The sequence below is a fragment of the Bos taurus genome, chromosome X, assembly GCF_002263795.3.
Source record: "Bos taurus isolate L1 Dominette 01449 registration number 42190680 breed Hereford chromosome X, ARS-UCD2.0, whole genome shotgun sequence".
Lineage (NCBI taxonomy): Eukaryota > Metazoa > Chordata > Mammalia > Artiodactyla > Bovidae > Bos > Bos taurus.
The window spans coordinates 116,014,580-116,158,758 of record NC_037357.1 but is presented as its reverse complement, the minus strand read 5'-3'; the positions used below and the strand labels follow the sequence as shown (position 1 = coordinate 116,158,758).

At 39.2% G+C, this 144,179-nt stretch overlaps 3 protein-coding genes, 1 long non-coding RNA gene and 1 pseudogene across 5 annotated transcripts; 4 read left to right on the top strand and 1 right to left on the bottom strand.

The window, feature by feature from the left end:
• The first annotated feature begins 41,975 nt into the window (after positions 1-41,975).
• Positions 41,976-43,793, top strand: LOC100300281 (DDB1- and CUL4-associated factor 8-like; annotated as a pseudogene).
• Positions 43,794-44,113: 320 nt separating this feature from the next.
• On the bottom strand, positions 44,114-100,406 carry LOC132344358 (uncharacterized). Its single transcript, XR_009493606.1, has 3 exons — positions 100,201-100,406; positions 46,216-46,341; positions 44,114-44,783 (listed from the first exon to the last, which is right to left on the bottom strand). It is a non-coding gene; the product is annotated as an uncharacterized lncRNA (long non-coding RNA).
• Positions 100,407-100,472: 66 nt separating this feature from the next.
• On the top strand, positions 100,473-104,412 carry LOC529626 (melanoma-associated antigen B10). Its single transcript, XM_015461753.3, has 2 exons — positions 100,473-100,599; positions 102,571-104,412. Exon 2 carries the CDS (start codon positions 102,615-102,617, stop codon positions 103,659-103,661), a length of 1,047 nt encoding a protein of 348 aa, XP_015317239.1. The 5' UTR covers positions 100,473-100,599; positions 102,571-102,614; the 3' UTR covers positions 103,662-104,412.
• A 9,343-nt stretch (positions 104,413-113,755) lies between these two features.
• Positions 113,756-117,291, top strand: LOC112445024 (melanoma-associated antigen B10-like). Of its 2 annotated transcripts, none has more exons than XM_059883867.1 (3): positions 113,756-114,002; positions 115,890-116,013; positions 116,125-117,291. In XM_059883867.1, exons 2-3 carry the CDS (start codon positions 115,939-115,941, stop codon positions 116,893-116,895), a joined length of 846 nt encoding a protein of 281 aa, XP_059739850.1. In that variant the 5' UTR covers positions 113,756-114,002; positions 115,890-115,938; the 3' UTR covers positions 116,896-117,291. The 2 variants fall into 2 exon arrangements, with proteins under 2 accessions (XP_059739850.1, XP_024844183.2); XM_024988415.2 differs by lacking the exon at positions 113,756-114,002 and adding an exon at positions 114,355-114,693.
• An 11,339-nt stretch (positions 117,292-128,630) lies between these two features.
• LOC104976397 (melanoma-associated antigen B10-like) lies at positions 128,631-130,623 on the top strand. The gene has a single exon (XM_024988755.2). The coding sequence runs from the start codon at positions 129,141-129,143 to the stop codon at positions 130,185-130,187; it is 1,047 nt and encodes a 348-aa protein (XP_024844523.1). The 5' UTR covers positions 128,631-129,140; the 3' UTR covers positions 130,188-130,623.
• Positions 130,624-144,179: the final 13,556 nt, after the last annotated feature.

Below are 144,179 nucleotides of genomic sequence, written 5' to 3'. Positions count from 1 at the left end.
TTCATTCCACTCCCACTTTCCCCCTTCGCATCCGTTAAGTTTGTTCTATACATCTGTGTCTCTATTTCTGTTTTGCAAATAAGATCATCTATACCATTTTTATAGATTTCACATACATGTGCTAATATACCATATTTTTTTCTCTTTCTGACTTATGGGAAATGTTTATTTCTATTGCATAAATTATTGTATTTTAACATCACTAAGATTTAGAAAGTATTTTATTTTGGTGAAGGAGTAATTTTTGGCAGCCAACATTATTACAGAAGGTGTTGTGAATGAACTACAGAGATTTCAAAAGTAATAGCTATAAGGGTTCAGATATTTGAGAAAATTATGTTTTCCCAAACATAATTTTTTGAGATGGAATATATTGACAAGCGCTTTCCAACCTGCCGATCTTTCCTACTCTGAATTTTGAAGTAATTGCCAATGTTGATGCCGCAGATTCTACTGGGCTTGAGTCCATATAGTCTCATGGATAAAAAGCCTTTAGCCACCTTATAAAACACGTTTAAAGTAGAAAAACATTGATAAAATTAAAAAAAAAAAAACTTCAAAGGCATGTATTTCTGGGTGCAAAGTTTTCTGAAAATACCTCCTCACCTGCATACTGCAGACTTAAAATGTTTTTACTGTGGAAACTATATATTTTTAGGTCCACAAGACATGATGCTCCACAATTCCTAAGGAAAATAACATATGGGGGGCAATGGGAATCATAAGTAACTAATGACAGATCTATTCTTGATACCAGGAGTGGAACTTATAAAAAGTTATAAAGTGTTAAGGTACTTTAACTCAATGGTTGAGAGTACAGATGCAGGATCCAGATCCACAAGCAAGGGAAAGTTAATCAATGTCTTCCCAGCTCTGGTTTCTCAAATGTAAATTAGAGATATCAGTAATATCCATTTCTTATGGCTATAACAAAGAGTAATATTTTAATATTTGCTTTAATATTTGTCAAAAATTTAGAACAGTGCCTTTGACAACAAATGTCAGTAAAATTTAAAAAGATAATAATGTGTAAGGGAAAGTTATTGATACAAAAGGAACTGGTGCAGAAAAAGAATTTGGGGGGGGGGGGGATATCACTGCCTCAAACTGTGATGTAATAAAGACAAAAAGTAGGGAAATTCACAACTGTATTTTTCCCCAGGTAATTTCTACCTCATTCTAGCTACAAGTACAGCCAGAATTTCTAAGATGCTTAGTGTTAGATTAATTCTATCCCTTTCTTCAGAATGGGTAGAAATATTTTTGTTTTCCTATCTCAGAGCTTTTAGCATTTTTATTATTTAACTTTTTAAAGCAAACATTGCATGACTTCAATGTGTTATGTTGATCTTCATTGGTATCAAGTAAACTAGAATGCCAATAACTCAGTTATTTTTTATTTCTATTAAGAAATGGTGGGAAGGTAAATAAATACAGCCACTTTGGAGAACAGTATGGAGGCTCCCTAAAAAAAGAGAACTAACGTATGACCCAGAAAACCCACTCTTGGGCATATACCCAGAGAAAACCATAATTCAAAAAGATACATGTAACCCCAGTGTTAACTGCAGCACTATTTATAACAGCCAGGACATGGAAGCAACCTAAGTGTCCACTGACAGATGAATGGATAAAGAAGATGTGAGATACACACACACACACACACACACACACACAATGGAATATTACTCAGCCATAAGAAGGAATGAATTATGCCATTTGCAGAGACATGGATGGTCCTAGAGGCTGTCATACAGAGTGAAGTAAGACAGAAAGAGAAAAACAAATATTGAATATTAATACATAAATGTGGAATCTAGAAAAATGGTATAGATGAACTTATTTGCAAAGCAGAAATAGAAACACAGATGTAGAGAACAAACATGGATGCCAAGGGGGGAAAGTGGGGTAGGATCAATTGGGATATTCAGATTGACACATATACACTACTATGTATAACACAGATAATTAACGAGAACATACTACATTGCTGTTGTTTTGTTGTTGTTCAGTTGCTAAGTCGTGTCCAACTCTTTGCAACCCCATGGACTACATCATGCCAGGCTTCCCTGTCCTTTACTTTCTCCCAGAGTTTGCTCTAACTCATGCCCATTGAGTGGGTAATGCTATCCAACCAACTCATCCGCTGCCAATCCCTTCTCTTAGCGAATTCGACTGGGTGCTCCATGCTGATATAAATGAGAAAGACATCCAAAAAAGAGGGGATGTATATACACATACACACACACACACACACACATACACACATATATATATATAGCTGATTCACATTGCTGTATTGCAGAAACTAGCACAACATTGTACAGAAACTAGACTTCAATAAAAGAAAAAAAAAAAAAAACAAGAAGTTTGACTAGATTGTACTAAAACAATTTATCTGATCCTGTTAGGAAGCTGCACTATTAGAGAGGTCCATTAACTCTTTCAGGATGTTGTGGAATCAGTAGGGAAATTGCTAATTGCTATAGGCACAGGTGAGTGCCATGAGTACCAAATTATGCATGGCAGCAGCAATTTCCTAAAAGACCTGTGATTTCTTAGTGGTTAAAAGCTTTAATGTCCCTCCAGTGCCTAAGTCATTAACAGTGAATGATTTAGGCACAGGGAGTATCTAACTAAATGTAAAACCGTCAGGCATAACAATAGTGTACCCAATAAAAGCACTTGCGTTCATGTCAGATGTAAGCATTTTTCCCATTAATTCTGATATGTCATGAAAGATACAAAACAATTGAAAAACACAAAGAGAAACCTTCTCATAAAATGGAACAAGAATAATGGGAAATAATTTTTTTAAATATCTTTTCATTATACATTTGCATCTTTTTCATATTTATAAAAGCTTCATTTTTAAAGACTTTAAAATAATGCCACACTCTCTGTGTATCATTGGTTTTCCAACCTTTACTATAAGCTCCTTTGGGAGACGTGTCTTTCAGTTTTTAAAATGGGGGAAACTGAGACTAGATGTTGGATGTATTAATGAGGTTATAGAACCTGTAATATCCAATTATTTTATTTCACTTTAGACTGCATTTATCACAGTAATTTAAATGAAAATCTTTTAAACTTTTTATTTTGTACTGGGGTATAGCCAATTAACAATGTTGTGATAGTTTCAGGTGAACAGTGAAGGGACTCAGCCATAAATATACATGTATCCATTCGCCCCCAAAATATTTTCATTCAGGACCTTTTTTCTTTTTTTTCTTTAGTTGCAGCATGTGGGATCCAGTTCCCTGACCAGAGAGCAAACCCAGGTCCCCTGCATAGGCAGCACAGAGTCTTAGCCACTGGACCATCAGGGAAGTCCCTGAATTTTTAAATATATACTTTTCCATTTCCTTAAAACAACTATTTGTGAATGCATATGCTCCCCTTTTAGTTTCTTTTGAAATGTGTGATTTTTTTGGAATAGTTTCAATCACAACGTACCAACCATGTATGATTTCAACTATCTGTTAAATTCTATCATTCTCATGAGGGCATAATAGTTCATTCAATTGAAATATCATAACGTAATTTTCTATTATAAAATATTCTATTTGTACTTTCACAAACAATGCTCTAATTAGCATCTTTTCTCTAGCTTCATTGACAAATAATTTACATACAATAAAAATACATCTATATGAAGTGCATAGTTTGATAAGTTTTGCAATTATATATGTGTTTCTAGCCATTCTCATGAATATGATAGACAATTTTTAAATCAATTCAAAAAGTTCCCTAGTGGCACCTTGTATTTGTTTCCCTCATCCATTGCCCCAAGCAACAACTACTGCTCTGCTTTATATCACTAATTTTTTTTTTAGAATTTGATATAAATAGTATCATATACTATGCAGCCTTTTGTGTTTTACTAAGTTAGTTTACTCTAACTTAGCATCATGTTTTTAAGACTCATCCATGTTATAATCAAAACATTTTAGTATTATATATCAGTATTTTCCTTTTTTATTACTATTATTCCATAGTATGGATATACCATACTTTGTTTATTCAATCACCAGTTATAGGATACTTAGTCTTTTTCTTTCAGGTTGGAGCTAATATAAATAATGCTACTTTGGAAATTTGTGTGTTAGTCTGTGATGGTTAATTTTTATGTGTCAACTTGACTGGACCATGGAGTGCACAGATATTTGGTGAAACATGATTCTGAATGTGTCTGTGAAGGCATTTTTCAATGAGATTAATATCTGAATCTGTACACTAAGGCAGATTGTCCTCCTAATGTGTGTGGCTCTCATCCAATCAGTGGAAGGCCTGAATACGACAAAACTCCTGACCTTCTCTCAAATAAGAGGGAACTCTGCCTGCCTGACTGAGCTGAAACATTGGTCTTTTCCCCCTTTGGACTCAGACTGAAACATCAGCTTTTCTTGAGTCTCAAGCCTGCCAGCTTTCCACCTAGAACTTATACCTTCTGCTTTCCTGGGCCTCCAGCTTGCTGACTGCAGATCTTGAGATTTTTCAGACTCCATAACAATGAGACAATTGCTTATAATAAATATCTATCTATCTACATACACACACATACATATACATACTAATGGTTCCATTTCTCTGGAGAACCTTAATATAAAGTCTTTTTTCACTTATATTTCAAATTTATCTTGGATAAATACCTAGAGATAGGATTGCTGGGTCATAAGTGTGTGCTTAATGCTGATGCTTAACTGATAAAATTTTTTTTCCAAACTGGCTACACCAGTTTGCATCCCTACTAGCAATGTATGAAAAATGCAATTGCTTCATATATTTGTCAAAATTTATTATTTTTTTTAGGTTTTAGCAATTCTAGTGTGTATATCATTCTCACTTTAATTTTAATTTCTCTGATAACAAGTGATGTTGATAATTTTTTCATATAATTACTGCTTATACATATATTTTCATTTGTTAAATATTTCTTTAAATCTTTCACCTAATTAAACAAATTGGTTTTTCTTCTTAGTATTGAGTTAAATTTGCTTCAGATTTTCTGAATACAAGACGTCTGTCAAAAATAAGACTTGAAAATATTTTCTCCCATTCTGTGGCTGACAATTTCATTTCCTTAGCCATGTCTATCAGAGAACAAGATTCTATTTTTGTCTTTTATTTTCTTTTATGAATCATGCTTTTTGTACTAATTAAGAAACTTTGTCAAAGCCAATATGACAGAGATTTCATCCTATATATCCTTCAGGAGGTTTTATATACTTACCTAACATTTAGGTCTATAATTCCTTTTAAGCTAAATTTTGTATATGATGTAAAGAGCAGGCTATTATTTTTTTTTTTTTACCATACAATTGTTCCAGTAACATTTATTGAAGTGTATCCTTCCCCCATTCAATTACCTTAACACCTATGCCAAAAACAAACTGTCATATATATGTGGACTTATTTCTGAAATCTTTATTTTATTAAAAAAAAACTTGATGTAGACAGGATTGTAGCTCAGTCAGCAAAGAATCTGCCTGCAATGCAGGAGACCTGGGTTCGATCCCTGGGTTGGGAAGATCTCCAGGAGACGGAAATGGCAACCCACTCTAGTATCATTGCCTGGGAAAATCTCATGGACAGAAGAGCCTGGTGAGCTGTGGTCCATGGGGTGGCAAAGAGTCAGGCATGACTGAGCGACTAACACTTGCTTACTTACTTACAAACAAGATAGTGGAAGTGATACAATTCCAGCTGAGCTATTTAAGATAGTAAAAGATGATGCTGTTAAGATGTTGCACTCAATATGTCAGCAAATTTGGAAAAAGTTGTGGTCAGGAGACTGGAAAAGGTCAGTTTGCATTCCAATCCCAAAGAAGGGAAGTGCCAAAGAATGTTCAAACTACTGCACAACTGCATTCATTTCATGGGCTAGCAAGGTAATGCTCAAAATCCTTCAAGCTAGGCTTCAACAGTATGTGAAAGAGAACTTCCAGATACACAAACTGGATTGAGAAAAGGCAGAGGAACCAGAGATCAAATTGGCAATATAAGTTGGATCACAGAAAAAGCAAGGGAATTCCAGAAAAACATTTACTTCTGATTCATTAGTTCAGTTCAGTCAGTTCAGTCGCTCAGTCGTGTCTGACTCTTTGTGACCCCATGAATTGCAGCACGCCAGGCCTCCCTGTCCATCACCAACTCCCGGAGTTCACTCAGACTCATGTCCATCGAGTCAGTGATACCATCCAGCTATCTCATCCTCTGTCGTCCCCTTCTTCTCCTGCCCCCAATCCCTCCCAGCATTAGAGTCTCTTCCAATGAGTCAACTCTTTGCATGAGGTGGCCAAAGTACTGGAGGTTCAGCTTTAGCATCATTCCTTCCAAAGAACACCCAGGGCTGATCTCCTTCAGAATGGACTGGTTGGATGTCCTTGCAGTCCAAGGGACTCTCAAGAGTCTTGTCCAACACCGCAGTTCAAAAGCATCAATTCTTTGGCGCTCAGCCTTTTTCATAGTCCAACTCTCACATCCATACATGACCACAGGAAAAACCATAGCCTTGACTAGACGGACCTTTGTTGGCAAAGTAATGTCTCTGCTTTTGAATATGCTATCTAGGTTGGTCATAACTTTCCTTCCAATGAGTAAGCGTCTTTTAATTTCATGGCGGCAGTCACCATCTGCAGTGATTTTGGAGCCCAGAAAAATAAAGTCTGACACTGTTTCCACTGTTTCCCCATCTATTTCCCATGAAGTGATGGGACTGGATGCCATGATCTTCGTTTTCTGAATGTTGGGCTTTAAGCCAACTTTTTCACTCTCCACTTTCACTTTCATCAAGAGGCTTTTGAGTTCCTCTTCACTTTCTGCCATAAGGGTGGTGTCATCTGCATATCTGAGGTTATTTATATTTCTCCGAGCAATCTTGATTCCAGCTTGTGTTTCCTCCAGTCCAGCGAGACAGCATATTAAAAAGCAGAGACATTACTTTGCTGACAAAGGTCCGTATAGTCAAAGCTATTGTTTTTCTAGTAGTCAGGTATGAATGTGAGAGTTGGACCATAAAGAAGCCTGAGTGCCAAAGTACTGATGCTTTCAAACTGTGGTGCTGGAGGACTCATGAGAGTTCCTTGGCAGCAAGGAGGTCCAACCAGTCCATCTGAAAGGAAATCAGCCCTGAATATTCATTGGAAGGACTGATGCTAAAGCTGAAACTCCAATACTTTGGCCACCTCATGCGAGAAGTTGACTCATTGGAAAAGATCCTGATGCTGGGAGGGATTTGGGGCAGGAGAAGGGGACGACAGAGGATGAGATGGCTGGAGGGCATCACCGACTCGATGGACATGAGTTTGGGTAAATTCTGGGAGTTCGTGATGGACAGGGAGGCCTGGCGTGCTGTGATTCATGGGGTCACAAAAGAGTCGGACACACCTGAGGGATGAACTGAATTGAACTGATTCATCAGGGAGGAAGGGTACAGTTCTTAAGGTGTTAGCCTACTCTGTTCTTTGCCTGGCAAAGAAACGAAGCCACTTTTTCCTTCTCCTCCATAATTGTCTCCATATTTGAGTTCAGCATCAGTGCACAGAGTCAAGATTTTGGCAGCAAAACTAAACAAATCATAGGTGAACAGCAATAGCAATTAACTGAGTGAATATATGTACATAAAGCACGTGCATGCATGTTCAGTCACTAAGTGATGTCCACTTCTTTGCAACTCCATGGACTGCAGCCCATCAGGTTCCTGTGTCCATGAGATTTCTCAGGCAAGAACACTGGAGTGGGTAGTCATTTCTTTCTCCAGGGGATCTTCCTGACCCAGGTATCAAACCCGTGTCTCCTGCATTGACACACAGACCCAGAAATACTGAATATTCATTACCCCAGAGACCCAAGTAACCCTTTTCCTAAAAGATAATGACTATCCTGACTTCCAACAAAAGATTATGTGCCTGTTTTTTCAAATAGAATCATATAGTATGTGTTCTTTTATATCTGGCTTCTTTTGTTGCATGTGTTCGGTATTTTCTATAGTAGCAGTCCCTTTTTCTTTCCTGTATATGCCATTGTATAAAGAGATAACTCATTTATCTACTTCATTGTTAAGTGGCATTTGGGTTGTTTCCAAGTTTGGGATATTATGAATAACACTTTTATCAATTTTCTTTTCTACATGTTTTACTAAATATACATGTGCCTTTCTGTTGGGTATATATAACAGTGGTACTGTCGGATCAATGGATATGCATATTAGCAAATTTGTTAGATACTGACAAATATTTTTCCAAAGTAGATGTCCTACATACACCCTAATAAGGAGCATATGAAAGCTCGATTTCTCTATATCCTTGGCAATAATATTGCACATTTTCAATCTTTTCAGTTGTATTCTGGGGAACACCTACATCATAGATTTAATCTGAATTTCTGTAGTTACGAATGAGGTTGTGCATCTTTCTATAGGATTATTAGGTATTTTTATATTCACATTTATGAAGGTTATTAAAAAATCTCTTGTCCCTTCTTGAGTTTTGAATCCTTTCTCTTTAATTTATAGGTACTTTTCACATATTCTGGATACACTGCTTTGTCAGTTATATGGGTTATAAATATATTGCCTTTTTGAATCTTAAACTGGTATCTTTCAATGAAGAGAATTTCCTACTTTTAAAACAGTCCAACATGTCAATTTTTTTCCTTTGCGGTTGGTAAAATGTTCCCCTTTAAGCTCATGAAGATATTCTTCCAAGACAATTTTAGTGACCACTTTTTCAAAACTTGAACACTGTTAGATGCTTCTGGACTTCCTGTGTTGTTTCACTGATCTATTTGTCTCTGTAGCAACACCACAGCATCTTAATCATCAATTTGATATCTAAGCATAAATCCTCCAATTTTGTTCTTCAGAGTTTTAGCTGTACATGAATTTTTTATAAATTTTAGAACCAATTGTCAATTTCCACATTCCCCTTACTCCCTACACATACTGATACACATCTTCCAGGGAATTTTATATAGATTTCATTGATTTTACAATTCACATTTAGGAACATTTACATCTTTTAAAAAGTAAGTCCTTCAATCTATGAACATGTATATGCCTTCATTTATTATCTTTTAAAATCTCTTTTTCTAGTGTTTCATTCAGTTATAGATTTCTGTGTAGAGATTTTGGATATCTTTAGGTATATTTGCCTAGGTATTTGGTACCTTTGACACTATCATAAATGGCATAATTGTTATATATCATATTAAAATTGTCACTTGCATATAGGAACACAATTGCAATGACCAGTTTTACCTGGGATCCCACCAACTTCATGAAGCAAGAATTTGTTAGCATTTCATTTCATATGTACTCAGTGTATCCCATACCTCCTGACTTGGGCTTCTCTATTAAATCCTGGCATGGCATGCAACAGTAACACACAACACAAATATGCAGATGAGTTAATACCCTTTTAGAGAAGTTCAACCAAGAAATGGTATAATCTCAGGGACAAAAGCTTTCCACTTTTACCCCCCAGAAAAGACCTCTGAGAAATATGTAACACAGTTTTAAGATGATTTCATGGATGAATTAACCAGTCACTCGTAGCAGTGGCCAGCTCAAAAATATATATGCATATTTTACTTTTTTTTGCTCTCCCTTCTTCTCTCTTGGACCACTCTGTTCCTCACCACTGCTTCCTGAGTCACATTCCCAATAAAGAACTCACACATAAGCCTTTCTTTCCCCCCAAAGTCTGCTTTCTTTCCGAGAAATCTCATCATCACAATTAAGGGAAAGTCACAGACCTTTCAAATGGGCCATATGGTTGTAAATATTTTGACATTCTGCTACCTGCCTGACCTCATCTCTACCTACTCTTACCTTTTGCAGATGGCTGGTCCAGTTATTTTGGATCCTGTGCTTCTTCAACCATTCTAAGCATCCCTTCTACTTGGGAAAGTTATACTTGCTGCTTTCCCTGGAAAAGACAGATAGATAGATGATAGATAAATAGATAGATAGGGATATATCTCTATGTACCTTATTCTCCCCCTTAAAATCTATGTTCATTTAGTATATCCTTCATGTCTTTTTTTGCCCAGACTTTGCAAAAAAACCTAACTCTTATCCCAGCATTCTGATCCTTATCTCCTGCAAAATTTTTCTACTTAGCATATCATCTAATATTAACATATCAGGACATGTTTGTTTGTTTTATCTTTCTCTCTCTTTTATCGTTTGTGCCTATAACACTGTCTGACATTTACTCTGTTGAGTGATTTTTTTAAAAAAGTGTGAAGAACATGCTTCCATATATGCAGAGGGAAAAATGAGAAAATATCTGAGTTAATAAGTATTGAAAGGTCAATTTATTAAATTTAAATTAAAACATAAATTTAAAAATAGGTGGAATATAAAGATCCCTAGACATATGAGGAGAGATCTACAGCACTCTTCAGGTTGAGGAAGATGAAAATGAGGAGTCTGGCTCTCTAGGGTGAGGGAAGAAAGAAGAATGGGAAGAAGTAGCTTTAGGGAGATGTAATTCATATGAAACATAATTCATTCATTTTAAGTGTACAGTTTTCTGAGTTTTAATAAGTGTATTCAATCATATAACTACCACAGCAATCCTGATGTAGATTATTTCCATGATCTCTCAGAAATTCCCTAATGCTACTTTGCATTCATTTAATCCTCTCCCGTGATGCCAGCTCTAGGCAAGCAATGACTAATCTTTTTTTAACTTTAATTTTTTCAATTACTGTCTTAAGCAAGTTTTGGTGCTATATCCCTAGCTGGTATAGGATGAAAAATACTATCTACTTCTGCTTTACTGACTACACCAAAGCCTTTGTGTGAATCACAACAAACTGTGGAAAATTCTTCAAGAGATGGGAATACCAGACCACCTTACCTGTCTCCTGAGAAATCTGTATGCAGGTGAAGAAGCAACAGTTAGAACTAGACATGGAACAGCAGACTGGTTCCAAATTGGGAAAGGAGTACATCAAAGCTGCATGTTGTCAGCCTGCTTATTTAACTTATATGCAGAGTACATCATGTGAAATGCAGGGCTGGATGAAGCACAAGCTGGAATCAAGAATACTGGGAGAAATATCAATAACCTCAGATATGCAGATGATACCACCCTCATGGCAAAAAGTGAAGAATAACTAAAGAGCCTCTTGATGAAAGTGAAAGAGGAGAGTGAAAAAGTTGGCTTAAAACTCAACATTCAGAAAACGAAGATCATGGCATCTGGTCCCATCACTTCATTGCAAATAGTCCCATCACTTCATTGCAAATAGATGGGGAAACAATGGAAACAGTGAGAGATCTTATTTTCTTGGGCTCCAAAATCACTGCAAATGGTGACTGCTGCCATGAAATTAAAAGACACTTGTTCCTTGGAAGAAAAGCTATGACCAACCTAGACAGCATATTAACAAGCAAAAACATTACTTTGCCAACAAAGGTCCATCTAGTCAAAGCTATGGTTTTTCCAGTAGTCATGTATGGATGTAAGAGTTGGACCATAAAGAAAGCTGAGCGCGGAAGAATCGATGCTTTTGGACTGTGGTCTTGGAGAAGACTCGAGAGTCCTTTGGACTGCAAGATCCAGCCAGTCAATCCTAAAGGAAATCACTCCTGAATATTCACTGGAAGGACGGATGCTGAAGCTGAAACTCTAATACTTTGGCCACCTGATGGAAAGAAATGACTGCTTGGAAAAAACCCTGATGCTGAGAAAGACTGAAGGCAGGAGGAGAAGGGGACGATAGAGGATGAGATGGTTGGATGGCATCACTGACTCAATGGACATGAGTTTGAGCAAGCTCCAGGAGTTGGTGATGGACAGGGAAGCCTGGGATGCTGCAGTCCATGGGGTCGCAGAGAGTTGGACACAACTGAGTGACTGAACTGAACTGAAGAAGTATATCCACGGGTACTCAAAACAGAGGAATCCATGGGTGAGCTAAGTACTTCAGGAATGAATCTGCCTCACTTGAAGATTCTCTCTAGTGGCTTTTGTAAGATTTTAATTATCGAAATGTCCTCAAGTGGCAGGGGTAAAACAAAACATTAACAAATTTATCACATAATCCTTACTGGGGTTTAGAAGTTATACTGATCTTCCTTCCTCATGACATTTGCCAACGTTTAGGTCTATATAAGCAATATGTTTTCAACAAACTGGAATGTGAGAGTTGGTTAGGGCAGGGAAAGAAATGTTGAATTTTCTGCTAATTTAGTTCTATGATATATGAAACTGCATACCTTATTTTTTTAAGAAAATCTAAAGTTTAACTGTATTTGCAATTCAAGCTGTATAACAGATCACAACATGATACTCATATATTTAAAGTAAATACATAATGAAAGTGAAGTCATCTCCGACTTTGTGACCCCATGGACTGTATAGTCCATGGAATTCTCCTGGCCAGAATACTGGAGTGGATAGCCTTTCCCTTCTTCAGGGGATTTTCCCAGCCCAGGGGTCGAACCCAGGGGTTCTATTGCTTATATAGACCAGGTCTCCCACATTGCAGGCAGATTCCTTACCGGCTGAACCACAAGGGAAGCCCAAATACATCTTAATGCTGGCAAATATTTGTGTCATAAACCTTTGCTTTTTTGAGCCTATATATATTTCATTTCATAGGCTTTAGCCTGTCATTAGATTTATAACTCCCGATTTTATGTCACTGGCCTTTAATGTCATGATTCAAGTCGTTGATACAAATGTTAAAATGCATAAAATCAAGCAGAGATCATTCACTGAACCTTGTGACCACAGAATTTACTTTAGGCCAGCACCAATAATAATGACAGCTAACGTTTACATGGTGCTCACTATGTACCATAAAATGTTCTAAGCATTTTAATAGTGTAAATTTATGTAATATTCGTTAAATATTGCAGATGCTGGTTCAATCCCTAGGTGGGGAAGATCTCCTGGAGAAGGAAATGGCAACCCACTCCAGTACTCTAGCCTAAAAAATCACATGGACAGAGAAAACTGGAGGGCTATAGTCCAAAGGGTCACAAAGAGTCAGACACAACTAAGTGACTAAGCACGATTAAATAATTAGTATTAATTTGCACTAATTTTTTATCACACAATTCTGAGATAGTTGCAATAAATAATCCCACTTTATATATAGGGCCATAAAAGCAGAGAAATGTCAACCATCATGCTCAAGATTATATAACTAGAAAAGGGCAGGGTCAGGAGTCCAACTCAGCCCTGGATTCCAGTTTCAAATCTGACAGCACATATCATTCCATTGTCTTAGCTCCTCCATCTTAGTTCAGGAATAATTTAAAGATGCTGTGAAGTGCTTTGTTGAGATTAATATACACAAACATCCCCACAGTAGTTTCCTATCGATGTTGTAATAAGTTACCACAAGTTTGGTGGCTTAAAACAACACACATTTATTATCCTATAGTTTTGCAGGTCAGAAGCCTAAAATGAGTAGGCAAGGCTGCATTCATTCTGGAGGCCCTAGGGGACAATGTATTAATATTTATTTCCCTTTTCCAGCTTCTAGAGGCTTCCTACACCCCTTGCCTCATGGCCCCACATCACTCTGACCTCTGTTTCCACCAATAAGTCTCTTTCTCTAATTCTGACCCTCCTGCCTCTCTCTCTTGCAAGGTCCATCTGGATAATCCAGGATAATCTCCTTATCTTAAAATCTTTAACTTAATCACATCTGCAATTCCCTTTTATTATGTAAGTTAAGAGTATTCAATGATTTGGGGGAAGGGGTCTTATTCCACCTACTACAATTCCCCTGTTCATATAAACAGAGACTTAGTCACTTACAAAAATCATGTTCCATGGTCATGCACTTAAAACTTTTGTTTTGAATAACAGTGCATTGTTGGGTTTCCCTAGTGGCTCAGTCACTCCAATACTCTTCCCTGGAAAATCCCATGGACGGAGGAGCCTGATAGACTGCAGTGCATGGGGTCGCTAACAGTCGGACACGACTGAGCAACTTCACTTTCACTTTTCACTTTCATGCATTGAAGAAGGAAATGGCAACCCACTCCAGTGTTCTTGCCTGGAGAACCCCAAGGACGGGCGAGCCTGGTGGGCTGCCGTCTATGGGATTGCACAGAGTCGGATATGACTGAAGTGACTTAGCAGCAGCAGCAGCAGCAGCAGCAGCAGTGGCTCAGTGGTAAAGAATCCGCCTGCCAATGCAGGAGACTTGGTTTCAATCCAGGGTCCGGGAAGATCCCACACGCTTACTGGAGCAACTAAGCCCATGCTCCAAAACTACCGAGCCTGTGCCCTAGAGTCAAGAGGCCACAACAAGAGAAGCCATCACAAGGAGAAGCCCATCCACTGAAACAATGAGTAGCCCTCCCTCACAGTGACTACAGAAACCCTGCACCCAGCAACAAGGACCCAATACAGCCAATAAATAAATAAATAAATAAAATTATATTTAAAAATAATGCATCATCTCTCTATAGCTTCAAGAATATTTAACAAACGTTGGATAATCTCATCTTCATGTGATTTTTATTATTGTTCTTATATGTGAAGCACCAGCCTTATGAAAATGTGTCTGATCCTATTCTGAAAGAAACAAGCTTTGTGTATTCTCAATCTTGTGTCTTTTCAACCTTTGCCAGTTTTGTGTGGATCACAGCAAACTATGGAAAATTCTTCAAGAGATGGGACTACCAGACCACCTAACCTGCCTCTTGAGAAATCTGTATGCAGATCAATAAGCAACAGTTAGAAATGGACATGGAACAACAGACTGGTTCCAAATCAGGAAAGGAGTACATCAAAGCTGTATATTGTCACCCTACTTATTTAACTTATATGCAGAGTATGTCATGCAAAATGCCAGACTGGATGAAGCACAAGCTGGAATCAAGATTGCTGGGAGAAATATCAATAACCTCAGATATGCAGATGACACCACGGTTATGGCAGAAAGTGAAGAACTAAAGAGCCTCTTGATGAAAGTGAAAGAGGAGAGTGAAAAAGTTGGCTTAAAGCTCAACATTCAAAAAACAAAGATAAAAAAAAAAAAAAAAGAAGAAGATCATGGCATCTGGTCCCATCACTTCATGGCAAACAGATGGGGAAACAACGGAAACAGTTAGAGACTTTATGATTTTCGGCTCCAGCATCACTGCAGATCGTGACTGCAGCCATGAAATTAAAAGACACTTGCTCCTTTGAAGAAAACCTATGACCAACCAAGACAGCATATTAAAAACCATTATTTTGAGACAGTACTTTGCAACAAAAGTCCATCTAGTCAAAGCTATGGTTTTTCCAGTACTCATGTGATGTGGATGTGAGAATTGGACTATAAAGAAAGCTGAGCTCTGAAGAATTGATGTTTTTGAACTGTGGTGTTGGAGAAGACTCTTGAGAGTGTCTTGGACTGCAAGGAGATCCAACCAGTCAATCCTAAAGGAAATCAGTCCTGAATATTCATCCGAAAGGACTGATGCTGAAGCTGAAACTCCAATACTTTGGCCATCTGATGCAAAGAACTGACTCATTGGAAAAGACCCTGATGCTGGGAAAGCTTGAAGGCAGGAGGAGAAGGGGACAAAGAAGATGAGATGGTTGGATGGCATCACCGACTCAATGGACATGAGCTTGAGTAAGCTCTGGGAGTTGGTGATGGACAGGGCAGCCTGGCATGCTGCAGTCCATGAGGTCGCAACAAGTCGTACACAACTGAACGACTGAACTGAACTGAACTGAGTTGTTCAACTAGTCTCTTTCTTTCAACTCTTTCAAGTTGTTTCTCAATTCTCCACACCTTTGGGACCCTTCCTTATTCTGGCTCTCTGGTTATAACTTTCTCTACAGCTCACTCAGTAACGAATATATGCTACTTGACTATCTTCCCCTTGGGAGGTAAATGGTGTAACTAAAATGAATGACAGTATGTACCAATTTTTAACAAACTCACTAAATACTTTCTGTTCCTAATGAGCACTACCTTTCTAAGTAGTCACCATGAAAGCAATACATTTATTTCAAAGAATATGATATCAAACTACATTTGTAGTCTTATTTCTGAAATTGACTTTATTTAGTCTTATTTCTGAAATTGATTTATTTAGGAGCCATATAAGAAAATCAGGAAATTCCCTGTTGGCTCAGGGAATCCACACGGAGTGTGATTAGGACTCCACACTCACTGCCAAGGGCCTGAGTTCAATCTCTCATAGGGGAAATAAGATCTCACAAGCCACATGGCTTGGCCAAAAAAAAAGAAAGAGAAAAAAATATCAGCCATGTTGCTTCACAACTTCACCTTGTGTTGGATTAAAACTGGCCACTGAAATTGTGTATTCTAGCCCCCTCCTTTGCATTTTATAAAACTGAATCCAAGCAACCAAATCCTACCATTCACCTTTTTCCCCAACAAATGGGTTCATTAATTTTTAAAGGACTTTATAACCACCATTCTCCCAATCCCCAGAACAATATTCTCAAGAAAAGCTGGACAAGAAAACACGGTTAAAGTTGGAAGCTGAAGTGGGGATCTCCTAACTCACCCAAAATCTCAATCTTTGAACTGAATATAAATGGAAAGTGGATGGGTTGGTGGAAGGAACGGAGAGAAAGGAGGAAGAAAAAATATATATAAACAGAGTTGATGTGACCCACAGAGCACTGAATCTATGTCACCAAACAGTGCATAGACAATGATGCCAGATCCAACTAACAAAGAGATTCAGTGGTGAAAGAAAACACTAGCAAGAAGGATGGCCAGCATGTCTATTAAAGACAGGCCCTCATCACTGTCCATGCATACTTACTACCTATTGACAAGAAGCTCAAGAGTGCCCACCATGTCTGAGCAAGGAGGCAAAAGTTTGGGCAAGAGCACGTGTCACACTTGAGCAGTGAATTTGCTCAGCAGTGAAATGTAGCCTGCCATATGTTTCAGAGTCTGAATTATCACAGTAGGAGTAAAGGCAGAAGTATTTCAAGAACAGAGAAGAGTAGAAATTCCCTTCTTCATGTAAATGAGAAGAGAAATAAATAGTGGCATTACTCCCAAGAGTATGTTTAATAAAGTATATACCTTTGATTGCTTTTAGATCTCTTGTGCTTAATTCTCTATCATGGGGAAGGGTAAGAATTCCATTAAATTACAACAGAATCTTTCTGTGTTTTAGTTTTATAGCTTTATTTCACACACTATCATGAACAGCCATTTTAAAGATGCTTAGAAATAATGTTCTAATAGCTTCACTTAAATTATATTTCTATTGAGATACATGGATATTCAGTGTTCTATGTTGACTACATGCTTTATTAATGTGTAATTAATAATTGATGAAAATGAAAGATAATTTAGCTTTCAATTTATATTATACACATATGTGAAAAGTGTGTATATATATTTTTTTGAATGGTACAATGTATATATACACATTTCAGTTTATATATATACACACACGCACACATTTTTGAATGGTACACTTTATGAAACTCACTGAATTATGCAACTAACAGAAATATCTGATATATACCAAGAGACAAATCTTCACCAATGTGATTTTGCTTTCATTTGAAGCAAAGAAAATAATTAAGAGTTAGGGGGCTGCATACAGCTTTTAGGCAGGTGGTAGTCCTTCATTTTTTGAAGTTATTGATACATTTCTGTCATAAGTAAAAGAAAGACAAATAGACTAATTATAATTAAATGACTGCCATTTTGTATCCATGCAGATTCTTCCCTTTCTAACTTTAAAATCATTCACATTCTCCTGGGAGAGGGCAACAATTAGGCTTGCAGAATAGATTGCAAACAAAACGTAAAGACAGGATGTTACTAAACAGGAAAGTACTGGATAAAATAGCAACCCTGGCCAGATGGAAAGACAAGTGGGCAAAAAAGGAGATGAGAATTGAATCCCTTTAGTGTTTAAAGTGTTCTTCCCTGTCTGTTGGGGCTACTCTCTTGAAAATACGAAGCCAGATTGTTTTGTCACGTTCTGAACTCATTTTAAGTTGTTTATAACACATTCTTTGCATGATGCTTCTTCATTTTCAATCACATGATGTCTATTTAGTGAATTGTGACTCACAAAAATCCATGCTTGCTGATAGGCATACTTTTAAATTTGTCATCAACCCTAGTTGGAGACTGCAGCAAATTAGGAGGATGGTGAAAAGCGATCTTATTAGTTTCTGTGAATAAGTCAAATGCTGTGTCTCCTGATTTCTGCCAGGAATTCAGACTCAATATGGGGTCAGCAGGTTCCTTCACAGAGCTGTAGGGGTAGTTCAACTTCCCACATTATGGATGAAATTTGAATATGAATTCGAAAAGAAGCCACTGTGCAACAGCCAAATTAATCCCATTTGGTTGGCAATAAATCAGCATCCACTAATAGAACTGGAAATTTAGGACAGCAAAAATCCAAGAATTCTAATTAAATATTAAAATACTAAGACATTAAAAATAAACACTAAAACATCAAAAGTATTAAAAACACACTAAAATATTAAAGCACTGAAAACATATTAGGATATACTGTGATCTTGGCTTAATTAAATAAGACACTATGTAGCTTTAAAACTGCTTAAGGAGCTAGGAGAGGCTCAAATCCCACAAACATCATATTCAAAATGAAACCAGAAATCATCCCTTCAAACCTCACCCCATTCTATCCTTCCTATCCTCCCTCAATCAGGGTAGATGGTAGATGACCCAAATAATGATGTTCCTTATCTTTCTTTCACAGTCCTTATTCAATAAGTAGCTAAACAGCATTACCAGTCAGTAAACAGTAGACTAAGTGTATATCTCAAATCTACTTCATCTTTAGTTCCACTGCCTTCAAGTTCAAGACTAGATCATCAGTGCTTCCATTGTTTCCCCAGCTATTTGCCATGAAGTGATGACCAGATGCCCTGATCTTAGTTTTTTGAATGTTGAGTTTTAAGCCTGCTTTTTCACTCTCCTCTTTACTTTCATCAAGAGGCTCTTCAGTTCCTCTTTGCTTTCTACTGTAAGGGTGGTGTCATATGCATATCTGAGGTTATTGATATTTCTCCCAGCAATCTTGATTCCAGCTTGTGCTTTATCCAGTCTGGCATTTTGCATGATGTACTCTGCATAGAAGTTAAATAAGCAGAGTAACAATATACAGCCTTCATGTACTCCTTTCCTGATTTGGAACCAGTATGTTGTTCCATGTCCGGTTCTAACTGCTGCTTCCTGACCTGCATACAGGTTTCTCGAGAGGCAGGTCAGGTGGTCTGGTATTCCCATGTCTTGAAGAATTTCCACAGTTTGTTGTGATCCACAGAGTCAAAGGCTTTGGCTAGTCAATAAAGCAGATGTTTTCCTGGAACATTCTTGCTTTTTTGATGATCCAACAGATGCTGGAAAATTGATCTCTGATTTTTCTGCCTTTTCTAAATCCAGGCTGAACATCTGGAATTTCTCAGTTCACATACTGTTGAAGCCTGGCTTGGAGAATTTTGGGCATTATTTTGCTAACGTGTGAGATGAGTGCAATTGTGCAGTAGTTTGAACATTCTTGGCATTGCCTTTCTTTGGGATTGGAATGAAAACTGACCTTTTCCAGTCCTGTGGCCACTGCTGAGTTTTCCAGATTTCCTGGCATATTGAGTGCAGCACCTTCACAGCATCATCTTTCAGGATTTGAAATAGCTCAGCTGGAATTCCATCACCTCCACTAGCTTTGTTCGTATGCTTCCTAAAGCCCATTTGACTTCGCATTCCAGGATGTCTGACTCTAGGTGGGTGATCACATCATGGTTATCTGGGTCATGAAGATCTTTTTTGTACAGTTCTTCTGTGTATTCTTGCCACCTCTTCTTAATATCTTCTGCTTCTGTTAGATCCATACCATTTCTGTCCTTTATTCAGCCCATCTTTGCATGAAATGTTCCCTTAGTATCTCTAATTTTTTAAGAGATCTCTAGTCTTTCCCCTTCTATTGTTTTCCTCTATTTCTTTGCACTGATCACTGAGGAAGGCTTTCTTATCTTTCCTTGCTACTCTTTGGAACTCTGTATTCAGGTGGGTATAGCTTTCTTTTTCTCCTTTACCTTGTACTTCTCTTCCGTCCTCAGCTATTTGTAAGGGCTCCTTAGACAACCCTTTTGCCTTTTTTGCATTCCTTTTTCTTGGGGATGGTCTTGATCACTGCCTCCTATACAATGTCATGAACCTCAGTCCATAGTTCTTAAGGCACTCTATTGGATAGAATCCACTGAATCTGTTTGTCACTTCCACTGTATAAGCATAAAGGATTTGATTTAGGTCATTCCTGTATAGTCCAGTCATTTCCCCCACTTTCTTCAATTTAAGTCTTAATTTGAATAACAAATTTTCTTGGGCTTAATTTCTTTCTTATTTTCTCTGGCTCCAATTTCACTGAAGACAGTGACTGAAGCCATAAAATTAAAAGGCACTTGCTCCTTGGAAGTAAAGCTATGACCAACCAAGACAGCATATTAAAAAGCAAAGACATTACTTTGCTGACAAAGATCCACATACTCAAAGCTGTGGTCATTCCAGTAGTCATGTATGGATCTGAGAGTTGGACTACAAGGAAAGCTGAGTGCTGAAGAATCGATGCTTTTGGACTAGGGTATAGGAAAAGACTCTTGAAGTCCCTTGGACAGCAAGAAGATCCAACCAGTTAATCCTAAAGGAAATCAGTCCTGAATATTCATTGGAAGGAGTGATGCTGAAGCTGCAGCTCCCAATACTTTGGCCACCTGATGCAAAAAACTGACTCATTGAAAAAGACCCTGATGCTGGGAAAGATTGAAGGTGGGAGGAGAAGTGTTTGACAGAGGATTAGATGGTTGGATGGCATCACCGACTCAATTGACATGAGTTTGAGTAAACTCTGGGAGTTGATGATGGACAGGGAGGCCTGGCGTGCTGTGTTCCATGGGGCCACAAAGAGTCGGACACAACTGAGTGACTGAACTGATACTGATGTGAAGAATACTTCATAATTGTCAGGGAGCAACTGAACTGTACTGAGATCATCATTTTTCTGCAATATTCTGACAATCATTTAGTTAGTTATTTCATTTATTTTGAACAAATCTTTACTGGGTTCCTACTCTGTATACTCTACTAAAAGCTGTAGTTACAAAGATGAGTCAAAGTAACTTACTTTTGAGTAAAGAAAACGAAGCACCTTAAAAACTATAACCAGTATTCTACATGAGTTTGTAAAACAGTCCTTCTAGATAGGATGTGGGAAATTTCTCAAATTTAATTAACTTCCAAACATCAAACCTTGCCTTTATCCAACTTATTTTCCATACTGGGAGTAACCATTTAAAAAGCCTGGAAGCCCACCTAAACTCTATGTCTACCCCAAAGCAGTCTCTCCTATCATTCTACTTTCACTGGTCCCTCTGATAATTCAATCCAATCCGTGATTAAATGATTTTTTTCCATGTATCATCTACTAGATAAAATCCAAATTGTTCTCTATATGCCTTTATAAGAAAGCAGCAGAGGAGGCGGTCCTAAGATAGCAGAGGAATAGGATGGAAAGACCACTTTCTCCCCCAGAAATTCATCAAAAGAACATTTGAACACTGAGTAAATTCCACAAAACAAATTCTTAATGCCAGCAGAGGACATCAGGCACCAGAAAAGCAGCCCATTGTCTTCAAAAGCAGATGATTTATCATCAGTGCCATATAGATGGAGAAGTCTTGAGGCTACTGTAAAAAAGACTGAAAACCAGAAGCAGGAGGCTTATATCCAAATCCTGAGAACACCAGAGAACTCCTGACTCCAGGGAACATTAATCGACAGGAGCTCATCAAACGCCTGCATACCTACACTGAAACCAAGCACCACCCAAGGGCCAACAAGTTCCAGAGTAAGACATACCAGGCAAATTCTCCAGCAACACAGGAACGCAGCCCTGAGCTTCAATACACAGGCTGCCCAAAGTCACTCCAAACCCATTGACATCTCATAACTCATTACTAGACACGTCATTGCACTCCAGAGAGAAGAAATCCACCTCCACCCACCAGAACACGGACACAAGCTTCCCAAACCAGGAAACCTTGACAAGCCACCCGTACAACCCCACCTACAGTGAGGAAACTTCACAATGAAGAGAACTCCACAAACTGCCACAATGCAGAAAGGCCACCCCAAACACAGCAATATAAACAAGATGAAGAGACAGAAGAATACCCAGCAGGTAAAGGAACAGGATAAATGCCCACCAAACCAAACAAAAGAGGAAGAGATAAGGAATCTACCTGATAAAGAATTCCAAATAATGATAGTGAAAATGATCCAAAATCTTGAAATCAAAATGGAATCACAGATGAATAGCCTGGAGACAAGGATTGAGAAGGTGCAAGAAAGGTTTAACAAGGACCTAGAAGAAATAAAAAAGAGTCAATATATAATGAATAATGCAATAAATGAGATCAAAACACTCTGGAGGGAACAAATAGTAGAATAACAGAGGCAGAAGATAGGATTAGTGAGGTAGAAGATAGAATGGTAGAAATAAATGAATCAGAGAGGAAAAAAGAAAAATGAATTAAAAGAAATGAGGACAATCTCAGAGACCTCTGGGACAATGTTAAATGCCCCAACATTCGAATCATAGGAGTCCCAGAAAAAGTAGACAAAAAGAAAGACCACGAGAAAATACTTGAGGAGATAATAGTTGAAAACTTCCCTAAAATGGGGGAGGAAATAATCACCCAAGTCCAAGAAACCCAGAGAGTCCCAAACAGGATAAACCCAAGGCAAAACACCCCAAGACACATATTAATCAAATTAACAAAGATCAAACACAAAGAACAAATATTAAAAGCAGCAAGGGAAAAACAACAAATAACACACAAGGGAATTCCCATAAGGATAACAGCTGATCTGTCAATAGAAACTCTTCAGGCCAGGAAGTAATGGCAGGACATACTTGAAGTGATGAAATAAAATAACCTACAGCCCAGATTACTGTACCCAGCAAGGATCTCATTCAAATATGAAGGAGAAATCAAAAGCTTTAGAGACAAGCAAAAGCTGAGAGAATTCAGCACCACCATAGCAGCTCTCCAACAAATGCTAAAGGATCTTCTGTAGACAGGAAACACAAAAAAAGGGTGTATAAACTCAAACCCAAAACAATAAAGTAAATGGCAACGGGATCATACTTATCAATAATTACCTTAAACATAAAAGGGTTGAATCCCCCAACCAAAAGACAAAGACTGGCTGAATGGATACAAAAACAAGACCCCTATATATGTTGTCTACAAGAGACCCACCTCAAAACAAGGGACGCATACAGTTTAATGTGAAAGGCTGGAAAAAGATATTCCACACAAATAGAGACCAAAAGAAAGCAGGAGTAGTGATACTCGTAACGGATAAAATAGACTTTAAAACAAAGGCTGTGAAAAGAGACAAAGAAGGACACTACATAATGATCAAAGGATCAATCCAAGAAGAAGATATAGAAATTATAAATATATATGCACCCAACATAGGAGCACACAATATGTAGGACAAATGCTAACAAGTATGAAAGGGGAAATTAACAATAACACAATAATAGTGGGAGACTTTAATACCCCACTCACACCTATGGATAGATCAACTAAACAGAAAATTAACAAGAAAACACAAACTTTAAATGATACAACAGACCGGTTAGACCTAATTGATATCTATAGGACATTTCACCCCAAAATAATGAATTTCACCTTTTTCTCAAGTGCACACATAACCTTCTCCAGGATAGATCACATCCTGGGCCATAAATCTAGCCTTGGTAAATTCAAAAAATTGAAATCATTCCAAGCATCTCTTTTTTTTTTTAATTTTATTTTATTTTTAAACTTTACAATATTGTATTGGTTTTGCCAAATATCAAAATGAATCCGCCACAGGTATACATGTGTTCCCCATCCTGAACCCTCCTCCCTCCTCCCTCCCCGTACCATCCCTCTGGGTCGTCCCAGTGCACCAGCCCCAAGCATCCAGTATCGTGCATCAAACCTGGACTGGAGACTCGTGTCATACATGATAGTATATATGTTTCAATGCCATTCTCCCAAATCTTCCCACCCTCTCCCTCTCCCACAGAGTCCATAAGACTGTTCTATACATCAATGTCTCTTTTGCTGTCTCGTATGCAGGGTTATTGTTACCATCTTTCTAAATTCCATATATATGTGTTAGTATACTGTATTGGTGTTTTTCTTTCTGTCTTACTTCACTCTGTATAATAGGCTCCAGTTTCATCCATCTCATTAGAACTGATTCAAATGAATTTTTTTTAATGGCTGAGTAATACTCCATTGTGTATATGTACCATAGCTTTCTTATCCATTCATCTGCTGATGGACATCTAGGTTGCTTCCATGTTCTGGCTATTATAAACAGTGCTGCGATGAACATTGGGGTACACGTGTCTCTTTCCCTTCTGGTTTCCTCAGTGTGTATGCCCAGCAGTGGGATTGCTTCTAAGCATCTTTTCTGACCACAATGCAGTAAGATTAGATCTCACTTACAGGAGAAAAACTATTAAAAATTCCAACATATGGAGGCTGATCAACACGCTGCTGAATGACCAACAGATCACAGAAGAAATCAAAAAAGAAATCAAAATATGCATAGAAACGAAGGAAAACACAACAATCCAAAACCAGTGGGACACTGTAAAAGCAGTGCTAAGGGGAATGTTCAGAGCAATACAGGCTTACCTCAAGAGACATGAAAAAAGTCAAATAAATAACCTAACTCTACACCTAAAGCAACTAGAAAAGGAAGAAATGAAGAACCCCATGGTTAGTAGAAAGAAAGAAATCTTAAAAATTAGGGCAGAAAAAATGCAAAAGAAACAAAGGAGACCATAGCAAAAATCAACAAAGCCAAAAGCTGGTTCTTTGACAGGATAAATAAAATTGACAAACCATTAGCCACACTCATCAAGAAACAAGGGAGAAAAATCAAATCAATAAAACTAGAAATGAAAATGGAGAGACCAAAACAGACAACACAGAAATACAAAGGATCATAAGAGACTACTATCAGCAATTATATGCCAATAAAATGGACAACTTTGAAGAAATGGACAAATTCTTAGAAAAGTACAACTTTCCAAAACTGAACCAGGAAGAAACAGAAAATCTTAACAGACCCATCACAAGCATGGAAATGGAAACTGTAATCAGAAATCTTCCAGCAAACAAAAGCCCAGGTCCAGATGGCTTCACAGCTGAATTCTACCAAAAATTTAGAGAAGAGCTAACACCTATCCTACTCAAAGTCTTCCAGAAAATTGCAGAGGAAGGTAAACTTCCAAACTCATTCTACGAGGCCACAATGACCCTAATACCAAAACCTGACAAAGATGCCACACACACACAAATAAAAAATCACAGGCCAATATCACTGATGAACATAGATGCAAAAATCCTTAACAAAATTTTAGCAATCAGAATCCAACAACACATTAAAAAGATCATACACCATGACCAAGTGGGCTTTATCCCAGGGATGCAAGGATTCTTCAATATCTGCAAATCAATCAATGTAATACACCACATTAACAAATTGAAAAATAAAAGTTATATGATTATCTCAGTAGATGTAGAGAAAGCCTTTGACAAAATTCAACATCCATTTATGATAAAAACTCTCCAGAAAGCAGGAATAGAAGGAAATTTCCACAACATAATAAAAGCTATATATGACAAAGCCATAGCAAACATTATCCTCAATGGAGAAAAATTGAAAGCATTTCCTTTAAAGTCAGGAACAAGACAAGGGTGTGCACTCTCACCATTACTATTCAACAGAGTTTTGGAAGTTTTGGCCACAGCAATCAGAGCAGAAAAAGAAATAAGAGGAATCCAAATTGGAAAAGAAGAAGTAAAACTCTCACTGTTTGCAGATGACATGATCCTCCACATAGAAAACCCTAAAGACTCCACCAGAAAATTACTAGAACTAATCAATGATTATAGTAAAGTTGCAGGATATAAAATCAACACACAGAAATCCCTTGCATTCCTATACACTAACAATGAGAAAACATAAAAAGAAATTAAGGAAACAATTTCATTCACCATTGCAACGAAAAGAATAAACTACATAGGAATATAGGAATATATCTACCTAAACAAACTGAAGACCTATATATAGAAAAGTATAAAACACTGGTGAAAGAAATCAAAGAGGACACTAATAGATGGAGAAATATACCATGTTCATGGATTGGAAGAATCAATATAGTGAAAATGAGTATACTACCCAAAGCAATGTATAGATTCAATGCAATCCCTATCAAGCTACCAACTATATTTTTCACAGAGCTAGAACAAATAATTTCACAATTTGTATGGAAATATGAAAAGCCTCGAATAGCCAAAGCAATTTTGAGAAAGAAGAATGGAAATGGAGGAATCAAACTGCCTGACTTCAGGCTCTACTACAAAGCCACAGTCATCAAGACAGTATGGTACTTGCACAAAGACAGAAATAAAGACCAATGGAACAAAATAGAAAGCCCAGAGATAAATCTAAGCACCTATGGACACCTATCTTTGACAAAGGAGGCAAGAATATACAACGGAGAAAAGACAACTTCTTTAACAAGTCGTGCTGGGAAAACTGGTCAACCACTTGTAAAAGAATGAAACTAGAACACTTTCTAACACCGTACAAAAAATAAACTCAAAATTGATTAAAGATCTAAACTAAGACCAGAAACTATAAAACGTCTAGAAGAGAACATAGGCAAAACACTCTCCAACATAAATCATAGCTGGATCCCATATGACTCACCTTCCAGAATACTGAAAATAAAAGCAAATATAAACAAATGGACAAAAGAAAAATTAAAAGCTTCTGCACCACAAAGGAAGCTATAAGCAAGGTGAAAAAACAGCCTTCACAATGGGAGAAAATAATAGCAAATGAGGCAGCTGACAAAGAATTAATCACAAAAATATACAAGCAATTCCTGCAGCTCAATTCCAGAAAAATAAACGACCCACTCAAAAAATGGGCCAAAAAACTAAACAGACTTTTCTCCAAAGAAGACATACAGATGGCTAACAAACACATGAAAAGATGCTCAATATCACTCATTATTAGAGAAATGCAAATCAAAACCACAATGAGGTACCATTTCACACCAGTCAGAATGGCTGCTATCCAAAAGTGTACAAGCAATAAATGCTGGAGAGGGTGTGCAGAAAAGGGAACCCTCTTACACTGTTGGTGGGAATGCAAACTAGTACGTCCATTACGGAGAACAGTGTGGAGATTCCTTAAAAAACTGGAGAACTGACTTATGACGCAGCAATCCGACCACTTGGCATACACATCGAGGAAACCAGAATTGAAAGAGACACATGTACCCCAATGTTCATCTCAGCAGTGTTTATGATAGCCAGGACATGGAAACAACCTAGATGTCCATCAGCAGATGAATGGATAAGAAAGCTGTGTTACATAAACACAATGGAGTAATACTCAGCCATTAAAAAGAATACATTTGAAACAGTTTTAATGAGGTGGAAGAAACTGGAGACTATTATACAGAGTGAACTAAGCCAGAAAAAAAAAAAAAAACACCAATAGAGTATACTAACGCATATATATATGGAATTTAGAAAGATGGCAATGATAATCCTGTGTGCGAGACAGCAAGAGAGACATGGACGGATAGAACAGTCTTTTGGACTCTGTGGGACAGGGAGAGGGTGGGATGATTTGGGAGAATGGCATTGACACATGCATAATATCATATAAGAAACGAATCGCCATTCAGGTTCAATGCATGATACAGGACACTTGGGGCTGGTGCACGGGGATGACCCAGACGGATGGTACGGGGAGGGAAGTAGGAGGTGTTTTAAGATGGGGAACACGTGTACACCTGTGGCAGATTCATGTTGATGTACGGCAAAACCAATACAAGAATGTAAATTAATTAACCTTCAATTCAAATAAATAAACATATTAAAAACAAACAAGAACCAAAGAGCAAAACAAATGAAAAAAAAGACAAATGGGACCAAATTAAAACTGAAAGCTTCTGCACAACAAAGGAAGCTATAAACAAGGTGAAAAGACAGCCTTCAGAATGGGAGAAAATAATAGCAAATGAAGCAGCTAACAAAGAATTAATCTCAAAAATATAGAAGCAATTCCTGCAGCTCAATACCAGAAAGATAAACGACCCACTCAAAAATGGCCAAAGAACTAAACGGACATTTCTCCAAAGAAGACATACAGAGGGCTAACAAACACATGAAAAGATGCTCAGCATCACTCATTATCAGAGAAATGCAAATCAAAACCACAATGAGGTACCATTTCATGCCAGAATGGCTGCATTCCAAAAGTCTACAACCAATAAATGCCAGAGAGGGTGTGGAGAAAAGGGAACCCTCTTACACTGTTGGTGGGAATGCAAACTAGTACAGCCACTATGGAGAACAGTGTGGAGATTCCTTAAAAAATTAGAAATAGAACTGCCTTATGACCCAGCAAACCCACTACTGGGCAAACACATCGAGGAAACCAGAACTGAAAGAGGCACATGTATCCCAATGTTCATCGCAGCACTGTTTATAATAACCAGGACATGGAAGCAACCTAGATGTCCATCAGCAGACGAATTGATAAGAAAGCAGTGGTACGTAAACACAAAGGAGTATTACTCAGTCATTACAAAGAATACATTTGAATCAGTTCTAATGAGGGGGAAGAAACTGGAGCCTATTATACAGAGTGAAGTAAGCCAGAAAAAAAAACACCAGTATTGTATACTAACATATATATATGGAATTTAGAAAGACGGTAATGATAACCCTGTGTGCGAGACAGCAGAAGAGACATGGATGTATAGAACAGTCTTTTGGACTCTGTGGGACAGGGCGAGGGTGGGATGATTTGGGAGAATGGCACTGAAACTTGTATAATATCATATATGAAACAAATCTCCAGTCCAGGTTCGCTACATGATACAGGATGCTTCAGGCTGGTACACTGGGGTTACCAAGAAAGATGGTAGGGGGAGGCAGGTGGAGGGGGGTTCAGAATGGGGAACACATGTATTCTCGTGGCAAATTTTTATGGATGTATGGCAAAACCTATGCAATACTGTAAAGTAATTAGCCTCCAATTAATATAGAAAATTGGTATTTAAAAAAACAAAAACAAAACAAAAAACAAATGGGACCTTATTAAAATTAAAAGCTTCTGTACAACAAAGGAAACTAAAAGCAAGGTGAAAAGACAGCCTTCAGAATGAGAGAAAGTAATAACAAATGAAGCAACTGACAAAAAATTAATCACAAATATATACAAGCAATTCCTGAAGCTCAATTCCAGAAAAATAAACCACCCAATCAAAAAATGGGCCAAAGAACTAAACAGACATTTCTCCAAAGAAGACATACAGATAGCTAACAAGCACATTAAAAGATGCTCAGCATCACTCATTATCAGAGAAATGCAAATCAAAACCACAATGAGGTACCATTTCATGCCAGTCAGAATGGCTGTATTCCAAAGGTCTACAACCAATAAATGCTGGAGAGGGTGTGCAGAAAAGGGAACCCTCTTACACTGTTGGTGGGAATGCAAAGTAGTACATCCACTATGGAAAACAGTGTGGAGATTCCTTAAAAAACTGGAAATAGAACTGCCTTATGACCCAGCAATCCCACTACTGGGCATACACATCAAGGAAACCAGAACTGAAAGAGACACGTGTACCCCAATGTTCATCGCAGCACTGTTTATAATAACCAGGACATGGAAGCAACCTAGATGTCCATCAGCAGACGAATTGATAAGAAAGGGGTGGTATGTAAACACAATGGAGTATTACTCAGCCATTACAAAGAATACATTTGAATCAGTTCTAATGAGGGGGAAGAAACTGGAGCCTATTATACAGAGTGAAGTAAGCCAGAAAAAAAAAAAAAAAACACCACTAATGTATACTAATGTATATATATGGAATTTAGAAAGACGGTAATGATAACCCTGTGTGCGAGACAGCAAAAGAGACATGGATGTATAGAACAGTCTTTTGGACTCTGTGGGACAGGGCGAGGGTGGGATGATTTGGGAGAATGGCATTGACACATGTATAACACCATATATGAAACGAATCATCAGTCCAGGTTCACTGCATGATACAGGATGCTTCGGGTTGGTACACTGGGGTGACCAAGAGGGATGGTATGCGGAGGGAGTTGGAGAGGGGTTCAGGATGGGGAACATGTGTATACTCATAGCGAATTTTTGTGGATGTATGGCAAAACCAATGCAATATTAAAAAGTAATTATCCTCCAATTAATATAGAAAATTGGTATTTAAAAAAAAACAACAACAAAAAAAACAAAAAACAAATGGGACATAAATAAAATTAAAAGCTTCTGTACAACAAAGGAAACTCAAGCAAGGTGAAAAAACAGCCTTCAGAATGGGAGAAAGTAATAAAAAATGAAGCAAATGAAAAAGAATTAATCACAAAAATATACAAGCAACTCCTGAAGCTCAATTCCAGAAAAATAAATGACCCACTCAAAAAATGGGCCAAAGAACTAAACAGACATTTCTGCTAAGAAGACTTACAGATGGCTAACAAACACATGAAAAGATGCTCAACATCACTCATTACCAAAGACATGCAAATGAAAACCACAGTGAGGTACCATTTCACGCCTGTCAGAATGGCTGCTATCCAGAAGTCTACAAGCAATAAATGCTGGAGAGGGTGTGGAGAAAAGGGAACCCTCTTACACTGTTGATGGCAATGCAAACTAGTACAGCCACTATGGAGAACAGTGTGGAGATTCCTTAAAAAACTGGAAATAGAACTGCCTTATGACCCAGCAATCCCACTACTGGGCATACACATCGAGGAAACCAGATCTGAAAGAGACACGTGTACCCAAATGTTCATCGCAGCACTGTTTACAATAACCAGGACATGAAGGCAACCTAGATGTCCATCAGCAGATGAATGGATAAGAAAGTGGTGGTACATATACACAATGGAGTATTACTCAGCCATTAAAACAATACATTTGAATCCGTTCTAATGAGGTGGATGAAACTGGAGCCTATTTTACAGAGTGAACTAAGCCAGAAAGAAAAACACCGGTACAATATACTAACGCATATATATGGAATTTAGAAAGATGGTAACGATAACCCTGTATGCGAGACAGCAAAAAGGACAGATGCATAGAACAGTCTTTTGGATTCTATGGGAGAGGGAGAGTGTGGGATGATTTGGGAGAATGGCATTGAAACATGGATAATATCATATACGAAACCAATCGCCATCCAGGTTCCATGCATGATACAGGATGCTTGGGGCTGGTGCACAGGGATGACCCAGACGGATGGTATGGGGAGGGAAGGGGGGGGTTTCAAGATGAGGAACACGAGTATACCCGTGGCAGATTAATGTTGATGTATGGCAAAAGCAATACAAGAATGTAAAGTAATTAACCTCCAATTCAAATAAATAAACGTATACTAAAAACAAACAACAACAAAAACAAACAAACAAAAAAACAAATGTGACCAAATTAAAATTAAAAGCTTCTGCACAACAAAGGAAGCTATAAGCAAGGTGAAAAGACAGCCTTCAGAATGGGAGAAAATAATAGCAAATGAAGCAGCTGACAAATAATCACAAAAATATACAAGCAATTCCTGAAGCTCAATTCCAGAAAAATAAACGACCCAATCAAAAAATGGGCCAAAGAACTAAACAGACATTTCTCCAAAGAAGACATACAGATGGATAACAAACACATGAAAAGATGCCCAAAATCACTCATCATCAGAGAAATGCAAATCAAAACCACTATGAGGTACCATTTCACGCCAGTCAGAATGGCTGCTATTTAAAAGTCTACAAGCAATAAACGCTGGAGAGGGTGTGGAGAAAAGGGAACCCTTTTACACTGTTGGTGGGAATGCAAACTAGTACAGCCACTATGGAGAACAGTGTGGAGATTCCTTAAAAAACTGGAAATAGAACTGCCTTATGACCCAGCAATCCCTCTACTGGGCATACACATCGAGGAAACCAGAATTGAAAGAGACACGTGTACCCAAATGTTCATCGCAGCACTGTTTATAATAACCAGGACATGGAAACAACCTAGATGTCCATCAGCAGATGAATGGATAAGAAAGTGGTGGTACATATACACAATGGAGTATTACTCAAGCCATTAAAACAATACATTTGAATCCGTTCTAACGAGGTGGATGAAACTGGAGCCTATTTTACAGAGTGAACTAAGCCAGAAAAAAAAAACACCAGTACAATATACTAATGCATATATACGGAATTTAGAAAGATGGTAATGATAAACCTGTATGTGAGACAGCAAAAAGGACAGATGTATAGAACAGTCTTTTGGATTCTATGGGAGAGGGAGAGTGTGGGATGATTTGGGAGAATGGCACTGAAACATGGATAATATCATATATGAAACCAATCGCCATCCAGCTTCGATGCATGATACAGGATGCTTGGAGCTGTTGCACTGGGATGATCCAGAGGGATGGTATAGCGAGGGAGGTGGGAGGGGCTTCACGATGGAGATCACGTGTATACTCGTGGCAGATTCATGTTGATGTACGGCAAAACCAATACAAGAATGTAAAGTAATTAACCTCCAATTAAAATAAATAAACTTATACTAAAAACAAACAACAACAACAAAAAACAAACAAAATAAAAAACAAATGGGACCAAATTAAAATTAAAAGCTTCTGCACAACAAAGGAAGCTATAAGCAAGGTGAAAAGACAGCCTTCAGAATGGGAGAAAATAATAGCAAATGAAACAACTGACAAAGAATTAATCGCAAAACTATACAAGCAACACCTGCAGCTCAATTCCAGAAAAATAAACGACCCAATCAAAAAATGGGCCAAAGAACTAAACAGACATTTCTCCAAAAAAGACATACAGATGGCTAACAAACACATGAAAAGATGCTCAGCATCACTCATTATCAGAGAAATGCAAATCAAAACCACTATGAGGTACCATTGAACGCCAGTCAGAATGGCTGCTATCCAAAAGTCTACAACCAATAAATGCTGGAGAGGGTGTGCAGAAATGGGAACCCTCTTACACTGTTGGTGGGAATGCAAACTAGTACAGCCACTATGAGAACAGTGTGGAGATTCCTTAAAAACTGAAAGTAGAACTGTCTTATGACCCAGCAATCCCACTACTAGGCATACACATCGAGGAAACCAGAATTGAAAAGAGACCTGTGTACCCAATGTTCATCGCAGCACTGTTTATAATATCCAGGACATGGAAGCAACCTAGATGTCCATCAGCAGACAAATGGTTAAGAAAGCTGTGGTACATATTCACAATGGAGTATTACTCAGCCATTACAAAGAATACATCTGAATCAGTTCTATGTGGTGGATGAAACTGGAGCCTATGATACAGAGTGAAGTAAGCCAGAAAGAAAAACACCAATCCAGTATACTAACGCATATATATGGAATTTAGTATAATCCTGTATGTGAGACAGCAAAAGAGACACAGATTTATAGAACAGTCTTTTGGACTCTGTGGGGAGGATGAGGGTGGGATGATTTGGGAGAATGGCACTGAAACATGGATAATATCATATGTGAAACGAATCGCCAGTCCAGGTTCAATGCAGGATACAGCAATCTCCGGCCTAGTGCACTAGGATGACACAGAGGGATGGTATGGGGAGGGAGGTGGAGGGGGGTTCAGGATGGGGAACACGTGTACACCCATGGCAGATTCATGTTGATGTATGGCAAAACCAATAAAATACTGTAAAGTAATTAGCCTCCAATTAAATAAAATTATATAAAAAAAAATAGTAAAAAAAAAAAAAAGCTCCAGGAAACAAAATTCCAAAACCTTAAAAAAAAAAAAAAAAAAGGAAAGCAGCAGTTCTCAAAGTGTGTTGGGGACTCATCGGGAATGAAAACGGGTCCCGAGGCCCTTTTAATAGGTCTGAAGGGTCAAAATTATGTTCATGATAATACTAAACTGTTATTTGCCTTTTTGGTCTTCATTCTGTCACACATGTACAGTTGATTTCTCTAGACACTGAATAACTTGATATTGCAACAGATTGCTTGAAGAAGCAAATATGAGAATCCAGATGTCTTCTATTAATCCAGACTCTCCAAAAATGTAATACTGTAGAGCAATGCTAATTTTCTAAGTTTATTTTGTTGGGAAAAATGAATTACCTTTATTAAAAATATTTATGTTAACATGTAATGAATTTACTATTCTTGTTCAAAATAAATAAATTAACAAATAGTTAATTTTGTCAGCTTTCATTTCTAGGATGGCAAATATCAGTAGATGTATAAATCACATAAGTACAAGTACTTTGGGAGTCACCATAAATTTTAAGAATGAAAAGGGGTCCTGAGGTCAGAAAGTTTGAGAACTGCTGCAATAATTCATTCCAAAGTACAGGCTGGCCTCATCACATACCATGGTTTACACTGACTCTGTGTTCCAGTCATACTAAGACTTTCTATTCTCCACAATACATCATGCTGGCTCCTCCCTCCCGTCAGAGACCATGTGTTAAGCTGCAACTGTTTACCTGCCTGATACCACACAAAAAAAGGACTGAGACAGAACAAGGATGAGGCAGTGGAGGGTGGGCATGCAAACACTAAGGGCCCAGAAGAAAACTCATGGGTGGTGGCTCTTCTTCCTTCAGTGTTATGTTCAAATATCTTTCCTGGAATCCCATCTAAACTCTTATGTCTACCTCATAACATTCTCTCCTGTAATTAATTAATTCGATTAACATACGTTTTGCTCTTTTAATTATTTGTTTATAATGGAATTTGTTTCTACTATACATATATATATATATATATATATATTTTTTTTTTTTTTTTCTCTCTCTTTGGTTCCAAATGGCATCCTAAAGTTTCTGGGCCTCCTAGAAATTTGAATCTAGGACGTATGTTTTAAATGTTAAGTTTTTCCAACATCTTGTGAAATCTTCACAGAAAAATCTCCACTAATCTTGGTACGGAATTCACTTCATGAAACTGGTTTACAAATCTGTCTCCCTAAAGGGGGTCTTATAATCACAAGGGTAGAAAACCAGACAAGTCCATTATGTGACAGAGGTCATTTTATTTTATTTTTCTAGAGTTCATTTTAGAAATGACTGTCTCCTGAGACCCCACATTTTCACTTGCCACTTTCAGAATCAGGCTGGTGCACTGCTGGTCTGTAAGAGCAGTGACAGCAATTTCCTGGGGTATTCAAATGGCTCTGGAAGGTTTCTCCTAAAAAAATATGTCTTAGAGTAGGAAATTTCTTATAGATTAAGGAAATAGCTTCTGGGAAAATTAAACTTATCTTTTAATCAAATTGCTTTTGTTTTAATAGCTTGAGTATAGATTATAGGACTCTGGGTCATCCTGTTCTTCCAAACTTTATATGTACTTACAGGCCTTAAGGTTGTGAAGCAGAAGGGAACTCTGGATCCTCTATGGTTGAACATAATTCCTGATCACATCACAAGCTGACTCCACTGGGACCTCCAATCTGCTGACCTTATCAAATTTGCCCTCTTCATCTTCTCCTTTTTGTCCTCAATTCTCTTTTTTATACTTAAATTTCAAGGTTCATTATTATAATAATTTCATTATGTAGAATCTAAGCTCCTTTGCCCCCCAATTTTCTGTTAATCTCAACTAACAAAAAATTCAGTATTTTTTTAGTTGAATCCAGGAATTTGCCTACTCTACTTTTGTCCTCAAGCATCTAAAATAGGGAAAAACAAACAATTATGCTGTTTAATTTACTTTTAGGGTATTAAACCACAAGTGGACCCTCTCTGCTTCCAGACAACACTTCTCCATACCTCTGTGGGACTCATTCTCCCATTTTCTGAGTTGACTCTTTCACAGCTTTTTCTGTCTCAGTGACCCAGCACAGTTTTAGTCTTTCTCATTCATAGCTGATATTCTTCCTTCTTCATTCTCTGGGAGAATGGAAGTAATTACAAGAGAGTATGCACATTCTTCCACCACCAGATCTAACAACCTACTTGCCTCTGTACTAAATATTTTGTCTCCTCTCCTGTTACAATTCTTTGGTGTATTGAAACCTATTCCTTCTTCCTTATTCAAGACTTTCCTCCTGAAACTTCTACCTTCCTTACATTAACAGTTTTCACCCTACCTACTAAACCATTATCACTAGCATATAACATCTTTGGTAAGGTATGGTAACAGAAAAGTAACAAGTCACTTGTTATCTATTTTCCTGTTCTCAAATTCAGTGGTCTGTTCTCAGGCCTTATCTTAACCTCTTAGCAATATTTGGCACAGTTGATTAATTCTTCCTTTGTAAAATAGTTTCTACACTTTCTTCATGTTCTCAATCTTTTTCTCCTAAATAACTGACCACTTCTTTTGCTCCATGTGGTTGGATTCTCCTTTTCTTCTTAAAATAAATAGCTGAGTGTTCCAGCACCCAATCCTCAGATCTTTGTTCTTCTAACTGTATACTCATTCCCTAGGTGGTACCCTTTATTCCCAGCAGCTAATGATTTCCAAATGTATATTATAATCTCTCCTATAAATTCGAGACATCTATATCCAATTGTCAACTCAATGTTTCCCAATATTAAGTGTGTATTTTTATACTTGATATGTTAATAAAACAGAATTCTTGACTACTCCATCCCCATTCCTAGCCCTCATTTTAGTAAATTTCATGCCACTCACTCACTGTTCCTAGATAACACTTAAAAGTTATCACTGATTCCAATTTACTCTCCAAGGACTAGGTAGTTTACATTTGCCCATTCAGATTTATTCTCTTCCTCTCTTTTCTTAAGCTTAATTAATTTCTTTTTAATTTATGTGTTTTCATTTTAGTAAGAATACAACATAAACCTACCCTCTTGACCAGTGCTCAAGTGTAAAATACAGTATTGTTAACTATGGATCCAACAGTTAGAACTTGAACTCTTAGAACTTTCCACATGGATCTAAGGTTTGGTCTTTCACTTCTGAAAAAGAGACTGTTTGAATTTTGATAGGATCTGCATTGAATCCAGATCATTTTGAGTACTATGGATATTTTAACAATATTAAGTCTTCTAATACATGAACATGGGATATCTTGCCATTTGTGTCTTAATCAAATTCTTTCATTAATGTTCTATAGCTTTCATTATACCTCCTTGGTTAAGTTTATTCTTGCAAATTTTATTCTGTTTGATGCTACTGTATATAGGATTATTTACTTATTTTCTTTTCTGAATATTTCATTGTTATTTACCCTGATACCAAATCCAAACATACAAGAAAACTGTAAACCAATATTCCCAGTGAACAAAGATGTGAAAGCCTTCAACAAAAAGGTAGCAAACTGAATTAAACAGCACATTAAAAGGACTGTATACCATAAACATCTGGGACTTATCTTTGGGATGCAAAGATGGTTCAACATAAGCAAATCAACCAATGTCATATGCCATATCAACAGAATGAAGGATAAAAAGTACATGATCACAATAGATGCAAAAATTTTTTGGACAAAATCCAATATCTTTTCATGATAAAAATTCTTAATATGAGTTACAGAAGGAATCTGCTTCAATGTTATTAAGATGATATATATGAACATACCACAGCCAATATCAATCACACTCTACAGTGAAAAACTGAAAGCTTTTTCTTTAAGATCAGGAAAAAGGCAAGGATGACCACTCTTGACACTTCTACTCAACATAGTACTGGAACTCTTAGACAAGGAAATTAGGCAAGAAAAAAAAAAAAGGCATCCAAGTTGGAAAGGAAGAAATAAAATTATCTGTTTGTAGATACCATGATCTTATATATGAAAATTTCTAAAGACTCCACACACACACACACACACACACACACACACACACTCACAAGTTGTTAGAAATAATCAATTCAGTAAAGTTAGGGGATACAAAATCCTACGTCTCCTACCTTTGCCAAAAAAACCCCCATATATATATAATAATAATAATCACTATTGAGCTGCTTCAAACTGCCAAAGTGACATTTGCTTCTTGACAGTAGCTTGACTATGCCACATTCAATTCATTAGTAAATGCTATAATTTCTACTTTCATAACTGATTCCAAAGTTTACCAGTTTTCACAACATGCCTTATCTTCATCTAGATTAAGCTGTCTTAATTTCTTACCTGGATTAAAGCAATAGTTTAGTACTTCTGCTCTCTCCTGCTATGCCATTCTATTCTCCATATATAAGCCATAATCATCTCTTTCAAAAGCCAATCAGATAATGCAACTGACCTATTCACAAGATTTTAAAATTTATAAACTTTCCAGTACACATAGAATGAAATAAAATTTAAATTATTTATTATGTACAACAAGCCTTTGTTTCTTTCAGTCCATTGCCTGACACTCTCCCTAGTGCTTATTTGCACTGTAAGTCATACTGGCCTTCTTGAAGTTTCAAGAACACTCCTATTCTCTTACAATTTTAGAGCATTTGCACTCAGTGTCACTGTATAAGGAATGTTCTTACCCTAGATATCTGCATGCTCCATTTATCTTTTCATTCAGCCTCTACTTATATGTCACCTCATAAAGGAGACCTTTCTTGAATGCACTATTTAAAATAACAACCTCCAGTTTGTATCTACTTACATACCTTAGTTCTCTCCATATCTTTATTTCTTTCCATACAATTCACCACTGCCTCATATGTTTTATCTATATATTGGCTTGTCTATTGTCTCTTTTTTCTACTGTATTATAAACTCGATGGGGTTTCCCTAGTGGCTCAGACAGTAAAGAATCTGCCTGCAATGAAGGAGACCCAGGTTCAATCACGGCTACAATCCATGGGGTCGCAAAGAGTTGGACAGGACTGAGTGACTAACATTCACACACATATAAACTCCACGAGTGAAAGAATTATCACTTTTATTCTCAACTGAATTGTCAGAACCTAGAACCGTTCATGGTGCATAGAAACGCTAAATAAATTTCTGGTGAATAAAGGGATGAATGTGAATGGAAATATACCAAATGGATCAATTAAATTAAAAGCAAACAAATGAAAATTAAATTGATAAGCCAATTCATAGCCAAAGTTTGATCTCTTTAAAAAAAGCTACTATGCAAAGTGTATAATACACAGAAAATAGTACATAAATGTATACGCCAGGCAGTAAATAATAAAAAGAATAATAAAGTTACTCAGTCGGTCCGACCCTTTGTGACCCCATGCACTGTAGCCCACCTGGCTCCTCTGCCCATGGAATTCTCCAGGCAAGAATACTGGAATTGGTAGCCATTCCCTTCTCCAGCAGATCTTTCTGACCCAAGGATTGAACCCAGGTCTCTTGCACTGCAGGCAGCTTCTTTCCCATCTGAGCAACCAGGGAAGCCCACTTATATCCACAGTAAGCTATAAATATTACCAAGAATTATTGTAGCTTCCTCTCTACCAGATTTTAACTGCCTCCCTTCCTCCATAGGTAATATTTATTCTGAATTTTGAATCAATTATTTTCTTGTCTTTTAAAGTAGTTTTATTATGTATGAAAACTATAAACATCAGTATAAAAATGAAATTATTAACTATTCTGTCATTTGTATTTTCACTCATCATTGTGTTAAGATTAATCCAGGTTGATATATTTGGTTTTAACTCATTAATCCTCACTTTTTAACATAACTCCATTACAGAAATATATGGTAGTCTACTTATCCATGTTACTTTTGACAGGCTCTCACGTAGTTTTCAAGTTCCTGTGCTATTCTTTACAAATTGCTATGAATATTCTTTGATGTGTCTTTCCATTACTATTAGCTTTGGAACCATTCTTTCTCTTTAGAAAACTTTATACATCTATGTTTAATCAATTTTGCATTAACCCTGCAATCACTCGGGGAAATCTTGTTTTCTTCATTCTGGCATTCTTAGTCAGCAGTTTACCATAGCCCTTTGAAAATTTACTGACATCACCTTAGATAATTCGTTTGGAGAAGCTCTGAAGTTAATACCACAATACCAATTAACTGCCTCTGAAAGCACTTTTTTCCCCTAAACCCTCCCTGCCTGCCGCCCCCCAACCCCGCGCCAGGCAAAAAGCCTCTGACATATTTGGGGAGACGTTTAAAATATTTTCATAGTTCTATAACATCACAGATTGTTTTTTGATAATATTGTGTTGGCATTTCCTAAATACCTTAAATTGAATTAACTCCAAATAAATATATAGAATCTATGCTGGAAAGAGAAAAATGGTGTGTTTCTGTTTGAAATTGGCAAAGCAATTACTGATTTCAATGTCTACTTTAACTTGACCAGTTAATTTCAGCTTTGATTACATTGAGGGACTAAATTACTTCCATGAAAATCTGCCAGATATAACAAATAAAATTATTGCACATGACATGGTTAAATTTGCGTGTCAGATAAATAATGATTTTTTCTAGTAAAAGTATGTGTAATGCAATACTTGGAATCTATTCATACTAAAAAAAAAATTCATTTTTTAATCTAAAATGCAATTCACTAGTCAGTGTGTAAGAACCTGTCTGCCAGTGCAGGAGACAAGAGACATGGGTTCGATCCCTGGGTAGGAAGATCCCGGGGTCGGAATATCCCTTGGAGAAGGACATGACAAACCCCTCCAGTATTCTTGCTTGGAGAATCTCATGGAAAGAGTCTGACACGACTGAAGCGACTTAGCACACACATGCCATTTCCACCAATTAGGACTCTCAAGGTTTCCCTCAAGCTCTTTGATTTACTGAAATATTTCCTCCATGTCCGAAACTCACTAACTCGGGGCCTTAGCAATCTTTCCTCGCACTTGCGTATTTCTTCATTTCATACTGTACATGAGGAAATTGGCTCAGACGGTAAAGCGTCTGCCTGCAGTGTGCGAGACCCGGGTTCGATCCCTGGGTTGGGAAGATCCCCTGGAGAAGGAAATGTCAACCCAATCCAGGACTCTCGCCTGGAAAATTCCATGGACTGAGGAGCCTGGTGGGCTACAGTCCACGGGGTCGCAAAGAGCTGGACACGACTGAGCGACTTCACTTTCATTTTTCATACTGTACATTATCTTTGAAAAAAGAACTGAGAGTCTTACCATAGCCGTTTTGCCTGAGGAGTACCTTTGCAGATGACTTTCTAATAAAATTGTTCTACAAAGCACGATCTGTATCACACTCAGTAGAACGGTATGCGCAATAGCGGACAATACAAGATGTCTTCCGGGGACGTGGCTTAGGTTCTGGAAAAATCTAGGCAGTCTCGAAATGATGCAAGACGCTAAATGAGATGAAGTCTTTTGAACCTTACCAGCTCCCGTACTCGTAATGCCTTAGGCGGCACTTGCCCCACCCCTTTGCATTTTGCGGTTTGCATTTTGGTGCTGCTCCTGCTGCTAAGTCGCTCAGTTGTGTCCGACTCTGTGCGACCCTATAGACGGCAGCCCCCCAGGCTCCCCTGTCTCTGGGATTTTCTGGGCAAGAGTACTGGAGTGGGGTGGCACTGCCTTCTCTGTTTGGTGCTGCTGCCTGCCAAGTCGCTTCAGTCGTGTCCGACTCTGTGCGACCCCATGGACTGCAGCCTACCAGGCTTCTCTGTCCATGGGATTCTCCAGGCAAGAACACTGGAGTGGGTTGCCATTTCCTTCTCCAATGCATGAAAGTGGAAAGTGAAAGTGAAGTCACTCAGTCGTGTCTGACTCTTAGCGACCCCATGGACTGCAGCCCACCAGGCTCCTCCGTCCATGGGATTTTCCGGGCAACAGTGCTGGAGTGGGGTGCCAGTGCCTTCTCCTTGGTGCTGCTGGTTGTAGCTTTTTCACTGCCGGCCTACTGTCTTCTGCAGGGTTCAAAGACTTTTTTTTTTTCTAGACTAGAGCACGCATCCTTAAGAGATGTCTGACTACGTGAGCATCAAAGACAGCCAATCTGAGATACAGAGAAACTCCGAGGAGCATTCCAGATCGGAGGCAGGTGGCGCCAATGCGGAAGTGACCAGAAATGGTGGCAGTGCCGGCGATGGTGGCAGCCCTGGCCAGCCCGGCAGAGCAAATCAAGGTGCCGACACAGCAAGTACCAATAAAAACATTGATTTGGAAAGCATGGGAGATGCTGGACATTTCTTAACGGGTGATAGGAACCAGTTCCAGTACCAGTTAGGAAAGCCGGGAAAGGAAGGAGAAGTGAAGGAAGCATTGGCACAAGAAAAGTGGCCTCAGGTACAGTGCCGTGAGGCTAATCAAGCCCAAGCCCAGTATTTATATGCCAAGGATTGGGCCCTGGAGGAACGGGTAGCTTCCGAGATATCCACCCTCCCCAACCCACGTTGGAAAGTCCTGAATGCTCTTCGAGAGCGGCAGCTGGGTTCAAGTGCCCACTTTGTGTATGAGGCCTGTGGGGCAAGAGTCTTTGTGCAGCATTTCCACCTGCAGTATTGGCTTGCAGGCCACAATGTTTGTGTTAACACTGTGCACTTTAACCAGTGTGGCACCTGGCTGGCCACTAGCAGTGATGACCTGAAAGTGATATTGTGGGACTGGGTGCATCGGCAGCCAGTACTGGAGTTTGAGAGTGGTCACAGAAATAATGTTTAGCAGGCCAAGTTCCTTCCCCACTGTGGTGATACCACCCTGGCCATGTGTGGCTGCGATGGGCAGATCTGCATAGCCGAGCTGTCTGCTCTCCCACACTGCGGGAAAACTAAATGTGTGGCCCAGCACAGGGGAGCCTCCCACAAGTTGGGTCTGGATCCTGACTCCCCTTTTAAGTTCCTCACTTCAGGTGAAGATGCAATTGTCTTTGCCATTGATCTCAGACAAGGCCAGCCGGCTTCAAAAGTGGTGGTAACCAGAGAGAAGGAGAAGAGAGTGGGGCTGTATTCGATCTATGTGAATCCTGCCAATAATTACCATTTTGCAGTGGGCGGATGAGATCAGTTTGTAAGAATTTATGACCAGAGGAAGATTAATTAGAGTGATAATAATGGAGTGCTCAAGAAATTTTGTCCTCATCACCTACCCAACTGTGATGCTAAAGCTCACATTACCTGCCTTGTGTACAGTCACAATGGCACAGAGCTCCTGGCCAGTTACAATGATGAGGATATTTACCTCTTCAAGTCCTCTCATGTTGATGGAGCCCAATATGTGAAAAGACACAAGGGGCACAGAAATAATGCCACAGTCAAAGGTGTCAATTTCTACGGTCCCAGAAGTGAGTTCATCATGAGTGGCAGTGATTGCGGGCACATCTTCTGGGAGAAGTCATCCTGCCAGATTGTTCAGTACATGGAAGGGGATAAAGGAGGGACTATTAACTGTATTGAAGCCCATCCTTACCTACCTGTGATGGCGACCAGCGGCCTAGACCGCAATGCTAAGATCTGGGTACCCACAGCTAAAGTTATCACTTGCCTTGCTGGCTTAAACAGTGTGATTAAGAGGAACAAGCAGGGACGAGATAAAGACAGAAAGCACCATACTCATCTGTTCGAAAGCCATATGCTTTGGTTCCTCATGCATCACCTGACACAGAGAGGACATTGCCCGCAGTAGGGAGCTACTGGAATCGAGGTGGTGGAAACCAACTCAGATGAGTCTTCCAGTACCTCAGATGTGTCGGAGGAGGAAGAGAACCAAGACTGTGTGCAGTGCCTGCTATCCTGAAAGCCTTGCACTCCAGCTCCAGCTGGGCTTCACCTCAGAAGGCTGGACTTCAAGATTTAGTTTACTAGATTAGCTTGTTGTCTTTGATCTGCTTTCCACAGTAGAAATTGCCTCTTCCATCTCCCTCCTGTGCCTTCCCCCTTTCCTTCTTCACATTCTTCCTCCTTCACTTGGTTTCTTTACTCTTCCCTCTTTACCCCTTATATCTATAGGAATAAATAAGGAGTTTAGCTATGCCTCTTTTCCTTTGTTCTCTTATGATTGACTTCTAAATTTCATAATTCTGGTGAAAAAATTAATAGCCTTATTGAATCTACCTTCTCATTTCTGATACTCTGAAAATGGCCATTTTTTCACTTATTTTTTATTTATTTTTATTTTATTTTATTTTTAAACTTTACAATATTGTATTAGTTTTGCCAAATATTGAAATGAATCCACCACAGGTATACCTGTGTTCCCCATCCTGAACCCTCCTCCCTCCTCCCTCCCCATACCATCCCTCTGGGTCGTCCCAGTGCACCAGCCCCAAGCATCCAGTATGGTGCATCGAACCTGGACTGGCAACTCGTTTCATACATGATATTATACATGTTTCAGTGCCATTCTCCCAAATCTTCCCACCCTCTCCCTCTCCCACAGAGTCCATAAGACTGTTCTATACATCAGTGTCTCTTTTGCTGTCTCGTACACAGGGTTATTGTTACCATCTTTCTAAATTCCATAAATATGCATTAGTATACTGTATTGGTGTTTTTCTTTCTGGCGTACTTCACTCTGTATAATAGGCTCCAGTTTCATCCACCTCATTAGAACTGATTCAAATGTATTAGTTTTAATGGCTGAGTAATACTCCATTGTGTATATGTACCACAGCATTCTTATCCATTCATCTGCTGATGGACATCTAGGTTGCTTCCATGTCCTGGCTATTATAAACAGTGTTGCGATGAATATTGGGGTACACGTGTCTCTTTCCCTTCTGGTTTCCTCATTTTTTCACTTTTAGAAGTTTAAAGATTAGTTTCCTCAGATGACCTGAAAAATTCAGAAATATGTTTATTCTTTAAAATAAAACAAACCATGGTCTTGTTCCTTAAATATGGACACTTAATCATACACACATGCTTACACACACACATACACAGACTCTCATTCTCTATCACAGAAAAGGAAAAGGGGAGAGGTGGGTAGATAAATTCCTAACAAGATAATTCATCATTCTAGAAAAAATAACTTGCTTTGTCCACATTTTCTGAACTCATATATTAATAGTGATTAATTTGAGCACATAGAGGGTGGCAAGAATTAAACTTAATCACATAGCATTGTTTACTCTGCACTTTCAATTCTTTTAAATTTTCATGGCTTGAGAATTCCCACAGGATTACCTTCTAGAAAGTCCTCTTGGGACTACCATCTCCTATGATACCAACCAGGAATATAAGAATTTCTAATATGTGAAAATATATATCTAACTTTAATAATAATTTAATGTTACACTAATGAGTTGTTTATACTTATCGATAACTTTGATAATATTGGAAGAAATATCCCATTAGACACACATGCATTGCTTCACACCTTCTTCAACTGTTTATAAAAGGTTAAGTTGCAATTAAAAATATCTTGTTTTAAACCTTATTTAATGTCAGTTTGGGGTACTGGATTTCCAGTTACTGTTCAATAGTAATATTTAGTTTTGTTTTATACCTGTTTTTTGTGTAAGGGAATACAGAGGCTTGCCTTTCCCCCAACACCCCTGTGAAGTATAACACACCCTTCTTTGCAGATATTTGCTGGGGAGGAAGGGTATAATAAGACATTCTGTGGCCTGACCATGATTTTACTTTGATAATACTCCTTAAAGTGGATATGGTTCATGGCCCCTTGGGAGCAAGTTGAGAAATCTACATAATGAGATTAGACTTTTGAATGGAAAATAACTTGACTGAGTTCCTACTCACTGAGATTCAAAGTTAGGGACAACTGCCTGGGGATCTGTGAGCAAGTGGCAGTCCCTACCAAGGTCTGCTGTCAGGAAAGGACCTTAAAAGTCCCCAGAGAACCCAGTGACTTTGAACCAAGCACTGTGGTTTAAAACAACAGTTTTGAACTAGAATCCCAAGTTTGGGGCAGCCCTGCACAGCTGGGTGGGATGTATACTAACAACAAAATCAACACAACATTGGAAAGAACACGTGGAACTTCTGGTGACACTCAAGTGGTGGTAAGAACAACAGCAAGAGCAGATTAATTACCCAATTCTTTTTTCACCTGCTGTTTAGAAGCAGGTTTACCTCTGTGCAGGATTTGTACTATGAGCTAAAACTTTGTTCAGAGTCCTCTGCATGGTTCTGAGATTGCTTGTGCTATAAGAGGCATTTGGAGAAAGATTTGGAAGCCAAAGGTAAAGTATTTGTTTTATTCTCCGAAAGTAGGCTCAAGGGCATATGATCTGCTGGCTTACCTTAGTGTCAGGCAGCAAGCCTGGGCAACAGCTGCACCAGTGTCCCTTCCTATCTTTCAGCTTCACCAGCTCCATAAAAGACAGTGCCCACTTCTGCAGAGCATTCACGTCATCAGAGTTGGAGGTCTAGGGGCAGTGAAAGATCAACATGAGTTCCAGTCTGTCCCTGTGGGGTCCAGCTATTCCTCATGGCTTCCAGTCCATCCTTGCTTTCCCTACTTCACATCCATCTCTCTTTCCTAGATGCTGCTGGCTTTGGGCTCCAGCACCTCAAGCAAAGACAAAAAAAAAAAAAGTCTTATGAAGACTCTTTAAACAGCTCCTACAATTACACACTATCAGGTCCCTATATAAGTCACCTGTTAATATGCATATCACCCCAGCGTTTCTGTTTTTTGGTTAGAACTCTGACTGATGCAACCGCCTCCAACTACTTTGAACTGTGTTAAGTCCCCAGATGACATGGGTAATTTGCCATCTGGAGGAGTAAAAGGCCTCTAAAGAGAAAGGTTGGACTTGATTAAGATAGGGAGTCAAATAATTAATTTGAAAAATATATGATTATAGGTGAAAATCCAGCTGGTAGTGTAGTTCCACTGGGGCTTCCCAGGTGGCGCTAGTGGCAAAGGACCTGCCTGCCAATGCAGGCGACGTAAGAGAGGCGTTCAATCCCTGGGTCAGGAAGATCCTCCAGAGAAGGACGTGGCAACCCACTCCAGTATTCTTGCCTGGAGAAGCCCATGGACAGAGGAGCCTGGCAGGGTGCAGTCCATGGAGTCACAAAGAGTCAGACACGACTGAAGCAACTTAACACACACACACACACACACACACACACACACACACATGCACGCAGTGTAGTTCCCAGAAAATGGAATTGTTGCAATTTTAATTTATGCAAATATTGGTCCTATTAGCATATAGAAGAGAGCAATACAATATTGCTCTAGCCTTCCATGAGATGGTGGGCAAAGTGAACAATTCTATCATATTTGCTTATTAGCGGGCAAAACTGCACCTTTAAATTTAATTTTTCAGCATCGATTATTTTCAGTCCAATATGGAATTTCTACAGGACAGTTCTGTGTAGGCCCTCATGGCCTTTATGCAATATTATAATTGTCTCCTAATTATGCACAGAATTTAACTGCATTAAATTGTGACAGATGCCAAACTATACTTTTAAAAAGACATCTGGCGGCCGTTCCTTAAAAGGATAGGTGTGGAAAAGAAGAGAGGGGGAAAAAAATATAATGGGAGCCTAATAGCTAAATGGCAGGCCAAAAAATTTTTGGTGAGTTCTGTTCGTCCAAAACTGACCTTCAGCAGTGCTCATTCTACCATGTTGTGAACAAAAAGAATAATAAATTTACAATAGATTGGATCGTAGCCATCCTGTATCAGCTGCTATGAAGTTCACTATCTTAATTTACCTTGACTTCAGTCTCTTCAACAGTAAAATTAGTGGTTTAGACTTTTAGTTTTCAAAGCTTATGGAGCACTTTATATCTATTTCTTAACTCAACAATGAGGTTTCAGAGATGGATGTATCACAGACCAAGTTCACAACACACTAGTCTCAAGCTGTGTTCTCAGGAAAACTAGGGGTATTGGATGTTTTCATTGGAGGGGCCTGAGAAGCTTCCTACCCTGCTGCTTTACTCAAAGTATAATGTTAATTTTTCTTTCCTAGCTTCAATAGCCTCTTTATCTCTAACCCCATTATTCAAGCAACCATCTATGGAAATAAAATACACATAAACACTATCAAGTATATCAAAGTGTAATTTCTCAGTTTTTCTACATAAAAACCATATTAAAATGGAAGACAGGAAACAAGTTCAGAGAAGTTAACTTTCCAAAGTCATTGAGCTAAAAAGGTGCAGAGCAGGGGCTCACATAGAGTTTACAACTAAATTTTTGCAACAAATAGTGATATATAGCATCACTGTTTTGGTGCATGGTAATTTGGTTGAAGTGTGCCTTATATACGAACAAAGCTAGTGGAGGTGATGGAATTCCAGCTGAGCTGTTTCAAATCCTAAAAGATGATGCTGTGAAACTGCTGCACTCAATATGCCAGCAAATTTGGAAAACTCAGCAGTGGCCACAGGACTGGAAAAGGTCACTTTTCATTTCAATCCCAAAGAAAGGCAATGCCAAAGAATGTTCAAACTACTGCACAATTGTACTCAACTCACACACAAGCAAAGTAATGCTCAAAATTCTCCAAGCCAGACTTCAACAGTACATGAGCTGTGAATTTCAAGATATTCAAGCTGAATTTAGAAAAGCCAGAGGAACCAGAGATCAAATGGCCAGCATCCGTTGGATTATCGAAAAAGGAAGAAAGTTCCAGAAAAACATCTATTTCTGCTTTATTGACTATGCCAAAGCCTTTGACTGTGTGGGTCACAATAAACTGTGGAAAATTCTGAAAGAGATGGGAATACCAGTTCACCTTACCTGCCTCTTGAGAAATCTGTATGCAGGTCAAGAAGCAACAGTTAGAACTGGACATGGAGCAACAGACTGGTTCCAAATAGGTTTACATAGGAGTACATCAAGGCTGTATATTGTCACCATGCTTATTTAACTTCTATGCAGAGTACATCATGCAAAATGCTGGGCTGGATGAAGCACAAACTGGAATCAAGACTGCCGGGAGATATATCAATAACCTCAGATATGTACATGATACCACCCTTATGACAAAAAGCAAAGAATAACTAAAGAGCCTCTTGATGAAAGTGAAAGAGAGTGAAAAAGTTGGCTTAAAACTCAACATTCAGAAAACTAAGATCATGACATCTGGTCCCATCACTTCATGGCAAATAGATGGGGAAACAATGGAAACAGTGACAGAGTTTATTTTCTTGGGCTACAAAACCACTGCAGATGGTGGCTGCAGCCATGAAATTAAAAGATGGTTGCTCCTTGGAAGAAAAGCTATGATCACTCTATAAACAGCATATTAAAAAGCAGAGATGTAACTTTGCCAACAAAGGTCAGTCTAGTCAAAGCTATGGTCGTTCCAGTAGTCATGTATGGATGTGAGAGTTGGACCATAAAGAAAGTTGAGTGCCAAAGAACTGATGCTTTTGAACTGTGGTGTTGGAGAAGACTCTTGAGAGTCCCTTGGACTGCAAGGAGATCCAACCAGCCCATCCTAAAGGAAATCAGCCCTGAATATTCATTGGAAGGACTGATGTTGAAGCTGAAACTCCAATACTTTGGCCACCTGATGTGAAGAACTGAGTGGAAAAGACCCTGATGCTGGGAAAGATTCAAGGCAGCAGGAGAAGTGAACAGAGGATGAAATGGTTGGATGGCATCACTGACTCAAGGGACATGAGTTTGAGTAAACTCTGGGAGTTGGTGATGGACAGGGAAGCCTGGTGCGCTGCAGTCCAGGGGGTCATAAAGAGTCAGACACGACTGAGCGACTGAACTGAACTGAACTGAACTGAACTTGGTATAGCTGATGATGGAAATTGAGAACCCACATCTCAAGATTCTTTCATGATATTTAAGAGTCACCTTTCATCTAGTAAGGTGGCTGTAGTCCCACCTCGGACTTCTGTCAGCTATATGGCAGTTATGTTAGTAACTCAAGCCCCTGAAATTGAATTGTAAGCCTCTGAGAAGAACAGACAAAATAACAATGAATCAAAAAAAAAAAAGTACAAAATATAAAAACAGGATATGCTGCAGTAGGGACAGTACTTCCACCCTCAGCTACCCATTGATCTGGGTGATATTAGCTGAAGAGGCTGTTGCTTATGGATCTCTGTCTAGAATCAAAGTACAGCTTTGATTTTGAGTGACTGGTTCTTTTGATTACTCTTTACAAAGATATAATGACCCAGATATTTTAGAGACTATCTTTCTCAGCTGACACGTATGACCAAAACTGTGAGGGACTGAGATCAATGATATACAACCCCATTAAGATCTTGGATCATATGGTGTAGCCTCTCTTTTCTTTTCTACAGTGAGTTGCTCTCTAAATAAGAGATAAGGTTTTGTTCTCAGATGTTATCCCCTGAGATTGCATGCATGCTCAGTAGCTCAGTTGTGTCCAACTCTTTACGATCCCATGGACTGTAGCCCACCAGGCTATTCTGTCCTTGAAATTTTCCTGGCAAGAATACTGGAGACGGTTGCCAGTTCCTCCTCCAGGGGATCTTCCTGACCCAGGGATCAAATCCGCATCTCCCACATCTCCTGTACTGGCAGACAGATTCTTTACCACTGAGCCACCTGGGAGGCTCATCCTTTGAGATTAGTAAGTAGTAATTGATAGTCACACTCATGAATATTGTTTAAAAGCTTATAATTATGAATTCTTAGTGTATCTGCAAAATTTTAAAAATGTTTTTAGAAATATGGAAATAAAATTTAACTTAACATCATCAGATAGAGCCAAATATTTGAGAGGAAAGACTTTTTCCTGTGTGCTTTCTCATAGTGGTTTCCTCTCTCAAAAAAACAAACAAACAAAAAAACCTGTAGAATTTTAGGGTGATAGAGATCTACTCTAAATGCTACTGGAGTGGTGGATATATGATTCAATGCATTTGTCAAAACTCACAACATTGTACATCTAAAAGAGTAAACTTTAATATATGCAAACTAAAAGAAATTCAACCAGGATGTCAGGAGATCTCAAAAAGGAATACACACACACACAAAAAAAAAGGAATACACACTATGACAAATGAAACTACTAAAAACGTGTGACATAACCTCACTGAAGCAAGTGAGAGGAAAAGAAGTTGGCTAAATAACTTTGTCAAACAGTGTTTTGAAGAGCAACTGTTTGGCTGAAGACCAAAGAAGTATATCTAAAAACTGTAGCTGGTAAATTTCTTTCTCACAAGGATTCAAGTTAATTAATAATTCTCAATCTGCTTTTTTATATATATGTCTCAGGATGAATAAATAAATAAATGGATGAAGGATGGTGAAAACCAGGTTTCTTATTGCTAGAGGAGGAAATTATAGCTATTTAAGGAGGAAAGATTAGACAAACTCTGTAGTACTGAATTAGAGTTGGGGTTATCACTATGAACCCCTATTTGGTTAGCATAAATTATACAGAGGTGGATAAATGCAGACAGAATTATAGACAAGTGTGTATACATGTGTCAGGATTGTTGTTTTAGTCTCTCAGTCATGTCCAACTCTTTGCAACCCTACGGACTGTGGCCTGCCAAGCTTCTCTGTCCATGGGCTTCTCCAGGCAAGAACACTGAAGTGGGTTGCCATTTCCTACTCCAGGGGATCTTCCCAACCCAGGGATCGAACACATGCCTCCTGTACTGGCAGGCAGATTTTTCACCACTGAGCCACTTGGGAGACCCACATGGGTCAGCATACTGACATACGTTTCATAGCCCTCTCCACTGAGAGGCCCTGGCAGTGACAACAGTGACCACCCAGAAGTAATGAGCACCACCAGCACCCAGATTTCTAATACCGTTCTCCAATAAAAGGAACCAGGGAAACTTGGAGAAATGTCTGATAAAATCTGTATTCTAGTTGGCCCCTTCAAGGCAGGGTATATACAAGATAAACCTGTAGCATCTTGTACTTTATTGCAGATAATAATATCGAGGTGATATAAGATGTTAACATCAGGGGAAACAGTGAGGGGTAGGTGGAAACTCTCTGTACTATCTTTGGAACTTTTCTATAAATCCCAAATTATTAAAAAAAAAAAAACTAAGTTTTTTTTTTTTAATTAAAAATCCAGGATAAAATCTAACTTTAGTAGCCATAATAATTCTGGTAACGTTAATTGTATCAGTAGAAATAATCCAGTTCCCTTGGTTTTTTGAGTCTCTACTTATTTTGTGATTCATGCTGAGTAACTTTCATTATTTGTGACCTTTAGAAAATGTTCTTTCTTTCATCATTTCTTTGACTGTTTTGTTCAATGCTGTGCTTCTGGTAAGCTGCTTCTAATAAAAGTGCAATAAAAAGTGTAAATTGAAATAAAGATGAAATTTTAAAGGACAACATTTAGTAAATTTTTAAAAGAAATAAACTTCTTACTGGGAGACATTTTACCAAACTAAATTGTAAAGTGCTTAGTATTTAGGAACTGTACAAAGTATTCATGCATAGCTGCTTTCTTTAAGCCACTGATCTTTTAACAGGAAACTTACCCCTGCAGTAAGTAAAATTTTATTTACATCTTTAGAACAGAGGTAAAGTGTAAGTCATATTTGCACTGCTTGAGGAATATATAGGAGGAAAACAAATAAAATGGTGATTGTAGGCAAGTCTTTCGAGTTTCGCTATGAAGAGTTAAAAGAAATGGAGTGATAGCTGGAAGAAAGTGTACAATTAAGGAATCGTTATTATACTTTATTTTTAAAGTTAAGAATATTAGAAAAATCCATACTGACAGTAAACATCTACGTGTGAGAAAGAAACGATGTAGTGAATTGTGGTGGAAATCTCTAAGATTGAAGCCCTTAAGGAGACGTGAGCTCGAAACCAGTGGAGGATCCTCCCTTTCTGAGGATCAGACAAAGACGGTATGAATTCAGTCAAGCAAACTAACAGGTTTGGTGGTGTAAAAATGGGTGGGGTGAGGAGTTTGATGTGATGGTTTCAGCTTTCTGTCCTGTAAAATATGAAGTGAGGCCATCAATTAGACCCCTGGAGGAGGGAATTTTGCAGTTTTGAGAAGAGAGAGGACAATTGAGCTTAGTTTTCTCAGAAAGTAGGAAAAAAAAACATTCTAGGGAAATAGAAGTTTTGCAAGGAATTTAGAATTTTTAGAATAAAACAGTAACTCAAGAGATTTGCCTCGGCTAACGCTAGAGTGATACGCTACTTGAAATTCAAATGAAGTATGTAAATGGATAAAAACCAATGTGCAGCAAAACCTCACTCCACTGGAGACAAAAGAGGTGCCTCTGTCTGATTTAGCTAACAGTCATGATCATGGCATCCATGATTTCTGCACAGTTCCAAGTCAAACTCATTTAAGATCCAATCTGAAATCTGCACTTCGTATCAAAATACTTATAAAACTTTCTGTTGATTATACTTACACATATACATAGAGTGCTTACAATTTCAGTGCTACACAAATCTAGGCTCTTCCTAGAATGATCAAGGAAGGAGTCTCCTACAGAGTACCACAGTGGAAAGTCATGCTCTTATACTCTTTTATTACCTGAGAAACCTCTGTACTGAGTATTAGATGCCCTAACATGGGAAAAGAACCATTCCAACACAGTCTAGGATGGTGTATAAAGAAATAAATATTAGCAAAACAGTTGCCTCAATTTCTGAGTAAAGATGTGTTTTAAAGTATAGAGTGAGGTCTAATGGGATCATTAAAGGCTGAAATTGTCTCTATGAAATCAGATTTAAAAATTTTTAGATTCCACATATAAGTGGTAGCAACAGTATTTGTCCTTTTCTATCATGCTTATTTCACTTAGCACAATGCCCTGCAGGTTCATCCGTGATATCACAAATGGCAGGATTTCCATCTTTTTCGTGGCTGAATAATATTCCATTGTCTATACTGGTGGTTGCCAGGGACTTGGAGGGGGGAATTGAGGAGATGTAGGTCACATGGTACAAACTTTCAATTATAAGTTCAGAGGATCTAAAGTACAGCATGGTGACTACAGTTAATAATATGGTATGAACTACATTTAATGATATTGAGTACTTAAAAGTTGCTAAGATTATATTATAAGCATTCTCACCATACATACAAAAAAAGAGTTAACTATTTGAGATGATATATATATGAACTATCTTGATCCTGGTAATCATTCCAAAATATATGTGCATATCAAATTATCACTCTGTATATTCTGTGTCTCCCAGATATTCTAACAGGGGCTTTTGGAACTTTTGGAGCATCACTTTCACTAAGGTGCAGGTGAGAATTTTCTGATGGCTGCTCATCTCCTTCCCCAATGGAGTGCATACCCCATAAGCTCACCAAAGGGCTGTTTTTGTAACCCTGTGTATTCACAGAAGAAAGAGCACAGGTTGAGAGCAGGGTAAATCACACAGTCAACTGTTAGGAGGTGCTCAAGGAGTTCCCCAACTTCAGCAACCTCTCTTTCTCACCCCCAACCCAAGCACACAATTTGAGAGTAAAAAGTGAGTTTTTTTTTTTTGCCTGATGTATAGCCTGGCCTTGGGATAAATGTTCTGCTTTGCAGGAGCACTAAAGTAGGTTAGGGTCAAAGACTCTCATCAAGTCACCAGCTGAATGGGAACAGAATTTTGCATGCCATGAAGGAAAGTGTTAAAGTTTTGAGTTTCTTTGGCAAACTCACTCTATCTGCTCTCTGTAGTGGGTAGGGGAGGAATATATGTAATGTATATATGTACATTTAAAATACATATAATTATATTTTCAATTATTCCTCAAAAAAATTCAAATGAATGAAGAAAAAAAGAAAGAAAGACTTCTTGTCCACCCTCCTGAAAAAAGACTAATATTGTCCACTGAAATCAGAAGCCATTTTAGGGCAATTGCTATACTAGAACAAAGACAATAAAGTATCATTCTTTTAGTGCAAGAATTACATATGAGCTTTTTGTAAATAGTCATTTTGTTAAATGCTCATATTCCAATCACTTATTAATGAGATGCTCAGACTGTCTGTGTGCTATCATATCACACTGGCTGCAGAATGGATCTTGTATTAACAGGCATGACATTAACCTCATTGTACATTTTCATCAGAGCTCTTGGGTGACCAGGTGTATTAGCCCCTCATAAGAGAGACAGACTGGCCTTACAAGCTTTGAAGCCAGGCACTGACTTCTCCTCTCTAGTTACAAAAATCCCAGATGGCATTTTCTTCCAATATAAAGATGGTCATTTATACTGAAAATCTGCTGTTTAGTACAGCTACCTTCAGTACTTATCTTAGCTAGAATTTCTGGATAACATGCTGCAGTTTCTACATTCATACTTGCTGCTTTATCTGAACTTTTATGTTATGGAGATGACTTTTGTCTTTACTTTTTAAAATTACATATATATATATATACACACACTTAACGTTTGAACTTTTTATTTTATATTGCAGTATAGCCAATTAACAATATTGTGATATTTCCAGGTGGACAGCAAAGGGGCTCAGCCATACATATACATGTATCTATTCTCCCCCCCACCCCATCCAGGCTGCCACATTGAGCAGAGTTCCCTGTGCTATACAGTAGGTCCTTGTTGGTTATTCATTTTAAATATAGCCGTGTGTACCTGTCCATTCCAAACTCCCTAACTGTCCCTCCCCTTCCCCATGCTTCCCCACTACTCTGGCAACCATAAATTCGTTTTCTAAGTCTGTGAGTGGAGACAACTTTTTTTAAGCCTCATGAACCAATCTCTGCTAGTTCTAAATTTTTCTTCTGAAACTTCCTCACCTCTCTCAGCCTTTATAGAATTGAAGAGAGTTAGGGCTCTGCCTTGGATTTAGGCTTTGCCTTAAGGGAATGTTGTGGCTGGTTTTCTCTTCTATCCAGACCACTCAGACTTTCTCCATTAGCAGGATGTTTAGGGCAGTGCTTTTGATTTGCTTCAGGAAACTTTGCTCAGCTAACTATTTGGTGCAAGAAGTCTAGCTTTCAGCCTATCTCAGCTTTTGACCTGCCTTTCTCACTAAACTCAATGATTTCTAGCTTTTCATTTAAAGTCAGAGATGTGCGACTCTTCATTTGAACATTTAGAGGTCACTGTAGGGTTATTAATTGGCCTAATTTCATTAATGTTGTGTCTTAGGGAATAAGGAGGCCTGAGGATAGAGACTTGGGACTGGTAGATAGAGAAGTCAGAACACACACATTTATTAAGTTTGCCATCTTATATAGGTGCAATTTGTGGCACCCCAATACAATAGTAACATCAAATATCAGTGATAACAGACCACCTTAACAATGAAATGAAAAGGTTTGAAAATTCTGAAAAATACCAAAACGTGACTCAGAGACATGAAATGAGCAAATGCTGTTGGAAAAATGGCACCTATAGAGGCTCAACACAAGGTTGCTACAAAACTTCAATTTGTAAAAATCACAATATCCCCAAAGACAACAAAATGAAGTATGCTTGTATATGTGATCTAGTTTGCCTTATATCTTTCAGTATTCCTTTACAGACTCTGTTCCATTGTGAGTACTCCACATGTTTTCCCGCAGAATTGTAGATTTTGGGGCGTAGTTTTTGTACATTGTTTTCTTATACATAGCATTTTACCAGTAACCTCTAGACTGATATTTTAACAGTTCTCTAGTTTGCTATACCATAACTGCAAATATTTTCCTCTATTAAATAGAATAATTAGCATGACAAGCTGAAGACTTCTTTTTCGTGGAGTAATCATTCATATTTTTATCTCTTTGGGGAGTTTTAGAAATTTCAAAATTGGCACCACTATCACTTTAAATTGTGAAATTCTACATTTGTCTTGTCACTGCCCTCCTCCAAGTACCCTTCAAGAAATTGAAATTCCACCAACCTTTCATCAAAACAGACCAAGATATACAAACGATTCTCTCGATTTCTATATTTTTTAACTTATGAAAAACACATTCATAACGTTTTTCCTATTATGATTTTTCCACAAAGAAATTATTTATAAATCCAAGGTATGTGATGGTCATGACTCAAAAAAGATAGGCATAATCCTTTCCTACTACTATTGTTACGTGGAAAACTACTACTGAGAGAGCTGGGATAAGAATAAAGGTGAACGTGTGTGCTCTATATTGGTCATCTGGCTTCAAAGTGCCCGTAACAGATTAGACTTAGTACCTATGAAACAACTAAATGAGGACCTTCATTTGTTTGTATTTTCTCAGTTTGTAATCATCTTTTATATAATTGACATCACCATCCAAAAAAAAAACAAACAGGCTTAAAAATATTTTTTAAAGATAGCCAAATGTAGATATTAAACCTGAAAAGGATTAAGTGAAAATTACCTTGTAAGTATAACATCAGAAGAGAAAAGCAAGTGAGAGTAGGTTTAAAAAAAAAGACAGAGAGAGGGATGTATCGCTGTTTCATCAGTGTAAACAAGAAAAATCTCAGAAAGAGTGTTAAATGTGTTTGGGGCTCCCAAAAAAATCACCTAAAGTGGCTGAGGCTGGGCATCTCATGTTTGGAAAGTTCTAGGGGATTTTGATCCTCTAGATTAGATAGCTACAACGAAAGCCTGACGTGCTGAACTTAACGGCGATTCACCCTGAGGCATCGTCTTTAAAGATCTCAAGATGTCTGAAAAGGGAGAAGATAATTTAGGACTGAAATTCTTAGGGAGTCACACTATTTAAATGTTAGGAAGCCTGCTGAGTCTTATAGCTGTTGGGTGAGGCTGCATCCTCTGTTTTTGAGACTGATAGGATTTTCCTGAAGAACTTCAGAAGATCATATGGAAGAAGGATGGTTGGTGTCTACAAATAATGGTCTTTTGGAATAACTGTCCAGACATACTTTCATTACACAGGAGAAAAAGGAAATCCCAGGTCATGCTGCACCTCCAAGTTTTCTTACTTGATTTCTTGGAGAAATACTGAAGATAATAAACTTAATCACTTCCAGAGGTATCATTCACAAAACGTCATTACTTTTAAAATCTGTGAAAAAAATGTTTATAAGATTTATAAAAACTTATTTAAAGGAAATTTGCATCATCCCAGATAATTACTATTTCTTTGAGTTATTTTATGATAAATAAAAATATCAAAATATAACTTAAAATATTTCCTCTGGCCTAATTATTCATGCTCATGCTCAGTTGTGTCCAATTCTTTGCAACCCCATGGGATTTTCCAGGCAAGAATACTGGAGTGGGTAGCTACTTCCTCCTCCAGGGGATCTTCTGGGCCTAGGGATCGAACCCAACGTCTCCTGTGACTCCTCCACTGGCAGGCAGATTCTTGACCACTGCACCACCTGGGAAACCCAGCCTAATTATGGGTAGTTGCTTTTCCCACATAATAAATGAAAATGGGATTTCAGTAGTAGATTTTGCATTTAAAAATTTTCCCTGGGAAAATCAGTATGGCAAGCCATTCAAATAATGACTATACTGCATACAGGAAGAAAATAGGAAGATCCCCTGGAGAAGGGAATGGTTGGTTACCCACTCCAGTACTCTTGCCTGAAGAATTCCATGGACAGAGGAGCATGGTGGGCTACAGTCCATGGGTTGCAAAGAGTCAGACACGACTGAGCGATTAACACTTTCTCTCTTTCATATGTATATACAAGCACAAACAAGGGTGGGCCCAGGTTGGGTGGATCCTAAAGTTTATCCAACATGATGGCATTATTTTACAAAAAGAAAACAAAATTATGTAATTATAAATATGTTCAAAAATATATATATATGCTATCCTATGCTATGCTAAGTCACTTCGGTCGTGTCCGACTCTGTGTAACCCCATAGACGGCAGCCACCAGGCTCCCCCGTCCCTGGGATTCTCCAGGCAAGAACATTCAAATGGGTTGCCATTTCCTTCTCCAATGCATGAAAGTGAAAAGTGAAAGTGAAGTCGTTCAGTCGTGTCCGACTCTTAGCGACCCCATGGACTGCAGCCTACCAGGCTCCTCCATCCATGGGATTTTCCAGGCAAGAGTACTGGAGTGGGGTGCCATTGCCTTCTCCGATATATTAGTAAAAAGAGAACCGGCAACAAGTAGCTGGATCCTTAAAAATTCGGATTTATTTCCTTTGAGGTCTCTTTAGACAATTTTATAGAAATACTTATAGATAAATGCTATCTGTACAAACTGGTTTACAGAAAATACCACACCTGCATGCACTTCTAGAAACCAGGGACTTGTGCAAGAGAGACCCTGAAGCATAAGCTCCATATTACTTTCATAGAAGACCTGTCATTGGGTATATATAGTGTGGGTAGGCAGTGTGTAGAGCTTAGTTGTGCAAAATATACAATTATTTTAATTTTTTTCTATTACCCACTTAATTTTCATTTAAGATACTCATTTTACTGGAATAGTAGAAACTTGTTATCAGTCACTTGGCGATTTATCTCTTTTCTTAGAGATTTGACTGAAGTTCCCAAGGACTTAAAAGATACACAGGAATTAGAACAGACTTGTGGTTATGGCCACTGAAGACCCAACATATGTGCTTGACAAGTCAACAGCAGATTTGTACTGGTTATTCTGTATTGTGAGAATCACTCTATTGTTTTCTTCCCACTCCTACTAAACTTTTCAGATATTTAGTATAGGGAAAATCAAGAAAATGAAGAAATGTTCCTCATTCTTATGATTTTTTTCCCCATTTTCATCAATGCTTAACATGTCCTCTACCTAAGGGCTTTAGTGTGAGGTGTCTTCATCCAGAATAAACTTGAATTCTCTTTTCTGCTGTCTCACTCCTCCCTTGAAGCAATGAACTTAGGCATTTGAGTGTGGTAGGTAGGGGGAGAGAGTGGTATGGGAAGTAGAGTATAATTATCAGGGAAATAATCAGTTAAATTTTAATAAATAACCTAACTGTATGTATTCCAACATACAAAAGATGCAATAAATGCCATTGATTTTTAAAATTTTTATCACTTGATTACATACATTCATGTATGCAATACGTTACTGATTTTTTCTGTATCACAACCAAAGTTTGAGTATTAAGTAACTTCAAATGGAGACTATAAAGATCCTACTGCATCAGTTTTGGCCCGCAGCAGTGAATGTATCATATGACTCCATTGGTATATACTGAGAACCTGTCCCATGACACACAATGTTCCAGGTGATGGGAGTGCAGTGGTTTGCAAATAAAAAGTCTCTCTCCTAAAAAAGCTTAGATTTCATTGGAAAGGAAGACAATAAATAAGTATACATTTTTTATAATGTCAGCTACAGGCGGGGGGGTAGTTAGGGAAAGCCTATTTTCAGGAGCTCTGAAAAATCTTAAGGGAGTATGTCATGTGACTGTCCAGGGGAAGTACCCTGCTAGAGGCAACAAGCGGTGAAGGCATGAAGAAGATAAAGGTACCGGGAAGATGGCGCACAGGCAAGAGTGACAGAGATGGACTGGAGAGGTCCGGGAGCCAGCTCATGCAACCAGGGGCAGCGTTATAGGCTGGATAAGAGCTTGGATTGTATTTTCAACAATCTGATGGCCTTTGAGAGTTTTCCTTTCTATATTTATTGCTTAGCTTTGTTTCTTTTAACCAGAGTATCAAGTTTTTTTTGTAAACAGTGCAGTATCACTACTTTTAGGACTGACAGCTTAATTTCAAGGCATACATATTGAAGTATAACCAGGTCTCATTTGCATTCTAAATTTAATCAAAATAGGATAAAATAAAAGTAGAGTTTATAATTTTATTCTTAAGGCTAGCAGTTTATAGCACATGAATTTGGTCACAAACATGTTTTTAGCTTGGAATACGCTGTGCTCTATATCAAGCAAATAAGCAATTTTTCCTGCTTTTAATCACATTGCCTGACAGGTGACAGACACATTCTATAAAAAATGTAATTAAAAACCCTTCCAAAACTTTTTTTTTTTTTAAAGAAGAAACTTTCAAGTCAGTGTAGTCACTGCTGGTGTCATAGATAAGTGTTTATGAAGATATTTCAAATGGAAACTGCAAATTCAACAATGCAGAGGTTTTCCAAGTTAAATAACTCAACTAGAGAGACAATCAGAATATCAGATAAACTTTTTTTGCACGATTAAGTTGTGTTGTTCAAAAAATGATAAATATGTCACAACTTACTCCTCTAACTGGCCACTGGAAATCAGTTTTATATCATCTATATTAAGCATATCAGTTAACCTCTTGGACTGTGTCCTAAGGAAATGATCTGAGATATGGAGAAAGATCTAGGTTCAAAGAAGTTTATTCTAGTATAACAAAATTTGAAAAAAATGTAAATACCGACACTGAGGCAATAATCAATACCTTGTACCATTTCTTATAAAGAAGTAGTACTGTGATAGTGAACATTTAATAATATTCAACACCCTAAATATGAAATGAAAGAATGAAATTTTCTCTAAATGTGTATGTGTGCGTATTTCCATTCTGGTATAACAAGCTGTCAAGTGTGATTCCTCAAGTTTGTCTTTTAATTTGACAAATCCAACATTTGCTTTTTCCAATTATATTGTTATTATTCTTAATTTTAGAAATACAAACACTATTCGTTGATTTACTTTACTTGGGGTCTTTGGGGGTACTTCTTGTATTATTTTTTTTCTACATGTATTTCATTTTACTTTAAAACTTAAAAAGCTGAGTAAGGACTTCCTGTTTCTGTTAAAACAAAATGTACTATTGGTTCTGTCTTTCCCTCTACACTTGTTACCAGTTTTATTTGAAAGTACCTAATCTTTTTCTCAGTTGTCCAGTCAGATTATATTGAAGATATGAGTACCACACCAGTCTCTGGAACTATTGTTTTACTTCTGTCACTTAATTTCAATCTTATTTTATCTTCTTCTCTGTATTTAAATTAAAAGGAATGACCAAACATTAGTTTCTGAAATTATCACTACACTTAATCACTGATAAATTTATAATTTCATGATATGTCAGATTATACTTATAATTTTATGTACTGCATAAATAAAAGTTACCCATTTTTTAGATGGTTTGCATGTTCTTGGTAGTAAAATGTATGACAAGAAAAAATATGATAAATTATCTTTTCTTTTCTCTAAAATGAATAGTAAACTGAAAATTCAATCTCTGTGTGAATTGTAAACTTGTTATTGCCAAATTTGCCTACATCAATGTCTTATGTTCTGTTATTAAATCTTGGAATCGTAAAATAGAAGACTAAAAGGTTATAAAGCTAGTTGAGCATTCCTATGAAAAGTGTAATAAATAAAACAGAGCAATGAGCCAAATTGACATCATTACATCTGTTTCATGATATAGGCAGTACTTCATAGAAAGAAGGACCATAAAGCAGATGCAAGATCTCAGCTCTGTCGATAACTGTAACATAAACAGTAAGCTATAATTAGGCCTGGAGAAGGCAATGGCACCCCACTCCAGTACTCTTGCCTGGAAAATCCTATGGACAGAAGAGCCTGGTAGGCTGCAGTCCATGGGGTCGCTAAGAGTCAGATACAACTGAGCAACTTCACTTTCACTTTTCACTTTCATGCATTGGAGAAGGAAATGGCAACCCACTCCAGTGTTCTTGCCTGGAGAATCCAGGGACGGGGGAGCCTGGTGGGCTGCCGTCTATGGGGTCGCACAGAGTTGGACACGATTGAAGTGACTTAGCAGCATAATTAGGCCTCTTCATGAGAGAGAAGTAGAAGAGATTCTTCATGGCATTATATTTTCTATGAAATGTATACTTTTGATTTTCCAGCAACTGCCTAAACAAAAATGAAAGGTAGTATGGGTTATAATGGTTAATAGAGTAGCCTTTGGAGCCTATCTTTTAAGTTTAAATTGTGTATCTCCCACTCACTATCTGTTTATCTGTAAAATAGGAATGATAATAATATTAGCTTCATAGAATTTTCTCAACCTTACATGAATTACTAATGTGTGTGAAATCACCTAGAACTACAGCTGACAATTGTGAAGTGTTCTTCATATCAATATCAGTATCAGTTCAGTCACTCAGTCGTGTCCGACTCTTTTCGAATCCATAGACTGCGGCAAGCCACGCCTCCCTGTCCATTACCAACTCCTGGAATTTACTCAAACTCATGTCCATTGAGTCGATGATGCCATCTAAATGTCTAATACTCTGTCATCCCGTTCTCCTCCTGCCTTCGATCTTTGCCAGCATCAGTTCAGTTCAGTTCAGTCGCTCAGTAGTGTCCGACTCTCTGCAACCCCATGAATCGCAGCACGCCAGGCCTCCCTGTCGAATCACCAACTCCCAGAGTTCACTCAGACTCACGTCCATCAAGTCAGTGATGCCATCCAGCCATCTCATCCTCTGTCGTCCCCTTCTCCTCCTGCCCCCAATCCCTCCCAGCATCAGAATATTTTCTAATGAGTCAACTCTTCGCATGAGGTGGCCAAAGTACTGGAGTTTCAGCTTTAGCATCATTCCTTCCAAAGAAATCCCAGGACTGATCTCCTATAGAATGGACTGGTTGGATCTCCTTGCAGTCCAAGGGACTCTCAAGGGTCTTCTCCAACACCACAGTTCAAAAGCATCAATTCTTCTGTGCTCAGCTCTTTATAGTCCAACTCTCACATTCATACATGACTACTGGAAAAACAATAGCCTTGACCAGACGGACCTTTGTTGGCAAAGTAATGTCACTGCTTTTTAATATGCTGTCTAGGTTAGTCATAACTTTCCTTCCAAGGAGTAAGCGTCTTTTAATTTTATGGCTGCAGTCACCATATGCAGTGATTTTGGAGCCCCCAAAAATAGTCTGCCACTGTTTCCCCATCTATATGCCATGAAGTGATGAGACCAGATGCCATGATCCTGATTTTCTGAATGTTGAGTTTTAAGCCAACGTTTTCACGCTCCTCTTTCACTTTCATCAAAAGGCTCTTTAGTTCTTCTTCACTTTCTGCCATAAGAGTGGTATCATCTGCATATCTGAGGTTATTCATATTTCTCCCAGCAATCTTGAATCCAGCTTGTGCTTCCTCCAGCCCAGCGTTTCTCATGATGTACTCTGCATATAAGTTAAATAAGCAGGGTGACAATACACAGACTTGAAGTACTCCTTTCAAAATTTGGAACCACTCTGTTGTTCCATGTCCAGTTCTAATGTTGCTTCCTGACCTGCATACAGATTTCACAGGAGGCAGGTCAGGTGGTCTGGTATTTCCATCTCTTTCAGAATTTTCCACAGTTTATTGTGATCCACACTGTCAAAGGCTTTGACATAGTCAATAAAGCAGAAGTAGATGTTTTTCTGGAACTCTCCTGCATTTTTGATGATCCAGTGGATGTTGAAAAATTGATCTCTGATTCCTCTGCCTTTTCTAAAACCAGCTTGAACATCTAGAATTTCACAGTTTACGACTTGTTGAAGCCTGGCTTGGAGAATTTTGAGCATTACTTTGCTAGCATGTGAGATGACTGCAATTGTGTGGTAGTTTGAGCATTCTTTGGCATTGCCTTTCTTGGGGATTGGAATGAAAACTGACCTTTCCCAGTCCTGTGGCCACTGCTGAGTTTTCCAAATTTGCTAGCATATTGAATGCAGCACTTTCATAGCATCATCTTTTAGAATTTTAAATAGCTCAGCTGGAATTCCATCACCTCCACTAGCTTTGTTCGTAGTGATACTTCCTAAGACCCACTTGACTTCACATTCCGGGATGTCTGGCTCTAGGTGAGTGATCACACCATTGTGATTATCTGGGTCATGAAGATGTTTTTTGTACAGTTCTTCTGTGTATTCTTGCCACCTCTTCTTAATATCTTCTGCTTCTGTTAGGTCCATACCATTTCTGTCCTTTATCGAGCCCATCTTTGCATGAAATGTTCCCTTGATATCTCTAATTTTCTTGAAGAGATCTCTAGTCTTTCCCATTCTATTGTTTTCCTCTATTTGCACTGATCACTGAGGAAGGCTTTCTTATCTCTCCTTGCTATTCTTTGGAACTCTGCATTCAAATGGGTATAGCTTTCCTTTTCTCCTTTGCTTTTCTCTTCTCTTCTTTTCACAGCTATTAGTAAGGCCTGCTCAGACAACCATTTTGCATTTTGCATTTCTTTTTCTTGAGGATGGTCTTGATCCCTGTCTCCTATACAATGTCATTAACCTCTGTCCATAGTTCATCAGTCACTCTGTCTATCAGATCTAGTTCCTTAAATATATTTCTCACTTCCACTGTATAAGTGTAAGAGATTTGATTTTGGTCATACCCGAATGGTCAAGTGGTTTTCCCTACTTTATTCAATTTAAGTCTGAATTTGGCAATAAGGAGTTCATGATCTGAGCCAGTCAGCTCCCGGTCTTGGTTTTGCTGACTGCAGAGAGCTTCTCCATCTTTGGCTGCAAGAATATGATCAGTCTGATTTCAGTGTTGACCATCTGGTGATGTCCATGTGTAGAATCATCTCTTGCTTTGTTGGAAGAGAGTGTTTGCTATAACCAGTGTGTTCTCTTGGAAAACTCTATTAGCCTTTGCCCTGCTTCATTCGTTGTTCACATATTTGCTATTATTATTATAATCCCGCTTTTTGTTACCCATTCATTTCCTCATGCTTTGGAAGCATTATCTAGGGCTCCTGGTATGCTGGTGAACTTTCAGAAAACAAATCAAACAAATTGAAACCAAAACAAAACAAACACCTGTAACCAGCCTTTAGAAAATTTTACTGACATTCAAAAATTATTCTAATTCAAAAAGCCTCTAAGCAAAAGACTATCTTTTGTTTTGTTTTAAAACCTTAATTTTGTGTAAATCTCATCAGAACAAAGGTGAAAGAATATAGATTTGGCTAAACTATAAAAATGCTAAAATGTTTGGTCTCCTTTTCCATTCATCATCTAAAAGTATATTATGTCATGATGCACCTTGATTCAATGCCCTTGAATCTTATCCAGTTCTTTTGCATAATCTAAGTTTAATTTACCAGAGATTATTTTACTAAAAGCATAACTACAACTGATAAATGATTCTACTTTGTGTTTTTAATGGTTCTTGAACCACAGCGTGAATTCACCACAAATGTGAAATAATTTATTTTATCTCATAAAATGCCAAACAAACAGACGATTTATTTAGAGAGCTTTACTCAAAAAAAAAAAAAAAGCCTCCTAAAAAAGATATAATGTTCTTTTCATCTAACACAATGGAAAAGGAACATCTGTCACATCAACTGGTCTTTTAAACTCTATATTTTATGCATCCCTATGGAGTCTTCATTCTGGTGTCTGAAGTTTCCTGAAATTTAATATGTATATTGAAATATAATTTACTCAAACTTAGTAAAATCAGATACCGTTTTAACTACTTTAGTTGTATTTTGTAATATATGCTTCTGGTTAACTCTAATTATAAAAGTAATGTGAAAACATGGTAATATTTTTGAACACTGAAGGCACTATGTGGAAAAAATAACCCCAAGCTGAAAATCACCTGTCACAGGAAGCAACACATTGTTAGTAAATTTGCTTCTAAATTATTGATCTATCTATCAGTCTATCTCCCTATTTATCCATATAGCTATCTCATGACCTTGGGTTCCTAACATACTTATATACTTATTTTTCTCACTTTTCTATAATTTAACATAATTCTATGAACAAGGATGCTGTGAAAGTGCTGCACTCAATATGCCAGAAAATTTGGAAAACTCAGCAGTGGCCACAGGACTGCGAAAGGTCAGTTTTCATTCCAATCCCCAACAAAGGCAATGCCAAAGAATGCTCAAACTACCACACAGTTGCACTCATCTCACACGTTAGTAAAGTAATGCTCAAAATTCTCCAAGCCAGGCTTCAGCAATACGTGAACCGTGAACTTCCAGATGTTCAAGCTGGTTTTTGAAAAGGCAGAGGAACCAGAGATCAGATTGCCAACATCCGCTGTATCACTGAAAAAACAAGACAGTTCCAGAAAAACATCTATTTCTGCTTTATTGACTATACCAAAGCCTTTGTGTGGATCACAATAAACTGTGGAAAATTCTGAAAGAGATGGGCATACCAGACCACCTGACCTGCCTCTTGAGAAACCTATATGCAGGTCAGGAAGCAACAGTTAGAACTGGACGTGGAACAACAGACTGGTTCCAAATAGGAAAAGCAGTATGTCAGGGCTGTATATTGTCACCCTGCTTATTTAATTTATATGCAGAGTACGTCATGAGAAACACTGGACTGGAAGAAACACAAGCTGGAATCAACATTGCTGGAAGAAATATCAATAACCTCAGATATGCAGATGACACCACCCTTATGGCAGAAAGTGAAGAGGAACTCAAAAGCCTCTTGATGAAAGTGAAAGTGGAGAGTGAAAAAGTTGGCTTAAAGCTCAACATTCAGAAAACGAAGATCATGGCATCCGGTCCCATCACTTCATGGGAAATAGATGGGGAAACAGTGGAAACAGTGTCAGACTTTATTTTTCTGGGCTCCAAAAATCACTGCAGATGGTGACTGCAGCCATGAAATTAAAAGATGCTTACTCCTTGGAAGAAAAGTTATGACTAACCTAGACAGCATATTCAAAAGCAGAAACATTACTTTGCCAACAAAGGTCCGTCTAGTCAAGGCTATGGTTTTTCCAGTGGTCATGTATGGATGTGAGAGTTGGACTGTGAAGAAGGCTGAGCCCCAAAGAATTGATGCTTTTGAACTGTGGTGTTGGAGAAGACTCCTGAGAGTCCCTTGGACTGCAAGGAGATCCAACCAGTCCATTCTGAAGGAGATCAGCCTGGGATTTCTTTGGAAGGAATGATGCTAAAGCTGAAACTCCAGTACTTTGGCCACCTCATGTGAAGAGTTGACTCATTGGAAAAGACTCTGATGCTGGGAGGGATTGGGGGCAGGAGGAGAAGGGGATGACAGAGGATGAGATGGCTGGATGGCATCACTGACTCAATGGACATGACTCTGAGTGAACTCCAGGAGTTGGTGATGGACAGGGAGGCCTGGCGTGCTGCAATTCATGGGGTCGCAAAGAGTCAGACACTACTGAGTGACTGAACTGAACTGAAAGGAACTGAACTATGAACATTTCTGTGACATTGTTTGTTTTTAGAAAACTTCCTTGTAAAGATTCCATGATCGTGATCCATCTAGATTTTACTGGGACTCCAATCTTGTGTGACTTTACATATTTCCTTGACCATCTCCTTCTTTCACTCTCCTGGCTCGTGGCCAAGCCACTCCAGATCATTCACGTGCTTTTTGAACATGGATGAAGTAATTCATTGTGAAGAGCAGAATCCAGCTTCAAGGGTGCTCACCAAATTGGAGGGGGATTATCCACACTGAGGTGGACTTTAGTCAGTAAGAAATAAGAAACAGAAGAGAGAAGGATAGATAAGTATCCCACCTTTCTTTCTTCTGTGGACCACTCCCAGGACCTCTACCCTTTCAGAAGGGTCTTACATGCTAAGTAAGCATGCCTCCAGAAGACATCTTCTGTCTCTTTGTGGCTTATCTGAAGCAGTAGCAAACACAGCAATGCATTACTTGACGTTGCTTTGGATTTCAACTCACTTCCTTTTATCCTTCACCCGCACTACACTGGGCTGACACTTACTAAGTGAAATTTTAGCAACTTAATCCTTGCTTCAGTTTTCACTCTCTTAAGAAAATAGATTTTCCTTAGTTTATTTAAACATCTTCATTTCTTAGAGAAGCAATTTCCACTATCTTGCTATTATAAATAGTATAATGGTCATTTTGTGCATGTCTTTGACTTCATTTCTAAGTATTTCACAGGATTGATGAGACATGCTTTTGTTAAAGCTCTTAAAAATTCATTTAAAATGTATTTTCAGCAAGGTTATGCTTGTGTATGTGTGTATGTGTGCACGTTCAGTTGTGGCTGACTCTTTGTGACCCCATGGACTGTAGCCCACCAGGCTCCTCTGTCCATGGAATTTTCCAGGCAAGAATACTGGAGCGGGTTGCAGTTTCCTACTCAAGGTGATCTTCCTGACCCAGGTATCAAACCCACATCTCTTGCATCTCTGCATTGGTTCAGTTCAGTTCAGTTCAGTCCAGTCGCTCAGTCATGTCTGACTATTTGCGACCCCATGGATTGCAGCACGCCAGGCCTCCCTGTCCATCACCAACTCCCGGAGTTCACTCAAACTCACGTCCATCAAATCGGTGATGCCATCCAGCCATCTCATCCCCTGTCGTCCCCTTCTCCTTCTACATTGGTAGGCAGATTCTTTACCACTACACCACCTGGGAAGTCCTATGCTTATATATACCCCTACAAAAAAGTGAAAAGAAAACTTTTCAATCCAGTGATCCTAAATGGAATTTTTAAAAAATATGTGAGATTACTGAGATTGAATTTTTTTCATATATTTACTGCTCATCCACATTCTTTTATAAACTGTCAGTTCATGTCCCAATTATTTACATGAAATCAAGTTTCTGTTGTTTTGTAAGTATTCTTTAATAAAGATAGCATCCTTTAGTCATTTTTTAAAAATATATTTTATGTGTCTATATTTGCTCTCTATTTTACTAATTTTTTAAAATACATTGACAATATTTACCATTCTGTATGGCATCACCGACTCAATGGACATGAGTTTGAGTAAACTCTTGGAGTTGGTGATAGACAGAGAGGCCTGATGTGCTGTAGTCCATGGTGTCACAAGGAGTCGGACACAACTGAGTGACTGAACTGAATTGAACTGAATATGTCATTAGCAAAAAGAAAAAAACATAAAGCAAAAATTGTGCATTAAAATCATATATAATGTAACAACAGTTGTTTAAGAAAGCATTCCAATATCAAATGGCAAAGTTTATCAATGCAAAACTGCAATTACTTTTGTACCGACCTAATAGTATCCTCGTCCTAGAAAAGACCATTTTATCCAGAAAAACTTCTTGAACTTCATTCTGAGAACAAAATTACTAACAGCCAGTTGCGTTCATGAGCTTGTAGACAGAAAAGCACATATCCCAGGTGTTCCCAATAAAGTTCTTTAAAATAATTATCTTGATAATTGACCCAGAGCACAATCTGGCTTTGATATTTGTGGTCTCTCAGTTTAATCCTCCTGCTGTTTCCTTGAGATCTGCTTACTTCTGGTGTTAGTTTCAGCGCTCCTGAATCTGTTTTTTAATAGGAACCATCAGCTTTCTATCTACCAATAACTCGCATCTAAAACTAGGATATTTTCTTAACTGATGATTTTGTTATGGTTTATATATAAAATATATGTATTTATAAGTAATATATGATTTCCCTGGTGGCTCAGATGGTAAAGCGTCCACCTACAATGGGGGAGACCTGGGTTTGATCCCTGGGTTGGGAAGATCCCCTAGAGAAGGAAATGGCAACCCACTTCAGTACTCTTGCCTGGAAAATTCCATGGACAGTAGAGCCTGGTAGGCTATAGTCCATGGGGTCAGAAAGAGTTGAACATGACTGAGTGACTTCACTTTCACTTTTCACTTTCAAATAATATATAATATGTAAAAAAAAAAATCTTATGTGTGTGTATATAGACAGAAAGAGAGAGAGAGAATAAATTTATTATGAGGAATTAGCTCATATGATTCTGGAGTTTAAGAACTTCCATGATCTTCGATGTACAAAGTGAAGACTTGGGGAAACCGGAAGTATAATTCAGTCTGAGTCTTCAGGCTCAGAACCAGGGGAACAGATGGTATAAATCCCAATACAAGAGCCAGAGAAGATGAGATGAGATGTCCAAGTTTAACCATTAAGGTAATGCAATGGGGAAAAATGTAACAGCTTAATTCCTCCTTCCTCTACCTTTTATGTTCTAGTGAGGCCCTCATCGGATTGGATGATGCCCATTCACATTGGACAGAGCAATGACTTTAGTGACTCTTCCAATTCAAATGCTAATCTCATTCAGAAACAGTGTCACAGACATTCCAGGAATTATATGTAATCTGGGCACCCTGTGGCCAGTCAAGTTGACCAGTTAAAAGTTAACCAACACAAGCCTGACATGAGTCTCATAGAGTATAAAGTTGTATAGAAGTTTTCATGAAGTTCATATCCAATTTTTATACAAAAATATTACCAACATTTGGTTATTCTTATGAATGGAGTGTATTTTTCATTATATTTCTAGTTGCTTTTGAGAATACATAGAATTTTTCATAACATTTACCTATTTTTACTCTCAACAATAAAATGCATTTTAAGCTGATAATTGTTTCAAACAATTTTCTGAGATTTTATACAGATAGTATCCTTTACAAATAAAGGTAATTTTCTTTGTTACTTTCCAATAGCTATATCTCATTCTGTTTCCCCACATTATTCAATATACCAAGCCTGGCTGAGCAATTCCAAGAAACATGGTAGTAACACCACTTTTGTCAAATTTCACAAATGTACATTCACTGTTTTGTAATACAGATAATACGAAGATATTCATTGCTGTGTTAAGGAAGGATCGTTATGTTTTCCATTCATTTTTAAGTAAATATTTCCTTTTCAAATGCCTTTTTGGTGCATTTTTTAGTTTTTATATTTTCAAGACTTGCCCTACTACCTTGAACCCCTATGCATATTGAGTTTGTCAACTATAGTCTGATTATTTTCCAACCTTCTACAAATTTTAGAATGTGATGTTATGCTCGAAAAAAATAACATTAGGGCCACTATTTATAATATATTAATCTGTTTATTGGCCAATATGCTCAAAAGGAAGCTTCCTTTGTGGCTCAGAAGGTAAAGAATCTGCCTGCAATGTGGGAGACCTGGGTTCAATCCCTGGGTTGAGAAGATCCCCTGGAAAAAAGGAATGGCTACCCACTTCAGTAATATTGCCTGGAGAATTCCACAGACAGAGAAGCCTGGCAAGCTTCTCTGAGTCCCACAACTACATAGCCCATGCTCCCTTACCAATTAGTGACAAACTGAATTCTGTTATCTGTCAATGGGAGCCAGAAGCAGAATATTTGTGGATAAGTGGAGAGTGGAAGCCAGATTCTAGGGCATTTCTCCCACCTCTCAGATTGCCATCTTGCTGTGTCTGCATCTCCTTGTTGTAACTTCTAGCAACTCTCCTCCTTGCTAAGTTCCAGTTCCTATTAGAAGGCTCTTAACTCCTGTTCCTTTGTGCCACTGTTTCCTATCCTCACCCTTCTAGCACTAGGTTTAGTAATGGTAAAATGTGAACAGTGATAGTAATCCTCGGCTAATAGCCAAATTGCCTCACAGTCCCTTGTTCTCCCTTTCAGTTCTTCTAGCATATTCTGAACATTATATTACCAATATTAAATTTCCTCTATTGAACTCCATAGCTTAAATTCTCTCTATGCCTGGTCCCTAACGGATACATACACATTTTTTAAATTAAAATTATTACTTAATAATTAGCTACAGAGGAGATGGAGCAGAAATCATTCAAAGTCATCATTATAAGAAACAATTAAAATGTAAGTTGAAAATAAAGACATTAACATTTCCTTTTGATACTTTTTATATCTAATAATTCCATCTTCCAGCTAAAAAAAGCACTTTGATATCTAGTAAATGAAATAACTTTATAAAAAGAGAGATTCACAAGTTCATATATAGATTCACGTACCTTAATTCTCAGCCTAGATGTATAAAGTGGATTGCATCATATATACCACAAAATCATTGAGCTTCATTTATTTTAGATAATCTATAATTAGTGGTCACAGAAGAAGAATTTAATGAGGTTATGATAACTAGAAAAGCTTTCCCACTTTAAAAGTATATTTTCATCAAAGTCCTCAGGATATATAAGGAAACACAGAAGCATGATATGATGAACATAAAGTAATTTTCAACTGCATTGTTTTTGTACTTTCTAATATATGAATTTATATGTTTAAAATACTTGTCTTAAATTAGTCATGTGAATTCTTAAAGCTCATTTTCATATTCTATTGGGAAGGCAGACTGAAATTAACAAAGGCAAGCATATTTTACAATGACATTCATTTGCTAATACTTTCAGAAGAATGGAAGGAAATTAATATGTTAGAATACATAATGAATTGGAGTATCAGCATTGATCTAAGTGAACTCATTTTATTACTTTTCTTGTTTCTGTTTCAGTGAAAGATTACAAATAATTTGGTTTCATATCCCTTTATTTGTTGAAGTAGGTTTATTTTGAATCTCTACTTTCCTTAAAATGTTAGGCTTTTATCTTTATCTAAATAATCAAAGACTTCTGCTAATATATCCAACTTGTCTAGGACTAAAGCTCATTAAAATTAATTAAAATTATTCTAACAACTTACTTCATAAAACCTCTAAGTTGCAGTAATTCCACGAGTTAGTTTATTTTTTTAAAAAAACTCACTTTTATAGACAAGTTCAATTTTGAGAGAATGTGAATTCATGATATTGTATATTATAATAAGAAACTCAGTATCAAGGATTACAATGGTCAGTAAATTTTTAAATGAAATCAGCATGTAAGTTTTCATAATGGATAAAAGGAAATAAAATTTGAATTGTTTCATAAATGTATATGATAATTACTTTTAAAATTTTAAGATCATCACAGAAAAGAAACAATAGCTGCATCTCCTTGATGCATTATTTTTTTGATAGTTTTTCAAAATATATATATATTTGTTTACTTTCACCTCTTTTTAAAATTTATACATGTCATTTACGCCCTTGACTTTTATTGAAATCATTTAGGGATTCTATTCAAAAATAAAGTGTGTAGTAGTGGAGGGAAACCTAAGAATGATGTCATTTTTCCTTGGGACCAGAAGCCCAGGACCAGATGGCTTCACAGCTGAATTCTACCAAAAATTTAGAGAAGAGCTAACACCTATCCTACTCAAACTCTTCCAGAAAATTGCAGAGGAAGGTAAACTTCCAAACACATTCTGTGAGGCTACCATCACCCTAATCCCAAAACCAGACAAAGATGCCACAAAAAAAGAAAACTACAGGCCAATATCACTGATGAACATAGATGCAAAAATCCTTAACAAAATTCTAGCAAACAGAATCCAACAACACATTAAAAAGATCATACATCATGACTTCAGGCTATACTACAAAGCTACAGTCATCAAGACAGTATGGTACTGGCACAAAGACAGAAATATAGATCAGTTGAACAAAATAAAAAGCCCAGAGATAAATCCACGAACCTATGGACACCTTATCTTTGACAAAAGAGGCAAGAATATACAATGGAGAAAATACAATCCTTTTAACAAGTGGTGCTGGGAAAACTGGTCAACCACTTGTAAAAGAATGAAATTAAAACACTTTCTAACACCATACACAAAAATAAACTCAAAATGGATTAAAGGTCTAAACGTGAGACCAGAAACTATAAAACTCCTAGAAGAAAACATAGGCAAAACACTCTCCCAACATAAGTCACAGCAGGATCCTCTACGACCCTCCTCCCAGAGTAATGGAAATAAAAGCAAAAATAAACAAATGGGACTTAATTAAATTTAAAAGCATTTGCACAATGAAGGAAACCATAAGCAAGGTGAAACGACAGCCTTCAGAATGGGAGAAAATAATAGCAAATGAAGCAACTGACAAAGAATTAATCTCAAAAACATACAAGCAACTCCTGCAGGTCAATTCCAGAAAAACAAATGACCCAATCAAAAAATGGGCCAAAGAACTGAACAGACATTTCTCCAAAGAAGACATACAGATGGCTAACAAACACATGAAAAGATGCTCAACATCACTCATTATCAGAGAAATGCAAATTAAAACCACAATAAGGTACCATCTCACATCGGTCAGAATGGCTGCTATCCAAAAGTGTACAAACAATAAATTTGGCGAGGGTGTGGAGAAAAGGGAACCCTCTTACACTGTTGGTAGGAATGCAAACTACTATAGCCACTATGGAGAACAGTGTGGAGATTCCTTAAAAACCTGGAAATAAAACTGCCTTATGACCCAGCAATCCCACTACTGGGCATACACACTGAGGAAACCAGAATTGAAAGAGACATGGGTACCCCAATGTTCATAGCAGCACTGTTTATAATAATCAGGATATGGAAGCAACCTAGATGTCCATCAGCAGATGAATGGATAAGAAAACAGTGGTATATATACACAATGGAGTATTACTCAGCCATTAAAAACAACACATTTGAATCAGTTTTAATGAGATGGATGAAACTGGAGCCTATTATACAGATTGAAGTTAGCCAGAAAGAAAAACACCAATACAGTATAATAACACGTATATATGGAATTTAGAAAGATGGCAACGATAACCCTGTATGTGAGACAGCAAAAGAGACACAGATGTATAGAACAGTCTTTTGGACCCTGTGGGAGAGCGCGAGGGTGGGATGATTTGGGAAAATGGCATTGAAACATGTATAATATCACATGTGAAACGGCTCACCAGTCCAGGTTTGATGCATGAGACAGGGTGCTTGGGGCTGGTGACTGGGATGACCCAGAGGGATGGGATGGGGAGGGAAGTGGGAAGGGTGTTCAAGATGGGAAATACATGTACACCCGTGGTGAATTCATGTCAATGTATGGCAAAACCACTACAATATTGTAAAGTAATTAGCCTCCAATTAAGATAAATTTATTTTTAAAAATCCCCTACAAAAACAAGACCCCTACATATGTTTTCTACAAGAGACCCACCTCAAAACAGGGGACACATACAGACTGAAAGTGAAGGGCTGGAAAAAGATTTTCCATGCAAATAGAGACCAAAAGAAAGCAGGAGTAGCAATACTCATATCAGATAAAATAGACTTTAAAACAAAGGCTGCGAAAAGAGACAAAGAAGGTCACTACATAATGATCAAAAGATCAATCCAAGAAGAAGATATAACAATTATATATGCACCCAACATAGGAGCACTGCAATATGTAAAACAAATGCTAACAAGTATGAAAGGGGAAATTAACAATAACACAATAATAGTGGGAGACTTTAATACCCCACTCACACCTATGGATAGATCAACTAAACAGAAAATTAACAAAGAAACACAAACTTTAAATGATACAATAAACCAGTTAGACCTAATTGATATCTATAGGACATTTCATTCCAAAAAAATGAATTTCACCTTTTTCTCAAGCACACACGGAACCTTCTCCAGGATAGATCACATCCTGGGCCATAAATCTAGCCTTGGTAAATTCAAAAAAATTGAAATCATTCCAAGCATCTTTTCTGACCACAATGCAGTAAGATTAGATCTCAATTACAGGAGAAAAACTATTAAAAATTCCAACATATGGAGGCTGAACAACACACTGCTGAATAACCAACAAATCACAGAAGAAATTAAAAAAAGAAATCAAAATTTGCATAGAAACGAATGAAAATGAAAACACAACAACCCAAAACCTGTGGGACACTGTAAAAGCAGTCCTAAGGGGAAAGTTCATAGCAATACAGGCATACCTCAAGAAACAAGAAAAAAATCAAATAAATAACCTAACTCTACACCTAAAGCAACTAGAAAAGGAAGAAATGAAGAACTCCAGGGTTAGTAGAAAGAAAGAAATCTTTAAAATGAGGGCAGAAATAAATGCAAAAGAAACAAAAGAGACCATAGCAAAAATCAACAAAGCCAAAAGCTGGTTCTTTGAAAGGATAAATAAAATTGACAAACCATTGGCCAGACTCATCAAGAAACAAAGGGAGAAAAATCAAATCAATAAAATTAGAAATGAAAATGGAGAGATCACAACAGACAACACAGAAATACAAAGGATCATAAGAGACTACTATCAGCAATTATATGCCAATAAAATGGACAACGTGGAAAAAATGTACCAATTCTTAGAAAAGTACAACTTTCCAAAACTGGACCAGGAAGAAATAGAAAATCTTAACACACCCATCACAAGTATGGAAATTGAAACTGTAATTAGAAATCTTCCAGCAAACAAAAGCCCAGGTCCAGACGGCTTCACAGCTGAATTCTACCAAAAATTTAGAGAAGAGCTAACACCTATCCTACTCACTCTTCCAGAAAATTGCAGAGGAAGGTAAACTTCCAAACACATTCTGTGAGGCCACCATCACCCTAATACCAAAACCTGACAAAGATGCCACAAAAAAAGAAAACTACAGGCCAATATCACTGATGAACATAGATGCAAAAATCCTTAACAAAATTCTAGCAAACAGAATCCAACAACACATTAAAAAGATCATACACCATGACCAAGTGGGCTTTATCCCAGGGATGCAAGGATTCTTCAATATCCACAAATCAATCAATGTAATACACCACATTAACAAATTGAAAAATAAAAACCATATGATTATCTCAATAGATGCAGAGAAAGCCTTTGACAAAATTCAACATCCATTTAGGATAAGAACTCTCCAGAAAGCAGGAATAGAAGGAACATACCTCAACATAATAAAAGCTATATATGACAAACCCACAGCAAACATTATCCTCAATGGTGAAAAACTGAAAGCATTTCCTTTAAAGTCAGGAACAAGACAAGGGTGCACACTCTCACCATTACTATTCAACAGAGTTTTGGAAGTTTTGGCTACAGCAATCAGAGCAGAAAAAGAAATAAAAGGAATCCAAATTGGAAAAGAAGAAGTAAAACTCTCACTGTTTGCAGATGACATGGTCCTCAACATAGAAAACCCTAAAGAATCCACCAGAAAATTACTAGAATTAATCAATGAATATAGCAAAGTTGCAGGATATAAAATAAATACACAGAAATCCCTTGCATTCCTATACACTAATAATGAGAAAATAGAGAAATTAAGGAAACAATTCCATTCACCATTGCAACAAAAAGAATAAAATACTTAGGAATATATCTACCTACAGAAACTAAAGACCTATATATAGAAAACTATAAAACACTGGTGAAAGAAATCAAAGAGGACACTAATAGATGGAGAAATATACCATGTTCATGGATTGGAAGAATCAATATAGTGAAAATGAGTATACTACCCAAAACAATTTATAGATTCAATGCAATCCCTATCAAGCTACCAACGGTATTCTTCACAGAGCTAGAAAAATAATTTCACTGTATGGAAATACAAAAGACCTCGAATAGCCAAAGCAATCTTGAGAAAGAAAAATGGAACTGGAGGAATCAAGCTGCCTGACTTCAGGCTCTACTACAAAGCCACAGTCATCAAGACAGTAGGGTACTGGCACAAAGACAGAAATATAGATCAATGGAACAAAATAGAAAGCCCAGAGATAAATCCACGCACATATGGACACCTCATCTTTGACAAAGGAGGCAAGAATATACAATGGATTAAAGACAATCTCTTTAACAAGTGGTGCTGGGAAAACTGGTCAACCACTTGTAAAAGAATAAAACTAAAACACTTTCTAACACCATACACAAAAATAAACTCAAAAATGGATTAAAGGTCTAAACATAAGACCAGAAACTATAAAACTCCTAGAGGAGAACATAGGCAAAACACTCTCCGACATACATCACAGCAGGATCTTCTATGACCCACCTCCCAGAATATTGGAAATAAAAGCAAAAATAAACAAATGGGACCTAATTAAACTTAAAAGCTTTTGCACAACAAAGGAAACTATAAGCACGGTGAAAAGACAACCTTCAGAATGGGAGAAAATAATAGCAAATGAAGCAGCTGACAAACAACTAATCTCAAAAATATACAAGCAACTCCTACAGCTCAATTTCAGAAAAGTAAATGACCCAATCAAAAAATGGGCCAAAGAACTAAATAGATATTTCTCCAAAGAAGACTTACAGATGGCTAACAAACACATGAAAAGATGCTCAACATCACTCATTATCAGAGAAACGCAAATCAAAACCACTATGAGGTACCATTTCACGCCAGTCAGAATGGCTATGATCCAAAAGTCTACAAGCAATAAATGCTGGAAAGGGTGTGGATAAAAGGGAACCCTCTTACACTGTTGGTGGGAATGCAAACTAGTACAGCCACTATGGAGAACAGTGTGGAGATTCCTTAAAAAACTGGAAATAGATCTGCCTTATGACCCAGCAATCCCACTATTGGGCATACACACTGAGGAAACCAAAATTGAAAGAGACACGTGTACCCCAATGTTCATCGCAGCACTGTTTATAATAGCCAGGACATGGAAGCAACCTAGATGTCAATCAGCAGATGAATGGATAAGAAAGCTGTGGTACATATACACAATGGAGTATTACTCAGCCATTAAAAAGAATACATTTGTATCTGTTCTAATGAGGTGGATGAAACTGGAGCCTATTATACAGAGTGAAGTAAGCCAGAAAGAAAAACACCAATACAGTATACTAATGCATATATATGGAATTTAGAAAGATGGTAACAATAACCCTGTATACGAGACAGTAGAAGAGACACTGATGTATAGAACAGTCTTTTGGACTCTGTGGGAGAGGGCGAGGGTGGGATGATTTGGGAGAATGGCATTGAAACATGTATAATATCATATATGAAATGAGTCGCCAGTCCAGGTTTGATGCACGATACTGGATGCTTGGGGCTGATGCACTGGGACGACCCAGAGGGATGGTATGGGGAGGGAGGAGGGAGGAGGGTTCAGGATGGGGAACACATGTATACCTGTGGTGGATTCATTTTGATGTATGGCAAAACCAATACAATATTGTAAAGTTAAAAAATAAAATAAAAATTAAAAATCCCCTAAAATTGACTGTAATGGTAGATTGCGTAATCCAGAACATTACTTAGTCCAATAAGTATAACTAAACGATATGGACAAGAAAAAAAATATAGTCAGAAGGCTAACAAAATAATGAGGAAATAGAGAGTCAATATCTTGGAGAAGACAGAAATCTAAATAAGTGAAAGCAGTACTTGCAATACTACATGCTATCTTTCATTGGCAGCCGAAAGGCCAATAATGCCTATGACAGCCTCAGAGGCTAAGTGATCAAAAGATGAATTCTAGGAGAGGCAGGATCAAAATGGCAAAGTAGGAAGATCCCAATCTCATCTCCCCCCACCAACATATCAAAACTACAGGTACATATAGAGCAACCCTCTGAAAACAGCCTGAGGACTAGACGAATGGCTCTTTACAACCAAGGTTATAAAGAAAGTACCACAAAGAGCCTGGAAGGAGAGGAGAACGATCTAATCGGGATACGCACCTCTGGTAGTTGAACCAGAAGAGGAGGAGGATGTCACAGGCGAAATCCTTCTTAAAGAGTGAGGGATTTGAGCTCCATATGGGGCAGCCCAGCCCTGGGGTTCAAAACTGGGAAGATAAGTCCCTTGGCTGGTTTTAAAACCAGTAGAGCTTACTGGAGGGCTGTAGAAAATTGAGATTCTGCATGTGCACAGACCTGCTTGCTCTCAGTCCCAGTGTGGAAACAGCAGATTGAAAACTGCCTAATGCTCCAGTTGGCCTACCTGAACCACCCCCGAATGCCCCCTAGCCTGCACCAAGCTCCTGCTCCAGACCATCCTGCTCCAGCAGTCCTCCTGACCAAGTCAGAGACTGCCATCTGTGCAGGGGAGAAATGGAGCTAGTTTAGACTGGTGGCTCCAGCTCCTAGGGTCCAGCTCCAACTCCAACCAAGGCAGAGACCACCATTGAACCAGGGAGCTAGCTCAGATTTGAAGCTCTAGTCCCTTGGGTCCTGGCCCCAGCTTCATCAGGGTGGTACCTGCCATTGAGCCTGGGAGAAAGAACCACTCACATCTGGCCCAGGCTCTGGCCCCTCCAACTCCAGTCTTACAACCCATCAAGGTGGCAGCTGCCAGTGCATACCAGGAAAACATGTAACCAGTGCTGACTTCATATTCAGCTTTCCCACCAAATCCACTGCAGACACCAAGACTACATAGGGATGCTTCCACACAAGGATACTCTATCAAGACAATTAGATAAAGAATGTTTCACCTAATTTCATACAGAGACAGTCAGTTCTAAGAGTAAAGTGTATAGCAATACAAGTCTATTTCAAGAAACAAGAAAAATGTCACATAAACAACATAACTTCCATCTAGAGGAATTACATAAAGAACAAAGCCTAAAAGTCAGCAGAAGGAGGGAAATAATAAAGATCAGAGAGGAAGTAAGTAAAATAGAGATAAAAAACAACAGGTAAGATCAATGAAACCAAGAGTTGACTTTTTGAGGCAATAAACAAAATTGATAAATCTTTAGCCAAACTCATGAAGCAAAAAAGAGCAAATAAACGAAAAAGAAGTTACAACTTGTATTACAGAAATACAAAACATCGTAAGAGAATACTATGAACGATTATGAACCAACAAATAGGACAACCTAGAAAAAATGGACAAATTCTTAGAAACATACAATCTTCCAAGAATGAATCAGAAGGAAACAGAAATTCTGAACAGACCACTTACTGGTATTGAAATTGAATCATTAATCAAAAAACTCCCAACAAACAAAAGTCCAGGACCAGACAGCTTTACAGGGAAATTCTACCAAACATTTAAAGAAGAGTAAACACCTATCCTTCTCAAACTTTCCAAAAAATCAAAGAAGGGAACACTTTCAAACTCATTCTATGAGACCAACATTCCCTTGATACCAAAAACACGCAAAGACACCACACACACACACAAAAAAGAAAGAAAATAGCAAGCCAATATCTCTGGTGAACACAGATGCAAAAATACTTTAAAAAATGAATTTAATAATACATAAAAAAGAGCATACATCATGATAAAGTGGGATTTAGTTCAGGGTTCAATATTTTCAAATCAATCAACATGATATGCCACATTAACAAAATAAAGTATAAGAATCACGTGATCATCTCAATAGATTGCAAAAAAGCATCTGACAAAATTCAACATCCATTTATGATTAAAAACACTCAAAAAGTGGGTATAGCAGGAACATAATAAAGGCCATTTATGACAAACCCAAAGCTAACATCACAGTCAGTTGTAACTGAAAGTTTTTTCTCTAGGATCCGGAATGAGAAAAGAATGCTCACATTTCCTACCACTATTCAATGTAGTATTGGAAGACCTAGCCACAGTAAATCAGCAAAGATAAAGAAATAAAAGGCATCCAAATTGGAAGGAAAGAAGTAAAACTGAAACTGTTTGATAGTGACATGATACTATACATAGAAATCTCTAATATATAATATTTATATTTAGTATGCTTCTCTGAATTGACAGATCAAACAAGTAAAACATGTATAAAATACAGGACATTTTAACAGTTTTAAATTTAATGTACAGAATATATATAGAACATTTCATCCAGTAAATTCATAACACACATTTTTTTTTCAGGCACACAGGGAACATCTAAAATCACTGACCATATACTAGACCATAGAACAACTTTAAGGGAATTCCAAAGAATTTAAATAATGTAATATTATCACAATGTCTTCCCTAGTGGCTCAGAGGATAAAGAGTTTGCCTGCAATGCAAGAGACCCTGGTTTGATCTCTGCATTGGGAAGATCCCCTGGAGAAGGGAATGGCAACCCACTCCAGTACTCTTATCTGGGAAATTTCATGGACAGAGGAGCCTGGCAGGCCCCAATCCATGGGGTTGCAAAGAGTTGGACACGACTGAGCAACTAATAAACACACTCAATCACAATGTAATTAAATAAAAATATCAATAATGAATAAATAAATCAAAACTTCCAGGGAGTTAGGGAAAGAAGCATGATGGGGTATTATATATTAGAGCAGTATGCATGCATGCATGCATGCTACGTCACTTCAGTTTTGTCTGACTCTTTATGACCCTATGGACTGTAGCCTACCAGGCTCCTCTGTCCATGGGATTCTCCAGGCAAGAATACTGGAGTGAGTAACCCTTCTTTTCCCCAGGGGATCTTCCTGACCCAGGGATCGAACCCACGTCTCTTATGTCTCCTGCATTGGCAGGAGGGCTCTTGACCACTAGTGCCACCTGGAAAGCCCATTAAAGTAGTATATAAGAGTTAACTAGGAGTATGGGATTAACAGATACAAACTACTATACATAAAATAGGGAAGTAACAAGGAGTTACTATATAGCACAGGTAACTGTATTCAATATCTTATAATGATCTACAAAGGAAAATAATCTGAAAAAAATACATATAACTGAATCACTTTTCTGTACTCTTGAAGCTAACACAATATTGTCAATCAACTATAATTCAATTTTTAAAAAATCATGGGGCAGAAAGAATACCATTTAAAAACAAGATAAAAACAAAACAAAAAGCATAAGGATACATACATATATACATACATTAAGACATAAAGATTCAAAAGAATTATTGCCAAGGTTAGGTATCAAGTTTCTTTCACATATGAACTATAAAATGTGGGATCCTTTCAAGTTACCTTGTACAAGGACTACTAAAGACTTTCGGTCTAGTTGCACTGAACTCTGCTTCTAGGGAACACTCAAACTTCATTAAGGAGAACAGGCAGCTTGCAAATAAAGACCATTTACCCCTACTTTTTTCAAAGAAAAGGAGAAGGATAATTTCTTAAGTGAAATCAAGAACAGAATCTAAGACAAGAAATTAAAAGCAGGAATGCGAATCCTCAAAAGTAGGTGTGAAAGAATAGGGTCAGTGAAACAGAAAATAGGGAAATCCCAGAAAAAGCATTCCCAGTTTTGAAGAATCCTCTGAGGTCAAGCAAGTAAAGAGATGTTGGCAATGTGCAAAGGAAATATCCATCACACCCCAGCTATGTTAGAGGTGTTGCCAGCCATCAAGTGTGTGTTACAGTGAGATATTTGGGAATCAAAATGGGCTCTATGCATGCTATTACTAAGGAATGCCTGCTTAATAGCTTTAGGTCCCCCTTTCACTCTTCTTCTTAAGTCTACTTTGTTGTAACTGTATGTAAAAGTATTTGTCCCTATGGAGTAACTTCAGTACTCCATATGATGGTGCACAAAACTCTTCAAATCTAGCCCAATTGCCACCATTTTATTCCATGTTCCCTTGATAACTAGGATTATAAGAATTAGAAGATGAGCAGAAGATCTGAATAGACATTTTTGCAAAAAAGACATACAGATGGCTAACAAGCATATGAAAAGATGCTCAACATCACTAATCATTTCCTTCTCCAGGGATCACTAATCATTAGAAAAGTACAAATCAAAACTTCAATAAGGTACCACCTCACACTAATCAGAATGGCTGTCACCAAAATGTGTACAAATCATAAATGCTGGAGAGGGTCTGGAGAAAAGTGAACCTTCCTACACTGTTGATGGGAATGTCAGTTGGTGTAACCACTATGGAGAACGGTATGGAGGCTCTTTAAAAAACTAAAATTAATGCTACCATATGATCGAGCAATCCCTCTCCTGAGCATATATCCAGAGAAAACCATAATGGGAAAAAATACATGTACGCCAATATTCACAGCAGCACCATTTACAACAGTCAAGACATGAAAATAACTTAAGTGTCCTTCAACAGATGACTGATTTAAGAAGATGTGGTATACATATACAATGAAATATTACTTGGCCATAAAAAAGAATGAAATCTTTCCATTTGCAGCAACATGGATGGACTCAGAGGATACCATACTAAGCGAAGTAAGTCAGACAGAAACACAAACCATATGTGATGTCACTTATATGTGGAATCTAAAAAATAATCCATATGAATCTATATACAAAATGGAAATAGACTCACAGACAGAAAACAAACTCACAGTTATCAAAGAGGAAAGACATGGGGGAGGGATAAATTAGGAATATGGAATTAACAGATACAAACTACTATTTACAAAGTAGATGGGTGAAAAGGAGTTACTGTATAATACAGGAAACTATATTCAATATCTTATGATCTGCAATGGAAAATTATCTGAAAAAATATATATATATAACCAAATCACTTTGCTGTACACCTGAAACTAACACAATATCATCAATCAACTATACTTCAATAAAAAAGACATAAGGATTCAAAAAAATTAAATGGTTATTAATTGCAATTAATAACCATAAAAAGTTTTCCATAAAAATTTTAGTACTCTCTAGACAAAATATTTACAATTGATAAAATCATCAAGATTTGGACACAGATGAATATAAAGAAATTACCTGTATTCTTATATTATTATCATTTAAATAAACAAAAATGTGATTAAAGAAACCATTTACTAAGTCGTCTAAAGAAATAAAATATCCAGAAGTAAATTTAGCAAATGTGAGCAAAGATGTCTTTACAAAATATAGCTGAGAAAAATTAAAGATCTAAATAATTATTCATTGATTGGCAAACTGAATGTTTTAGAGATGTCAAGTCTCCTCCTATTATCAATGCACTCTCAATCAAAATTTATGTAGTTTTTTAAAAATGGAAATTGGCAAGTTGACTCTAAATGTGTATAGAAATATGAAGAGCCAAGCATAGCCAAGGCAATCTTGAAGAAGAGCAAAAATTTGTTACTTACACTACCAGATATCAAAAATGATTTTAAAAACTACAGTAATTAAGACAATATGGTACTTACAAAAGAAGAGTAAAAGAGGCCAACAGAGAAGACCAGAGAGTTCTGAAATAGAACCACATATACACAAGCACTTGATTTATGACAACTGAACACGTTGAAAAAAGAAGTGCCTATTTGTAAAAGGTACTGGATCTACAGAATATTTATGGAGGAGGGGGAGACTTCATTATTGTGTTAGTTCGCAATAAAGCTAACAAATAAAAAACTCAGTTGTAGATGAATTGCATATCTGTGAAAGTTAAAACAATACATCAATTATACTTCAATGAAAAATACATATATAGTGTTTAGAAGAATATGTGTTAGAACATTTTCATAACCATGAAACAGACAACAATTTCTTAAATAGGATACAAAAATTATAATCAAAATTTTTAGAGCTTCTCTGGTGGCTCAGTGGTAAATAATCCGCCTGCCCATGCAGGGAACACAGGTTCCATCCTTGATTGGGGAAGATCCCACATGCCACCGAGCAACTAAGCCTGTGTGCCACAACTACTGAGGCTGTGCTCTTGAACCTGGGAGCCACAACTACTGAGCCCATGTGCTGCCATTACTGAAGCCTGTGCATCCTAGAGCCCGTGCTCTGCAACAAGAGAAGCCACTGCAGTGAGAAGTCTGCGGACGGCAAAGAAGAGTAGCCCCTGCTGGCTGCAACTAGAGAAAATGCCCATGCAGCAATGAAGATACAACACTGCCAAAAATAAATGAATAAATAAAATTTAAAAAAAAATTTTTAAGTGATAAAATAAGATATATTAAGATTGCCAAACTTTTGGGATCAACATACACAGGAGAATGTAAAAGCAAGCCCCCAAATGGGAAAAGATAAATTCCCTACGAACTTCTAACAGTCTTTACATTCAAAATGCAAAGAGAACTATAAGACAAAATAAAAAGGGAGACAACTCAAGTGAAAGATAGACAAAGACCTGAATAAGCACTTAATAAAAGAGAATATCCAAATGGTCAATAGTTATATGAAAAGCAGTTATATTATTGTTTTAATTTATATAAAGTTCAAAAACTAGCAAATTTATCTCTTAGAACTTTAAAAAGTTATGATAGTAGTCATCTTTTGGAAGGAGTAGCAATTTTAAGGAAGTATGTTGGGGGCTTCTGAATTTTAAGAACAGATGGCATGTCTGCAGCAATTTTTTTTCACAGTACTGTCTGTCGTGGTTCTTTTTCTTGATCTGGACAACAGTTATATGGATGTGTTCAGTTTTTGAAAATACACTGAGCTGTAACTATGATTAGTTCACTTTTGTTCTTATGTACAGTAAATTTCAATAAAAGTTTTAAACACACACATTAACAAACTAAAGCAACAGCCAACAACAGAAGCTTCACTGCAAGAAATTTTTAAAAAACCAAGGAAAATGGTACATCAGCTATTTATGATTTTGCCTGGTAAATAAATATATTACAAATTTAAGGGTTAAAAAGGGTAGAAAAATATTAAAAGAGTATTTGGGAGAGAAAACAATCTTTATGACTTCAAATTCAGAAATCTTATATAAATGATAAATATGATAGTTTTAGCTACAAAGAATTAAAATTCTGTATGCAAATTAAATGAACAAAGCAGAAATAAAGATGCAGAAAGTGTTTGCCACAAACACTACAGAAAATTTAAAATACTGTGAATAAACTTTAAAAATGTACCTTTACAGGCTATATCTGGATATGAAATGATGGGTAATTTTTATCTCTTCTTTGGATAATCCCTTACTTTTAAAAGTAAGCATGCTTAATTTTAATATCTTATTATGAATTTTTAAAATATATAATATTTATCCATAAAGAAACCTGAACTCCCTTTGCATGTATTCTTATTTCCTAATACAAGTTGATTTTTATTTCACAAATTATTATAATACTTTAGTTCACCAATTATCATCACCCATTACTTCATATGACCCATATCCATTCTTGGTAAGCATATCTCTCAATATCCATACTGTTGCCTTCTCAAATATTGCGTATATCCTTGAAATCTTAAATATGTATGTATACAATATTTTACTAAAAACACTTCTCATAGTGAACAAATGAGCAGCAGATTCTCTGGCTAAAAAGGTATTTTAAAGTAATAAAAGTCAGTTACTTTAATCACATGCCATAATAAAAATCAATGAAAAGGTATGCACTCCTAGAAAATAGTCTGATAGATTTTTGTGTAGCATGTGAAACAAATTCACTAAAAAGTTTAATCTTTCTTAAACATGAATATCATAGAGGGATAATAATGTTATATATTAGAGTCTCTTTCAATTTTATGAGCTTTGCTCCATTACAACAGTCATTGACTGAAGTCTTGTAACTTCTGTGATTCTAGTCCCATCGTTCAAATATCAAGTTATGAGATCTCATTATTTGTGTCTATAACAACTGAAAAACTTTGTTCCCTTGAATATCTTTCCAATTACTTTCATAATATACCCTTGATAGTTATGATTGTTATATTCCATGAATATTCCATGAACCAATACCAGCTATCCATACCAGAGTCTATAGCCTCCTTTCAGTGTCCCGTGAGATATAATCACCTACACACCAGTGGGTTTACCATTATAAACAAGGCAATCATGAACAATCTGAAATGCTTCAGTGTGGAGTTCTAAGTCTCTGAAATAAAATATTAACATCTTTGTCTTGGAATTCATATGCGGGGGAACCACATAGATCACAAGTTTAAACTAGGCATTCGTGTATCAAATGAACCATGAAAACCACAGAGGATAAGCATTTTAGAAATAGATGGTACATCTACAACATTTTTCTTAAAGAACTGTATCTGCTGTGGTTTCTTTCTCAGTTATTAATGTCACCATGACACTCAGTTGACATTTTAAAGTTATTAATGACAGAGCCACATGTCAACAAACATCTTTTTGTCAGGGTATCGACTAAAACATACAAATGTGAATGACTGGACTCTAACCTGGCTTTTTTCTTCTCCATTTTGATTTCCACTTTCTTTTACAGGGTCTTAAATTAATTAGTCTAATTTGCTAATGAGATTCAAGCCATTCACTTTTGTCTTTCAGTAGTCTCTAGCCCCCAGTATATAAGCAACTCAGTAAGGAGAGTTAATGTGAGAGTAAAATACTAGAATTTCATAAGCTATTAAACATCATTCTTTTATGCAGTCTACATAATGGATGAGGATTATTCCCCAAAGTATTTCAGAAATTCTAAATAAACCTAAAGATTTGAGGGTCTGCCAGTGGCATTTATAATTCATTTCTTTGAGTGTCCCATTCAGCCAATATTTACTATAGCTTACAATGTGCAAGACACAGCAATCGATGTTGCAAAGAACATAAAGGTGAGTATGGTACAACTCTTAACACTCTTTGAGAATGCAAGTGAGTATGTTGATATGGTTCTTAAATGAAGTACCTCTTCTAATTTTTTCTTCTTCTAAATCAGTGGTGCAATGCATTCATATTCTGGAACCTCTGGTTAGAAACGAAAAACCAGCTCCTCTATCACATTCTTATCATCCAATTAGTAAATAAATGTTGTGTTTGTTCAAATTACATCAAATATTTTATCATTTCCAAAATTTTAATTCTTAATAAGTGAGTTGTTAAACTTGTTTCTAAACTACAAGCTGTTAAGAAATATAAGTACTTTGAGGATAAAAGGGCAGATTAACTATTAACGTAATGTGTCTGCAATAGTTGACACCCCACTTAGCATGACCATTATGTACTACAGCCTACAAAATTATTCTTCATGATCCCACAGCAGAGCTAGAGTGCCATATGGCCATGCTTGTTTTTCGTCAAATAATTTTTACATAAACAGCTGGTGAACTGTTTTTATTGTAACAGTGCACATATTTTTTGAGACAGTTGGGAAGGATTGATGCAACTCTAGTCACTGCCTGTTTTTATGTCAGTGTTAAGGAGAAATTTAAATTCATATTTTTAAAATGTGGACTTTTGTATCTTTGTTGCCATGGTCAGTTTATAAGCAAGATTTTTTAATGTAGTGCAGGAATTATTGGCATATTTATAAACTTGTAGCAAAAAATATAGATTAATCATAAGGGATCTTCAGTTTAACATGGCATATTCGGTGTTTTTATTTTTACACCCCATGAATTTTTAGAGGGAGAGCTGGTATGTTTTGGACTATTTTATAAGCAGTTTTAATATAACTATATTTGGTTTTGAAACACAGCTTCAACACATTCTGATAAGTGATATAATAACCAGGAGATTTTTAGCAGTTTCGTACATATCTGTGATTTGAGCTGATTTAAAGACTATTTGATCCCAAACTACCCCCATCCTCCTTGACAAGAAATTTCATCAGTTAATATACTAGTGGTTTCAAAAATGCAAGTAGAGGCATTTTCTTTTGAATTCCAAGGTAATGATGATCACTCCTTAGATTGTTGTTAGGAGATGATCATAGTGCTTAGAATGCTAAATGTTAAATTTTGAAATTTAATATTACAAAAATCTCCCTATAGCCAAAGGCTACTCCCATTAGAACACTGGTAAGGATTAATGTGTTATTATATCTCACTGATTCCTTATTTACAGGATGTTAGAGAACATATGATGTCTCATTAGATCCTTATTTACAGGATGTTAGAGAACATATGATGTCTCATTAGAGAAGGAAATGAATGCTTATTATTGTGCCATTGAAAAGCTTAGAAGTTTGCGGTCAGAGCAATCAAGAACATCTACCTGTCACATACTAATGGTCAGTGTGTGCAAAATGCAAGAAAAAGGTTTTTCCTAACCATACAGCTTTCATTAAATTCACCTATCTGACCTTTATATCTTTGATTAATTCCATTTAGGGGAACATAGATGTTTTCATCCCGCCCCGCCCCCGCCGCCAGCCCCTCCGTGCCTCCGTCCCCAGCTGGGGGCGCCCCGCCACCCTGCCCCGCGACCGGTGGCGTCGCCTCCGGTGTGTTTCCCTCTTCCCGCCCGGCCCTCCCCACCACATCCCTCGAGGTCGGCCCGAGGGTTCGTGGGGAGGGGTGAGGGGGTTGCTCCGCGCGCCCCACCCCCCACCCCACGTGCCTTTTTTTTCATGGGAGAAGGCAATGCCACCCCACTCCAGTACTCTTGCCTGGAAAATCCCATGGACAGCAGAGCCTGGTGGGCTGCAGTCCATGGGGTCACTACGAGTTGGACAGGACTGAGCGACTTCACTTTCACTTTTCACTTTGACGCACTGGAGAAGGAAATGGCAACCCACTCCAGTGTTCTTGCCTGGAGAATCCCAGGGACAGGGGAGCCTGGTGGGCTGCCGTACAGACACGACTGAAGCGACTTAGCAGCAGCAGCAGATGTTTTCGTGACAGCTTATTTTGATACACAAAATGGAAAAACAAAGGATCTTTTTTCATTTTGCTTAACTTTTAACTTCCAATTGAATAAACTCACCTGGAATAAGCATTTCAATAGTGAGTGCATTTTGTGAGTCAACAGTCACTTAAACATATAATTCCTGAAACCAATTTGTTTATGTGCATTTTTAATTTATGTCCTACTGTTTATATTCTCTCAATAAAATGTGCACTAGATGGATGTTAAGAAAATGGATTGATTGAGACAATACATTTTTGCAAAGGTTATTTTTCCACAAATAATCCATTCATATTACTTCACCAAAAGTTTAGGTCTAAGGAGAGAATCAACTATCCAAATGACTATTAAATAAAACATGTAAAGACTAGGGACAATTCTCTATGGGTCGCTTGCATTTCTGCACATCTTGTGAGACACTGGTTGCCTTTTGTTTCAGATGATTTTTCAACAAAGTCTGTGTGGCAAACAGCCTTGGAAGATAATAAATAATGTCTCCAGAGCAGGGAGAAGACATGATTTCTGCCTGTTATACAAGATTCAGGTTTCCTAAACACAGGGATCCTCTCCTGCAATGCAACTCACATTCTGGTACATTCTGGTGTCACCTAGACCTCTTCGTGTCAGTCTGGTTACTAGGACTTGGGTAACCAGTGTAAAGAAATGCCAATATTCTAGCCACTACCATTGCTATGAGTAATAATGTTCTTTGTCTCTTATCCAAGAGTCTTGTGTTTTCTGCCAGCATCCATGAAACTGTGACAGGCTAACTTGTTATATTGCAAGAAGAATAAAAATCTTATCCTCTTCACAGTTCTTGACAGCAACCATATATCTCTATTTTTTTTGTTTGCAAACAACAAACAAACAAAATCAGCCTTTAAAATACCATTTAAATTTTTCATTTTGCTTCTATTTTTGTTTTAATATGTATCATAAGTTTGAACATCTTCAAATAGTTTAACTAGCTTCAAATATGTCATTAAAAAGTGAGATATATAACATGGTGAAGTGTAAAAGTGTACATCAAGTAATATACTTTTCATACCAATCATTTATCAAAGCAATTCTACAACCATTTTAACTTGTCTACTTACAGCACAAGTAGTTTTTTGTTTGTTTTTAACAGAACAACAAACTCATTGAGATTAAATAATGATAAAAATGAACCCTCTATTCTTACATACACTATTTTTACTTATGTCCATATTTTTTACTTTAAATGTTGTCAGAACTGTAAGAATATGTATGTGTATATATTACATATTTATAGATCCTTTGGATCTAAATTTATATATATTTCAGAATTATTTATATATTTATGGTATATATAAATTTATATATTTTTATTTACACACATTTGAGGAATATATGTGAATATTTAAGTTACATCACTATACGCTCCTTTGCTAATTATGTGCCTAAATCTGAATTTCTTCTGTATTGAAGCAGAATAAACAATTTAAAATTGTAGGCAACAAATTCATTCTACTCATAACTTGCATCAATTATCTTATATAATTATCTAAATAGCTGTATACAATGTTTGTATGGTATTATGTGCAAGAATATGGGGTAACAAAGGTATTTAACTACTGAAAAATTTCATGACTTCTGTCATAGGCTCTTGTCTTATCCCCTTCCTCATGTTCTTTCTTAAAGTACTGCACAATTTCAAATGTGTTTATGGAGGAGGGGGGAGTGTAGTTTTATATCCAGATGTGATGCCGTAGATATCATCATTGAGTTCTGTATTCACGTGGGCAGCAATACTACTAATTCCATGTCATAGTTATCTATACTACTATGGTGCTGGCTACAGTAATCAGTAGTTTAGATATCTTCTGCCTGGATTTCATCAGCTTCAGGATTAATCTCCTGGCCCCAGTGTTGAACCAGGATACTGGTGCTGGTGGCGTTAGAGATTTGGACAACATCACAAAGCTGTTTCTATCACGGACCAACAAAGACTACTCTAAAGAAGAGGCCCAGTTTTAGTCAATCATTTTTAGCAGTTGCACTTGATGTCATTATGGGAAATTTGGAAGCTAGAATTAGAGGACATTTTTGATCCCTTAAGAAACTTTCCCTAGTGGCTCAGAGGTTAAAGCGTCTGCCTGCAATGCGGGAGACCTGGGTTCAATCCCTGGGTCGGGAAGATCCCCTGGAGAAGGAAATGGCAACCCACTCCAGTATTCTTGCCTGGAGAATCCCATGGACCGAGGAACCTGGTGGGCTACAGTCCACGGGGTTGCAAAGAGTCGGACATGACTGAGCGACTTCACTTCACTTCAAGAAACTTTACTAGCTCAGTAGACTCTGAATACTATTGAATCTTCTTCAGAGATAGTATCAGCATGATGCCATGATTAGGAACGAACCCTAGAAACCCATATAAGTCAACATGAAAAAAGAGACTTTGGACACTCATTACAATACTATCAGTTGAGAATATTTGAAATCTGTGCTTCCTCTTCTATTATTCCTGTTTTTATATTATAAACTCGAAAAAGGCAGTGCTAACATTTGTCCCTAATTTCTAGGCAGTATGCTAAAAAATAAAGATAAGCTAAAAGTAAAGATAAGCAAAAAAATAAAACAAAAACATGGATAGTTGCCATATCTAAGCTATATGATGATAGAAGTATTTTTTTTGTTGTTCTTTAAAACTAATTCTATATTGCCAAAAATCACAGCTCATTCTCAAGTCTAATCCCTGGAGACAGATATGAAAACAGAGTCCATAACTGGTTAAAGCTTAATGAATAGGGCAGAGATTAAGAATGTGGTGGAAAAAAGAAAAAGAAAAAAAAGAATATGGTGAATACTAAGAATATACGTGAGATACTATCATAAGACACTGGGTTGTTGCTGATGGGTAGAGGATCACTGATGAGATATGGAGTTGAGGGATAATAGAAGTAGTAGAGATGGAGTAAGGATGGCTGTTCATGAATTACTTGCTAAAATAAGTTATATCTTAATAGCTGGTTTGTGGTTAACAAAAATCAATGTGAATATCAAAATATGATCTATATGATAATGAAAACAGCAAATGCCTAGGTAAAGCACAGTGACCAACGTGGTGAGCAATCTCAAAGAGTAGTCAGTTTTGAGCAAGATATCATCTACTTGTGAGATGTACAGTTAAAAAGCTTATCTTTCTGTAACACAGTATAGGCAATATACAAATATGTCACACACCTGACTCTCTTCTTTGGAACTTATGCCTTGAGGTCACATAAACATGTTTGCCATAAATTAGTTTATTATTCTCTTTCATTTTAAGTAATTTATTTCCTGTACTTTTATGGTAATTTCACAGCAACTGCTTCTGTTTATTAGCAACCTTATATATAGTTAAAACTATTTAAATGTGATTTTTTTAAGTTCTGGCTTCAAAAATTACTCTTCTAGAACTTATCTAGACTTAATTACAAAGAGATGTTACTTTGTTCTTTTTATTATTATTACATTTGGGATTGGGCTAATTAAGACCAATAAATATTAGGAATCAATTCCAGATAAAGGAGTAAGGTGAGCTGTGATGTATCTAAGAGATAGAAAAATCACCACATGAAAAAAAAATGTAATTATATGTGGTGATGGGTGTAAACTAGACTTAATGAGGTGATTTTTTTCACAGTATATAAAAATTGAATTATGTTGTACACCTGAAACTAATATATAAAAATAAAATCCATTAAAGACAATAGAAAGCATAGAGACCATAAGAATAAGAAATTAGGGAAGAGAACAGGCTAATTTGAAAAAGAAGTAAAACAGTATCTGGAAATAAAAATACAGTTATTTGAAACTAAAATCATAATGGTAAAAAATTAGAAATATTTAAAACATGCAAAAAAATTTAAGAAACTAGAGAAAGAGCATAATATTCAACCTCTCAAAATACAATGCAGAAAATAATGAAGAAAAATGTAGCAATGATTAATTAAAAGATAATGAAGCCAACTAACAAAAGCCTATTCTTTGAAAAGATTGATACAACTGACAGTTTTATAGTTATCAATTAAAAAGGAAAGAAACAGAAGTTATATTAATTAAATAACACTGTACAAAACATAGATGCAAAAAGAACTTAAATATTCTAAGAGAATAGTATAAATATCATTACCAAATGGAGGACAAGGATAGGTTTCTACATAGATATATATGTCATCTAGCAAACTTGGAAGAAATAATAGAGAAAATTAATATTATGCAACTATCAATTAATTAATGGATAAATATGCTAATCTTCCCCCTTCACGGATCACAGCTTTGTCATGGCAAAGGAGCTTGCATAACTTAATGAAGCTATGAGCCAGGTTGTGCAGGGCTACCCAAGACAGATGGGTCATAATGGGCAGTTCTAACAAAACATGGTCCACTGGAGGAGGGAATGGCAAACCACTCCAGTATTATTGCCATGAAACCCCATGAACAGTATGAAAAAGCAAAAAGATATGAGACCAGAAGATGAGCCCTCCCAGGTCGGAAGGTGTCCAAAATGCTACTGGGGAAGAGCAGAGGGCAATTACTAATAGCTCAATATTGCATAGGAACCTGGACTGTTAGGTCCATGAATCAAGGCAAATTGGACATGGTCAAGCAGGAGATGGCAAGAATGAGCATTGACATCTTAGGAATCAGTGAACAAGAATGTACGGAAATGGCAAATTTAATTCAGATGACCATGATATCTACTACCGTGGGCAAGAATCCCTTAGAAGAAATGGAGTAACCCTCACAGTCAACGAAAGAGTCCAAAATGCAGTACTTGGGTGCAACCTCCAAAACAACAGAATGATCTTGGTTCGTTTCCAAGGCAAATGACTCAACATAACAGTAATCCAAGTCTATGCCCCAACCACTGTTGCTGAAGAAGCTGAAGTTGACCGTTTCTATGAAGACCTACAAGACCTTATAGAATTAACACAAAAAACAATATGTCCTTTTCATCATAGGGGATTGGAAAACAAAAGTAGGAAGTCAAGAGATAACTGGAGTAACAGGCAAGTCTGGCCTTGGAGTACAAAATGAAGCAGGGCAAAAGTTAATAGAGTTTTTCCAAGAGAACACACTGGTGATAGTAAACACCCTTTTCCAACAACACAAGAGACAACTCTACACATGCACATCACCAGATGGTAAATACTGAAATCAGAATTATTACATTCTCCACATCCTAAGATGGAGAACCTCTACAGTCAGCAAAAACAAGACCTAGAGCTGACTGTGGCTCAGATCACGAGCTCCTTATTGCAAAATTCTGGCTTAAGTTGAAGACAATAGGGAAAATCATTAGGCAATTCAAGTATGATGTAAATCAAAGCCCTGACGATTATACAATGGAGGTGATGAATAGATTCAAGGTATCAGATGTGGTAGTCAGAGTGCCTGAAGAACTATGACAGAGGTTTGTAACACTGTACAGGAGGTAGTGACCAAAATCATCCCAATGAAAAAGAAATGCAAGAAGCAAATTAGTTCTCTGAGGAGGCTTTACAAATCACTGAGGCAAGAAGAGAAATGAAAAGCAAGGGAGAAAGGGAAAGATATACCCATTTAAATGCAGAGTTCCAAAGAATAGCAAGGAGAGAGAAAGCCTTTTGAAATGAACAATGCAAAAAAAGAAAGGAAAACAATAGAATGGGAATGACTAGAGACCTGTTCAAGAAAATTGAAGGTATTAAGGGAATATTTCATGCAAGGATGGGCATGATAAAGGACAGAAATGGTAAGGACCCAATGAAGGCAGAAAAGATTATGAAAAGCTGGCAAGAATACACAAAACTATACAAAAACAATCTTCGTGACCCAGATAACTATGATGGTGTGATCACTCACCTAGAGCCAGACATCCTGCAATGTGAAGTCAAGTGGGCCTTAGCAAGCATCACTAGGAACAAAGCTAATGGAGGTGATGGAATTCTAGCTGAGCCATTTCAAATCCTAAAAGATGATGCTGTGAAAGTGCTGCACTCAATATGTCAGCAAATGTGGAAAACTCAGCAGTAGCCACAAGGACTGGAAAAGGTCAGTTTTCATTTCAATCCCAAAGAAGGGCAGTGGCAAAGAATGTTCAAACTACCGTACAATTGTGCTCTTTTCACATGCTAGCAAGGTAATGCTCAAAGTCCATCAAGCTGGGCTTTAACAGTATGTGAACGGAGAACTTCCAGACATTCAAGCTGGGTTTAGAAAAAGGCAGAGGAACCAGAGATCAAATTGCCAACATCTATTGGATCATAGAAAAAGCAAGGGAATTCCAGAAAAACATCTGCTTCTGCTTCATTGACTAAGCCTTTGACTTTGTGGATCACAACAAACTGTAGAAAATGATTAAAGAGAATAACAGATCATCTTCCCTGACCCCTGAAAAACCTGTATGCAGGTCAAGAAGCAACAGTTAGAACCAGACATGGGGCAACAGACAGGTTCAAAACTGAGAAAGGAGTATGACAACACTGTATATTGTCACCCTGTTTATTTAACGTAAATGCAGAGAACATCATGCAAAATGCCGGGCTGGATGTATCACAACCTGGAATAAAGATTATCGGGAGAAATATCAACAACCTCAGACATGCAGATGATACCACTCTAATGGCATAAAGTGAAGAGGAATTAAAGAACCTCTTGATGAGAGTGAAAGAGGAGAGTGAAAAGGCTGGCTTAAAAATCAACAGTCAGAAAACTAAGATCATGGCATCCAGTCCCATCACTTCATGGCAAATAGAAGGGGAAAAAGTAGAAGCAGTGACAGATTTTATTTTCTTGGGCTCCAAAATCACTGCAGATGGTGAGTGCAGCCATGGAATTAAAAGACGCTTGCTCCTTGGAAGGTAAGCTATGACACACCTAGTGCTCAGTCGCTTCAGTCATGTCTGACTCTGCGACCCTATGAACTGTAGCCCTCCAGGCTCCTCTGTCCATGGGATTCTCCAGTAAAGAAAGCTGGAGTGAGTTGCCATGCCCTCCTCCAGGAGATCTTTCCGACTCAGGATCAAACCCATGTCTCTTGTCTCCTGCATTGGCAGGTAAGATTCTTTACCACTGAGCCACCAGGGAAGCCCCAGTGGAAGCCCAGACAAACCTAGACAGCATATTAAAAAGCAGAGATATTACTTTACTGACAAAGGTCCGCATAGTCAAAGCTATGGTTTTTCCAGTAGTCATATATGTGTCTGTGAGAGTTGGACCATAAAGAAGGCTGAGCACCAAAGGACTGATGCATTTGAATTGTGGTGCTGGACAAGACTCTTGAGAGTCCACTGGACTGCAAGGAGATCAAACCAGTGAATCCTAAAGGAAATCAACCCTGAATATTCATTGGAAGGACTGATGCTGAAGCTGAAACTCCAATACTTTGGCTACCTGATGCAAAGAGCCACATCATTGGAAAAGACCCTGATGCTGGAAAAGACTGAAGGCAAAAGGAGAAGAGGGAGGCAGAGAATGAGATGATTAGATAGCATCACTGACTCACTGGACATGAATTTGAGCAAACTCTGGGAGACAGTGAAGGACAGGGAAGCTTGGCGTGCTGCAGTCTACTGCAAAGACTCAGGCAGGACTTATCAAATGAACAAAATGCTACTCTTCAAAGACTGCAAACATCAGTACAAACAGAGACATACATTCGGTTCCTAGTAATGAAAGTTCACTGTACCACCCATGCAGTGGTCTTTCCATAGGGAAAAAAAAAAAAATAGAGATAAAAAAGTTAAACCTTAATCTGATCCAACTTCAATCTATTTAGAGAAATACAGGGGGAGAAGGACATCAATGTTGCAATCAGCAAAATCCAAGCCATAGGAAACTGGACTGAACATATGATGAGGTTTTTATTCCCCCCAACAACAACCAAATAAATGACAAAGAAAAGAAGTAATGTATCTATGGGGGGAGGGGAGGATAAGATCTATAAGTTAAAAGCATAAAAATATAAAGCATAAAAGAAAGCATAATGACAAAAAAACATTGACAATGCATAGACTTCATCTGACCCTAATTCAAGGGCAAAACACTTAAAAGTATCAGGTAAATGTGAAAAATAAATGGACATTTGTTGATATTATAGTTAGTTTTTAAGGTAGGATATGTGTAATTGGTTTGTGCTTCATAAAGAATATCTATCTTTTGGAAACAGGTATTGACATATTTAAAGATGCAAGGATATTATATCTAGGATTTGTTTCTCATTATTTCAGTGGCAGAGATTGGGGTACCTAGGGTATAAATGGGAATGAGATTGAGTATGTATTGATGATTGTTGATTCTGATATCAGGTGTATTAATTTTACTACACTAGTTTCTTTACCATTGTGTATGTTTGAGAATTTCTCCAATAAAAATAACATACATGTTGCCATTAAATTTGAAACCTCAGTGAAAACAGACAAGTATTTAGAAAAAATATTAATTATCCAAGTGGTCCAAACAGAAATAGAAAACTCTAGTTGAGAAATACAAACTGAAACTCTCCTCAACACTTTCAAATGTTTCAGGACAAGACAGGTCTATCAAATTATATAATAAGCAAAAAATTAACCACCATCTTATGTAAACACATCAAAAGCATTAAAAAAAAAAAAAGGAGAAATCTTTTAAATAATTTTCCCTGGCTAGCTCTCCCTGATAAGAAAACCAGCTGAGGACACCCTGAAAACAGAATACTTGAGCCAAACTCACCCCCCACACAGGAAACGATCCTAAATAAATCCATAGAAGTTTAAATACAGCAGTGAATTAAACGGAAAAACGAAGAAGCTGAATCCAAGAAACGTAATGATGATATAACATTAGGAAAAAACTGCCTAAAACATTACCACATTAACAGATAAAATTTCAAAATTAATTTGACCATGTGATGAAATGCAGAAAAAGCTTTTGAGAAGAATTAAACATGAATGCATAATAATACTATGTAGCAAACTAACATTAGAAGGGAATTTGCATTTCCTAAAATCTACAGTAAACGAAATGTTAAATGCGAAATGTCAGCATTACTGTTAAGGTAAGGAACAAGACACAGCAAGCAGCACGCTACCAACTCTGTTTAAAATTGGACTGGAATGCATAACCAGAGAATAAGCATACAAAAATAAATAAATGCTAGAACTATTAAAAAGAAACAGAAATTGTTCATTGTAAATCTGATCATCATTTTACAGAAACAGAAAGGAAAAGGCCACGGATAATTCAAATGAATAAGTGACTTCAAAAGCTGGTGTACAGACAATTGTAGCAAAACCAAGGGCCTTGCGTACAAAGCAGCAATTATTAGAATAGATATATAATATATTCGTCATAAATGAGAGTCAAAATTGCAATCAATTTCACTATCCTGTGCAATGTTAGGTAAGATAAAAAGATCTGGGTTCCTAAAATTATGCAGATCTGACTCTTCCCTATAGAAAGTAGGATTTTTCTAACAGACTCAGGAGAGTATATTTACAAGTGACGAGATCCATCATTGCTATGCAATTTTTTCTTAACAGCCCAGAACCCGTTCTAGTCCCCCTACCTCACGCGCGCGGCAGCATCTTCATCTCACATCACCCACTGTCGGCAAGAGTCTGAGAAACTGTCCGGAGCTTACACGGAGGTGGCATTTCCCAAGGAGCCTTTAATCAATCCATCAGGAGCCAAAATGAGGCCCTAACTCCACAGAGAGGGCTTTGGGTACCATCCATAATGGAAGACACTTCAGACTCAAGCCCCACCTCTGCTTTCTAGCCTGGGGGGCAGGGCGGTGGGCGTGGAGAGCACGGGGTGCGTGGGCCGAGGTCCCCGGATGTGCGGCACACTGACTTCCGCCTCCAGAGGTTAGGCAGTGAGACTGTGTGGTGGAAGAAGCGTGGCATCCGGTCGGTCGAGAGAGACGTCCGAGTTTTACCAGGGGTAGAGTTTTACCAGAGTTAAGGTAAGGTTTGAGGGACCCTCTAACTCAAAAGACAGAAGGCCCCGTATGCACTAAAGTTCTGCCCCATCTTGGGTCCTGTCAGACGCTGGTCAGGGATCGTCCGACATATTGCCGACATATTCTAGAACTTAGGAAAATAGTAACATTGGACCAGGGTGTTGGCGTCAAGCCAGCAGCGGAATGCAGGGCCTCTCAGGATCAACGAACAACCCTTTGTGAGTTCGGCGGAACGTCCCCTTTCCCATAATAGAGGCATCCCCTGGGTTCCCTGTCGCGGCAGTTGGTCCCGTCAGACCCCACGTATGGGTGACGGCACACCTAATGTCCCGTCTGGCCACTCCAGGAGGTTAAGATACTTGACCAGGGGGATGCCTGTCTCAAGCCAGTAGAGAATGGAATACCAGGCCTGGCCAGGAGTCAATAAATGCCCCTGTTTGCATTTTAGGGGAAATGGCCTCCCCTGAGCCGAGCCTATAGAGCCCCGTCCATGTGGTCAGCCCTGGGTGTTCCTCGCAGGGCCATAAGGTCCACATGCCCCCTCACCTCACCTTCCCATGGGGAGGGGAGTGCAGGGGGTAGGGGAAGTTAGTGGGGGTATGCGGGGGTAAGGATGGGAGTGTTGGGGGAGGGGACCAGGGGGATTGGGTGAAGGGGGTGTTTGAAGAGGGGGCGGGGGTGTGAAGAGGCGAGGGCGGGGTGTTTGGGGAGGGGGCGGGGTGTTTGGGGAGGGGGCGGGGGTGAAGAGGTGGGGAGCAGAGGGAGGAGGAAGGGAGGTGTATAATAGCCTTGGTCTAATGCTAGATTATTCAGGCTAGCAGAGGGAGGAGTCCTTGGGGTGGCTTTAAGTTCAGAACCTTAAGCAAGGACTGTAGGAAGTCCTCCCTTAAGACAAAGAGGGGCCCCACAGAGCGCCACCCTGTTATAAGCCCTGGTGTCAAGCTAAGCAGGGCTGTCAAGCTAAGACATCTCTCACTTTATCCTCAGTGGTCACAGAGAGAAGAGGGTCCTATTACAAGGAATTGATCCAGCCAGGCCCTTCTAGAAGTCATAGGGAGGACTGAAGGGTGGTACACCGAGTCAGGCCCTTCCTCTGTGACCAGCCCTGGGAAGCCCTTCAGAGACCTGTCATACTGAGTCTGCCCCCCACCCCCACTGTATATTCCAAGATACCAGGGGGATGAGGGCCTTGGTTTGATTATTATAGGCCTCAGATCTGAAGAAGGGAAGACACCAGTTAGTCAAGGGGAGGAATTACTATCAGGAACCCGAGGGTTGAGGGGACAACTCATCACAGAACAGAGGGTGTTTCACAGAGCCCTACATGTGATGTCATCCCTGGCAAGAGTTCCTGGTGAAGATATGTATAAGTGAGACCTCCCTAAACTTCTCTAAGGACTTTTCAGAGAGGTGAAGGCCTTGCTCCAAAGGGGTAGGTCTAAGGTCAGCCAAGGGAGAAGTCTTAGGTCCTGCAAGAAACCAAGGTAAGGCCTCTGAGTGAGGGGTGAGAATCCTGATTCTCCTAGGGTTGAGACAGTCCCGGAGAGCTCTGTCACTGCTGCCATCCCAGAGTGATGTCCCCTTTCAGTTCCCCCTCCACGATGTCAGAGATGTAAGGGCTTTGGAGTGACGAGTCAGCGTGAGAGCAGTTAAGCACAGGACCTCGGGTTCTGCCAGAAGTCAAGGTAACGGCCCTGATTGTGAACTGACAGAAACGCCTGCTACTCCAGAATAGGTGAGGCTCCAGAGGGCCCGGACTGGCCAGACTCTATATCAGCTCCAGTAGGACCCAGGTAGGGCTGGAGAGCTGCAGCCTAAAGGTGAACTCTAGTTACTTCTACACCGTCTTCAGGGGAAAGGCTGATCAGGGAAGAGGAGCCTTATGGGTTTCTAGAGCAGTGCCTGCAAGGAAACCTGCAGAGGGGGCTGTTATCCCCACTGAAGGCTCACACCATTTCGTCCTCTTTCCTCCAGGTGATAGAGTCATTTACCTTCTTTCTCACGTACTGTCAATCATCATGCCTCGGGGTCAGAAGAGTAAGCTTCGCGCCCGTGCAAAACGCCGCCAGGCTCGACAAGAGCCCAGTGATCTGGTGGAAGCTCAGCCCACTGAACCAGAGGAAGAAGAATTCCCTTCTTCCCCATCTCCTTCTTTTGAAGATGTTCCCCAGAGCTCAGCTGCCACTGGAACATCCAGCAGTCTTCAAGTGCCTGGCAAAGTCTGCTCCACCACCACTGTTGCTGCCTCTGTTTCAGATGCAAAATTTAGTGAAGGTGCCACCGATCAAGGAAAGGAAAGGCCAAAAGTCTCTCAGAGTAAAGATACCACTGAGCAGTCTTCCAAAGATCTTGTAGACGAGAAGGTTCCTTTGTTGGTGAATTACCTTCTGTACAAGTATCAAATGAAAGAGCCTGTGACCAAGAGAGATATGCTGAGAAAGGTAATCCACAAGCACAAGAATCTCTTCAGTGAGATCCTCAAGAAAGCCTCTGAGCATCTGGAGCTGCTGTTTGGCCTCGACGTGAAGGAAACGGATCCCAACAGGGGTATTTATGTCCTTGTCAATAAACTGGAACTGGGCTGTGATGAAAAGACAGGTAATGACAGAGAGATTCCCAAGACTGGTCTGCTGATGATTGTCCTGGGTGTGATCCTCACGAAGGGCAACTGCGCCACTGAGGAGCAAGTGTGGAAAGTGCTGAATCTGATGGAGTTATATGAGGAGAAGAAGGATCGCATCTATGGGGATGTGAAGCGGCTCATCACCAAAGATTTAGTGCAGAAAAAGTATCTGGAGTACCGCCAGGTGGCCAATAGTGATCCTCCAGTCTATGAGTTTCTGTGGGGCCCGAGAGCCTACTCTGAAACCACCAAGATGAAAGTGCTGGAGTTTGTAGCTAGGATCCATGGTAAAGTCCCTGCTGCCTTCCCATCCTTGTATGAGGAGGCTTTGAAAGATGAGGAAGAGAGAGCCCAAGCTCGAGCTTCAGCCAGGGCTCGTACCGCTGCTTTGGCCCGTGCCCGCACCTGGGCCAAAGCCCACAGCTCTTCCTCCACCAAGTGAAGGCTGAGGAAAATTTGAAGAGAACAGCTAATGTTCTCACTAGTGGAAGGTTGGGGAAGGGCTGGAGAAAAGAGAGTATATAACATGTTTGTGTTCCTGTTCTATGTAGATAAATTTGCATGAATATTTCTCCTTTTAGTAGAAAGTTTAACTAGCTTCAGAATCTGAATTTATGAATAATATAAATCAGACATGTATTGATGTTTATGAGGTTTAAAAGTAAGTTTTACTATTTTATAGAATAAATTGGGAAACTTTAAGTCCTATTTACTTATTAAGAACAAGATAACATGTCAATGTATTAGGCATTTCCAAGGAAATGTGAAAAGAAATCAGCAGTAAAATGGCTCAGATCTTTTGAACTCTGTGGGAGAGGGAGAGGGTGGGATGATCTGGGAGACTGGCATTGAAACATGTATAATATCATATATGAAATGAGTTGCCAGTCCAGGTTCGATGCACGATACTGGATGTTTGGGGCTGGTGCACTGGGATGACCCAGAGGGATGGTACAGGGAGGGAGGAGGGTTCAGGATGGAGAACACGTGTATACCTGTAGCGGATTCATGTTGATATATGGCAAAACCAATACAATATTGTAAAGTTAAAAAATAATTTAAAAAATGCATTAAAAAACCCCAAAAAAAAGAAATACAAAAAAAAGTAAAAGGTGATAAAGTTTTACATGCCTTATCACATTTAGTCTGTTCTGTAAAACTAAGAGAGATATAATATACTTGAATGTGTTTACTTTACTTACATCATAATAAATAAGATCTCTTTCACACTGTCTCATCTATTTCTCAAACATTCCGTGAGCAGGCTCTTTGACAGGCTCTAGGCTACTACTGGGGACATCAGGATAAACAAGACCAAGCGTGCCCATAGAATTTTTGAGTCTAGCAACAGCTGTAAAGTAAAGATGGTGAGAGACTCTGAGACCTAAGGACAGATCAAAAGGAAGAGAGGACTTTGGAGGATCCAGACGTGAACAGTCAAGTGTAAACGCTCTGAGGCAAGTGAGTTTGAGAAATGGCAAATCCTTCAATGGGAGTCAGGCTGTGGTAAGCTAGGAGGTAGAGCAAATGAGGGTGTGGGAGTGGTGGGCAAGGGTCAAACCTTCAGAAAGTGGGTCCAGAGTTGAGAGACTAAAGCCTGAAATGGAAAACTCCTTGCAGTTACATTTGAGTCATGGATAAACTGGAGAGAATTCTCCACCTGGAATAAGAATGGAAGGTGACCTGCATCTTTCTAGTGTCCTTTTGTCAGAGCAGGTGAGCACAGCACATGAACTATGTGTTTTATGCCCGTCATGCCCAGGGAATTTCTGAGAAACGGGTGATACTCTATATATATAGACGTGTGTGGTCAGAAGCCACTGTGCTAGCCATCTTTGCTCTGGCCTGGGAGATCGAGTCCACTACATTTGAAGTTCATTTCATTAGGTTGTCTTGTATGCAATTTGGCAAACTCCAGGTTAGGGCTAGATTTTTAATGGGATTGAAATAAATGAAAATAGAGGTGGTTTGAATGGGAAACGGGTTGGAAGGGATGGAAGGAATTGGTACTTGACACAAATTCTGGAATCCTTAAGTTCCATCTAACTGGGGAAGACTCCCGTGTGTGTGTGTGTGTGTGCACACGCATGTGCATGTGGGCTCGAGTGTGCATGCTCAGTCATGTCCAACTCTTTGAGACCTCATGAACTGTAGCCCACTGGGCTCCTCTGTCCATGGAATTCTCCAGGCAAGAATGCTATGGCGGGTTGCCATTTCCTGTTTCAGGGCATCTTCCCCACCCAGAGATCAAACCCACATCTCTTGTGCCTCCTGCATTGGCAGGCAGATTTTTTACCACTGCACTGCTTGGGAAGCCTTAAAAACTCCTTTACACAATAAATAACCTCAACAACTTATATATTAGTTTTACTTGTTAAGCATCATATTAGTTGATTTATTGTGCCATATCATGCTGCTGCTGCTGCTAAGTTGCTTCAGTCATGTCCAACTCTGTGTGACCCCAGAGACAGCAGCCCACCAGGCTCCCCCGTCCCTGGGATTCTCCAGGCAAGAACACTGGAGTGGGTTGCCATTTCCTTCTCCAATGCATGAAAGTGAAAAGTGAAAGTGAAGTCGCTCAGTCATGTCCGACTCCTAGCAACCCCATGGACTGCAGCCAACCAGGCTCCTCCATCCATGGGATTTTCCAGGCAAAAGTACTGGAGTGGGTTGCCATTGCCTTCTCTGGTGCCATATCATAGGGTTCTGCATATTCTTGGTCATTTCGTGGATTAAATAGACCATAGAGCAGATTTTGGTAGGATCTGGGATCAAAATAATAATAGCAATAACTGCAAAAGACCCAATACTTGACAGACACCATGCCTGGTGCTTTCATGTATTACATATATCCCAGGAATCCTACACAGCAAGGCCTATCAAACTCACTTCATAGAAAAGCCTCACAGAACTTCACAATTTTCCTGACTTCACATGGCTCATGAGTGTCAGAACTGGGACTAGACCTCTGGTCTGAATTCATTTAGGGCCTTCACTATTACACTCCTTGAATGAAGCAGTTTTGTCTCTTAGTTCAGTTCTAGTCTCAACACTCCACAGTGTCTCTCAGGCGATGAAATGAAGGACCCTATTGCCAATGTACTACCCCATGTATAATAAATGAAAATGCAAATTAAAAACAATACAGTCTAGGCTCTGAACTTAACTCACCTAGGCTCCTCCTGCCATTCCCCCCACCAGAATTCCCTGGGAGCTGACTCTGCCCTAATCAAGCACTTTCAGAAATAACATCACTCTTGCCCTGCATCTTTCTCCTGTCACAGTCTGGATCCTGACCTGCTGTCTAGTATCCTTTCATAAGGCTGCTCTCTCCTCCCAGTGGAACAAAAAGCCCAGAATCACTTGCCTTTTCCCTGACTTAGGGCCTCCCAACCCCCTGCAGATGTCCCCTGTCTGTCCCATCCCTGACTATGAACCTCTCTGATAACAATAGCCCCATTCATGTGGCTACTTCGACAGTGAAGTTTAGACATGGGTTTCCCTGGTGGCTTAGATGGTAAAGAATCTGCCTACAATGTGTGAGACCCAGGTTCACTCCCTGGGTCAGGAAGATCCCCTGGAGAAGGAACTGGCTACCCACTCCAGTATTCTTGCCTGGAGAATCACATGGACAGAAGAGCCCAGTGAGCTAGAATCCATGGAGTCACAAAGAGTCGGACATGACTGAGCGACTAACACACACACACACACACCCATCTGGTTTAGGCACTTCCACTAAAAGTTTTTTTTTCCAGGTTGACTTGTGAGTAGAGTCTGGTTTGACACGGGATCTACAGGTTACTGAAAGATAACCCTAAAGTTAGGGAAAAGATTTTAGAGAGTGGATGAAGTTAGTAAGAAAGGAAAATTTAACCTTGGATTTATTTGAGACTGACCACTGAATCCTTACACTGAAGCATGAGCTTAACTAAGTGGCCAAGAACCAAAGCTTCTTTCCTAAGTGGCAGGATGAGGAAGGACTAAGGAAATCACTGTGTAGCAACCATCTGTAGGAACTGCATTACCCCAAACTCAGATTTTTAGGAACATTTAGTATGTTTTTATCGCAGACAAATGGCCATAAGTTAAGGAACTTACAACGACACACATTTATCTCATATTTCTGTAAATGAGAAATATGGGTTGGCTGTGCTGTGGTCATTGTTCAGGGTTATGCAAGCCCAATTCAAGCTGTCAGAGTCTGGGTTCTCACTGGGAGGTACTGAGAAGAATCGCATTCCACACTGACTCAGGTTGCTCTCAGAATCCAGTTCTAAGAAGAATTCACTTATTTGTAGTTATAAGAATGAGGCTATCTCCTTGTAGACTATCAGTTGGAGATGCCATAGTTCCTCTAGGCCTTTCTTCAGTCCTTGCAAATGGGCCCCTGATTCTGAAACAGCACATTGAATCTGTCTCTTGTGGTTCATGTAGTTGAATTGGGCCCACCCAGATAATTCAATATAACCTCCCATTTTTAAGGTTCATTCCATAATTTTTATTACACACACTAGCTACCTTTGGCTATGTAACATGACATATTCACAAATTTCAGGGTAAGGTTATGGGCATTATGTGGAACAACTATTGAGTCTAACACAAAGGTAGAAAATGTCTTCTTGGTGGAGATACCAGCTTTAATAAGAAAAAAAAAATGACCATCATTCTTCTACCTCTTGTCTGTATCTGCCCCAGAGGGAAACTCTGATTTTCCAGTGTGTCAAAGACACCTGTACACGATTCAGGCATGTTCAACAGGTGGTGAATAGCAGGGACTCGAGTATTATTTTTTTTCATGCAGCAGAAGGAAGAAGGAAAATAGTGTATTGAGATTACAGAGATTACTGAAAAGGTCAGTGCAGAAAGGTGCTAAGAATGAAGAAGGGTGCACCTCCCTGCTGAGATTTACGAGATCCTTTTGAAAGCGGCTGTGAACCTATATTTGAGAACATCAGTCACATACTGGCACTAGAAAAAGTTACTGATTTGCAAGGGAATTTGATCTCAGAAAATCCTCCAGGAATGACAAGGGCTACAGTCATAACAAATTTTAATAGTGGCTCTTTTTTGAGCAGATACTGTATAACAGTTAATGGGAACATCTGCAAGTGCTCATTCACTTTGTGTCCCGCTCTCCATCCTTGGTTCATATGAAGACTACATGCTCAATCACTTATAGTTAAGAATGGTCATGTGACTATCCTTGACACTGAAATATGAGTGGAAATATACTTGTCACCTCCAGACCCAGGTATTTGAGAACCGGTAGGCCAACTCCAGGACTTGGTGGCTCAGATGGTAAAGAATCTTTCTGCAATGCAGGAGACCTGGGTCCGATCCCTGGGTTGGGAAGATCCCCTGGAGGAGGGCATGGCAACCCACTCCAGTATTCTTGCTTGGAGAATTCCATGGACAGAGGAGAGGAGCCTGGCAGGCTACAGTCCATAGGGTCACAAAGAGTCAGACATGACTGAGCAATTAATACACACACACACACACACACACAGGACAACTCCATGCTTATTTCATTCAGCAGCAAACGTGGAGAGCCTGTGTTGAGATGTGGTAGCTCATGATGGAAGTGGCCTGGATCCCTGAGTTATCTGACAACATAGACCCTCTCCTCCACTGCCAGTACCCAGCAGATTTTATGTGCACAAGAAATAAAATTTATGTTAAGCCATTCAGAAATCACTTCTCTTATCATATCTTACAAAAACTTTATCTGAGTAATACACACCTACTATTTCTGTTATGTTTATTTAAATATCTTAACTACAAAGGAAATAAGGACATATATTCTTGTTTCCAAAACATTCTAACAATAGGAAGAAATCACAATTATTTTTCCTTACCACATTCCTTAAAGATTCATCCCTGCCCAGTGGTAATTGCATTAAAAATTCTGTGTAGTATTTTAACATTTATTCCGGGCCAGTCTTACATACCTGTGCTAGAAATATACACTGTGGGTTTTAAAAATACATATGTAACACTATCATAAATAGTATTATCATAAATATCTCACTATGGTTCTGACTTGTCCTTGTCACTGAATAAAATGAAGGTGGGATCTTTCTGTGAGAGTATATATAGATCACGTTACTCTTTACCTACTCCCTGGAATTACAAAGTATGTATGTGTCATGATTAATCTAATTATCCTCTTCCTGATACACACACAAGTTGTCTCGAATTTGCTGTTTTGATTAATAGAACTGATACCAACATCATTGAACATAAATTTTTGGGTAAATGTGCATGATTTGTCATATGAAAGACATACAAAAGTACAATTAGATCAAAGTGCTTCCTTCGAGTGTGATGATAGTAAATTTTTATGAATATTGCTGATATTCTGTTCCAATAATGCTATACCAAATTATCTTCTCACTTATTTATGTATGTGAATAAATTAAGCACTCAATGGAATTTTATTTCATCAAGCTTTTAAATTTGGGGCAAACTTTTGATTGAAAATATATCATCTCATGTTACTGTAATTTGTATTTTCTAAATAGATTTTTTTCTTAATAGGTTGAGCAGAAAATTAATTTTTTCCTTCACACACCCATATAAAGCAAAATTTCTTCAGTGATATCTTAAGTACCAGGATTCCCCTAGGTGCATGCTTTACAAACTCTGATATGCCAAGTAAATGTTCCCTTTACTTTGAGAAGCAAGGATTTATCAGAATGACTGTGTACCAAGAAATGAGCCTGGACAGAAAAAAAACATCACTAAATGAGTGAAGGGCATCAGGAGGATGTTGGGATGGGTGATGGTGGGATCAGAGGAGTAATTTCCAGAGTCTGAGAGAGATCAAATATTGAAACAAGTCCAGAGAGCCCAGGGCAGCTGAAAGTCAGGGAGCTGTATACAGTCAGGGAGCTGTCACCAAAAGGTAGAAAACATATAAGAAGGAGAGAAGGTAGAGAATCTGGTGGAAGGTACTGGACAGTTTACATGGAAAGGCTAGGGAATCTCTCCATCATCGTCACCTTGAAGTTGTAGAGTGTTCTGAGTGGGTAGATACACTGGATGAAACGACCAGTTGTTCAGTTGCTCAGTCATGTCAGCCTCTTTGTGACCCCATTGAGTGCTGCACACCAGACTTCCCTGCCCTTCATCATCTCCCAGAGCTTGCTCAAATCCATGTCCATTGAGTCGGTGATGCCATCCAACCATCTCATCCTCTGTCATCCCCTTCTCTTCCTGCCTTCAATCTTTCCCAGCATCAGGGTCTTTTCCAATCAGTCAGTTCTTCCCATCAGGTGGCCAAAGTATTGGAGCTTCAGCTTCAGCATCAGTCCTTCCAAAGAATATTCAGGACTGATTTCCTTTAGAATTGAATGGTTGGATCTCCTTACAGTCCAAGGGACTCTCAAGAGTCTTCTCCAACACCACAGTTCAAAAGCATCAATTCTTTGGCACTGTTTTCTTTATGGTCCAACTCTCACATCCATACATGACTATTGGAAAAACCATAGCTTTGACTAGACTGACCTTTGTCAGCAAAGTAATGTCTCTGTTTTTTAATATACTGTCTAGATTGGTTATAACTTTTCTTCCAAGGAGTAAGCATCTTTTAATTTCATGGCTGCAGTCACCATCTGCCGTGATTTTGGAACCCAAGAAAATAAAGTCTGTCACGGTTTCCATTGTTTCCCCTTCTATTTGCCATGAAGTGATGGGACTAGACACCATGATCTTCAGTTTTTCGAATGTTGAGTTTTAAGCCAGCTTTTTCACTCCCTCTTTAACTTTCATCAAGAGGCTCTTTAGTTTCTCTTCGCTTTCTGCCATAAGGGTGGTGTCATCTGCATGCCTGAGGTTATTGATATTTCTCCTGGCAATCTTGATTCCAGCTTGTGCTTCATTCAGCCTGGCATTTCACATGATATACTCTGCATATAAGTTAAATAAGCAGGGTGACACTATACAGCCTTGAGGTACTCCTTTCCCAATTTGGAACCAGTCCATTGTTCCATGTCCAGTTTTAACTGTTGCTTCTTGACCTGCATACAGGTTTCTCAGGAGGCAGGCATGCCTGATACCTCACCCTCCCTTAGAATGCCCCTACCCACTATTAAGCAGAGTATAGCTAGCTCTCCTGTATCACCCACTGAGTGATGTTATTGACAGAATGTGGGAAAGTACATCTCTTCACTACCCTGGTGGTTCTGTGCAGTCTTGCCAGTGTCCCAGGCTGAGAGCTGTCTTGATGCCTGACACAGACAGCTATTTCTCCCCTGTGTATGTGGCCCTCCTGCTGCTGAAGCTGAGGCTGTGCAGTGGATGGGATTGGCTGGTGATCCAGATCAGTTAAAATAGGGCAAGTATTACCAATGCGTAGAGAAAAGGGTATGCAGCTACAAGGAAGGGGGAAAATGGAGAAGGAATTCCTTCAGGATAATTACCTCAGTGACTGGGAATTAAGACTGAGTGTAGACATGCCTTGAAAAACAACTCTGGTGTTATTTCCAGCTCAATCTGCCTCCATGGTTCCTGATTTCTTTGCACACCAGAGGGCAGAAGCACTCTGGCTGTGTTTGGTGGTCTGTGTAGCTACCAGCTACTGACTGGAGTAGGGTGCTGGTCCACAGTGCAAACATTTAGAAGACAGATGGATAACCATTGTAGTTGATGTAGTTCATTGTTAAATGCACTGGGGATGACAGATATATGTGGAGTCCAAAGCTATATCTCTCTCATGGTAATAATCCCAATCTAATAGAATTAATAATAAAAAGATTCTAAGCCAGCCATTCCTGAAATCATCACATGATCTGCAGTAAATATAGTAAAATCAAACTTGGCAGTGATAACAGTGACCAGCCTGTCAGTTTCAGGCCAGCAGATAGAGGAATCCTAGGTTCTAACAAAGGTGAGGGCTCTGAATGAGGTCAAAGGGACCAGCCATTTCAGAACAGGAGGTGCCACCGTACAGAGGCCCATCCCTGTTGTCAGATTTGGGGATCTCCAGAAAGGGTGACTGGAAATGGCTTCCCTTGCATTCTGTCTCTGGTGTTTAAGGGATGTGAACACTTTGATCTGAAGTGGGCAGCATCAGGTCAGCAGAGGGAAGAGTTCCTGCCTCTGCTTGGAGTTTAGGTAAGGTTTCTGATTGAGTCTGAGGGGACCCCACATCCCAGAAGAGAGTGGACCCCAGAGCCTCACCCCTGCTTTCTTTCCTGACAACTTCTGTGCAGCAATTACCTAAAGTAGTCCCTTCTGAGTTTCCTCTCTGGGGACTCAGAAGGTTGAGGGCATTGCACCTGGGCAGCTCAGGGAAAGGGAGAGCAGGTCCCAGGCACCAACATAAGTAAAGATGATAATTTTGTTTGATTTCTGGGGGGACCCCAGAACATGTGGGCAGCACAGTCGTCTGTTCCTGCTGTCAGCTCTGGAAGGCTCCAGTATGGCTATGAGGTTCAGAAGTCCCTTCATCTCACCCTTCGAAATCTAAAGAGCCATGTGTGGGTGGTCTTGGTTTAAGGCTAAGTATTTTTTTGGGCTCCAAAATCACTGCATATGGTGACTGCAGCCATGAAATTAAAAGACGCTTACTCCTTGGAAGGAAAGTTATGACCAACCTAGATAGCATATTCAAAAGCAGAGACATTACTTTGCCAACAAAGGTCCATCTAGTCAAGGCTATGGTTTTTCCTGTGGTCATGTATGGATGTGAGAGTTGGACTGTGAAGAAGGCTGAGCGCCGAAGAATTGATACTTTTGAACTGTGGTGTTGGATAAGACTCTTGAGAGTCCCTTGGACTGCAAGGAGATCCAACCACTCCATCCTGAAGGAGATCAGCCCTGGGATTTCTTTGGAAGGAATGATGCTAAAGCTGAAACTCCAGTACTTTGGCCACCTCATGCGAAGAGTTGACTCATTGGAAAAGACTCTGATGCTGGGAGGGATTGGGGGCAGGAGGAGAAGGGGACGACAGAGGATGAGATGGCTGGATGGCATCACTGACTTGATGGACGTGAGTCTGAGTGAACTCCGGGAGTTGGTGATGGACAGGGAGGCCTGGCGTGCTGCAATTCATGGGGTCGCAAAGAGTCGGACACGACTGAGCGACTGAACTGAACTGAACTGAACCAAAGGAAGGATACACAGTATCAGACAGGAGTTTAAAAAAAAAAAAAAGACGAAGAGGCCCCTATGGATCGACCCCATAGAACTCCCCTCCCCCCACCCCTTTCACCCATCAGTCCTGGGAGGCCCCAGGCAAATATGGCCGGAAGTGGTACACTCTGATATCTTCCGTGGGGGTTTCAGGAAAATGAAGGCATTGATCTGAGGGGAGCAGTCTCTTGAATGCTGAAGGAGGCACCCTGGGCTCTGCCTGGAATTACAGCAAAGATCCTTAGTTAGATGTGAGGGTACCACCCATCACAGACTGGAGAGGCTCCCAGAGTCCCACTCCTGCCATCAGCCCTGAAAGGATTCAAGCAGGAATCATCTAATGTAGCAACCTCCAAGAACCTTAAAATTCCCTCTGAGGGGACTGAGGTGGGTGAGGGCGGTGGGACCAGGGTATCAACTCAAACCAGCAAAGGGACGGGAAAGTAAAGGCGAGGACCCTGGGCAAGGTCTGAGGGAACCACCAGCCCGGAACTTAGAGGACCTCGCAGAGCCCGGTCCCTTCTGTCTCCAGCTGGCGGGGAGCCCAGGTGGGGCAAGAATTTGACCTAGGACCACTTCCGCCCGTGTTGTCTGAGGGGCCCATTCGTTGAGTCCAGGGAGAAGTTCCAGGCTCTGCCGGGGATTACGGTAAAGCCGTTGGGAGTGAGGGGACCGGTCCATCTAAATTAAACATGTTTTCAAAGAGTTTTGCCCTGTTCTCGGCCCACCCTGGGAGAACATGGGACAGGAATCATCTGGCGGAGGGACCTCTAAATAGCTTTGAAATTTCCCGAGGTGGCAGTGGGGGACGAGGGCACTGAGCAGGGTGTTGGTTTTGGTTCAGAAACAACAGCCGGACCGGTCCCAGGCCCTAACTAAGGAGGTGGGGTGGGGGTTGGGGGGAAGTGGGTGGGCGGGGAGGTGGGGGTAAGGGAAGGTGGGAATGGGCGAGGTAGGCGGGGAGGTGGGAGGGTGGGGAGACGGGGCGGGGGGGGGCGGTGAGGGGGCGGGGTAAAGGCGCCAACACTGAGCGAGGTCTGAGGAACTACACTCCAGACCACAGTAGGCGTCCTACTAGAGCCTGCGCCTCTCTAGCACTTTAGGCCAGAGAGATTGCGGCTTCCGGTCATGAGGTGCCTGGCTGCGTGCATCCGGCATCCGGGGGAAGTGAATGCATAAGAAAGGAAGGAAGGCAGCCGCAAGGCAGGAAAGGGAGGAGCTTCCTGGCCTTTCGGCATTTTACGGTGCAGTTGCCGGGTGAGGTCTCCAGAACACCTGCCCCACGACGAAGCGGGCCTCACCAAGCCCCTCCACTGCTGTCAGCCCAGGGCAACCTCGGGTAAGGGGGTGAGGCCGAGGCATACCCTCGCGTGCTCCTCGGGCGGTCTCTGCAAGGCAGAGCCTGGTCCAAGATGGCGGCCACGTGGTCCTTTCAAGGGAGGCAATCCAAGCTTTTCCAACAGTGTCTGTGAGGGCCCCGAGTAAGGACTGCAGGAACCACCTGCCTCTGAACAGTGGGGGTCACAGAGAATCCTATTCAGGCCATTATCCCCGACGGTACCTGGGGCAGGAAAGGGAGGAACTTTCTGGCCCTTCGGCATTTTACGGTGCAGGTGCCGGGTGAGGTCTCCGGAACACCTGCCCCATGACCAAGCGGGCCTCACCAAGCCCCTCCACTGCTGTCAGCCCGGGGCCGCCTCGGGTAAGGGGGTGAGGCCGAGGTACACCCTCGCGTGCTCCTCGGGCGGTCTCTGCAAGGCAGAGCCTGGTCCAAGATGGCGGCCACGTGGTCCTTTCAAGGGAGGCAATCCAAGCTTTTCCAACAGTGTCTGTGAGGGCCCCGAGTGAGGACTGCAGGAACCACCTGCCTCTGAACAGTGCGGGTCACAGAGAATCCTATCCAGGCCATTATCCCCGACGGTACCTCGGGCAGATGGGTTAGACTGGGGCGTCCCTAACCACCTCCTCAGGCCTTTCAGGGATTTGAGGGTTTGCCTTTGAGTATTGGTCTCATGTCAGCAGAGGGAGGAGTCTCAGGCCCTGCCAGAATCCAAAGTGAGGGCACTGAGCGAGGACTGAGATCCCTAATCACCCAAAGATGGAGAGGGTCCCACAAAGCTCTGCTGGCTCTTTCTTCCCTGTGCATCCCCAGGCAAGGGTAGTCCAATGAAGTTCTGCTCATTTCCACTTCTGGGGTCTCAGAGTGATAAGGAATTTGAAATAAGGGGACAACATCAGACCAGTAGAACACAGGAACGTCAGGTCTTGCCAAAAGTGAAGTGATGACTTTCTGTTCCCTAACTCAGAACAGAGCCACTGTTCTAAGCCCCAGTGAGCCCCAGGTGGATCTGGGAAGTAGGAGCTAAAGCACACCTTGGTTATATCCAGCGAGTCCTCAGGGCAGGGGCAAATGAGAGAATAAGGGGCTCGCAGGACATTGCCCTCAAGGAAACTTGTAGACCCGGCCTTCAGTAGAGGCCTAGATGGTATCTATCTACCTGTTGACATGGCCCAGCAATCTCATCTTTCCTTTAGGTCACTGAGTCACCTGCCCACTTGCCTGCTGCCTTCGTTGGAAGTCATCATGCCTCGGGGTAAGAATAGTAAGCATCGTGCCCGTGAGAGACGCCACCAGGCCCAAGTTGAGCCCCAGAATCTGGTAGGTGCTCAGGCCATTGTGGGAGTGGGAGAAGAGTTCCCTTCCTCTTTATCCTCTTGCAAAGCTATTTCCTAAAGTTCACTTATTGCTTGGTCATATTGCAATCCACAGGGTCTTCAGAGAGCCACAAGTACTTCCACTGAGTCCATCCAAAGAGGCAATATAGATGAGAAGGTGGTTATAATGGTGTATTATCTGCTGTATAAGTATAATATGAAAGAGTTTATTAGCAAGGCAGAAATGCTGAGAGAAGTGATCCAGATGTATAGGAATCACTACCTTGAGATCCTGCAGAGAGCTGCTGAGCACATGGAGATGATCTTTGGCCTTGACCTGAAGGAAGTGGATCCCTACCGGCACATCTACATCCTTGTCAACAAAATGGAAGTAAGCTGCGATGCAAGGCTGCTGAATCGGATCGAGATTCCCAAGACAGGCCTGCTGATGGCTGTTCTGGGTGTGATCTTCATGAATGGCAATTGTGTTAGTGAGGAGCGAGTCTGGCAAACCCTGAATGTGATGGGGTTATTTAGCGGGAGGAAGCACTTCATTTTTGGGGAGCCTAAGAAGCTCATTACCAAAGATTTAGTGCAGCAGAAGTACCTAGTGTACCGCCAGGTGGCCAATAGTGATCCTCCATGCTATGAGTTCCTGTGGGGCTCAAGAGCCCACGCCGAAACCACCAAGATGAAAGTGCTCGAGTTTACAGCTAAGATTCATAATATGGTCCCCACTGCCTTCCCATCCTTGTATGAGGAGGCTTTGAGAGATGAGGAAGAGAGAGCCCAAGCAAGAGCTTTAGCCAAGGCTCGTGTTGCTGCCCTGGCCAAGGCCCGCTCCAGTGCCATAGCCAAAAGTTCCTCCCGCTCCAAGAGAGTTTGAGGCAGATTCCTTACTTTGTTGTTAAAAAGAAGTTCACGTTCTAAGTAGTAGAAGGTTGGGGCGGGGCTGCAGACAATACTGTGCATAACATATTTGTGTTTTTGTGTTCTATGCAGTATCTTGGAAAGTTTTAAAAATATTGTTCCTTTTAATAGAAGATTTAAGTAGCTTTGTAATCCAGATTTCTGAGTGATATTGTTCAAACACTGATGCTATGGGTGAGATCTAAGAGTAGGAGTTTTATTATTTTGTATAACTGGAAAAGTTCTACCTTACTTAGTAATTTGGAATATGATAACATGGCAATGGATGAAGCATTACTTCGGAAATATGAAAAACTCAGCATTGTAATAGTTGTGGTCAAGAAATTAATAAAGATAAAAATTCTTGGTTTCATTTATTACTTTTAGTTTGTTGTTTCATAAGATGATATATATATATATATATAGAGAGAGAGAGAGAGAGAGAGAGAAAGCTGGATATATTTAGCTTATTCAAGAACGTAGCAGAAATAATATTGTAATAAATAGACTTCTTTTTCAGTGGCCCATTTTTTTGTCTCCAACAATAATTAGACATCTAATCTTTGCAAAGCTCCCTGTTAGTATGGGGAATACTAAGGTGAACAAGAACCATTCCTTCTTATAGAATTTTAAAGTCTTGGAGCAGCTGTGTTGTAAGGAATATTGTAAGATATCCCCTACAACTAAAAGGACAAGTCAAAAGATGGTGTGAGGACTTGGGGGTTTTAATCATGAGTAGTCTAAATACCCTGTGGCAAAGGGGTTTGAGACCTTGGGAAACTGCAAGTCCTTCAGTGGGAGGTAATTTTAATTAAGCTGGGTGGTGGGTCACGTGAGTCTGAGTGGTAGGCAGAGACTAAAATCTCAGATGCTCTGTCTCAGATTAAAAGACTAAAGCCTGGAATAGAAAGCTGCTTTTAGCACTTACTTCAAGATCATGTACAAAGCAGAGCAATCTTCACCTGGGGCAGGAATGGAAGAGGTCCGGTGTTCTTTTTCCAGTGTGGGAGAATACAGTCCACAAAATAGGTGATTTGTGTATATTATAACAACTGTGTTACTTATATGAGGTGGGGCTTCCCTGGTGACTCAGATGGTAAAGAATCTGCCTGCAATGCAGGAGACTCGGGTTTGATCCCTGGGTGACGAAGATTCCCTGGAGAAGGGCATGGCTACCCACTCCAGTATGCCTGGAGAATCCCATGGACAAAGGAGCCTGGTGGGCTATAGTCCCTGGGGTCACAAAGAGTCGGATATGACTTAGTGACTGAGCATGCATGCATAGTGGGTTTAGTGGTTTTATATGAGGTGGGATGCTCTGAAGCCACTGTGCTGGCAGTCTTTGCCCTGGGCTGGGAGAGACATAGTCCATCCAATAAATGGACATTTTAATTAAGTTCTCTGGAATGTAATTTGGTAAACTCTTTAAGAACTAGATTTGTGATGGAGGTAAAATAATTGCAAAGACAAGTATCTGGGATGGAAGGGAAGATACAAGGGAGGGATGGAAATAAACTCTGACACAAATTCCAGGAGTTTTGAGTTGTATCAAACTGGGTAGAATCACCCACACCAGAAATAAATAGCCTAAGAAAAATTATATAGCAAGTAACTTAGTTTAACATGCTAGACAACATATTGGCTGATTTCTTGTGCCATATCCTAGAGAGCTACAAATTCTATGTTATTTCCTGGATTTAAGAAAAAAAAACGGGGGGTCTGTAGGTTTTAGGGGGAAAATAACTACAGTAATAACTAAAATTTAGCAAAATCCAATCAATGCATGCCAGATACTGTGCCAGTGTCTTATATAAGTCACATTCCAATATTCCTATTTACATGAATGTATGTGAACCAAGAGCAAGAAGACTGCTTATCAAATCCATTTCACAGATGAAGAATCTAAGGCTCACAGAATTTTGCTATTTTCTTCAGTTCACCTGGCATGTAAGTGACAGAGCTGGGACTAGCACCCTGATCTGAATTCCTCTACAGCCTACACTGTTCCACCACTCACAACCTGAGGCCAACTTCCTATCTTTTAATTCATGTCTCTTCTCATTGCTGTATGGTATCTCCTGGGAAATACAAAAAGACATGGTACCAGATCCAGCCCTTTCCAAATGACATGACGCTTCCCGAGTTTTCCCCAGTGTACGCTTATGTCCGTATCTGGATCCTGACCTACTGTCTAGCTCTCCCCTGCTTCCTTTTGTAAGGCTGTACTCTGCTCCCAGTGGAACAGAAAGCCCAGAATCACCCACCTTTCCCCTGATTTAGAGCATTCCAACTCCGTGCAGACATCCCCTATCTGTCCCATCCTCAGCATGGAATCTCTCTGAAAGCGGCAGCCCCAAGCACTATTGTTAAGCGTGGAGGTGAAGTTTAGAAGTCTGCTCATCTGCTCTGGGTGCTTCCACCATACTCAAAGTTTTTTCTCCAAATTGGCTTATGAGTAGATTAGGCACAGGATCTTCTGGTTCTTCCAGAGACAGTAAAGGACAAAAGCCTGGTGCACTGCAGTCCATGAGGTTGCAAAGAGTCAGACACAACTTAGACTAAACAACAAAAATAAGGTTTTAGAAGGCAGATGAGGTTAGAAAAAACACAGAATTTAATCTACTGACTCATTTGAGGCTGGCCACTGAATCTGCACACTGATGAGTAAGCTTAACTAACTGGCCAAGAACCAAAGCCTCCCTTATAAGTGGTGGATGAAGGACCAAGGAAGTCACTGTGTCACAACCATCTGCAGAGACTGGATTCTAACAGACCCTGTAGCCCTTCCAGGAGGTTATGCTAGTATTCCACAAATTGCCACAGATTTAGCAGTCAACAACAAGACACATTTATGATCTCACATGTCTGTGAGTGAGAAATCCAAGTTGCTTCTGCTGGTTTCTCTGTTCTGGGTTTCACAAGGCCCAAGTTAAGCTTTCAGCTGCCAGACCGCTCCTTAAGTGTTCTGGGAAGAATTTCCTTCCAAAACCATTCAGGTTTTGGCAGAATCTAGTTCTTTGTGATAATAATACCAAGGCCCTATTTCCTTGCTGACTATTAGCTGGACCTGCCATAGTTTCTCCAGGCCTCTCCCCAGTCCTCACATGTGGGCCCATATATTTTGAGTCAGCAATTAAACTGAATCCTTCTCATGCTTGGCATTTCTCTAACTTCCCTGTCTGCTGCATCTCTCTTCTGCAGCAAGCCAGAGAAAGTTCTCTGCTTGTTAGGTGTCATGTTATTAGATTTGGTCTATCCAGGTAATCCAGTATCTTTATTTGAAAGTTGGTTGCATAACCTTACCAAATCTGCAAAGTGCCTTTGGCCATGTAACATAACATATTCACAGGTTTCAGAGATAAGGGTATGGGCATCTTCATGGAGCAATTATTCAGTCTACCAAAAATGCAGAAAGTGTCTCCCCAGGAGACATGCCACCTTTCAGAAGAAAAAAGAAAAAAAAAAATACCATAATTTTCCTGACTCTTGTCTGTATCTGCCTCAGAGGAAAACCCTGGTTTTCCACTGTGCCTAAAGACACCTGTACAAGCGTTCAGGCATGTTCATCAGGTGATGGGCAGCAGAGGCTCACTAGTTGTGATTTTTGACCATGCAGCAAAAGGAAGAAGAGAAGTCTCAGTGGATTGAGACTACTCTAAAAGTAAGTGCAGAATGGTACTATTTAGTGACCAAAGGTGACCCTTCCCTGCTAAGATTTACAGTGTCATTTAGAAAATTGGGAGAAGGCGATGACAGAGGATGAGATGGTTGGATGGCATCATCGACTTGATGGACATGAGTTTGAATAAACTCTGGGAATTGGTGATGGACAGGGAATCCTGGAGTGTTGCAGTCTATGGGGTCATAAAGAGTCATACACAACTGAGAGACTGAATTGAACTGAACTGTATCTGAAAACATCTGTCACATAGTGGGCACTAGAAAAAGTTGGAGTGCTTCAAGGCAATTTTTGCTTTCTCAGAAACTTCTCCAAGAATGAAGAGGGCTTTTATATACAAATTGTAAGTGTACTTTACTGATAATCTCCTACTCTGTTTGTGGAGAGACTATAACGTGCTCATCACATTTGTCTTGCTCTGCTCCCTGGACACATGGGGACACTGAATTGTCCAGTCCACTTGTGTTAGAAAGGATTTTGTGATTACCCTTGCCACTGACATATGAACAGAAAGATGTTTGTTCTTTTCAGATCAAGGCATTTGACAGTGTGCTACCTCGATGCTTTCTGTTCAATTCAGCAGCAAACATGCAAAGTCTGTGTTGAGATATGGATCTGCATGGTGGAAGCAGCCTAGATCCTTGGGTTACCTGACAGCAGAGACACTGGCTAACTCAAGGCAAGCTTTATGTATAGGACAGAGAAACTTTTGTAGTGTTGTAATTCAGGTTTCAGGCTTCTTCCTACATTCCTGCTAGCTGATACCACATGAATAACATACACTACTATTTCTGTTGCCTGTCTTATTTAAATATACTAATTACAATAGAAATAGTGCATATGTTCTTGATGTTAAAAATTTTTGAAAAATATGGATAAATCCGAATCCCATTCTTTATTTCAATCTCTAAAATTCAGTCTTATGCAGAAGTAACCCTAATTTTTAAATGTTGTATTTACATTAAAATATATTCTGGGCTTTTTTCTTACATAGTATAAAGTAGGAAAATTCAATGTGAGTTTTTAACATGCATGGCTAATAATGTATGTATTATTTTGCTACTCATCCTTGTCACTTAATGAAATGAGTGCAGGATCTTTCCATGAAAGCAGGGATAGATCTATCTCACTCTTCTACTTCCAAAAATTCTAAAGTGTGTATGTGCCATAATTGACCATTCTCCTGATGGGCGCATATGTTGTTTTCCATTTATTGCTATAATTAATAGAACTGATACCAGCATCATTAAATATAAGTTATTGGGCAAATGTGGCTATTTTCTTATAGGAAAGACATAGAAATAAACATTGGATTGAGGTAGAAATACTGTGTTGATTGTAAGTTTTTATGAATATCACTGCTATTCTGTTTAAATAATATGTACCAATGTATACTTTCACATATTAATGTATGTGAGTATCATAAACTCACAGGCATTTTATTCAATCAGTTTTAAACATAGGTCAATCTTTTATGTGAATATATATCCTCAATGTTATTTTGTATTTCCATTTTCTAATTATTTTTTGAAAACTATCACTCATTAATAAATTCCTCATCCATACAAAGCAGGATTTTTGCAAAGTATATTGAGTACTGGGCTATCTCTGGGTGTGTGTTTTTAAATTCTTTGTCAGTAAGATTCTTTCCAATTACTTTAAGAAGCAAGGATCTGGTTAGAATGACTAGATCCCTGAGAAGAGTCTAGACAGGATATCTTCAACTAGTAATGCCAAGAAGGCATGGTGGGTAAAGAAATTTCCAGAGTCCATGAGAAGGGTGACATACTAAACCAAGTCCTGATAGCCCAGGGCAGGCTGGCAGTCAGAGTTCTGAATTCGGAGTTCAGCACATAGTGGTAAAGGGAACAAAAGGAGAGAACATGTGGAACCTTGGAGGGTCGTGGACAACTTCTGCGAAAAGGCTTGGAAAATCTATGAATCATTATCAGCTTAAAGTTTTAGAGCAATCTGAGTGGGAAGATCTACTGGTTGAAATGACTAGAGATATGCCTGATACCCCTCCCTACCTTAGAATCCTCCTTGCTCACCGTCAGGCAGAGTACAGCTAGCTCCCCTGTGCCATTCAGTGATACTATTAACGAATATTGAGAGATACTGAGAGACGTACCCCTTATCACTCCTTTGGTGGTTCTGTGCATCCTGGCCAGTGTACCAGAACTGATAGCTGTCTTCATGCCTGATGACAAAAGCCATTTTCTCTGTGTACAGAGCCCTTGCAGCACTGAAGCTGGAGCTAGAACATTAAAAAATAATCTAGATGCTATCCCCACCTTGGGCTTCCCTGGTGGTTCAGACAGTAGAAAAGCTGCCTGCAATGTAGGAGACTTAAGTTTGATTGCTGGGTTGGGAACATCCCCTGGAGAAGGGAATGGCTACCCACTCCAATATTCTTACCTGGAGAATTCCATGGACAGAGAAGCCTGGCAGGCTGCAGTCCATGGGGGGTCACAAAGAGTCGGACACAATTCAATGACTAACACTTACCTACTTACTTATCCTTACCTTAGACTGCCTCCCTGGGCTCCTGAGTTCTTTGCAGCTGTAACGCAGATATCTGTTCAGTGGTCTGTTGCCACCAGATACTCTCTGGGGTAGACATATGGCCCTTGGTGTATAAACATTTTACAGATTGGGTAGAGAGAATCATTGCAAATAATGCAGATTGAAACTTTGGGATTGACATGTCTGTACATGCTCAGTCATGTCTGACTCTTTGAGACCCTATGGACAGTAACCCACCAGGCTCCTCTGTCCATGGGATTTCCCAGGCAAGAATACTGGAGTAAGTAGCCATTTCCTTCTCCAGGCGGTCTTCCTGACCCAGGGATCGAAACTGCATCTCCTGCATTGGCAGACAGATTCCCAGGTGGCTCAGTGGTAAAGAACTGGCCTGCCAGTACAGGAGTAGCAAGAGACACAAGTTTGATCCCTGGGTCAGGAAGATCCCGTAGAGTAGGAAATGGCAACTCACTCTAGTATTCTTGACTGGAAAATTCCATGGACACAGGGAGCCTGGTGGGCTACAGTCCATGGGGTTGCGAAGAGTCGAAGACAACTGAGCACATGGACAGGCGCATGCACACACACACACCTGGGAAGCTCACTGAACCTATTGATACTTTATTAGTAGCAAAAGTCCATACCTCATTCAGTTTTCCTTCATTTTTTCCCCTAATGTCCTTTTTCTGGCCCAATATCCCATCAACAATAGTACATTGCATTTAGACATAACTTCTCCTAGGCTCCTCTAGACGTGACAGTTTATCATATTTTCCTTATTTTTGATGACCTTGACAGTGTATTTTTAAGAAGGTCCTACTTTTGGTATGTCTTTGATATTTTTCTCATGATTAGACTGGCATTATGGGTCCTGATGAGGAAGGCCTCAGGAATAAACTGTCATTTTCATCATATCAAGGATACATTATCAACATGACTTAACAACTGATGATCTCACCTTGTTCACCTACCTAAGGTAGTGTTTGTCAAATTTCTCTACTGTATAATTACTCTTTCACTCTCCTTTCCATACAGTACTCTTAAATCACTATGTTCAGCCGACGCTTAAGGGGTGGGGGGTTATGCCCCTCTCCTTGAAAGTGGAATAGCTATATAAATTGTTTGGTATTATTCTCTACATAAGATGTTTCTATTCTCTCTGATTTATTTATTCAGTCACTTATTTATGGCAATATAAACTCGTGGATATTTATTTTATATTTTGGGTTATAATCCAATATTAGGTTTGTTTTCCTGCTCATGTTGTTCCATTGCTATTAGTCTTTTTGCTTCTAAGCCCTCTCAGAAGATACAGCTTAGAAAATGTCTGTAATGTAGCCCATCTATGCACATATATATAATTATTTATATATCTGTCCATCTGTATCTATATTATAATTAATAAACTAATATTAATATAATATTATTAACTAAAGTCAATAGTTTACATTAGGATTCACTCTCTGTATTGTACAGGTCTTAAAGATTTTGACAGATACCAATGATATGTATCCACCATTACAGTATCATACAGAAGAGTTTCACTGTCCTAACATCCCTCATTCTTTGCTTTTTCCTATCAGAGTCTTGATATACAAATGGGTTTCTTGGAGACAGCATACAGTTGAGTCTTTTTTATCTGATTTGAAAATTTCTACCTTTTAACTGGTGTATTTAGAGTATCCACATTTAAAGTGATTATTGATATACTTTTACTAAAACCTACTATTTGTGTAACTGTTTTCTATTTGTTGCATTTGCTCTTTTCTATATCCTTTGTGTGTGTCTGTGTGTGTGTGTTCTCTGGTATTAACTGAGCATTTTATGTGATTTTATTTTAAATAGAATAGTATTCAAATTTATTTAAATTCCTTATCTGGAAATTTCAAATTCTGTAAAGTTAAAACCTAACAAATGTTAACTGGATCAACAGTTACCACTAAACTATCGTGTTTAACTTCTAACTATTGATGATTGTTGATTCTGAGTGTCAGGTTTATTGGGTTCATTTTACTCTTCTCTGTGTGGTTGTATATCATTAATAATTTCCCCAGTGAAAATTTTCATTCTAAATATCATATCTTTATACCACATTTTCTTTCTCCAGTAATCTGTTGATGAGAAATCACTAAACTCATTTTAATAGGTGTGCTGACCTTGATACAGAGACCAGATAATGACATCCCAAGGGAAAAAAAAAAATTCACTTGAGCTAATCTCACTTACATAGAGGCATCGACTACAGTAAATAAATTTATGGCATATCTAATATAGAAGTGAATAGAGAGGCTGAGTTCAAGAAATGCAAAGCTATTATAACATTACAAAAAATTGTCAACTGGAATTTTTCGACATTAACAGATTAGAGGATAAACTGCATTGGATCATGTCCAGGGGTGTAGAAAAAGCCTTTGAAAAATACTTAACACCACAGTAAAAAGCCTTTAGTAAAATAACATTTGAAGAGAATTTTCATTTCCTAAAATCTACAGCAAACTTAGATAAATGTGAAATGTTAGAAGCATCAAAGTCAGAAGAAAGACACAGATGATATGGTACTATTTCTACTGTTTAAAAGTGGCCTGGAATACATAACTAGAGGAATAAGAATATCAAAATAAATAAGAGGAAGGAATATTGAAAAAAATGAAGTCACTCAGTCATGTCGAATCTTTGCGACCCCATGGTATGTAGCTTGCCAGGCTCCTCCATCCATGGGATTTTCCAGGCAAGAATACTGCAGTGGGTTGCCATTTCCTTCTCCAGTGGATATTCCTGACCCGGGGATCGAACCCAGGTGTCCAACACTGCAGGCAGGCTCTTTACCGTCTGAGCCACCAGGGAATCCCCCAAAATGGAGTTCGTTCTGTGGACCATATGGGGAACTAACCGGCCACTCAGCGTTGAAAAGACAGATAATAAATGGCAACAATATGAGCCTTTAATTAGAAAATCCAAAGGAACCAGTGCACAAAATACTCAAGTGAGTAAGAGACTCCAAAAGCTGTTGTATATAAGATTACTATACCAAAATTAGGAGACTGGCCACACAAAATCAATAGCTAATTAGAATAATTAAATAGAAAATTTAACAGCAGCAGTAATATCCAAAACTTACCTAAAAATAAATTTAACAAAAATGTACACAATTTTTTAGAGGCAACTATAAAAATGTACTGATAGAGAAAAAAATCCCAAATAAATAAAGAACACTAGGTTTATTCATAGGGGAAAGAATACTGTAAATATGCCAATTCTCCTTAAACTATTTACAAATTTACTACTTGCTCTGGAGGGAATTGTGACCCCCCCACCCCCGCCCCTAATTCATATGCTGAAGCCCTAACCCACCCTTGTGATTGTATTTGAAAACAGGGTCTTTAAGGAGATTATTAAGGTTAAATGAGGTCATAACAATGGGGCAATAATCCAATTAGGCTGCTGTTCTTAAAGGAAGAGGAAGTGATACTAGATACCACTCTCCCTCTGTGTATTTACAGAGAAGAGTCCCTGTGTTCAGTTCCAGTTCAGTTCAGTCACTCAGTTGTGTCCAACTCTTGCGACCCCATGGACCGCAGCACGCCAGGCCTCCCTGTCCATCACCAACTCCTGGAGTTCACTCAAACTCATGTCCATTGAGTCAGTGATGCCATCCAACCTGTGAGAACAGCAAAAAGTCAAGAGGAGAGCTCTTACCAGAAACTGAGTCTGCCAGCACTTCTAACTGGAATTACTAGCCTCCAGAGCTGTGAGAAAATAAATTTATGTTATTAAAACACTCAGTCGGTGGTATTTTGTTACAGCAGCCTAAGCATGTTTTTACACTGCTTCATATGTAGCTTCCAAGATGGCAAGCAGACTTGGGCTGCTGTTTCCTAAACTCAATCCTGGAGAAACTATAAAAACCAGAATGAAAAGAACAATACCAGCAACAAAACAACATAAATGAGAAGCCCCTGGGAGAGACTAAGTCTGTGTTGAACTAGAACCTGAGTGTGGGCAGGTGGGGGCATGCCCTGAAGTTGAGACAGGTCTGTAGCCTGCAAGAGAGGCAGACAACAGGATAGGTTGGAGGAAAGATTTTAAGATTCAGCATGTGGTTTCTTTCACTGTGACTTGGGACCATGGATTTCTACTGCTTCACTGAAGGAACCTGAGGCATCTCCTCAGAGCCCATCTGACAGGGTGGCAACCAAAGTTTGGTGTTGTTTTTAACAGTATGAGTCCAGAGGCTGTGCAGTAACCACCTGAAACCTCTTTAGAGGATGAGGACTGATATTTTTTTAAAAGTTACTATTATGATCAAATATAAAGAATGAATCACACTTAACAAGGGTAGGTATTCTTTCATGAAAAAAATGCATACATACACCCACTTACTAGCAATGTAAATATATTTCTTAGTATGAATGAAAGTCAAAAACTAAAGTGGCCACACTGGACTGTGCAATGTTAGTAATATAAAAGATCTGAGTCTCACAAAACTCTGTAACTTATCCTTAGAAAATAGAACTTTTAGAGTAGACGTTTCCCCAAAGTCTACGTATGGCTGGCGAACAAGTGGCTATGGGCCAATGTGCTTTTTCTCTTACGGCCTACTGTGTGTCCTGGGAACCTGCCTTGCACTGCAACTTTCCCGTCTGCTATCTAGCCTGAAAGTGAGAGTGAAGTCGCTCAGTCATGTCTGACTCTCTTTGCCACCCCATGGACTGTAGCCTACCAGGCTCCTCCGTCCTTGGGATTCTCCAGGCAAGAATACTGGAGTGGGTTGCCATTTCCTTCTCCAGGAGATCTTCCGAACCCAGGGATTGAACCTGGGTCTCCCGCATTGCGGGCAGATGCCTTACCGTCTGAGCCACCAGGGTATCTAGTCTAGGACTTAGCTATTTTCTGTAAGGTTTGCAGTAGGGAAACAGTTCAGAGTTTTCAGAGAGTTAGCATTACCCAGGAAGCCTTTGAAGAAGCAGCTAAGAGGACACCCTACTCCCTGCCTCCACCTTGAGGAATGATGCAAAAATCTCCGCCCCACTCCCACCCCCACATAGAGAGGGACCCGCACACAGCCTCGTTCCTGCTTTCACTCCTGGGAAGCCCAGGGCAGAGCTGTCAGCAGGAGGTACAGGCTGACTTCCACCTCCAGAGTCTCAGGTCTCTGGAGGGGAGAGGCGAGGCTTAGAATTGCGGGAATACGTCTCCCTAGAACAGAGGTGTCATCACAGAACTCCGAGGTGTCATCACAGAACTCCGCTCTGATCTGCCATGCGCAAAGAGGCTCGTGGCATAGCCGTTAGGCCCAACACCCTCTACCTTGAGGTCTCAGGAAGTGAAGCCTTTGATCTGAGGCTAATGGTCTCAGATCAAAAGCGGAAAACATCCCGGACTTTATTTGGAATTAAGGAGAGGAGCCTGAGCAAGGACTAAGGGTACGCTAAACCAGGCACACACACTCACTGTCCCTGTGGTCTCTCCTGGGAGGCCCCGGGTCGGGCCGTCAGGGAGGGAGGGCTCTCGGTCTGGTGGAGGGGAGGGGCGGGGCGGAAGTGCTGTGTTGGAGCGGGGGGAGACATGAGTGACAACTGAAAACCCTAATAGTCCAAGACAAAGGGGGTCCCATCAAACCCTGCGCCTGTTGTCAGTTCTGGCAGGCCCCAGCAGGGGTCGCCAGCTAAGGCTTTCCTTCATTTCCTCCTCAGGGACGGGAGGGTCTCAGGGATGGAAGGCCATTTTTGAAAGCAGTTTAGCTTCAGAGCAGCAGAGGGGAGGATGGCCGGGCCCTGCCAACAGTTGACAGGATGATTCTAAATGTGAACTGTGAAGGAGTCTCAGGGGGCAAGCTGATCAGGGAGCCCTGTGGGTTCTAGAGCAGTAACCTCACACAAACCTGCAAAGGTGGTCTTGGTTAAAGCCAGGGAGGAATCTCCCTGTTGAAGGCACTCACAGCATCTCCTCCCTCCTCCAGGTGCCCTCATTGTCTGTCTTCCTGCCCACACTCCTGCCTGCTGTCCCTGATCTGTGTCATCATGCCTCGGGGGCAAAAGAGTAAGCTCCGTGCCCGTGAGAAACGCCAACAGGCCCGGAGTGAGGCTCAGCATCTCCAAGATGCTCAGGCCTCTGCAGTAGAGGAAGAAGACTTCCCCTTTTCCCCTACCCCTCCGCTTAGTGGCAATGTCCAGAGCTCTCCTGCTTCCGGGTCAGGTAGAAAATCCCAGGGGTCGGGAAGATCCCCTTCCACTACCACTACTTCTGCAGGTGCTTCATGCACCAGATCTGATGATGGTGCTAACAGCCAAGATGAAAAACCAAGCACCTCCCAGGCATTACCCAGCACTGAGTTTTCCTGTAGAACGCCTCTAGACGAGAAGGCAATTCTGTTGGTGCAATTTCTGCTGCGCAAGAATAATCTGAGAGAGTCTATTACCAAAGAAGATATGATTAAGCATGTCATTAAAAAGCACAAGAAGCACTTCACTGAGATCCTCAGGAAAGCTTCTGAGCTGATGGTGCTGGCCTTTGGCATTGAGGTGAAGGAAGTCAACCCCACCACTCATTGCTATGCCCTTGTCAGCAAATTTCAGCGCACCAGTGATGGCAGGCTTCGGGGTGAGGAGATCATGCCCAAGACTGGCCTCCTTATGACCATCCTCTGTGTGATCTTCATGAAGGGCAACTGCGCCACTGAGGAGGATGTCTGGGAGGTGCTCAATGTGATGGGGATATATGCTGGAAGGAAGCACTTCATCCATGGGGATCCCAAGAAGCTCATCACCCAAGATCTGGTGCAGGAAAGGTACCTGGAATACCGCCAGGTGCCCAACAGTGATCCTCCACACTATGAGTTCCTGTGGGGCCCGAGAGCCCATGCGGAAACCAGCAAAATGAAAGTTCTTGAATTCTTGGCCAACATTCATGATACGGTCCCCAGTGCCTTCCCATCCTGGTATGAAGAAGCTTTGAGAGATGAAGAAGAGAGAGCCCGAGCCAGATTTGCAGCCATGCTTCGCACCAGTGCCCTGGCCAATGTGCATTCTGGGGGCAGTGGCCGACACAGCTTCTCTCACCTGCAGTGAAATCTGAAGCATTGTCCTGAAGTAGTGTGGGCACCTGGAGGGATCACACTGCATAGCATATTTGAATAACTTACAGGTTTATGTTTTGTTGTTGAATGTTTTTAAATGTTGCTTAAAAAATGTTTCAAATGTTGTTTTAAAAAAAAAAAAACTTTAGTTCAGAATCTAAATGTATGAATGATATTGGTTACATACTTAATGCTGTTTATGAAATTTAAGAGTAATAGTTTTGCTATTTTGTTAAATTAAAAAAAAAAAAAACCTTCCATCTTTTTTAGTGATCTGGAATAAGAAAAGATAGCATTGGAATAGGCATTTCCTTAGAAATGCAAAAGAAATTAGAGGTAAAATAGTTGGGATCAAAAAAAAAATAGAGAAATAAAAGATGGTGAATTCTTGGTTTCCCTTATTCCTTATATTTTCCTGTTTTGTAAAATAAAAGTTATATACCTGAACTTGCTTTGTTTATTCAACAATGTAAGAGAAATAAAATCATACTAAATTGTTCACTGTTGTTTCCCCTTAAACATTAATTGAGCAGTTGCTCTTTGCTCCATGTTAGTATGTATGGAGGTGGGGGGATTAAGAAAAAGAAGGCTGAGCCTTTCCCATTTGATTAGAGTCTAGCAGCAGCTATCATATAAGAAAGACCATGAGGTGGGATGCCTCTAAGACAAAAAAGACAAGTGAAAAGAAGGATGATTGGGGTTGGAGGGGAGGGCCAGATGAGAGCACTCAAGGGTAAATGTCCTGAGACAATACAAGCTGGAGCCTTGGAAAAACCTCAAGTTCTTCAATGGGAGGTGATTTTAAGGGGTGGTGGGCCAGAGCGGGTGTGTGAGGGTGGTGAGCAAAGGCCAGACCCTTGGGTTGTGTGTCTCAGAGTTGAGCAATTAAGCCTCGAAAGGAGAACTGCTTTCAGCAGTTACTTTGGGATCATGGATTAACTAGAGAGAAATCTCCACCTAGGGAGGGAATGGAAGGTATCCTGTGCTCCTGTTCCAGTGCCAGAGAATACAGTGCACAAACTAGGTGTTTTAGCCACGTCATCACCAAGGAGTTTCTGATAAATCAGGGTGATACTTCCTTGAGGTGGGATGCCAAGAAGTCACTCTGCCCATGTCACACTCTCTGCCCTGGACTGGAAGAAACAGAGCCTGCCTCATTAATAAGGTATTTTGACTGGGTTAATTTGAGTACAATTTGGCAAGCCCTAAGGGAGGGTTTCCCAGGTAGCACTACTGGTAAAGAACCCACCTGCCAATGCAGGAGATGTAAGAGATTCGGGTTCAATCCCTGGATCAGGAAGATCCCCTGGAGTAGGAAATGGCAGCTCACTCCAGTATTCTTGCCTGGAGAATCCCCATGGATAGAGGAGCCTGGTGGTGTGACCATAGGGTCGCAGAGAAGGACACGACTTAGTACATAACAAGGCTTGATTTTGGTAGGGGTTCGACGAATGAATGGAGAAGGCAATGGCACCCCACTCCAGTACTCTTGCCTGGAAAATCCCATGGATGGAGGAGCCTGGTGGGCTGCAGTCCATGGGGTTGCTAGGAGTCGGACATGACTGAGCGACTTCACTTTCACTTTCCACTTTCCTGTATTGGAGAAGGAAATGGCAACCCACTCCAGTGTTCTTGCCTGGAGAATCCCAGGGACGGGGGAGCCTGGTGGGCCGCCGTCTATGGAGTTGCACAGAGTCGGACACGACTGAAGTGACTTAGCAGCAGCAGCAGCAGGTGAATGAAAATGGGGTGATCTGGATCTAAGGCAGCTGGGAGGGAGAGAAGGAGTTAGTTCTTGACACACATTTTAGGAGCTTTGAGTTGCATCCAGATAGGGAAGAGTCCCCAGTAGCCAAATTAAATAATAGAACCTCTATGGGGCATGATCTACCAAGGTATGTTTTCTTATTAAACAGAATTATTGACTGACGTGGTATTCAGCATGCCATAGTATTGCATATTTTCAGACATCTCCTGGATTAAAGCAACGGCAAAACAAAACAAAAATCTCAGCAGGAGGGTTGGTATTATCTGGGGTCAAAAAAAAATCATGGCAAAAATTGTCACTCTTTACAGTTCCAATGCACACTAGTCACTGTGCCAGGTGTTTTATATACATTATACACATTCCAACAGTCCTAGAAGACAGAGCTTATCAAACACACTTCACTGAAGAATCTGAGGCTCACAGAATTTGGTAACGTGCTTAGTTCACATTGCTAGTGACAGGGCGAAACTGGAGCTCTGATCTGAAGTCCTCCAGAGCTCATATTGTTCCACTCCTCCCGGTCTGAGGCTGACCTTGTGTCTATTAACTCATTTCTTTTCACATTGCTCCATAATATCTTTCTGGGCAGTGAAAAGAAGAACGCTGTGGCCAAAGTACTAAAAGCAGTCTGAAGAAAGAAGGTGAAAATGAGAATGAAACCCAATTTAAGGGTTGTCTGGGGGCTTGTTTCCCTGGAATCCTCCCACCCCTCGCCCCAGAGTTCCTGGAGAGCTGACCGCCTGGGTCACAGCACGGGTGTCCGGTCCCAGAACTTTCCCGGTGACAGCGCCCTTCCCTGGGTATCCCCCGGCGAGTCCTGTGCCCTTGTCTCCAGACTGGAACCTGACTTCCGGCCAGCTGTTCTCTGCATCCTCCTCTGGACTCTGGGCTCTGCTTGCAGAGGAATGGACCAATCAGATGCCCAGCCCTGCCTGACTCAGAGGATCCCTACTCTCCGCAGGTTCCTCACCCGAGACACAGGGACCGCAGCTGCTCTTTCCCCATGAGGGGTCACTTCCGGCAGGGAGGTTCGGACACCTCCTCATCCCCACTGGCTGCCCCCACCACGTTCTCAGTGTTTTCAAATCTGCTGGTGACTAGAGTCTGATTTGGCACAGAAACTAGTGGTCGTTGGGCTTCCCCGGTGGCTCAGCAGTAAAGAATCTGCCTGCAATGTGGGAGACACGAGGTTCTATCCCCAGGTCCGGAAGATCCCCTGGATGAGGGCACAGCAACCCACTCCAGTATTCTTGCCTGGAGAATCCCATGGACAGAAGAGCCTGGCGGGCTACGGTCCACTGGGTCGCAAAGAGTCAGACAGTACTGTAGCAACTGAACTGGCACGCAGGCTACTGGTCGTTAGTGTAATAACCCTGAGGTTAGAGAGGAGATTTTCGAAACCACCCTGGCATTTTCAGGAGAATTTTAATGGGCTGAATTATTTGAGACTGTCCTCTGACCACACACCAGTAAGTAAGTTTACCTTGGTGGTCAAAACCAAGGCTTCCTCCATAAGAAGCAGATGAGAAAAGATGACAGTAATCACGGTGTAAGCAAACATTTACATAGAATTTTTAAAAACTCAGGTGTCCTTCTAGGAGGTAGAAAATTCTTCTGTGGCAGAAGTGTCATCCTTGATAAAAAATATTCTTGCACTGCCTCTTGTCTCTGCTTGCCCCAGAGGAAAACTCTGGTTTTAAGTAATAGTGCAAATGCTCTTATTGCCCCCAAATTCTAAAAGTATGGATAAGTCACAATTCCCCTTCCCTATCACATTCCTCTAAAATTCACCCCTATCCTCAGAAGCAACTACAATAAACATTTTGTGTTGTTTCAAAATTGACTAGACTTTTTCTTACATATGTGTTATAAAAATACACTGTGAGTTATTTGATATACATGGACAATAGTGTACATATTGTTCTGCCTCTTGCCCTTGTCACTTACTAAAACGAATGTGGGATCTTTCCCTGAGAGCACGTACAGATCCATCTCACCCTTTTAACTACTCACAAGTATTCTTAAGTGTGTATGTGCCATAATTAGACATTCTCCCCCTGATGGACACAAAAATTGTTTCCCATTTGTTGCTATGATTAAAAAAACTTGCATGAATTCTTTGGCAAATATGTATGTTCTCATAGAAAATACAGAGCCAAGTGCAAGCTGGATTGAATTGGAAGGAAGATGATGATTGTAAATTTTTATTAATATTGCTGATACTCTGCTCAAATAGAGCTGTACTGATTCCTATTCTCACATATTAATGTATGCAGTGTGCACTCTCATGGGAATTTTATTTTATCAACCTTTAAATTTTGGTCAAACTTTTGGGTGAAAATATATTGTCTCACAGTTATTTTAATTTCCCTGTTTTCTAAGTAGGTTGAGCAGAAAATTAACTTAATCTCTCATCCATAGAAACTGGGATTTCTTCAGTGATGCCTTGACTACCAGAATTCCTCTGGGCACACTTTAGAATTCTGAAATGTCAATACAATTTTTCTCTTCACTTTGAGAAAGAAGGATTGGATTGGAATGACCAGGTGTCAGGGAATGGGTTCAGACAGAACACTTCCAGCTAGTAAGGAATATTAGAAAGAACCAGAGAAAGAACAGTGATCAGAGTCCATGAGAGGGAATATGAAGTTCAGAGAGGCCAGGATTCCATGACACAAACTGTATCTAACTTGTCTACAGTGGCCGTAAACATTTTAGACAAGGGGCCTCTTGTTCCAACTTAAGCTTTCCTCAGAAATCCAGTCCGTGATTTGATGGCAGTTAGGATGTTGTATGGTAGCCATTATTATGGGACTACACTCATGATCTTCCTACAGCTTAGATATGTCCGAAACCCCACTGAATCACTTTGGGTGTTCAGAGAGGACTGTCCCTCTGGCTATTCAAGATTTAAGTCTCCCAGCCATGTTTGCCTTCCAGTAGTTGTTCAGCTCACTGCTTTCCAGGATTTTTTTTTTTTTTTTAACTCCCCTGGTAGTTGCACTTTGACCAGCCACATGGAGTATTTCCCTTTTCATGAGCAGATTAATGTTCAGTGAAAGACCCAAGGGGACCTTCTACAGATTTCTGGAGGATTAACTCCACCCAGCTCTCTTCTCTCCAACAGCTTGCCCTGCAAGTTTCAGTGGTTTTCCTATTTCCAAACTCTGCTCACTCTGTCCTTAGTTCAGTCCACTGTGCTCTGTTGTGGCTTATCCTCCTTGTATTACAGTCTAGACACTGTCTCTAGGTAGAAATACAGGGTCATTTGGAAAGCCTCTCTCATCTGTTTTCCTACTTTTGGGGATCATAATCCTGTGCTGTTTTACAGTTACCTCATATATTCTGCCTATTTTAAAAGTTGTTTATAGCAACTAATGTGGAAGTCCTCCTAAATGTTTTTATAATGGCAACTTTAAAAAATGTTTTAAAAGAGCCTCTCAATGACAGTGAAAGAGAAGAGTGAAAAAGTTGGCTTAAAACTCAACATTCAGAAAACTAAGATCATGGCATCCAGTCCCATGGCAAGTAGATGGGGAAACAGTGGAAACAGTGAGATATTTTATTTTCTTGGGCTCCAAAATCACTGCAGATGGTGACTGCAGCCATGTCACCATGGCTTTAAGTGACACTTGCTCCTTGGAGAAAAGCTATGAACAACCTAGACAGCATATTAAAAAGCAGGGACATTACTTTGTCAACAAAGGTCCATCTAGTCAAAGCTATGGTTTTTCCAGTAGTCATATACGGATGTGAGAGTTAAACTATAAAGAAAGTGGAGCGCCGAAGAATTGATGCTTTTGAACTGTGGTGTTGGAGAAGACTGTTGAGAGTCCTTTGGACTGCAAAGAGATCCAACCAGTCCATCCTAAAGGAAATCAGTCCTGAATATTCATCCGAAAGGACTGATGCTGAAGCTGAAACTCCAATACTTTGGCCACCTGATGCAAAGAACTGACTCATTGGAAAAGACCCTGATGCTGGGAAAGATTGAAGGCGGGAGGAGAAGGGGACAACAGAGGATGAGATGGTTGTATGGCATCACCAGCACGATGGACATGAGTTTGAGTAAGCTCCAGGAGTTGGTGATGGACAGGGAAGCCTGGTGTGCTGCAGTCCATGGGATCACAAAGAGTCAGACATGAACTGAGCGACTGAACTGAACTTTGAGACTTATAGAAAAGTTGCCAAAATAGTACAGAGTGTTTCAATATATTCCTCACCCAGGCTCGTCCAATGTTAACATCTTAGGTAATATCATACATGTGCTAGAACAAGAAAATTAACATTGTGTTAACAGCATTAAGCAAATTAACTACCCCGTTTAAACTTCATAATTTTTTCCACTATTATCCTTTTAAAAATCCTAATCAGTGCTCTATAGTGCATTTAGTTGTTATTTCTCCCTGGACTGCTACAATCTACAATAGTTCTTCAGTCTTTCCTAGTTTTTCATGACACTCAGCCCTGAAGAGTATTTTATGGAATGTCCATCACTTTAGGCCTATTTGGTATCTTCTCATTACTAGACTGAGGTCACAGTTCCTTGGAAAGAGAACCACAGAAATTCTGCTGTTACTTTCAACAGTACACCGTATCACAGGGTTCCTGATTTCAATACACATTATTACTGGTGACACTGACCTTGATCACTTGGTCAAGGTGGTCTTTGCTGGGCATTTCCACTGTAAAGTTACTATGATATCTCCTGTAGTCAACAAATATGTTGGAGGGAGATGCTTTGAGACAGTGCAAATACGTTCTCTTCTCAAACGGACTGATTCTAGCACCCGTTAGTAGATTTATTGCTGTTGTTTAGTCACTAAGTCCTATCTGACTCTTTTATGACCCCGTGGACTGTAGCCCACACCTCTGTTCATGGGATTAAGTATGAAATAATCACAACTGTGATATATGGCTAATAGTGTCTTCCATTCCCTTCTTTAAATGCTTATTAATTGCAACTCTACTATGAGGAGGAACCGTCATGTTTCTTCCACTTATCTATTTAATTAAGTATTTATATCATTATGGACTCAGAATTTTTTTCTATTCTTTGGGTTATAATCCAGTATTACAATTATTTATTTTGTTGCTCAAAGATTTGGGCATTAAGAGGTCCTTTTCCTAATAGTTCATTCTTTCAACAATCCTCCCTTCCTCATATCTTTTGAGAACATTCTCTTTTTTTTCCTGTTTCCACAAGGTATTCCAAGCTAATTTTGATTTTTTCCATCTCAGCCCTGAAAGAACTACCTCTCCAAGGATCCTTAGTTCCTTTTAAAGAAGAATTATGCTTAAAAAAAAAAAAAAATCTTGTCACTAAGTATGCTAATTACTACTGGAATGCCATTGTTTGTAGGTCTTCTCAGCAGCCAGGACTAGGGAATATTTGTGCATTAACTCATGTATATATACATATCTATCTGAAGGAGATCAGCCCTGGGATTTCTTTGGAAGGAATGATGCTAAAGCTGAAACTCTAGTACTTTGGCCACCTCATGCAAAGAGTTGACTCATTGGAAAAGACTCTGATGCTGGGAGGGATTGGGGGCAGGAGGAGAAGGGGACGACAGAGGATGAGATGGCTGGATGGCATCACCAACTCGATGGACATGAATCTGAGTGAACTCCAGGAGTTGGTGATGGACAGGGAGGCCTGGCGTGCTGCCTCATGGGGTCGCAAAGAGTCAGACACGACTGAGCGACTGAACTGAACTGAACTGATCTCTATACCTGTGTGTATTTAATGAGTTTATACTAATACTTCAAATTCCAATTTAATACCATAGGAATCATTTTAATCTCCCCAGTTTAACTGTAATTTCTTTCTCTAATTGTAATAAATCTTAGTTTTATTTTTAACAACTTATTTATTTATCTGTTCAAGTCTAGTATTCACATAAATTAGCTGCAGAATGTCTTATCAATGCCTCTATGAGAAACACATTTACTGACTATATAACATTTGTGCACAGTTTTTTTTGTTTTTCTCCTTTTAGCATTCAGTCAAGCTACTGTTTTCTAAAGTTACCTGGGTTCGTTCTTCTCCCCTTACCTTCTGTATAGTTGTGTTTTTGATTTTTATCATAGGTAGTTTCATTTGTTAGTGTTTGTATCTCATGTTGGGTTTCCCCCACATCCTGATTGGTTTTAAATATCCAGTTATTAATGGCAGCATTTCTTAACCAAGTATTTATTGGTATTTATTAATTCTTTACCAAAAGACATAATCACACATACAGTCAATGGCCTCATAATATCCATATCAGCTGGCCATGATCATAAGGATGTGCCAAAAATATTCATTCCAATATTTAAATTAGAAAAATCTCTTTGTCCTGTGCATTCCAGGGATACTTGGTTTATTCAGGTAAATGCCTCATATTTATTCACTTTTTCCCACATACTAATTCACATACAACAGTTAAAATATTTTACATTGCTGCACATATCAGGACTCAACCTGATCTTCTGCACTGGGCTTAATTCTTAAAAGCAAGAAATTTATATGTCTCTATATGGCCATTAAAACCAGCTGAGGAACTACTATTTGTCATGATGTTGATGATGGGTCCTTTATTGCTTGTGTCTTTTTTTATTACTGTTGCCAAGTAACTGAAAAACTCAGGCAGCATTGCTGAGGATAAGACCTTTCCCTATTAAGAAGAAAAAGATGACAGCCTGCTGTGTGAACAATAGGGAAACTACCCTTATCATTCCCAGCGCAAACACTTCATCACTAGGGGAGCATCTTTACCAAAAAAAAAAAAAAAAAAAAACCTCTTTGAAAATTTTCTGTTCACTAACATGAAACTTTTAGAGCTTTATAGAAAAAAAAATAGTATGTTAACTGGCAGGAAACAGAAATGGAGATAAAATCCAGAAAATGTACTACACATCTGTCTATACCAAATAGTTGGTATCTTAAAACTTCACATTAGGAGAGATAGAAGTAGTTATTACTATCACACAGCATCTTGCCCTACTTAATTCCAGCAGAATAAGCCTCCACCCACTGTGTTGTAGAGAAGGATAAAGAGTCTCAAGTCAGATCAAAGGCCAAGTTGTGATTATTGTGAAAAGAAGAGAAGAGGATTGCATACTCTTTTTTTAGCTATCTATTCTCTCAAGATATAATTTCCCATTTGAAATATTTGCTGCATGAATGTCAAAAAAGTATCAGATGGTAAAACAGTATCTGTGAAAAATAGCCTTTAAAAATGGAGGCCCATGGAAGCACAGTTACTAAGCTCTTTCAAAACATATCTTCTTAATACTTCACAGTGATTCTTTAAAAAAAAAAAAATTACAGACTTAAACTCTCATCTGACATTTAATCCCTTTTTTATAAATAAGAATTAATTTTTTTCATATAACATGGAAATGTAGAAAATTCATGCTTTTAGATTTATCTTCATGACTTGGATTTATTAAAAGTTAGAGATTAATCTTGCTCTATCCTTCAAGAGACAATATGATGCATATGTTTAACTATATTATAAACAGCAATACTATAGGAATTTTAATATGTATAGCAAAATTGATGTGTTCTTCTTTAAAGTACATATTCACCTTTAAATGTTACCATGTGCCAAAAAATACTGACATCTTTATTCATACAGCCTTTCCCAGGAAGAGTTAAATTCTCCCTTTTCCATTGCCTCTGAAGAGGCAGTTGAATACCATATGTTGGTTTATTATCAAACAATTAAACAAATACATAATATCATATGTCCAAAAGTAACCCAAACTACTTATTGTAGGTATGATGAATAGAAATTCATTCTCCCCTTCTTCTCAGTATCTAAGTGCATATTCTTTTATATAAATTACATATTATACAAATAAAAGTCTTAAAAAGTTCTAACCTCAAATAAACAAAAACAAAATGTTTTTTTTGGCCATACCACATGTAGCATGTGGGATCTTAATTTCCTGACCAGATATCAAATTCATGCTCCCTGCTGTGGGAATACAGAATCTTAACCACTGACCTGCCAAGGAAATCCCCCAAATAAATCCAGTTCAGTTGAGTTCAGTTCAGTTGCTCAGTCATATCTGACTCTTTGTGACCCCATGGACTGCAGCATATCAGGCTTCCCTGTCCATCACCAACTCCTGGAGCTTACTCAAACTCATGTCTATCGTGCTGGTGATGCCATCCAACCATCTCATCCTCTGTCGTCCCCTTCTCCTCCTGCCTTCAATCTTTCCCAGCATCAGGGTCTTTTCCAATGAATCAGTTCTTCGCATCAGGTGGCCAAAGTATTGGAGTTTCAGCTTTAGCATCAGTCCTTCCAATGAATATTCAGGACTGATTTCCTTTAGGATAGACTGGTTTTATGTCCTTGCAGTCCAAGGGATTCTCAAGAATCTTCTCCAACACCACAGTTCAAAAGCATCAATTCTTTGGCACTCAGCTTTCTTTATAGTCCAACTCATGGTTATTAAGACCAGTAACAAAACACATTCAAGTCACATTATCAAAGATAAGTAGAATAAATGAACTTATATTCATCCCTGATCCAATATTTCATTTCTCCAAGCCTATGTTTCAAATCAAGAACTGGAATTTTTTAAAAGTATTTTATTGTGGTATGGCTGACATACAAAAACCTGTGTATATCTCATGTATACAACGTAATAAGTGTATAATTCTCCAGGCCAGAATACTGGAATGGGTAGCTGTTCCCTTCTCCAGGGGATCTTCCCCAACCCAGGGATCAAATCCAGGTCTCCAGCATTGCAGGCAGATTCTTTACCATCTGAGCTACCAGAGAAGCTTATTAAGTGTAGAGATAAGTATATATCCATGAAACCATCACCACAATTTATGCCATAAAGCTATCCATCACCTCCAAAAGTTTCCTACTGCCTTTTTATTTATAATAATTATTGTGATAAAACAGTTAACATAAGATTTACCCTTTAGCAAATTTATAAGTATACAATAAAGTATTTTTAACTATGCTGTACAGCAGATCTCTAGGTCCTTTTCATCTTATATAAATAAAACTTTGTGCCCTCTGACTAATAGCTCCCAGTTTCCTTCTCCCTCCAGGCCCTGGCAGCCATCATTCTTTTCTCTGCTTCTGTGAGTTTGACTATATTAGATTCCTCTTATAAGCAGTATCATGTAGTATTTGTCTTCTATATCTGGCTTATTTAACTTAGCATAATATCCCCCAGATCCATCCATGTTGTCACAAATGGCAGAATTTGCTTCTTTTTAAAACCCGAATAGGGGCTTCCCTGGTGGCTCAGTGGTAAAGAATCCACCTGCCAATGCACTGGACACAGGTTTGATCCCTGGCCTGGGAAGATCCCACATGCTGCAGAGCAACTAAGCCTGTGTGCCACAACAATTGAGCCTGTGCTCCAGAGCCCAGGAGCCACAAATACTGAGCCCACACAGCACACTACTGAAGCTTGTGCACGTAGAGCCTGTGCTCTGCAACAAGAGAGGAAACCACAATGAGAAGCCCGAGCACCACAGCAAAGAGTAGCCCCCACTTGCTGCAACTAGAGAAAGCCCATGCATAGCAACAAGGAGACACCAGAGACAGAAAGGAAAATAAATAAATAAATCTTTTTAAAAACCTGAATAATATACCATTTTATGTGTATATCACATGTTTCAAACCATGAACCTGAAAAGAGATTCTCCCTCACTGAAGTAAGGATATCTGTTAGACCTATTTAAAATTTTGTAAATCATGTGCATTAACACTAGTATTGTTTCCCTTATTAACACTAGTGGGTTTTTTTCCCGTTAAACTGTATCTTGCTATTAAATAAATGATACCCTATTGCAGGAATGGGTATCATTCAGTTGGAGAATCCAGTCGAGTGTATGCAAGTTTTTGTAGATATTGATGTACTATACAGTGTTCCTCCATGGGAGGAATTCAGTGCCTTTCATTGTATTTTTAAAAAGAGTCAGTTATTCCAAGATAGTTGAGAACTTCTTTTCTACTAGCTATCATACTACTGGAATTTTAAGTTAAACTCTAAAATTTATTAATTTTACTTTGTTAATGGCTCTGTAAGCAGAAGTTGTCATTTGTATATAGTTAGGACAATTGATAAAGAGGCAGAAAGGGTTAAGTGTAAAGAAACATTTGATTTTGGATATTAAAATATTAAGTGAAAGAAGGCAAATACTCTTATTGAGTTAAAATTATTAATTTCCAAAAAATAATAACATCAGATATTATTTTTACTTGAGCTGATAAGTAGACATAGCATACAGATTATTATGTGAGGATTTTAAAAATATTTATTAGTATTTCAAATGTTTAAAATTATGTATAAGTGAACAAAATATATATATAAGAATGAAGTATAAATATAGTAAGGTTAGGAACTTAATATATATATATGCATATTTACATACACCCAATGCTTTGTACATTGATTTAAGATGTTTCTGGCAGCCACTGAAAGAAAACACAATTTAAACTGACCTAAATAATAAAGACTTTTATTTGCCCATATAACTGGCAGTGAAACTGTAAGTCAGGCTTAGGTTTGGCTTATGCCAATACCTTTTGCTTCATTTTCTTGAAATAATCTTGACACTAGCCAACCCCCTTCTCCCTCTTTAGTCTGTTAACAAGATAGCTATAGCAGTTCTGGGCTCCACAACAACATATAACAATTTGCAGAGGATAATAAAGAACTCTGGGGACTTCCCTAGTAGTTGAGTGGTTAAGAATCCACATGCCAATGCAGTGGACACGGGTTTGATTCCTGGTCCAGGAAGATCCTACATGCTGCAGGGCAACTAAGCCTGTGTGCCACAACTACTGAAGCCTGTGCACCCTAGAGCCCCGGCTCTGCAACCAGAGAAGCCACTGCAATGAGAAACCCCTGCACCGTAGTGAAGAGTAGCTCCTGCTCACTGCAACTAGAGAAAGCCTGTACGTAGCAATGAACAGCCAGTGCAGCTAAAAATAAATAAAATTCAAGAAGAAAGAATTCTGGTGTTTCAGCACTCCAAGAGATGTTTTCATCACTCCCTCATTACCCATTTATGTAATTTGCCCACTTCTTTCCAGTTTCTAGGAGGTAGGATGTGCTAACTAGCTTAAGCCAAACAGACTCTCATACCAACGAGATTTGTGGGGTCAGATTCCTCTGAGGTACATGAAATTGAGAGTACTAAATGTTTGACCTACATCAAGATTCTGTTAGGATTCAAAAGAAGGGAAATGTGTTGCGAGGGTTTCAACAATGCCCACTACAGCTGTATACTACTGCATTTTTACCAGATCAATCGTATTTAACATTTTAATGGATGAGTATCTATAGCATGATCAAATTATGTTTTACTTGTTATTTTATCTTATGGCAGTGGTGTATCTAAACACATCTCATTCTATTACTATTCCACATTTTTAAGAACTGAAAAGCTCACTGCCTCAAAAAAGGAAATATTTAAATAGAAATAAAATGTATTCTGAATCTTTCATGATTGTATTCTGTGCAGGGAGTTCTTGATGATTTCCTGAATTATGAGAGATAATATCAAGCTCAATTATTTCAGATCGGGTTAAATCTTTCTACATTAAAAGTGCTGAGATAAAAGTTCTTCAATTCATGGCTATTTTACTTATAGCGTGGGTCTCAGTCTTTGAAACATTTTAAGTGAAGTTCATTTTTAAGCACGCATTAAAGTTCTACAAAGTTTCTTAGGTGGAGCTTCAAATTTGATTTGTCTTTATGAGGTTGGCAGGTTTTTCTTAATGTCAGTTTTTCCTCTGTTTGTTCTTAAATACATTCCTCTCCCTTTTTCCATTTTATATCATTTGGACTAACCCCAGGAGAAATATTTCTCCTAGTTTCCTCGGTCAGCTAACTTCACCTGTATTCTGCCAATGGGAGGCATTATCAGAAGGAGGGAGAATAAAGGATATTTCTCACTCTCTCTGACTGCCAATGGGGCATTTTTGGCATCAGCTGCTCCTTCTCTGTGGCTCCAGTTCTTACAAAAATTGTTTACAACTTTCACCAGGAGCCCCTGGTTTCAGGCTTCTCCTCCCTTTGTTCCTTCAGCAAAGGCGTTGCCGCAACTTTTGAGACTGCTAATCTCTGAGTTGCCTCATCATCTCCTGCTAGATTTTTCAGCGATTCCATCACTTACATAATCTCTTCCAATATTAAATTCCCTCTCTCTTAAATATTTTGAAGCGTTTCTGTTTCCAGAAAGGA

Excerpts from the sequence above, each read along its gene's own strand:
- LOC529626 (XM_015461753.3), top strand. The coding sequence starts at position 102,615 with ATGCCTCGGGGTCAGAAGAGTAAGCTTCGCGCCCGTGCAAAACGCCGC.
- LOC112445024 (XM_059883867.1), top strand. The coding sequence starts at position 115,939 with ATGCCTCGGGGTAAGAATAGTAAGCATCGTGCCCGTGAGAGACGCCAC. Across the intron at positions 116,014-116,124 it reads AAGTTGAGCCCCAGAATCTG|GGTCTTCAGAGAGCCACAAG; the intron begins GTAGGTGCTCAG and ends TGCAATCCACAG.
- LOC104976397 (XM_024988755.2), top strand. The coding sequence starts at position 129,141 with ATGCCTCGGGGGCAAAAGAGTAAGCTCCGTGCCCGTGAGAAACGCCAA.